Below are 144,179 nucleotides of genomic sequence, written 5' to 3' on the forward strand. Positions count from 1 at the left end.
ATAGAAAAACGTAAACAGAGGGAAGCAGACGCCCCTCTGTTTAATCTTTACGCCCCTTTTTTTCGCCGAGCGCTCACAGCAGCCACGCCGAGCGGTGACATTCGGGCAGTGCTCGGGAGGGACGCGCACTCCGGGCTGCCCCAGGGCCATCCCGCGGTGCGGGAGAGCGGCAGAGGGAGGCGCGCCGGTCCCTCCCTTCCCGCGGAGGGAGGTGTGTGGGTCTCCCCCTCCCTGCCTGCCCGCGGAGGGAGGGGTGTGGGTCCCTTTCTCCCGCTCTGCCCGCGCAGAGAGGCGTGCGGGTCCCTCTCTACCCACGCAGAGAGGCGTACGGCTCCCTTTCTCCCGCTCTGCCCGCGGAGAGAGACGTGCGGGTCTCCCTCTCCCTGGCCGCGGAGAGAGACGTGCGGATCTCCCTCTCCCTGGCCGCGGAGAGAGACGTGCGGGTCTCCCTCTCCCTGCCTGCCCGCGGAGGCAGGGGTGTGGGTCCCTTTCTCCCGCTCTGCCCGCGGCGACAGGCGTGCGGATCTCCCTCTCCCTGGCCGCGGAGCGAGACGTGCGGGTCTCCCTCTCCCTGCCCACTGAGAGAGGCGCGAGGGTCCCCCCTGCCTGTTTGCGATTCACTCGGCGAGGCCGCGAAGCCGCACCCCCGCTAAGCCACATGGCCACGCCGGGCCGCCATCTCCCCGCCGCGCCCCGCCCGAGCCCGCTCGGGGGCGGTGCCGCCTCTGCGTTCATTCTGCTTCGCAGGGACAGCCCGGCCCCGGCAAGTCCCTCCTCCGCCTGGGCGCTGCGGTCCGCCTCCCTCTGCTCTCCCTCCGCCGGCCGTAGCCTCCTGCGGCGGCAGCGGCGGTGCCCGCCGGCCCCATGGCGGCGGAGCCCCAGCCCAAGGCGCTGACTCGCAAGCCCGTCCTGCTCAACAAGGTGGAGGGCTCGCAGGAGGTGGTGAACATGGCAGTGATAGTGCCCAAGGAGGACGGGGTCATCAGCGTCTCCGAGGACAGGTACTGGCGAGCGGGGGCCCGCAGGTCCTGCGGGGCCGCGGCGTGGTCTGTCCCTGCCCGCAGGGTCCTGGGTGGTGCTCCACCATCGCCGCCGGCCAGCGCTGCTGGGAGGGGACGGGTCCTGCTGTGCTGGTCACCGGTGGCGACTGGCGGTGGGCTCAGAGTAGGAGCATCCCTGCTGGCTCGGCAGGCTCCGGTGCCCGGGCATGCGGCACGGTGCCGGTGCTGCAGCACGGGGACACTGATTGAGGCAGCAGCAGCAGCAGGTCCTGGAGGAGAAGGAGCTTGGAGAAGGCGTCTCCAGCTTGGTGTCCCCCGCCTCCACCGCTGTGCGGGTCAGGGCAGCGAATGGACTGAGGCGCTGCTGAAACTTGCAGGAATTGAGTGACTTTTCTTAACGTGGGTAAAGTGGGATTTGAGATCTCCTTCATCACAAGGATTGCCGGGGAGGCCGTGGAGGTCGTTGACCTTGCCTAAAGTTTGCGGTGGCATTGGCTACAACAGTAGTTTTGGTTCCCGTTTCCCCTCTCCAAACGTTTCTCGGTAATTGTTTAAAAATACCACGTATCAGTGATAAGATCTTGGAGTGAAATCCCATGTTGTAAAGCTGCCAAAGGGAAGAATGCTTTCAGGCCGTTGAGCGCGGCTGTGCAGGGTCTGAGGCTGTCCAGAGGCAACTCTGTCTCTTCGGAAAGAGCTTAGACTTAATCAGCCCTGCAGCTGGAACTTTAAAACTCTGTCTCGAAGACCTTTAACAGCTTCTTTGCCTTGCAGTGTCCGTAAATAGTTATTTTAAGCAGAATTTCTTTATAAATCAGGTGCACGGTGTAACCTGTCATAAGACTGGAAGACACAGTGTGTCAATATTTTGGTACTCAAGGGTATTTTGATGGATTGTTTCTCATGGAGTTGAGTGTCTCCTTTTATGTCTCTGCGAGCTTTTTGAAAAACTGTCAGTATTTCTTTCATCTTACTTTTGTCCTCCTTGTGACTTAGTTTTCGCTAATTGTCAAATATATGCAAATTTAAGATCATTTAAGTTCATCTAGGCTGAGGTATCCAAGTCAACTCGCATGTCTCATATCAAAAGGAACAGAAATGCTTAAAACAAGTACACTGGCAAAGGAGCTTTAAGCGTACTTTTACGTTGCTACGTGCTCATGATATTATTGTCTTTACATTTTTTTGTGTATTTGATGTGATGTTGAACAAAGCTTGAACTTGTTTTGATTCATTGTAGCTCATTAGGCTTACTCAGTCAATTCTTTTTATCTGTAAAAAGGTATTCCTGAAATTCATTTCCTCTTGTATAGGTGTCTCTCAGTCTCTGCTTCTCCCCCCACCGTAAAAAAAAATCAAAACATAAGTAGCTTTAGTTGTTAGTAATAGACTGATACTCCAGGGTGATATTTCTGTTTAGGGAGAGATTGATAAGACGTCTTTGTTTTCACTAGTAAGTGATCTGTCAGGTTCGAGAATCGAGCAGTGAAGAAGCAGTCGGGTTACACACTAAGAAACTCACTAGTTCATGAGCACCACCCTTACCCTTCCCTTCCCACACCAAATCCCTGGTGTAAGTCAGTTAGGTCCTGCTTGCTGATGAACTGGGTATAGAAGTCTTCTGCTAGATGTGCTGATAGATGTCTAAAGTTTTGCCGGTGATACAGGATAACTCTACAGGCATTAAAATAGACTAAGTCTGGAGGTTCTGGGGGTTATTTTGCATTTCAAGGCATTAGCCAGGTACTGTGCCTGCCTGTGGGGCTGGTTTGCAGTGTGCTGGAGATGCTATAAGCTGTGATTCTGTCTTTTATTTCTTTAGGCAGTAAGATGTTGGTTGATGCCTCTTTCTTTTGTTTTCTGCCTTCATTAGCTTTTTCATTGTAATTAAAATGTTAAGAGTCTAAGGCTTATTTGAAAGGTTGGGAGTCTATTTTGGGGGTTTTAGGATAAGTGAGGTGAAAGCATAATTTACCAGACTTTCAATACCTGTGTATTATTATTAGGCTTATGCTGATCCTTATGGTAAATTTTCCTGTTTGGACCTGCCTTCTAGTGTTAGTACTGACTTGGTTGCTTAATGGCCTTGGAATGTGGAGGGCTTTTAGAGCTTCCTAGAACTGCAAAGGACTGTTATGATGTTATCTGTCTCTTTACTTGTTAGTCAGATAAGGGAGTTTCCCCCATGTTTCCCAGCCTGTGACATACACTGCTCACATGAGAAATGTTCTGAAACCTTTTCGGCTGGAATAACTTGCCATGTCCAGCAGTTACTTCAGGCTGGGACATCCTCTGTAGATAAAGGAAGAATGGTTTTGCTGGCTAATGGGTGGACATATCATTATTGAAGTTGTTGGTAGTCTTAGCATACGCAACAGTTTAAAGGTTTTCTTTGCTGCATAATGCAGCCTTATACCTCTAAATTTTTCAAAGAAGGAGCTAACTTGGTCTCTGGTCTCAATTTTGTATGGCACCAGTGTTTTTATCTGGTTTTAAACAATACGAAAGTGGTTTCAGCTATAGCCTGCAGACATAGCCATTCATTGTATAACCCTGAATTGTATTTATAGCGCATCCATATTTTAACAAATAAAATGAAAACTAAGTAATAGTAGGGAGTGTGGTTATTTCTCATAAAGAATGGCACACAGGGGAAAAGAAGGAGTCTCAGGGAGGTTTACATATTTAACTAGATTAAACTTTATGTACCCTGCAAGGCTGGAGTTTCTTTTTAGTGTGCATTATTTATATGCTCTGCAGATTTTCTCTTCTGAATCCTGGTCAGTCATGTTAGTTGAGTGATGTTCATTGTCTCCTAATCTTATCGGGTTTCCTGATTCCTTACTAGGGCAGAATAGACTGAGCCTGTATCTCTACAATACCACTAATGTGCATGGGGAGGGATAAGATTTTGTGGTTTTCTTCTAAGGAAAGAGATGCACCTGTCTAGGCAGATGAGAGTTAAAGTAGTCACAACATTATTCAAGAATGTATAATCTGATGCAGGATGGCTCGAAGAAAGAAGTTATTAGCTTTCATCCATGCTCTTTCACCTGCCAGCAAACGTGTAGAATCAACAGGTATATACAGCTGAACATGTAGTGTCTTGAGTGATCCATAGAATTGAATACCTATGTGAAGCTAAAGTGGGATTTTTCTAATGTGCACAGCTGACCCTAAGTTGTCATCAGCTTATTCTGTATTAAAAGCATGTGCTAGCATTTCAAAATTGCTGAGAGTCCTTGTCTTTTGTTGCCTTCAGGGAGAGATGTGGGTGTTGGGCATGCCTGAAAAGTAGGTCACTGACATGTCAAGTTCAGACATATCTAACTCCATGCTCCAGAGAAGATTTAGTGTCATTAATTTTACCTGGGCATGGGATACAGTGGGACAAGTGCACTGACTCACCCAGCTTTCAGTGCAAGCGGTTCTGCTTGGTGTTGACACACTTTTGTATTTCTCAAGAGCCTGCCAGTGATGTGAGTGCTAATTCAGCTGGGTGTCTGATGTGCTGATCCTGTGTCACTGTGCAAGAAGGGCAGGAGGGGGCTGGGTGTGTCATGGTAAACATGCACTTTACCACTAGCCATCTTTTTGCCACTAGCCGTATTGTAGGTGAAGAAATCTTAGACATGGGCTGGTGTAAGCAGCTTTCCTGATAATTATGAACTCTGGTCTATGCCCTTTTTTGGGTGGGAGTTCTGTGCTCACTTCCATACTACAGACCTTGGAAAGGTAGGTGTTGCAGTCAAGAACTGTCCTCCCTAAAGCACTCACAAGCAGTAAAAGTTTTCATAGTCAACTGAAAATTGTCAAAATTCTTTCTTTTTAAAAAATGAGCATTCTAGTCTCTTAGAAGGTAACAAAAGCTAGAAGAAAAGTATTTATGCCATAGAATTTTTTCATTTTGTTTGTTTGTTTTAAGAAGGGAATAGAGACCTTTGTGTTCTCCACTACTGTATCACATTAAGTTGCTTTTGAACTCACATGTCTCAGCTTCTTTGTAGGGATCACTGTATAAAAAGTGAGCCCAAACTGCTTATCCTATTAGTGTCTTCATCTCACATACAAACAACTGTATAGAGCTTGTATTGCTAGGTTTGGTTTACAGTTTGAGGTTTTTAAATACAGATGTGCACTTAAGCTGTTGTCCAAGACTTGTCTCTGGCAGGTTTTTTAGGGAGTACAAAAAATTACAGTCTATCTTGTGTAAATGAAATCTCTTTGCTAAACTAATGGTGAATTAGGCATGGGAATGTACATATGTGACAAAAAATGTGGGACTTGTCTTTGACTTCCTGCTGACATACCTTCTGGCATGGAGAACTGTGATCTTTCATCCTTAAATATAAAAGCATTTTTTTTTTCTCCTTGTGGTTTTCTTGTCCAGATCAGGACATTAAGCATATAGCATACTTCGTGACTGTGAAAAAACTCCAGTGGAAAGGTGAGATTCTTCACAGAGTGCTGCATTCAGGCAGGGTGCAAGAAACCACAGAGCCTTGGTAAACTTTCTGGGTTTCCTTTCTCCTGTGGTGGAGTGGTAGAAAGTGATTGCTTTGCCCAGCCGTGTGGTTGCAATACAGGTCTGTGATTCTTATCCAAGCACAGGGTTTTGTCACCGACGTCTGCTCTGCCTTGTGTGTGGCTGCTGGTTTACAGGAGAAGTGCAGGTGGTGTGAGAGCTGATTTCAATACTGTTTGTGTATGTTTATCAGTCTAAGTAGGTTTCACACCCAGATAATTGCAGCATGAGCAGTTGCTCAAGCAGTGCAGAAGGTGTGGATGCTCTTCACAGGAGTAAAAAGACTTATCCCTGCTTGGAGTCTCTTTAAATTTTGATACAAACATCTGTCACTGATAAAATTGTTAAGAGGAAATGAAGAGACCTATTGCTGTAGATACGCTGTAGGTGCAACTTGGTTGCTCTGATTTGTTTTAAACTAAAGTTTTTGGATATGTTGTAATTTGATGACTGTGCTTGGAATAGAGGTCAGGGTGGAGGTTTGTGCTGGCTGAGTGAAAGAAGTGGATGCTGGCAAGAGGTTTAAGAGGGAGATCCAATAGCTCTTGAAATCAGACATGTTTGCAGATGTTGAAAAGTAACTGTTCCTGATTTGACTAACATGTATCCTGTTGAGATGCCAAAATCTGACATTAGCACATAAAACGTCTTGCTGAATGCTTGTTGGGAATGATAAACTCCATTAAGTAACTTGTGGGAGACCTTGCAATGTTTTGGGGTTTTGTTTGTTTGTTTGTTTGTGGTTTTTTAGGGTTTTTGTTTGGTTTGGATTTTTTTGTTTTCTTGTAATCCTCTGTGGCACTTTGTGCCACTGGGAGATGACTTGTTAGAAGTTTATCAGAGCTTGTATATCCCTTGCCTTATGATTCTCTCTGACGTGTGTCAGTTAAAGATTTAAAGCACAAGCATTTAGTCTTGTCTTTCTGATTTGAGCTATCCTGCAAGTACTAGCTGATGCAGGTCAATGCACAAAGTAGTGGAACTCCTGCAGTTGTTTTAAGTTCATGTCTTAACTGCAAGATGACAGCTGCAAAGATGTGCCATGACATGACTTGGACCACAGCTTCTACAGACTCAGCTTCAGCAATGCAGTTAGGCATCAAAATAGAGTGGAACATTAGGTGCTTGAACATTTAGAGTTATGGGTGCAGTGGGTTTCTCGCCTCTCTATTTGAGATATTATTCTTTATATAAAAGATGTAGGTGAATATCTCTTATCTTACCAGCTCTATTTTGAATAACAAGAGGTACTTGATACACCTTTTGTTTGCCTCATGGTAGTTTCTTTTTCTGCCAGCTGCCAAACAGTGTTCTTGAGTTGCAGCAAGTTTCAGGATGGTGCATCTGCTTCCCATATTAACCATTTCTCATTAACCACTTCTCATTTTTCTTCTTGTCTTCCCTGACTCCATCTTAATTTCCCTGACATCTGCTTCCACAGAGACTGGATCTCTCATCAGTGTGTCTCGTGTCTGTCAGGCTTGGTGACCTTCCCCTGCAGTCTCTCCAGTTCTGCAGCTGAACAATGGTTTTTGCCAAGAGGAGACTGCACAATACCGTTTCTGTGTGTGGCCTGCAGACCCTGGAAGGAAAACAAATGCCAGTTATGGAGAACATTCAATACAGGATGGCGTATAACTAAAAATGTACTGTTGCAGGAAAGTTGTTGATTTATCTTTTCAAGCTAAAAATCTCTAGAGGAGACAGTGGTGATGCAACATTAAACAGTTGCAATACCTTAAACTAAAGCAATGGCAACAGTTTGGAAGCTATCAGTCTAGTTAGGTAAAGCTGGCTTTTCACTGAGGGTCACTTAGCAGACTGAAGGTATCAAATAACATGTGACGTTTTAGCACAATAGAAGTATGTCAATAGCTTGTTTGACCTACCTTGTATATAGTGGTTTGTTTACTGAGACAGACTTTTCTTTCCCTCTGTCCAGCTGCACTAGTTTCTGCATGGTATCTGCTGACAGTGATCTGTGCTCAGGTTTTCCAGCTACATCTTTCAGCTATGTGAAAATACATGCAAGTGAACTCCTGAAAAATGTCACAAGTTTTGTAAAATGCTGTTTGTAATAGCCCTGAGAGAAGTCAGAATATACTTGTGTCCTGGGTTGAGCTAGCAAAATGCCAAGTGTCCAAGACAGAGTGAAAAGGGTTCCTCCTCCCCCCAACCAGCTAAGGGAAAGAGAAGAGGGAGAGAGGGAAAAAACCACTTCAAACCAGGTTTATGCTGAAACTAACTACATGTATTTATACAGAGAAGAGAAAATTAAGGGGATACTACAATATAACACACACTTACACAAGTTACATGTATATAACAAGGCATAACTTCCCACTCCCCAATTAATACAAAGCAAAGTCTATTACACTAGATCTGTAAGTACTCTTAAGAGACACATAGCAAGAAACAGAAAACGTAACAACAAAAATGTTTCTACTTCCCTGAATGCAAACAAAATGCAAGCAGAGGCAGCAGGGGCAGAACAAGGCCTGCTTCAAGACAAAAGCTGGGTCACGTCCGGCTTGTACCTCAGCCATGGCAGAACTGACTAAGCCACTCCCACACACTGGATTTTACACCCTTTGAGATGATGTAGTATGGTATGGAATACAATATTATTGCCTGGAAGAAGTCAGCTGTTAGTTAGCTCAGTCCAGCTCAAATCAGCTGACAATCCTAGGCCTAGCTGAACTTTAAACCTAAGTTTAGGCCCATCTGGCTAAACCCATAACAACTTGGCAGCTCAGAGATTAAATGGGAAGGAGAGAGTAGGAGGGCACAATGTAGGCACGTGGATTCTTCTGTGCTCAGGAGCTCTAAAAGCTTCTTAAATGATGTGCAATGCCCTAAGGAGAGCAACTGCCTTTTGCATAAGTGTCTTCTGTGTTTCACTGTGTTCTGTGCCTCGTAACCTCTCAGACACTGGAAGAGTATTCACATAAAAGTACCCCTGAAGCTGTGTTTAATTGCTTTGCCTATGGTGCTTCATCATACACCTGCCAAGTACAAGGAGTTTTATATAAAGCTGCTGATATTTGCATGTATTTGCCCAGGGATTTGATAAGAATTGCAGTAGTCCCTAGTGTAGTCTGTAGCAAGAAAAAACACAGCTGTTTCCCCTTGTGGATGCAGTGTGAGAAAGTAATGGTGCTGCTGGATGTGACAGGATGGGATGAGGCTCCATGGGAGGGAATGGGACCAGTGGCCGCGGGGTACTGAGAATACCACACGCAGTGGGATGCATCTTGTTAAGCAGAGCCTTGTCCTGCATGGGTCATTTTAGGAAAGAGAAAATAAAAATTCCTTCTTTATACTTTTGTGAGGTAAAGAAGTGACGTAAATGGGAAAACTAAAACAACCATCTACACAGTAATGGTGAGTATCTGACCAAGCAGGTTGGGTGAGTGGCTGGAACAAGCCTGGAGAAATAAAAGGACAATTTTGCGAAAGGAGAAGCAGGAGAGGGCAAGTTTACCAGGCAGCCCTCCAGGGAGGGAGCTTTACATAATCACATACCCATACGCATCTCTTGGGGTTCTTCTATATGTCACAGTCTGTGTGTCTGATGGGTTTAATATAAATTTATGTGCCCAATGGCCCATAAGTAATGGCCAAAATGGATATTTAACTATCAGAAGGTGAGTAATAAATTTTACAAATTAGACTGTGCCAAAATTTTAGATGGACAAAATGCAGCCTTCATCCTCATGAGGGAGAACAGTTGTGGAGGCTGGACTAAAAGAAGTGGTGTTTTAATTTTACTCTTAGTCAGTCTGCAGGAAATAGCATTGCGTAACTAACCTTGGCCAGACTTTGAACATATGGGCTTTGCTTGTCACACCGTGTGTATTCACCACTTAAATTAGTTTTTCAGGGAACTCTTAAGGTTTTGAGCATTGACTTGAAGGTGATGCCAAAGCACAGTTTGGGGTAGAAGAGCACTGCTATACTGCTGCCAAGTTTACTGAGAAGTTTTGTCTAACATTGTCTTTTATTCTCCAAGTCCTGTACGATTCCCTCTTACTGTGAACTAAAAGATCAATGTATTTAGCAGGATTTTGTAATAATAATAGTGATGGATCAGCCCCAAAAGGCAGAGCTTTTGACCTTTACAGGTCTGTAATTGTGGTTTCTTTGGGGGTAGGAAATAAAGGCGTAATTATATTCTTAAGCCGGAGGTGCATCTGCTTTTTGGGTACTTTAGAGCCTTAAAGTAAACAGCTTTTTTTTTTCTATTTATTTTCTCTAAGCTCTAACAAGGTTTAATCATGAATTGGTGCTAAAGCTTTTACTTTAGCTTAAAAGGTAATAAGGTACAGTGAAAACATAATTACATTTATGCAATCTAATGCATGCTAGAGGGTGGGGGAATGAGAGGGTTTTGGTCTTAGTTCAGAGCAGTGGTAAGTATCCTGGTGCAGTGGTTTCAAGATTTAGATATCTAAGTAGCAACTGTCTCTGTCTTCCACACTATTAACTTATCAGTGGTTTGAAATAAAAAAAACCAAACCAATAACTTATAAACAGTGACTGAAAAAGGAAATCCAGTAGGTTTATTGTGATGTAAGATAAGATGAAGTGGGAGAACACTGAAAAGTAGTCTGTTCTGTTGCTTTTCTTGTTACTGTTTAGCCTTTCTGTAGCAGTACAGCAAAGCTTATCTTATAGTTGTCTGGTCTGACTTGGATGCTTTTTTGAGAATATCTACACTGAGGTTTCTTTTCTTGCAGATGTCAGCTGGCATTGAAAGGTGAAGTGATGAACTCAGTATTCTGTAAGGTATTTGCCTACATGAGTGTTTCTAGGCCAGTTTATTATATAAAGATCCATAAGGGATTGACTTTTCATTTAAAGAAATGCCCCTTATCTCAGAAAACCATGTAATGTGATTCCTTTTAAGAGACAGGTCCTCATTAAGTATTTTGCCCTCTTTGCAACATACATAAACTTTAGTAATCTGCTGTGACACTGGAAATGATGGCCTACATTTTATTTATTTACACTCATTTTGCTTATATGCTGAATTATCCTTACTTCACATATTTACTTGATCCTTAGTGTTATTAAGCTGTATCTTCTCATTCCCATACTCCAGCCCTTTTTTCCTATTTGATACAGAGAAACTTTGCCCCTCCTCTCAGCTCTGTGTTTTGCTAGAGCAAATGCGGGCTATGGAGTCATCCCATGAGTGGTTCAAGTTGACATTTCAAAAGCTTCATGTTTTGCAGCACCATGTGCATTTCATGAGATAGAAAGAAAGTAGGATTCCAAGGAAATGCTTTCTGCTTTGTTGATAAGGACACAGTCTTTGGTCCAGCCTAGCTTCTACTGCATGCAGAGTTGGCTAAAGACAGCTGCAGCATTCTGGTGGCAGGAGAGATCCTCTGCACGTATCTTGGCTGGACTTATGAGTCATGCCCTTGTTTCACTGGCTGTTTCAGCAGATCCACCAACAATAAGCTGTTGTCATAGGATGATTGCACTTCTGCAATTACTGGAACTCAAGTAGGAAAGCTCATGCCTGTGCTGTTCTCTAACATCAAGCATACATATAGCTCTTGTGCCTGTTCTTGTCCTGTTGGTCCCATTGCTTCAAACTCCTGTGGCACAGGAGTCCTTGATCAGGCAGCAGCCTCAGTGTGGCCTGCTTTCTGCTGGCCAGGAGCTTAAGGGAGGTGAAAGGGTCTTTGCTGAATAGTTACACATTTGGCTTCTAGAGATGAATGTTTTCCATGCTTTTAATATGCCATAGGAACAGTTTCCATTAGCATATACAGAAGCAGATACTGATGAAAATTAAATATCCAAGTAGGGTGGTGCAACAGGATTTATATGGGAAAGAGAACTAAATAGATTGAATATTAATTGTGATGAGGGAGAAGGGTGAAAATATAATGTATCTGTCAAGTCAAAATTGACACCTTTGCCTTTATTGTACCCTAGGCCTGGAGTGATTTAATTTCTGGAACTGAGAAGTTAATACTTTTTGCTGCAGTGAAATAATACATTTTCTGTGCCACTGAGTCCTGTGCCCCATTCAGTCAGAATAACTATAGTGAAGCCCCGAAAGTGCATTTTGGGTCTACCAGAGACTTGCCTGGACCATTTTGTGTGCTGCCTTACTAACTTAAGACTTCTAGTGCTGCCTCATGACCAAAAGCTTGTCTGACAGTGTCTCAGGTTTTCTAAGTTGTGTTGCCTCTGAAATCAGGAAGAATAGGAGGTTTTGAGACTGCATTAGCAGGCATTGGCAGCTAAGAATGAATGTATGCTGGATTCTTCAGACAAGAGAAAGCTGGGGAAGCAGCTCGCTAAAGAGTATCAACTGCAATGGGGGGTAGACCACTATTTTGCACAGTGTGTTACACACAGTTACACAATGTATAGGCACTAATCCATTTCTGTAGAAGACTGCAATCTTTTCCTTTCAGGAAATGAATCAGACTTCATAAACAAACCTCTTCTTTCTAACTTCAGGAACTGCCAGTAAATGAGTGGGAATAGATGAATCCATCACCATGCTTTCAAAATATCAACTGGTAATGATCCTGCCAGATTTCCAGCAGAGACATCAGCTGAGACCCATAAAAGCAATGAACTTCCAGGTTCACATTCTGATCCCTCTTGTTGCTAGATTTATTTGTAGCCAAAAAAGCAAAAGCACATAAAGTTTTGGAGACCTTGCTGTGGTGCTTGGAGTTCCATGGCAGTCTGAGCTGTGACACACCAGCCAATGAGGAGCCCTGTTGAGTGGGATGGACTGTTGCAGAGACCTTCTCTCAGTCTTGCTGCAGGCAGGATTTCTACAGGCGTTGCTCTGGGAGAACATTTGGGACCTCTGTTGTTTGACATTTCATATTCCTCCTTGTACACTCTATGCTTGCTAATATGTTTTGGGGACCACATGATCAGGAGAAAGGGAGGAAATCCTTCACTAGCTTGTACCACTAATTCAGGTTCCAAAGTGTTGATTTTGGAGTGGAAGATTAAAAGCAAAGGTAACTGGTTTTTTGTTAAACAATAAATGCTATAAATGCTGGTGGTCATGGTTGGTTGGTTTTCAGCAGTAAACATTGCTTCAAATACTGCCACTAACCTGTATTATATACCAGGGAAAGCAGTAGGGAAAGGGAGCTATGAATATACTGATTGTTTTAAAAAAAATTACATGCTGTAATGGCTGAAAAATGCATGAACTTTATCTGCATTCTGAAAGCTCCTCTGTGATTTCAGATGCTTTTACTCCTTCTTTCCCTCCTCCCCAGTAGATTCTTTGGTAAATAAGAGAGACGCTTGGTGAGAATTTCCCTAATAAGTTTTTGTGACCAGGAAACCAAGCCAAAAAGTTTCTATGTCCAACTAGTTTCATCCACAGCATCCTTTTGATTACAGCTTATATCCATCCTTTTAAAAACCTAGTGACCTAAAACATCTTTTTTGAGGAATCAGGAATGAACATAATTGTCTGCCTTTTACAATGGGTAAACAGACCTGAATGGATGGCCCAAGGACTGCAAATATTGAGTTCACCAGCAGGAAACATGGATAAACCTAACAAATGGCTTGGTCTGCCTCAGTCAGTGTCTCCCATGGTCTTTCCTTTGCTCTAAAACACAGCTTGTGTTCACATGCACTTTTTGACATGAGCAGACATTTTCATATGGTTTTAAAAGCAAATTCTTTTAGAAAAGAGTGTAATTGTTATTCAGCTCTTAAGCACAAAACTTGAACTATTTACTGTGTAGGCTAATGTTTTGTATACAAAATGATATAGGAGAAGCAGAAAAATAGCAATTTTGACAACAATTTTGGAGGTTGGAAAAGCAAATGACATGGGTTATTGCTTAGGGATCTGTGTGCAAGATTTTGCTTGTCGATTAAAAAGTGCAAATGATGGTCTCACAAAGCTGTGTGTGGTGCATGGATTGACACCTCAGACTCACTGGTGTTTTTCCAGAAATAAATGATACTGCCTGTGTTTACAGGCAGGCTCCTAATTTGCAAGCTGTTCATTGTGATACTCTGAAGCATTATCCTGGGAATGGCTGTCTTTTTGTTGAGTTTCATTTCCCTTTATTGCTGTGTATAACTCTAAGCCAAAAAATGGTGTTTATTCAATTGTTGCCCAATACCATTACACTGACCTCAGGCTTATAAAAACGAAGGGGGGGGAAATGGGAAAATATGGATCACCTTGAGATATTATTGAAGTGTACAGTGTAACAAGATAAGAGCTATTGCAAGCACAAACAGCAAACCCCTTGTTGTTCACACTTTCCAGTTCTTTTAGACAAGCCCAGTATTGCAAAGGGTGGCATAAGGAGGGCAGATTTCAGTGGGATCTGTATTGCTTCCCTTTTTTAATGGCTGCATGAACCAGGTGAGGGAAATGGGGCAGCTGAACCCAGGGCCAATTGCTATAATGTCTGTATTTCTAATAAATTAAATGATGTGAGAATATGTTTTCAAGCACAGGTATCTGGATGGCTGTACTGTATGGTTGTTGGTGTCAGGAACTGTTCTTGCCAGAAGTCAATTTGCACAGCATCAAACAGTCCCCAGAGAGGGTTTGGGAGTCAGCTTGTACCAGGGACCATTCCCAGTACACAGCTTGGATGCAGCATCTGCTTTCTGTGCCAGGTGGCCTTGCAGCCAGAGACTGGTCCCAGGCCTCTGCCATTAATGTAGATTTATTTCACATCTCTGGAGCACTCAGATCATTTGACTGTTCCTGCTTGTGGGTTGTCAGATTGCTGATGGGAAATCGGTTCTGTGATTAAAAAAAACTTCAAACAACAGTACAACTGAGCCAGTGGTTCAAACAAGACACAGCCCTTAAAACTGGTCTGCCTGTGATTGGAGATCTGTAACAATAAGTTTAAAAAGCTTGAATTTGAGAACAAAAGTTGTTTGAGATTCTTAAGGTGACTTCAACCAGACATCCAGGGGAGGACAGGCCTTCCAGGGCCCCAGCACCAAGCAGAAATGCATGTGCTGCCAAATTCCAGTCAGTGGCATTGGTCAGTGACCTGCAGGGCTGCAACTCAGCTGGAGCCTGGAGGTCACACTCTGTGGTCAAGTCCTCCAGTCAGTCCCGTGTTCACTTCCTACATCTCTGGAGGCCCAAGCATTGGATCTGTAACCCATATGAATACACCTTCTTACATTTCCAAAAAGCTGTTAGATATATTTTCTCTGTGAGCCTTTCTTTCTGAAGCCAGGGTTGTATCTTGGGCTGTTTTGAGTGGAGCATTACATGTTCTATAGATCTGAGAGATGAGACCTGGATGCTTCCTTACCTGCCAGTTTGTTCCCTGCTTACACTGTCCTGGGATGGCATCCTTCCAGTGGGCTTGGCGTCATTGCAGCTGCACTGGGCCTGCCAGTAAAAGAGCTCAGATTTGTTCTGATAAGTGTGACAGTCCCTCCATTGTTTCAGACCATGTGAAAGCTTTGATCTTGTATTTTTTGAAGTCATAGAACAGTGTTAAGCTGTAGTAATGACCAGTTTTGAAATACAAGTCACTGATCATCTGCCCCTTTGAAACATAACCAGTTGGCTGTTATGTGCTGAAGAGAGAATTCTTCGTCAGGGGATCCAGATCTGGAGTATAGCTTGGACAAGATCAAGGAAGTCCAGAGACCTTCTGCAGTGAGGTTTTACCTAAATATTTCATCTTTGAAAAAACCTTCAGTCATAAAAATTATGTGTATGCTCCTTTCAATTCCTAAAGTACTTGAAATAAGCTGGGCATACAGTTACCAGAGATCTTACTGTGAGCATTGTTTTCCACTCATATATTTGGTGTTTCTGCCAAATGGTTATAGAAAATTAGAATACGATATGTAGGTTTTATTAAAACTTCAAGGTGGACAGAAGATAGAAAACTTTCATTTCCTAGTAAAACTGATGATGCCACACAGCAACCATGAAGATGAAAGGGGATACTTCAATAACTTGTGAGCTTCTCTATGTAAGAAGAGCAAGGAAACTTCAGGTACCATAATTAAATGACTAGCTGTAAAGTACTTTACAGCTAGAGATGCTTGCTCTGCAAGTATCACATAGGTCTTTCTACCTTGTTCAGTTTGCCTGCCACTGATAATGTAACAGAAGTTATGTATGTTGCTGGGACAAAGACTTGTGGAGAGACAGTCTCTTTTCCATAACTCTACAGTTTTTGTACAAGCTGTTTCCATTTAAGTATCTGGTTGACAGTTCACATATTTATTCAAGCCCTTCTCTTTTTTTTATCTTGTGCTTTACCCACTGTTGTGGAGACAATGATGTGTCTCATGTTAAGAAGAAATACTAATTTGCTTTTGCTTCCATATATATAACCAAAATTGTCTTGGCTGGTTTTATCCTGATCCAGTGTCATTTGAGACTTTTGTTACTGACCACAAGAGCAGGATCAGATGAGTGTTTCAAAAGTGCAGGTGATATTTGCATTACTAGAGTAGAGCATCTATGGCTGCTGTGGTAGGGAGGGGGATGATAGATATCCCTTAGCTATCACTGCTGCAGTAATTGGAGTGGGGCAGTGATGGAGCCAGAAAATATGTGTTGGATGTAATATCATTGTTTCTGACACTCTTTGGCATGGTGCTGACATGTGGCAGGTGTGCTCTTTTTCTGTTCATGAGCTTGGCCCAAATTGCTGAGTTGGGTTTTGTGTCTTGGAACCAGGCTTTCCAGTGGCAAGGATTGTTGGCCTTGCCTCATCTTTTACAGTATGTTATTGTTCCCTCTTGCATTGTGAGGCAATTTATATATTCTGGTTAGTTTCTTGCATGGGGTGTCTTGTTGTAGGAGCCTTTTGTCTTTGCTATGAAAAGTTTCTTGTTTAGTTTTTAATATTATTTTAACTGTTCTCAGGATGGTTGGTCTGAAATTATTCTCTGGTACAGATCCTGTGATACTGGGGAAATGGTGTCAGAGTATTTTAACCCAGCCTTAAGTTGTTTTAAGATGATGATTGACTTTTTATGGCATCAGGATCAAAACCGCAACAAAATGTCATTAGAATCATATGTACTTGAATACCCAGGATGTAAAAGTTTTACAACAATCTTTATAGTATTTTCCCAGAAAATCTGAGAGTTTTGCTTTACCACAGGATTGCAGTTTCTTACTTTGGACACAAATAGAAATTCTTTTTGGCTTCCATTGCATAAAATCTTGTGGAAACAACAATTTTAACCATATACTAAGAGAGAGAAGCATATTTGGAGTCAAATAAATTTTAATTATGAAGAACTATCAATTATGCAGAAGTAACAAAAATAAACAGAACAAGATGTCCAACTTAGCTGTCCTTCCTATGAAATAAATTGATATTATTTTCTGAACTCAGATCAGAGTGACACGGGTGTTGCCATTTGGCAATGTGTTATGGTTACATAGTATCTGAAAAAAATAGGTTCATGGAGAAAAATCAGACTAAAGCTGAAAGTTGAAAGGTTTCCTTTTAGAGTGAAATAATTGGAAAAATGTGTGCTTCCCTCACAAACCCTACGCTAGACTCGTGCTTGAGATGAGATTCTGAGGAGGGTAGTGCCAGTCCCCTTAATCATCTGGAGATCTTTTAGCCTGCCTGTCTGTCCTCAAGTTCAGTCCTTTTTACAGCTAAACTGTTACAGAGTAGCAATAGAGGGAAAAGTTTGGGATCCAGGTGCTTAGGCAGTCCAAGGTAGGATTCCAAGAGTGTTGGAGGCTGATGAGGATGTGGGATTTTGTACACCTTTTTGTCATTTTGTGCTGGTTGGTTTTCACTGTGGTGTTTAATGAGAGTAATGTTTTTTTAGTACCTACCTCTTTAGTAGAGGCAGTACTCCCAGACCTGTGCGTTTACCTAAGACCCGCTAGTGTTTGGTATCACTGTCCTTAAGTCTGTCGTGGAACTGGATCATGGCACTGCTTTCTCTGTGTGTCTAGGATTTCTTTAGAAGCATCTTAAACACATGGTTTTTATGTTTGACTAATATTCCTATTTTGTAAGTGCTTCCTAAACAGATCGTTTGGTTCTGTGTGTTTGTTTATAAAAGAGCTAAGCTGCTTTGAACAGAAAAATGTTTTATTCTTGAGACCCAGTAGTAACTTGACTCAAGCTGGGGAAGAAAAGAGAGCAGGAATTTGTTAAGAGCCAGAGCTGAGCACTGCAGAGGAAGCTAACTGAAGTGGAGCTTTTTCTCTTCCTGAAACAATGTAAAAATGTTGCAGTATGCAGTTGGAAAAAGATCACTTGACACTGAATTCAGATAGCCTGCATTGGTCATAACTTCCTTTTTCAAATGTTTATTTTTCTCTGCTTATTTCACAGAGATAGATAAAGGATCTTTGTTGTCTGAAATGCCAAAAACAGTTCCCGTGTCTTAAGAGAAAAAGAATGGATTTAATGTCCCAAGTAGCAGAGCAAGAACTTTATATCTGTGAGGTATGAAGGTAAGGGCAAGTGTACTGTCTGGAGAAGCCTTGATGTGGGAAATACTTTCCATGCTACATTCAGGGAACTGCTCAGCTGTCAAGTGCAGCTGTAAGGGTTTTCATTACCACTTTTATCACCAGGCTGCTTCATAGATGCAAAGTGTGGAGCTGGACTTCTCCCTTACTTCTGGTGAAGGACGATGCATGTGCACAAAGCTGCCCTAATACCACAGTAGTTGGGGTGACAGGAGAGTGTTGGGGTTTGAAGGATTTGTCTTCAGCCTGTTACTTCCATTTGGATAGACTGTTATTACCAAAACACTATGCTGTTTCAGTTCTCTTGTCTCAGGCATCTTCACTGACATCATTACTGCAGGCTTTGTATCGTTTGTGCTTTATAACCTGCTCTCTACTGCTTATACTTCCCATTCATGTTTTGCCTCTAACACAACTCTCTCAACTCAGTCTCCCATTTTCACACCTTCCTGCTTATTAATTATTTCAGTGACTCTCTTTATCAATTTGGAATTCAAAAAAGGCAAGCTGTCTCCTTCCTGCATGAACTGGGAACAGCTGCATATCCTTGTCTAATGCTGAATGCTGTTAAATACTGATATCCAACAGTCATCTGATATGAAAGTGAAATGGGGCAGCTTGGATCAGGAGAATCACTGACACTAGAAATTGTAGAAAACATGTTGTGCACTGGTGATGTAAAAGGCATTTGGTGTGTTTAACTGTCTTATCTGCCAGGTGTTGCCTTCTGAAAACCTGAAGTATCCAATGTGGTCCAGCAGCAGTCCATAGTAATTCCTGGTGTGTTACAACATTTTGTTAACCTGTTTAAATATTGTAAAAATGCATTGAATTGTTTTGAGTAATTGAGAGACAGTGAATATCTGACGCCTCCCAGGCATCGGAGAGTCAGCTAGGATGCTACAAGCAGTAGAGAAATGGAGATCAAATGGGAAAAGTTTCTTGCCTTTGCAGTGGGCTGAAGGGAAGGGCAATATTTGCTTTTGCCTCACTACTTCAAAGCTGCAATTGACTTGGTGAGGAAGAACAGCTTTGTGGGCTACCTCTGCAGTTGCCTGAGGGGCTGCAAATGCAGAAGACTCACTACTGCCAAGGAGAGGTGACCTTGGTAGTCTGGTACCTGCTGGTTAACAGACATTCCTGAAAACAGAAGAACTGGCATGCAAAGAGAGTATCTACACCTTTCCCCCCCACACATACACATCTGAAACTTAGATTCTTGACAATAGCATGAGTAATTGTAAAAGGCCAAGTCTAGCAGGACTTTGAAATTGCTATCAGCTCTTGCTGAACGAGTGTTGGAACCAAAATTCTGGGTAGAGGAATAGCATGGTTGAAATGTGCATAAAAATTAAGGATGCCAGAGGAAGAGACAGTGTGGAATGACAGGGAGAGCTGATCAGAGTACAGAAAAATGTCTCTAAAGCTTTTAAGTGCATGATTTTGAAGCAGGCTACTGGACTGTCTTTTTTGGTTACTATGTTCTAAAGTAGAGGTTACTAGTTGACCACTGGAAAAGTTAGGACATAGATCCTTAGCATTCAGTGGATTCTTAATTAGTATGTAACTGCCATACCATGAACTTTTGTTTCCTTTTACAGGAATGTTTTCCTTTCAAAAGTTGATGAAACAAAACCATTAAATGCTCTGGGGGGAAAAATAGTAGGAAAAGCAAACACAAACCTTGATCTTTCAGACTTGAATGAGTGAAGCAAGTATTTTAAAAGTACAGTGCCACAGGGAAGAGATGTATTTGTGGAATGATCTGGTTGTTACATTTTTAGCTGCCTTTGTTAGCTTGCATTTATTTCTTCTGTGCAGTTCAGATGATCAAAATATGCATTTCCAAAGCAACTTATTTATTCACTGCAGTGTTCAAGGTCATAACTGTTCTTTCTTGTAAACTTAGAAATAGCTTGTGTTATTCAGAGCAAACTGTCCAGCTGACCTGTTTTCGGGGCCCAATTCTGTCCACAGACAGGTCGGTCTATTATTACTTTCCAAATGGAATAAAAATTAGTCATAAATATTGTTACCTGACCCTGACCTCTTAGTAAGTTATTAAAATGCTGCCCTCCATCTGCACTGCCTCCCCCCAGATCCTCAGTAGTTGGGACATATCTGAATTAAGTAAACTGCTTAATCTGCTGCAGATTGTTAATAATTTACATTTCTTGATAACTGCTCACAAATTGCATACATCCTTCCAAAGCTCACTCTGTGTGTTTGAGAACACAATTTACTTCTGTTAGATACGACATGTGGAAGAGATTTACTGAACTGTCAGGTCATTCCACCTGTATGTTTTCAGCATGTCTCAGATACCAGAACAGGTCAGTGGGAGGAGGAACTACTTGACCCAGCATAACATACATGGATTTTGAAAACAGCAGACTGGGGTTTAGTTTGTGGGACATGTATCTCATGGCTTGAGGTAGCTGGACATACCATCTCAGTCTTTTTGCATAGCACCTTAACAGTGTATAAGGAAAGCCGTTCCTCCCCTCACTGTAAGAAGCAATCCTGTCTGGCCTTTAAGTAGTTGAGCCAGAATTACAAACCTGATTTAATTTTTCAGGCAATGCTGAGCTTGCAAAGCCATGTGATCCAAAAGGACCCTTCCCTTATTTACTACCTTTACTCCATATCAGCTCATCTTTTTCCCTGGCAGATGTGAGCAAATTTTTTGCTTTAACTAATAGCTAAAGTATTTACTTGTCCAGTAGGTTGTCTCTAGCTGTCTTGTGCCTGGTATGACCATCTAAAATCTGGTGTCCTCTGCCAGGGTCAGCAATAGATCTAGTCTGCTTCAATCTGCTACCATCCTCTGCTTACAGTGGCTCTTGAATAGCCCGAAGTCATTACTTTAGACACCTTATGCCTTGTAGGGGTAAGGGGGGGTGATGTAGTTATGGTGGGCAGAAGAGGTTGAAACAGGTTCAAGCAGCAGCAGGACAAGGAGCTAAGAACTAAGAGCTAAGAACTTAGAGCTAAGAGCTTTATTTTTAGTTACAACTTCACTTTTATCTACTCTTGTATACAGCGTGTCATCATATAATTGGCTATTCAGTTCTGGTAAGCATAGATGGAAACATTTCACTGGCTGCAAGGTCTCTTACATTCTTCAGGTGACTCGCTTCTCCTTAAGGGTGCACTCCAAACTGCTTTTCTTTCAAGGATACACCTTGAACTCTTCAAGATCAATTTCCTCATCACTTACCTCAGACATTAGAGGATCCGCAGACCCACTGTCACCCCCACAGTGCCCATGTTAATTAATAGTCTTTGCTGGAAGGCAACATCTTCAGATGTGAATGCCCCATCCCTGGCAGTGTTTTGGGCCAAGTTGGATTGGGCCCTGAGCAGCCTGGTTTAGTGGAGGGTTAGAACTAGATGTTCTTTATGGTCTCTTCCAACCCAAACCATTCTGTGATTCTGTGATCTCTAAATGAAGTGGTGTAGAACAAGTGGTGTTCATGTGCATGCAACTTCTCTGCAGGTAACTCAGGCCACTGTAAAAACATTACTTAAAGAAAGCTGATGTGTAGTTTTCTTGGTTTAACACCAAGTTACCCTCTCCAAACAGGAAACAGTACAAATCTTCCTCTTGTTACTAGCTTAGTCTCCAGATTGTTACTCTTCAAATATTTACTATTATTTCAATAGGATTCCCTGGTTTATTAGTTATAGTTTTCAGGACAGGGTTGGGTTTGCATAGCTTTGCCTGGCTTTTTTCGTCCCTTTTTGCTGGCACTAAAGCTGTTGGCCTTGCTGGTTTCCTTCCCAGAGAGTACTGTGACTCCCCATCTGAGGTTGTCCTGCTGGGTCAGAGCAGCAGAGTGGCTTCTTGCCTCACCTACTACAACAAAACATGTATGAGTTGTGTTTGTTTGAGGACAGTGAAAATATCTCTGAGGCTGTCCTGAGAGGCAAGCAGCAAGGAGCAAAAAAGCTGAGGGAACATTTTATCACCCATGAATCATTGTTAAAGTTCATCTGGAGGAACTGGAAATGAGATTCCTCTGCAGAAAGTCCTTGGTGCCTCAAGGAGAGCATTTCTAGAGGCATCTTGATGTGGCACAGAGCACACAAATACATTCCAAGTAGACATGTTTGTTGTCTCTGAGAAAACAGTCCCATAATTGTTCAGCAGCATTTAAAAGACAAAAGTCTGTCTCTTTTTATAGAGGGTGTTTCAGTAAGCTTTCAGTACCTGCAGCTGATTTTCCTATTTATTGACTAAGGAATTTACTTATGCAGTGTAGGTATGGGTGTTGGGTTTTGTTTTTTGTCATGCTTTAACTCCAGGCAGCAACTAGGCACCAAGCAGCCACTCACTCAGTCCCCACCCCTCAGTGGGATGGGAAGAGTAAAAGTGAGAAAACTCATGGATTGAGATAAAGGTACTTTAATAGATAAAGCAAAGGACATGCACACAAGCAAAGAAAAACAGGGAATTAATTCACCACTTCCCATCAGCAGGCAGTGTTCACCCATCTGGAGGAGAGCAGGCCCCCATCACAAGTAACAGTTACTTAGGAGGACTCCAAACATCCCCCCTTTCCTTCTTCTTCCCCCAGCTTTATATGCTGATCATGACACCACATAGCTTGGAATATTCCTTTGGTCACTTGGGGTCAGCTGTCCTGTCTGTGTTCCCTCCCCTCTTCTCATGCATTCGAAGCCCCCTCATTGGTGGGATGAAGTGAGAGGCAGAAAAGGCCTTGGTTCTGTGTAAGCGCTACTCAGAGTAAACATTTCTAGATTATCAACATTGTTTTCAACACAAGTCAAGATCACAGCTCCATACCAGCTACTGTGAAGAAAATTATCCAGCAAAAACCAGAGTTTTTTGTTTTCTTTTGTTTTTTTTTCACAAAGAACAAAACCATAGAAACAATTAATTAAAGTGAAAGTTCATATAGCAACAGAAATAAGTGTACACATTGTGAAATAATGACTTTATGGGAAATGTGTGGATGTTGGAGCTTAACAGCTGCTTGCTTCAAAAAAGAGTTCATTTGCATTGGGATATACATGATTGACGCTCTTCTTAAAATCCAAGAAACACTGGTTTTCCCTTCAACTTTGTGTTGTATGAATTAAATGCTGGGAGCTTTCTGACTGAATTGTACATACACTGTCAAAGCAAAATAACACTTTTAGAGGTTGTGGATGCTCTTGTCTCTTTCTATCTAGGAACCTATTTTCCTTACTCCAGGATTCTGAAATATCTGCAATGAATGGTTATACTTGGTTTTATACACTGAATATCCTCCAAGAAGCAGTGAAGTCATTAATGATTTAATTTAAGCTTTTGCAATGGATGATGCAAATGACTTACATCCAGAAGTTAAAATGCTGACAGAGGGCATCAACCTATAGATGTGGAAATGTGGGTTCCTTCCTTTGCAGTAAAGGCGTAATTTACTAGATGGATAGTTAACTGAGGAAAACATTTATATGAAAAATAAATTAAGGGCTAAGGGTATGACTTAATTTAGTGTTTGGGATCAGTCTTTTTCTGTAAATTAACGTCTTTATGAATATAATCTATTAGAAACACCATTCTGGTGGTATGTATATTGAAAATTGGTATGTTCAGCTTTCACATAATAGATTCAAAAGCACAAATTTACTTTTTTATTGGTTGAGAAATGCATTCATTCTTATGCAGAGTGAAGCATGCATAACCTAAAAACTATCACTAACTTGGTTGAGAGCCAACAGCAGCTTTGGGAAAAGAAAAAGTCTTTTGTTCAGCTGGACAGATATTCCTACCAGGCAACTGGAAGCAGGACAGTGATGTAGTAGGTTTTAGTTCTTCACCTTTGCTACCTGGACAGTTTAGAGGGGAGCAGGAGAGTTGCTTTCTTGCAAGTTCTGGATTGGCTAGGTACTTTTAACATGGTTCCACTGAGTCACTTATAGCATAGCAGGCCTGCATTTTAATCCAATGAGGACTTTTCTAATAACTTCCATTACTGAAACATTTGAATGTTGGAAGGAGGTGAAAGTAATTGGATTGCAATAATTAAATCATCCAATGCAATTACCTTTAAAAGGTTGTGTGTTTATGCTTTCTGACTGCAAATGGGAATTGACCAGTACAAGCAGCATCGAAGCTGCATCTGTTCTGGAAGGGAAGTCATTTAGTGGGGCGTGAGTGGAGGAGGTCTGTGGATAAGATGGAGGTGAAGATCATTTTGTCACAGCAAACCTCTGTAAGGAAGACTGGTACGCAGTTCTTAATGAGGGAGTTAATTTTGAAACTGCTTGAAAAAAGTCCCAATGTGATATAACACTCATTGTTTAATACTTTTCAAAGCTGTAGACTGATGCTCACTGAGAATTCCAGCCCTTCATTTAACTGCAGAAAAAAAGTAGCTTCCCTACAGCATTTTTGCTGGAATATGGTGTAGTCACTACACTGCTTCATATGATACACGATGAGCACTACTTTTGTAGAGCTGCTGAAGACCTGAGACAGCTTGACTCTCTGAACCTTTGTCTAGCAACCTCAAGGTAACACAGTATTTTTTGGTGGTTGTGCCTTCTGGTTTGTTTTTTGGGTCTCTCTTTAGTTGTCCTAACTTTCTGCAGTGGAAACTGGTCAGAATCTGGTTTTGGTCCAGTGCCTGAACAGCAGAACTTGCACTACTCCCAGGCATGTGTGCTCAGGTAACTGGAAACATCACTCAACTGCATTGCTCCTTCATTTCAGTCCAGAAAGCTGAAAAATGGGTGGAAACAGTTTCACAGCTGAGTAGTAAAGCTGTCATGTCACTATCTTTCCTTTTTTTTAGTCATAAAAATGTATTTCTCCTGAGATTGTCTCCTATGAATCTTTGTTTTCTAGTCACATCCCACGAAATACCCAAAAAGCCTTCTATGTGAACCAAAACTGTGTTAAATAAAGCGGTGTTGTAACAGTTTTCCCCTGACAAACCCATGCAATTCTCTAGCTGCATATAACCTACCAAAACTTTGACATTTTCCCTACTATGCAATATCCATTTTTATTTAGTTAAAGCAGCATGAATTAAATGGTGAAACATAAAACATAGTTTGAGTTAGAATGTTTAGTAAGCTTTGTGTGAAAACACCCTGCCTTTCAGTCCATCTGCCTGTGTGCTGGGCATTGTGTTTTGTGCAATGTTTTATTTAGAAAGATAGGTGATAAATGTATAGTATTTCAAGCTTTGAGTTTCTTCCCTGTTCTACCTTTGCACTGAGCTTCATTCTGAGATGTTTCCTACACGACGTTGAGTGGGGGGAAATGATGGTTTCTGCCTGTCCTCTGGAGCCAGGGAGCGCAGAGACAGAGACTTCTGTTCACTCCAGGGGCGAGTGGCGAAATGTGTTCATTGTGAAATCATGCAGCTTATATGGGGTCCTGAGGGGAAGGTGCTGGAACTGGGAAAGGATTGGGCAAGGGCTCCAGAAGGGGAAGTGACTTCTGTGCTTGGATAGCAAATGGGAAAATGGGAGGATCAAAGCCAACAGAAAACCAGGGATTGGGGATAGATGGGTGAGATAACCCCCTGGGTCCTGGGGAGAGACAATGCCGGTCTTAACAGCACGTGGTGACTCATCAGGGAACAAAAGCCTTCAGGGAAGACAGGAGAAGGACTGAAAAACAATGCAAGGAAGGATACAGAAACTTTCTGAACTAAAACCCGGCACAGAGAAAACGCATAATTTTAAAACTCCAGCAGCAAATCTCTCATGTGTGAAGTTGGTCAGGTCTGCTGCTTGCCAGCATTGCCCTCCGAGGTGCATTTTAGCATTTTCCCACAGTTTCCGCTGTATTTCTACTAAGCAGAAAAGAACTAATACAGTGCTCTGCAAGATCATTAACGTCTGAGCTTAGTTTGCACAACACTCTGGAGATATTAGCTCAAAATGAGATTATTAATGATCAAAAATTGTATATAGCATGTATTCTTTAATATTTGTAGGATCCAGGGCCTTGCTAGGGTCTTTGGCAAGGAACTTTTTTAGTGACTCTGAGAATGGATGAGTCAAGAGACATTCACAGAGGCCAATTATAAAGAGTAAGTAAGACTATTTAGATTTAATAAGGAGAATTGTTAAGGGTAGCAAAAATCAGCTTTGTTGGCACCAGATGATGGTTAAAGAAAGGCCATGAGGTACCTCCCTTTGTGCATTTCACCCCTTCTCTTTGCACCAGACTGCGGAATTGCTCCTGCGGTCTCTCTTCAGCATTAGGTGGGCACTGTAAATTCTGCCTCTGGTTGTTGTGTGGCAAAAAGAGAAATGAGATGTCTGAATTTTTATTACTCTATGTCTGACAAGTGCTGTGTAGGTCATTATCATAGGCATAATGGACATAGTGATGAACCTCACCTGAAATTTTTTCTGCTAGCCTGGACATATATAAAATCAAGTGATGTTTTGGATCACTGGGTGGGATTGACAGTGCACTTGAATGTTCAAGTGCTCATGAGAATCCTTCTTCCCTCGCAGCTGGGGCCTGAGCTACTGCTTCCAGATCCAGCTGCCTTCATGTGGGTTTTTGGTATGTTCCTTGTGCTGTTCACATCTGGAACTGTGTGCCCCTCTTGCTTGCTTTGCCTTTCTTGTAGTGATCATGTATCTCTGATGCTTCTGAGCTTTGTGCATGAGGGTTGCTGGACTGGCAACAATGGCAGCAGCATTTTGAATATGTCCAGGTCCCTACTGAAGTCAGATCTTACTGCTCCTATGGTTTTGTTGCAGGGCTTGAGACATATAGAGTAAAGAATGCAATTATTGCTCAAAAGGCTTTTTTTATAGGAAGCCCAATGATGAGTTATAGTCCAAGATTACAATGAGGATATTGTATCTTCTAGAAATTCCTTTATGTTGTTGCTGCTAAGAGAGAACCTCTCTAAAACAGCCCTGAAATAAAGTCCATTCTTCAGAACTCTTTGGTATTTTCCCAACACATTTTCCCCTTTCTTGAACTTGTAGCTCTTCCACTTAATTTTAGAAACTGAACCTGCCCTTTTTTAATATGAATGAACCCAGATGAGCTCTACAGTGGTCACAGAATCATAGAATATCCTGAGTTGGAAGGGACTGAGAAGGATTGAGTCAAACTCCTGATCCTGCGCAGAATAACCCCAAGAATTACACCATGTGTCTGAAAGCATTGCCCAAATGCTTTTTGAACTCCAGCAGGCTCAGTGCCATGATGACTTCCCTGAGGAGCCTGTTCCAGTGAAGAACGTTTTCCTAATATCTAACCTAAACTTGTCGTGACAGAGCTTCATACCATTTGCTAGGGTCCTGTCACTGGTCACCACAGAGAAGAGATCAGTGTCTGCTTCTCCTCTTCGCTTTACAGGAAAGCTGTAACTGCAATAAGGTCTCCCCTCAGTCTCCTCATCTCCAGGCTGAACAGACCAATGACCTCAGCTACTCCTCATGTGGCTTCCCCTCAGTGCCCTTCACCATCTTCATGGCCCTCCTTTGCATGCTCTCTAAATAGTTTAATATTTTTTTATATTGTGGCTGCATAGCTATACACTGTCTCATAGTCTCAGAAAGAGTCCAGTGAGTAAATGCTTGATTAGTTCAGTTTAAATAACACATTTGTTCATCAAAAGAAGTGAAAAGAAGGTAACACCTGAAATGTGTCCCAAAATTGCCAGATTTCTGCAGAACCCTCCATTATAGTTGTGTGATGGGCTTTGTGAGAACTAGTATGGGTGAGCTTAAGAGACAGTCATGCATTTTCCCAGGTCTTTGGGGTTGGTGGGTGGTATGGAAGTATTGGCATTTGATGAGCACTGTTAGACTGTCCTCTTGGGGCCTGAGGTTTTGGCTCTCTGCTGTTAAGTTTCTTTTTGTTTTTCCTGAAACACAGGCTGGCTCAGAAAGCAGTTTGGGTTTTGACTTTTATATATATTCTTTCCAAATTTATTGGAGAAATGGAAATCCTCATCATTGGTTCCAGTACACTAGCAGTGGTTCATGAGCTGCCACTAAGCATGAAAGATCTTTTAATTTTTCAGAAAATCACAGCAACAATCTGTGCCATTAAGTGGTGGGAGTCAGAGTCTTTTCACATTTTTTGCTCACAAAAGTCCCTGGAGAAGTTGGGAGATTTATACGACTGTATAATGCATTTAAATGCAGTTGTTAAGTAATTTTCCTTATCCTACTTGTAATGACAATGTGTCTCTGCTAAAGGCAATAAAACTGTCAGTGGTATACTGGGACTTCAATTGCTACTATTGCCATATTTATTTAATGACATCAGCTAAAGCTTTTGCTGTTACCAATTCAGGTATTTGGTTTCTAGAGAGACATACCTTTTGAATACCTCTGAATTGTCTGATACTGGATATTCAGGAACAGGTGGAGTCTTTAAATTTCTTTTTGAACACTAAAGAAGTTTTCAGTATGTTGATGGTGACATTATGTGCTAATCCTCCATTAAGTATGCCTTGACACCTCACAGATTGCACTAACCCTGATATAGTATTATCCTAATATGGTTTCCTTTCTTCTGTCAATTAAATAGCTGAAGAAATGTCTTAAAGGATTTTCCAGAATAGTTTAGTGTGAGAGTCTAAAAAGTACCGATCCCACTCTGGGGGCAAAAACTGGAATGTTTTATTGAACACACGACATGCAGTTTAAAGTTCTTGGGGCCAGGATATGTTAATAAGGAGGATGGATTATGGTTAGAACTGTGGACAGTAGGGAATGTCTTTATTTTTAACCAGGTAATGTCATCTGCACTGTTGGCATACCACCCTTTCCCAAGGAGCACTAATGTGCACAGAGTCTCTGGATAAGCCTGATAGAACTTTAGAAAGTGACAGATGAAATTTTCTTTACATCTGTAATTTCTGTGCTCACTAAAATAAGAATGAAACTAATTTCAGATCTTGTGCTGAATTTGATGCTTACCTGTCTTGGTCACTCGATGAAACAAGAGATAAAATAATCACACAATACATGGTCCAAGGTATAAACAATAAGGAGTATGTTAAAATGCCATTTAAAACATTTTCCTGAAGCCCAAGAATACCTACCAAATAATATAGTACATTGTATGTTTTTAGGCTTACCTCTGCTCTGTTGTACAGCTGGTGGTGTATGCCTGGGTCATGAAGGTGATAGTATGTTACAGAAGTGCATCTTAGCAAAGGGAAATGCTTAAAAAGAGGGAAGTAAGAAAGGAAAAAATTTACAAACAGGAGAGGAACGATCTGTTATGGAAAACTGATATATCATATTTCTTCACTCTCACTGTACAACTGGAACTGGTAGGTTTATGGATATTCCAGAGAAATGGAATGTTGTAGGGATAACCTGTTTCTTGAGGTAATGAATCTCCCAGCACCAGAGTTCACAGTATTGCAACATACAAACATCTTGGGACAATGCTTAGACACATTAATGTGTCTGTACTGTATACAACACCAGTGTTTGTCTTCTGCCTTTATTTGATGCAAGAGACCAAGGAGAAAAGACGATAGGCCTGCCTATAAGTAACTCAGGGAAACTCAACTCCACCACTCCAAGTGACACTGAATTGTCCATCTGTGAGATGATTGCTCAGGCCAGGGTAGAGTAGGAAATCTTGCATCCAGCCTGGCAGCATTGTGCAGACTTCCATGGAGCACAGTACAGCCTAAATGGAAAAACTAGTGTTTATATGAGCAAAATGTCTTTATCAGACATGAGATACCAGTGACTAAGTTTCTGTAGATGATGAAGCACAGAGCTGCCATGCCAAGGTGGATGTGTCGCCATTGACGTAGACACCGTGTGCAGCAGGCGCTCGGATGAAGCCTGCCTCCTGCACAGCCTGGCAGTGTGCTTGAGACCTGCTGGGACATCCACAGCCACCTGGACTTGAGACACAGTCTCTTGAGCATAACAGAGAGAAGCAATTCTTTTCAAATATACATTTTTCACATTCCCTTAATATATGAAGACATAGCCTGTCTTTTGTGTGGCAGAATTACTTCTGTATAGCCTGTCTCATTTGAAAATAAATCATCTCTGTTATGAAAAGACTACAAGAATATCCATCGATTTGACAGGTTCTAAAAATCTCTCCAAGTCAATTCACTAGCAACAAAGTGAAGGGACAGCTCATTTCTATGGTAATGCTCACTCCACTGTAGTGCAGTTGAAGAATGGATCCAGACCTGGATAGGTTCTGAGTTAAAGTTCAGTAACCATGCAAGCAGCGAGTACTCTTCATGCTATATATCCATAAAAAAACCTTATTTTCATTCATGTATGTTTTTTACCTTTCATTCTTTAGAAGCTTCAAAAGCTCTGGGTTTCTCAACTAGTGGGTAGTATTCTTTAAAGAAGTGTGCACAGCTGCAGCTGAAAAAAGATGTGCTCTTCCAAGAAAATTTGGCATCTCCCAAATTCAATAGTTGGTACAGTTTGTTCTTTAACTTAAATATGCTTTGAGAGAAAGTTACCTAGAAAAGATTAATGAACTGAGATCAGTTTTTCTTCTTTCAATAAAATGCTCTATCTATTCCAATGATCTTAAGAGAAAAAAATTGAGTCATCATTTCCTGACATAAAGAAGAATTTTTACGCTTTTACATCATCTTATACATAGATATTGAATTCTACTATAATGCTTAACTTTTAAATGTTTGTTTTAAATATATGCATAGTAATGGTCCTTAATTTTAAAATACGTTGTTTACAAGGTATTTTGTTTTCCTTTTTAAAAAATTATTTACTGGGGAGATGAGTGTTTCTCTAATGAGTTACCTTGCTGGTTATGTACTCTTCCACACACCTTACAGTTAGATGACATATTTTCATAGTATTTTTGTTCTTGGAATGCTTTGTTTCTCATTTTGCAGGAATTAGTCATTGAATGGAATTATATTTGACTACATGAAGAAATGAGCATACTGTGTACCTACAGTGGAGGTCTATACTAATAAAAGTAGTTTCACTCTTAACTTGGAACCTCCACCATTTGTTGGGGTTTTTTATTTTTTTTTTTACTTAAATAGGAAATATTTGTTTCAGTATCATTCACCTACAAGTCTTAATATTGACATAATTGTCAAATTAATTAGTAATGCTGTAGTGGATACAGTTTAAAAAGCTCCAAATGATTGCCATTTTTGCAAATAAAATTAATTTTTATTTCTTCCAGCTTATGAAAGATCTGTTCTTCTACATAGCCCTTTTCAAGCAAGCTGAACTATCTGTAAGATCTTGTGCTGGATTTCTTATTTGCCAGAGCCTTAAAGTAGAGAGGAGAGGCAACATTGTCAAAGCCTGGGGATTTTGAAACTGATAGCACTCAAATATGTAGATTGGAACAGTCAAGAAAGACGGGTCTCTCATAGGATATTAGTGCACCTCCTCACCCTCATATTGAGTTATTTTGGCTCCCTGTGACTCATCCCATTATTTTTTTGTGCATATTCATTCATTCCCACTGTAACCTCCCTTGTCGAGGATAAACACATTACTAAGAGCCCATCTGTTTGGGAAATGCAGTGGTTGATATACTTCCAGAATTACAGTAACCAGCTTCTTAGTAAAGATGGGCCTAAAGGTTTTGGACCCAAACCTTGAGTACAGACCTGTGGCTTTGGATATCTTCCCAGACTTGCATGCAGAGGTTGGATGCAGAGTGCCACTTATCACAGCTATGGTTGGCTACAGGGAGAAATGACAGGAGGATTTGTCCCTCTCACGATCAAAAATACAACAGCATTGTTATTGGCTGGTGAATTGTCCCTTATAAAACGTATTGGTGGTTTTGCTTCAGAGCTGCTGCTGTGTTCTACACAAGAAGGCCATTAGACTTAGGATGTAATGGTACTGAATGTTGTATGTTTTGAGCGAGTTGTGAGAGCTTTCTAACTGTTGGACTTGTTTGCCTGTTGAAACGTTAGTTTTTATAGCAACATACTTTGTGAAAGTGTATGCATGAGACATTTATGAAATGATTCATCTTGTGTAGTGCCCCAATATACAAGGTCTGTGAATTATTTACTGTAAGAGTGGTTTTGTGCAGGGGAAGATGAGCAGAAACCTGATTTGGAATATATGCAATCCAGGAATACATGGTTGTGCAGCCTTTAGCTTGAAGTTTGAAGGATAGGTTACTAGTTCTTGAACTGATTTATTACATTGCATGACATCACTGTTCAGATTACATTTGTGTATGTATTGTAATCCCCTATTCTATTCTATTCTATTCTATTCTATTCTATTCTATTCTATTCTATTCTATTCTATTCTAGAGTTCTGAACTTTTACCGACTAAAAAGGGCTGCAATCTGCTTTTCCATGAAAATGAGGTAACACTAGGAATGACCATGTAGTCTTCTCAATAAGCTATATTTCTACATTTCCTATACTGTTTCTTTTTCCTTAATACTATCAAGTAGAAGTTATAGAAACAATAGTTTTTTAGATTCCCTCTTGTATCTGCTATTGCATACGAAGTTTGGTGGAAAAAACTAACTAGAAGTGGGTGATGAGTCAAAATCTATTGTGCTATGCTAACATGATGCTCTCTTGGATAACTACATTTTCTAGAGAAAGTTAATACATTTGGTGTAAATCAGTAAAGCATGGAATACAGTATTATATGTAGAGTTGACTGGCTAACATTGGATATGATAAAGAGTAGAGGAACAGTAAAGCAGATAACAGGTGGCTGTAACTGAAGTGACACTGGGCTATGCAGGAACAAGCAGGAGGTTACTGGCTGCCTGTTTCTTTAACTGTTGATGCTGTTACTAGAAATGCTGTGAGGAAATTAACCAATGAACTGAAGAGAGAGCTTCAATTAGAAAAGAAGCTTCAGAGATCGGACCAAAACAAGTAAATGACAATAAGGACTGAAATAAAAAGTATTTAATCACTCAGGTAATACATCAGTCCAGGTCCTCTGCTCAGGAAACAAGCAACAAATGTCTTAAGTGTCTGAAGGGCATGAATTGAGTGACAGAGAGCTGACACAATAATATGATTGTGAGAAAACAAATGTAATCCTGAGATACACTGGGAAGATCTTGTATTACAGAGGAAACTCCTGGTGTGTTTGTGGAGAGTTATGTTTGGTCTAGGTGCCTCTATTCAAGGGCAGCAACTCCAAAATGATGGGGCAGAGAACTGCAAGGCTGCCTGTCACCTTAATCATCTTCTTCAGAGAAGGATAAGAGTTTGGCTTCTTCATGCTCAATGGGCATCTGATAGCACTCTGAGTGCACTGAGGAGAGAGGAAAGTCCTGAAGCTGGAGAGCTCCTTGTTGGCACAAATGGATGTAATCTTAGTAATTAGAAGCTGAAAATCTCAGAACCTCATTCCTTTTCTTAGAGGTTTTCCTGAAGTAGAATAATGAAACAGTGAATGGACCAAGGCCTACCCTGAGTGCAGGGGGAAAGGCTTCTGCAGACCACTGGAAGTCTGATACAAGAATACTTTCCTGGGCTACCTGTGGTGTCCCAAATCCTCACATGAAGCATTGAATGAACAGTCATGTTCAAGTCCTTCTAAAGCCAAATAATAAAAAGCCATAGCAGTTTCCATGTAGTGTTGTGATACATTTAGCCAAGATGTTGAATACCATATGGAACCAAGGAGTGGTCTACCCTCCTCACCTTATGAGACTTGATCAGAGTCTGATGTATCAGGCTGCTGGAGGAGTTTGCATGTTTATTCTCCCGCTCAGCAAAATACTTTCATTTTGAAGAAGGTCTTGGTACATTCCTTGTCACCACTTTGTTTCATTCATGGTTACCTTTTCATTCTTCCTCACATGTATGTTGTGTTTTTTCTTTTATAGAACAGTTCGTGTCTGGCTGAAGAGAGACAGTGGGCAGTACTGGCCCAGTATATACCATGCAATGCCATGTAAGTATAAGGAGAGGTTCAGTATCTACCATGTATTTGCAAAATGGCTTTTCTGTTTACGCTTCATACCTATGATCATTTGCAAGCTTACCTCTCTGTATTAAATGTTATTTGAACAATCCTCTTGGGTTTGGTGAAGCTTTACCAGGTTACATGCTAATGCTTCTGAGAGGCATCAGAGGTTACAGCAGCAAAAGGGCACAGACATGTTAGTAAGGGGTGAGCATTTAATGCAACCATAGATTTTATGATGTGGGAGTTCAAAATGTAGTCTCTCATTCTGCCCCTAATGGAGTCCATAAAGCTTTGTAAGTCTCCAGTAAAAATCACTCTGCCCTTCCTACTGCATGTGCTCAGTCCATTAGAGTGCAATGATAAATGGTTTTATTTGGTAAGAACTTAATATCCTGTTGCAGCTAATATGATAGAGAGGATACTAGCAGGGAAGGCAGCTCTTCCAGTATAGAAGAAAAATCATTTTACCTCTGCAATTAAATGTGGAAAACCAAATCTCCCTGACGGATCCCTTCATTATGGTATGCTGTATGTCTCATCTCCCAGAGAGAGTGTACATACTTTAAGAGAAATTGCAAATCAATGTCCACTTTTCCAAGAGACGCTTGAAGAAATCATAGCTCATACTGTTTGCCATAAAACCTGTGTTGATTGCAGGAATATAACTTTGTAGGTCACCAAAGGCAGGTTTATGCTAATGCTTCTCAATCAGCTTCAGATATGCTGGGCTAGCCTGTCTTTGAAAAGTTTGTAAAGCTGACCTTAAATCCAGATTGGAAAGCACATATCAAGTCTCATCGAGGTATTTGTACTGTCTGGAGAAAGAATTATTTTAAGTTAAGATACATAGATTTAGAAGAGTCATCTGTGTCTGTGATGGTAAAATATTTATTAGATATAAGTTTTAGTATCACAACACCATCAACTTGGGACCCTAGAGCAGTCATGGTGTTTGCCTTTGGTGATGGACTAGCTCATAAGAATATATCAGTCCTCAAAGGTACTTTCTGCTCAAGTTGTACATAAGGCACTATTGGAATCTAGCTAATGATGTGGCAGTCTGTGGAGCTCTGTCATGACCACTAGCAGTGGCCTGAGTTCCCTTGACATGTCCTGAGAGGACAACTTTCCCCAGTCAAAATGTAATGAAGTGGCTATTCTAGCAGTTTGGCATTGATGCTTCTCTTTTTCCATGTGGTGTTTTTTCATAAATTTGCATTTTACAATCTCTTTAGGTTCTCCTCTGGTCTTAGCAAAGCTGTGTTATTGCCAGTAATAACAGCTTCAGTGGAAATGATGGAGTAGATCCAGATCCACTGGGGGGGGGGCTATTTTACAGCTCCTTCATAAATTTGAACAATTGACACTGCTCCTTCACTTTAAAGGCTGGTAAGCTTTTAACGCACGAGGTGTTAAAATTCTGCTGTGTTATTCACCAATTTCAAGAATGATCAGGCATAATTAACAACTGGATCAGTGCCAATTACATTATCAGCCATTCTTTTAAGTTTGGATATCATAGGAATGGCTCTGAGTCAGCATCAGCACAAGTCTGCACTGGACTGGAAATGATAATTTGGTTTGTTTCTGTGTGGATCACCCTTTTGATGGTGGTCTGCTTTATGTTCATACTTCATTTTGGTGTTTAAAGAACAATGACTGCCCAAAGGTTCTCTGTGTAAAAATGTAGTGACATAATGTTGTCTTTGTGCTGCATAGCAAGTTGTGAGTGGCAGTTCTACATACCAATACTTCATTAACATGACTTGTCACTTTGACTATGGTGGTGTGTGACCTAAATTATTTTATTATTTGATATCACGTAGCCATAATAACTGAGTCTGTGCCCTAGATTCTCTGGGAGATGAGGAGTTGGGCCAAGTTAGCATGTGCTTTGATCAAGCTCTGCACCCAAATAGGGTGATCAGTGCATTCTGAACACAAAAACTATTAAATACTTGTAAAAGAAAAAAAACAAACAACAAGATTATAGGTCTCTTCCAAGCAGGGACACTTGCTGCTCTTTAGAGGAGGGAATTTCCCCAATTGTTAAGTTTTATGCCCTGCTTATAGGTGTTTCGGTGGTCAGAAAATTCTATATGACACAGTGGCCGCATTTTTCATTATCATCTCTAGCCCATGAGAAAGAAAAGAGTGCTGGGTGTCATACACACTCTTATATCATTAGTAGGGCAAAGTAGGTAAGCTGGAAAACTCACTGACACATTTTCTTCACACCAGTGTTGTCTTGACAGCTGATTAACAACAGATCTCTGATGAGCATGTTAACCCTCCTCATGGTTAGATGTGTCCTCTTGGTTACGCGGGGTTAGGTTTATGGCTTCTGAGCAGGTTCTGAACAGGAGACAAAGAAACAACTTAGAAGACACAAACTCATGAAAGGCAAAGGAATTGTAGTCAAGAGTCAAGTAAAAATAAAAAAACCTCCAAAAAAGACCCAAACCCAACAAAAAAGCCCTCTTACAGATGTGGAATAGAGTAAAGGATTTATTGTAGTGAGGAACAATGGAGAATCCAGTCTTTGAGGCAGATAATACACTACCTGTCTTACAGTAGTTTTCATAGCTAACACTTTGCTTTGAACAGGAGACTAAAAAACTGCAAGGCAAAACATGCTCTTTTGGTCTTAAACTGTGTCACTTTAGGCACTTGAAAGGTGCCTAAAGACCCTAAAACTGCAGGTACAAAGTTTTATTTCTCTTTTACTTCTGTCAGCCTCTAATAGAGGTGACACACTATTGTGAGCATGAAGTATGTAATAGGGTTTTTCCTCCATAATTTATTTTCCAAGAGCAAAAATCAGTGTGTATTTTCCCTGTATTTAAGATAAGACTACAGCCAGACTTCTTCATCAGGAATATCCTGTTTGCCCTCTATAATAGTTCAGATCAATCTTTTTCCATTTTGAAATCCAAATCATAGCTAGGTACTGAAGTAGAGAGCCTTCAGAGTGCTGTTATTTTTTTCTAGCTATTATTTTTAAAGGGTCTTAAATATCTCAGAAGCTTAAGATTTAATTTTTTGTTTTGTTTTATTTTTATTTTTTTCATCATCTTTATTTTCATTTCTTCCTCTCTTTTTAATGAGCTTAAGTATCTGAATGTCATCTTATTTTCACTAAAGTATAAGCTGCTGCTGTCTTGTTGCAATGGACATCAACTTAACTACATTAGTGGAACTAGTGTGGATGTAATTTTAGTGCTGACACAGTAATTTTTCTAAGAGCACCTTACTGAAAAATTCCCTTAGGAAAAGGATTATAGCAAAACAAGTATCTTTACATTACTATGACTGTGTACACACAGGTCTGGAATTTAGAAGTTACTTCTTTTGTAATCAGTTTGTGTCAAGTAATTGCTTGCACTTTTTGCATCCCAGGTGTTTAAGAAAAGCATATGTCAAATAGCTAATTTACCTGAGACTTTTTCTTATTCATTTCTTATTCATTACCTTCAGAGTTACTAGTAGCTCTTTCAGTGTGTGCACAGCATCTAGCATTTAAAAGCTGATATATAGAATATATCTCTTCTGTATTTAAGTGCCCTTAAAATTACTTGATGTTTATTCTGCTTAGAATTGGGTTTTTTTCCCTGTCCATTTTTCATACAACTGTCTTGTTCTGCTGCAGACCTAGAAGCTTCACCATAATAGTGCACCACCATCCAAAGGGATGATTCAAGTGTGCCCTTTCTGAGGGAGAAGTACAGAAAGGAACAATTTTGTCATTGTTACTAGGCCTGATAGGCAGTTAAATGCCTCCCTGACATCCGATCCCGTCAGATCTCGGAAGCTAAGCAGGGTCAGCCCCGCATTAGTACTTGGATGGGAGACCTCCTGGGAAATGCCAGGTGCTGTAGATTCTAGTCCTGAGGACTTCACTGTCACTGTCCAAGCTCCCTCAGCCGTGGCAGATGAACCTCAGGACTTAAACGGTGGGGCCAGTTCTGCACACGCTGTGCCTCACCTAAAAAATCCACTGCGCAGGCTGGAAGGGCACACCCACGTGGGGAGAGCCCTTCCCAAATCTTCGTTTGCAAAGCTGAGCCACACACACACACACACACTAGGCCTGATTTAATTGTTTCCTTTATGTCAGTTTCTTTGAGCTGAAGCATTTTCTTTGGTTTAATTGTCAACCCTTCCACAACAGAAATAAGCTGAGGTGCCTGCCTGGATGTGGATCTAGTAGGCTTTCTGCTTATGGTTAGTTGTCCTTCAGGAAATGTTTCAAGGGGGATTCAATACTGAAGGTAGAACAAGTTTTATTAAGCAGTCGACATTGACTCTTCTCTTCTTCATGTAGATTTGCTGCCAAGTAAGCTATCAATAAGATTTGCTAAGCTATGGATGGTTTAGTCCCAAGTGTGACATTACACAAATTGAGAATGCACTAGATTACAGTACTGCAAAAGAAAGGACTCCAAGCTTGTTAGTAACAAAAACACAAAAGTAATGACAACGGAGAGTAGAAACCGAGAGGGAGAAAAAAGCAGAACCAGAAGTGCATCTGACTGTACTCTGTCACAAAAATATGGTTTAAAAAACACTCTTACCATTGTCAAAGGAACAAGAATGCTTGATCCTAGCTTCAGTTGGCAATTGCTCCTGAAAAATAATTCCTGAAGGTTTGTGTTGGGACAGCAGGACTCCCAGCTGCATGCTGCTATGTTGAGCAGTAGAAGCTTTTCCTGCTTTCTGAGTGTAACATCACAATTTCTTAATTAAACCAAGCATAGCTCTTGACTTCTTGCAAGAAAATTCTGATTTTACTCTTAATGCAAACCCTGCTAATCCTTGAAGGACCATACTATGACTGTATGAAATTAAGGAATGTATCCTGATGTTTATTTCAGTAATATCAATGCAATCAAGCAATGGCTAGTGTTAGATACAAACTTTTATTTTGGCCATAGTATGTGATACTGTCATAGCACTGTCTGTGATGCAACTGAATGAGGAGACAGTTGGACTCAGTCCTTAATAACAGCTGATATGTTGACTCCTACCGGGGAGCTTTCCTACTGCAGGTGTAGGATGCAGGTCTCTGACACAGTATCGTCTTTTGTTTTATTGTTGGTAAAGTTCAGGCAAATATAAAAAAACAAAGTATTCAGCTAATTAATCTCTCAGATTTATACTGAAATGTCAGGTGCTTGTTAAATCAAAACACCATCACTACTTTTGTACCAAATGTCTGTTTCCAGATAACTGGTAAGGAAAAGAAGGAACTGGAGCAAGAAATAGCTATTGTTCCATGTCCTAATAGGATAGGGTTGAATGAATTGCAAAAACACTTTTATTTTAATGCTTGTCTATGGGAAGGGACAAAATGCCAAACAGCATCATAAAGTATGTTAGCTAGTTTTAGGCTTTCCAGAACTTCAAGAAAATGAGAGTCACAGTTTTGTTAACTTCATCAACATGTTCATTTTTTTCAGCTCCATGTTCATGCATGTCTTTTAACCCGGAAACCAGAAGGCTGTCCATAGGTCTAGACAATGGTACAATCTCAGTAAGTACATCCAAAGATTTCTAGTTGAAATGCTTCCCTTTCAAGAAGTATGTGTGTGATGTTGTGGTGAGGATATTTTTGCTAGTGTTTGGGAGACAGACTTTTTACTGCAGTAGAACCGAATCTGTAATGTAACGGCAGATTATTAGAAGTTGTATTCCAACTGCCACAAGGAGATTGAGTAGGGTTTACAATATTTATTAGGCAACTCCACAAGCTGTTTTAATTTGCATATGTCTTTAAAAATAACACAGAAAAACAGCTTTTATTTTATTAAATTTAAGGGCCTTTTTAATCACACCATACCATAGTTTTCTGAAAGCAGCAATTAAGTGGAGGATAAATCATCTTCGAAGAGGCAAAAGGTGGATTTCTGCTCTATATATCTCTGCTTTTTCCAAACTTTAGAGTTCAGATTTTGTTTTCCTCTCCCTTCAGAGGTGTTACTCCTAAATGACAGTGCTGTTGGCTGAGAGATTTGGTTTGTTAACATCTGAGCTATATATGTGTGGAAATAAGTAGCGTATTTGAAAGAAGAGTGTGTCTCTTAGATCTGACAGAGGGTAGCAGTTGACCTTGTTAACTGGATTTTTCTTGTGAGATGATGAGTAAAAATCTCTATCACTTTGTGGACGATTTATGTGTCAGAGGTATTTTTCACCTGTGCTTCATCAATAGACTCCTCTTCCAGTTTAAGATCATTTTACCACCATTTCAAATTTTTATTGCTGTTGTCTCTGCCTTATTGGCTTTATAACTGAGTGTTTTCAGTTTGGCCTAAGGGCAACTGTCTGCACTAAAGCCAGTATGGCATTTGGGAAAGGGTGTGTGACCCTTTTAGCTGTTGCCTGTAAGCACTATCAAAGATGTGAAGGTTTTGACCTATAAAGCTATTAATGGCTAGTAGCAGAGATTTTTTTTGTGTGCCTGTAGGAGATTTCTCCTTTTGTATCTAAGAGATGGGACAACTGCCAGAGAATTCCCTGCACCTCTGAAATTCTCTCCTTCCCACTTCCTGAAACAGCTCAATTTGCCAGTCCTACTAGGCAGTTCTGTTTTCACCAGGCCTTTGAGGAATGTGAAGGCAACTGTAAATAAGGTATTTAAATACTCTGGCATGATGGGAGATGTGTATTTTATCTTGGGGGCATTTTGTCTTGAAGACTCAGAGGATGCTTCAATTTGAATGGGGTCAAATATTTTCCATTCTGAAGCTGAAGAAGATAAATGAGATATGCAGGTGAAAAACCGACATGTGACTTTGGGTACTTTCAGGTATATATTGCCATGTCTAAGGCAGATTCTTTTGTTGCTGAGCTGGGCTTTTGTTTTCCCAGTCTTCTGGATACAAGTACATAGGAAGAGGGAAGGGCTTGTCTGTGTTGCTTGATTTAGTCCCCTGTAGCTGCAGGCAGTTGTGTGGTGAGGGATTGTGCAGAAAATGCACTTCACCAACTTCCACAAAGGATGAAATGTTTCCCTCTGTAGCAAACCAAAGGCTTGTAAGACAAGCTACAACTGTAATGTGCTACAAGAAGTGGTGGAGCTACGAATGGAAGAAGAGCAAGGGAAGCCTCATTTTCAAATCCCAGCAATACTGGACTGTAGAGAAAATCCTTGGATACTTGAAAGTGAGGTTACAACCAGCTTCTGGAGGAAAGGGCACAGCTGTGAGATTTGTTTAGCCCAGGAACATCCAAGCAGGGCACACTGATCACAAAATAACAGAACTTACTGCAACAAGGTGACCTTAGCACCCTTACTTTTAATTGTGTGGCCCTCAGAGGGAACGTAGAGACAATTTACTTGAGCAGCTGGAAATATTTGGGAATTAGTCAACTGCTTCACATTAGCACTTCTGTAGTGCCTTTCACATTTGTGTATGCTGGATGCAGGGCCAAAAAAAAAAGACAAAAAAAAAGGGGAAAAAAGCTGAAAATCATTCTGCATCTTCACTTTGGGTAGGAAGAAAGGATTTCCTGGAAAGGGCTCTGAGCTGATATTCATGACAGTGCCACATAATCTCAAACTTTTTTTTGCAGTGCAAGGAAGTACTTTCAGATGTAAGTGGAGATAAGAAAGGGGAACTGCCTCTTTTTATTCTGTGTGAAATTTTTGTAAACTGTATGGATTTTGCTTATAAACATGGCACCTCAGATAAGCATATGGTGCATTTTGAGAAGGACAGGCAGCAATGCTATTGTCATGGAAAGAAGTTCCAGCACAGCCACCATTTTTTGTGGAACAGGGTCACAGTTTTTGCTTCTACAGAGAGGAAGAGATTGTTTTTAACCTTTTGTAACTTATCAACATGGAGGCTGTGCAGGTGTTTGTGCAGCACAGTATACCATCTTGCTCAAAGAGTGGTGGTACCTAATGTAAAAAAAAGTTTCTCTGATCAGTTTTTTTTACACTTCGAAAATCTTTTTTTGAGAAGAAATGACATCATAGGGATTGCTTGAGGTCTCTTATGGAAGCCAAAACATTTTATCATGGACATAAATTCCTTGCTCTGAACTGGAGAGAAACATTGTCAAGATACCACAAGAAGAGACAGAGGGGGAAGGTCTTTTGCTTGCAATAGACAGATTTTCACTGCCAAGATGAGATTCCTCACCTCATTTCATCCATCTAAAAGCTGTTCTCCAGGATAAAGTTAAACATTAGGTTCTGCAGCCAGTAGAGGAGAGGTGAATTGCCTTTGGATACACCCATGTTACTTACCCTAGAAAGTGCTATAAAATGACATAAATTTTTCCCCTCATTTCTGGGGAGATTGAAATAAGATTAAGATTTTAGGTAGCTGACGCTGAATTGATCTCTTTTGCTGATGGTTCTTTTGTCTATATAAAGTTGATACATACTTTGAGAAGAAACACAAGGACAACAAAGCACCAGAATAACCCACTCAGAATTCTTCCTTGGGTTTGGCACTTAATTAGACAAATTCATCTTCCGTCTCATCTGATCTTGCAGCTGTCTACAGGTTTGGCCACAAACAGCGGTTTGAATTCCTGAGACTGAGTCAGGCTTTACCTGCTGATGTACATCTTTGCCCTCTGCCACTGTGGGAAGTTTAGTGTTTTTCTCCTCAAGAAAACAACATGTTAGCTTCTGTCCTCTCCCTATTTTTGTAGTTTGTAAAATGAAAATGCTGACATTATTTATAGAGTTTTGGGATTTTTTCAATAGATATAGATATAGGGTCTGTGAGAGTAGATTTAAGAGTCTTCATTCTCGGCCATTTCTGAAGCAGGTCTGTTGTTGCATGCAATCAGTCACTTGTTTTAACAGGATAAAGTCAAGCATTTAAGGAAGTTCATAGTGTGATGTCAAAATGGCATCATCTATCAGAGAACAGACTCTAAACTCCTCAGAGTGGGAACTAGATTGTGAATGGGTAACACATAACTATTTAATAAAGATTATTAACTCTCAGGAATTGATTCAGTGAAGAATTCTGTCTTTTGGCATAGATCAGTTGGCATCCACCTGAAGCTCTGGAAAGGCATGGGTCTTCCTTAGACCCCATGGTCAAGATTCTGAATAATTTGAAACTAGGTACTGGTACTATTTCCAGGGTGAAGATTTTCAGAGGTCTTATGCTCAAGAGAAGTTTGTGGAGAGTATATGTGTTTCAGTGTGATGGAGGTGTGCTGCATGAAGGAATATTTGAGAGTCTTTGTACATCAGTGGACGATTAGATTTTGACAGTCTGTTCGAGACTTCTTTGTGCTTTGTGAAGGTTTTCAAGGTACCAAGTCACTGTTGTAATAATAAGCTGACTTGTAACAGGCAAGACTGAGCACTAACATTTAAAGTATGGGGAAAAGTGCATTAAAGTAGCTCCTCTAAAGGGTGAAAAGCGATCTTGCCAAAAAAATTGGTTTTAATCCCTGCAAGGAGAGGATTTGATTTTGCCATCCTGAGTGCTTTGATATACCCCAGCCCCTCCTGTACAAAAGAGGCTTCAGAAGTCTTTCTCTGCTCTGCTAACAAGCACCAGCTGAGCTATGTGGGTGACCCCGGCTTCTCTAGCTCATTAAGAAGAGCCAAAAAGCTGCCTAATGAAACTAAGCGTCAGCAGTTCTGAGAGGAGCAAAACATCTAGGTATGCAATGATAAAAAACAGTTTCTGCTGGTACTGTGTTAAAGAGATGTAATCAGTGTTGTTGTAGTGCAGGTGATACAAGCTATGTGCAATAGAGCACGTATTTCTTGAGCAAGGTACCCTGTGCTAAAGTGCCTATCTAGTGACACAACAAATATTTGGCCTCAAGAGGAAGAAAGCAATAAGTACAATGGGAGAAGACATGAAAACGTAAAGGGGAGCTGGGTGTAAAAGACCTGCAGAAAGATTAGAAGATGCAAAATAAGAATGCATCGCAAATTATCATATGCTTTTAAAGAAGAAAATGATAAGAAGTCTTCACAGGGAAAAAAAAGGAAAAATTATATCCAGTATTCAAGTTAACTGTACTGCATTTGTTTATATGTTGGATGAAGCAGTGTACTAATAGGACATAGCTGTGGTTTGTATTAAAGCATACATTGCTAATTAATACTTGGATAAGCATTTGTGTTGCATTTGTGTTTGATTCACAGTATTACGATGGAGAGATTCAAAAGCCTTTTCAGTCTTCTACTGAAATTGTAGGACTGTTTGGATTACAGAACAGAATAGCCACACCACATTTATTAAGGGGAAAATGCAAAGAAAAGTGAGAATGCAAATCATGCTCTGCATCCCACCTGAAGTCACCAGCACCTGTGTGCCACCACAGTCAAAGCTGGGGACATCCAAATTGGTGGGAAAGGCAGATATATTCTCCCACTACGTGTTGCGGCACTTAAAGCCATTTCTCTTTTGGTAAAAATAGCAGAAAGTTAGCATTAGTAGCAAAGGGTCCTGTTTCAATTAGGCTTTGTAGTAAAGCACTTCATGTGGTGGTGGTTTAGTATTTTTCAGACAATGGTTAATGAAAGCTGGGAGGTGTAGCTGATTTTTAACTTTATGTGGTTTGTACAGTTAAGGTGACCCTGGTATAGAAATCCAGCTGACTTAATTGATTTGTTGCTGCTATTTAAATAACACTCCCCACTGTAGGCCTCAGCTGCCAGGGGAAAGATAATAGGAGGTGGAACAGATTAAGAAAAGGAAGATGAAGTAGAGCAATTCAAGAGAACATAATTATAACAAATTTTTGAACAGAAACCTAGAGAGAGCAGAATACATAGCTGCCTCAAATCATGCACAGCTGTTTTCCTAGAACTGGGATCTGTAGATATTCCACAGCTGAGTATTGTAATTCTCCACCTTGCTACCAAGCAGGACATATGAGGTATTAAGGTAATTCTGGTTCTGGAAAGCCATGCAGGTTACCTGCAGTGACATCACAGAAAATGCAGTGACTTTTTTTTTTTTAAATTCTGGTTTGGAAACTGGGGGTAAATACTGGCCTTTTTGGTGGTTTGAATGTCTTATGCTCTTTTGCACTGAACATTTGGTTTGTCTTAAATATAGTCTGTAGTCTCCTGAAGTCCAGTCTTCTCTGCTGTTGCACAGTGCTTTTGGCATGTGCATGTGAACGTTTCACAACTATATGTGTTTCAATTTAGCTTATCTTGTGTTTGTAATGTTTATTTTGGTTTTTTCACCCTGTTTCAAGTTAATTAAGTTAGGTTTTACTTCTGTCCTCTAGGTAGACTAGCAGCACAGGGAATTTCCATGTATTTTGCTATAAAGTCTTGATATGTGTGTTTTTGCGCTCTGGTTTTTTTTTTCTTTGTGTTTCTCTGAGCATGTGATGTCAGCATGTAGATACTTGATAGCAATCTGAAAGCTAATTCATGCAGTCGTGTCACAGTGTCTACCCCTTACTTGGGTGTTTCTTCCAGAGAGATGTTGCATTTTTTTTTGTGGCCATTCTCTTTCCCCAATTTTGAGCAACTCTCCTCTACAGAACAAGCAGCAGGAACACCAAAGCACTCAGTCCAACCACCTGGGGTTTTTCCAGGAGCTGAGGCCTCCATGCAGACTCTTAGCTGCTGTTTTCATCATTTCCCTGTGCAAAAGCCATATCGGTGATTAAACAGCAGCACCAAGGCAGCAGGACAGCCAAGCCCTTTCCCATAGGTGTGCTCTTCCCTGGCCACAGTGATGAGCTCAGCTACACTCACACCATGCCTCTGCCCAGGCAGCCACAGCCTGTGCCGTGCTGAGCCACTCTCCACTCCAACTACTTGTTAGACACAACAATGCAGTGGCAAAGCAAAAAAGTCTGCTTCCAAGGTGCCAGAATAAATATTAACTAATATTGTAATCAAATCAAGGCGGGAAAAAGTCTGAATTTCTATTTGTCTGAAGCACCGAGAGGCTTAACAGAAACCTGAAATGTACTCTATCCCATCATGTATTATTAGTACCTAGCAACTTCAAGAGTCTCTTACATATTAGTATAGAGTTTCCTGAGTGTTCAGGATGGGATGTAGTGTTTGCACAAGCATGTTACATGTATATACACAAATGCACACACGTGCACACATAGTTGTGCACACACACAGGCTTTTGCCCAGGTTGTCCTGAGCAACAGGTGTTTGCCAGATCTCAGGTCCTTCATTTGGTGGCACCTCAGCTCATAACCAGTCATTTCTGTCAGCATTTTTGAATTCTTTTTAGACAGTATTTCTTCTATCTTCACCATTTTGTTCAGAAGAACTCATAATGTTGTTTCTTAGGGAGCTTTAAAAAGTAAAATAATGTAAAATAGTGTAAAACAATGTAAAAATTTTTAGGTGGAGATATACAAAATTAGCAAAATTATAGACACGACAGTCAGTGGTTGTGAAGAAGGGAGACCTTACCTAGGTAAAGAATTAAAATGAAAATAGTCTCAAACACTTTACAACTCTAAGCATTGTTTCTTTTGTTTTTTTCTTTTCCTTCCTTCAGGAATTCATTTTATCAGAAGATTACAACAAGATGACACTAGTGAAAAGTTACCAAGGTAAGAACCGTGATCTGTGTTAATTGGTTTGTATTGTCATTAATTTTTGTTAATGTTCTTTTAACAAGTGTGAATGGAAGGAAGTCTACTTTACAATTATTTTTTTTCTTTTACTAATGTGAATGCTGGTTTTATCAATGTGGCTTGCTCTGAGTTTACAAGACTTTTAAAAGAGCTATTTCATGTTTCATTTTTCCTTTGGAATATCACTCTAGATAGCAAACTGACCAAAATACAGACCATATTTTGGGAAGAGGAGTTTTAATTTTCAGTCATTAGTAATCCAGTGTATCTACTTTAACAATGTAGGAAACTAACCTGTGTTTTAGGACTGAGGCATTTAGGACTGTGGCTTTAGAGGTTGGCCCAGTTATATTTCAGTAACTGTTGGGTTCAATAATCTCAAGAGTATCAGTGAATACCTCTTGTAGTAAAAGGTCAAGAAATGTTAGTCCCTGTCTTTTCGAATTAGTTTCTGGTATTCACTAATGTGATGTTTTCAGTAACCTAGCTATTTATCCTTGTCAAACCTCTACAGGACAATTTATTCTTTTATCTTTTTTTTTCTTCCATTAGACTAAGAGGTGATAGGGTAGCATAATGTATCATATCATATTATGTATTAAGCATTTTGTTTCTGTATTGAAGCCTCTGACATGTTGGCTTTAGGTTTCTCACATACATTTTAAAAATATGTACTTACTTATGTTTTGCATTTTATATCTTAAAAAACTGAGAGAACAATTTAAATCTCTAAATGGAGACTCTGGTCATCGCTTGGTAACGTTTAAATTTTAAGGTATGAAGAGAATCTTGACTTTTGCAGAGCACAGCTGACATGTGAGTATTTCACTTCAGCTGTTTCATGAATGTCTGCTATGTTGTAAAATTAAGCAGGAATTGCCTGCATTTTTTCTTAGCTTGTGAAAAGTGAAAGAAACCAATCCAGTGATAATAAAAAATCTATATAGATCTTAAATAAAATTACTGCAGTCTGACTGTAAAGTTTGACACACATAGGTTTCATATTTAAGGGTTGTTGCACTGAAGAGAGTGAGCTGAAGTCTTTTCTACTGCATATGCAGAACAATGTATGCATGAGAAAAACTTCCTTGATGAGCTCTCCAGGGAAAATGCTGGAAATTTTGGAAGAGGGGAATGGATATCTTGGCAGTATGCAGAAAAGCCAGTTGGTTGTGACAGCCTACTGAAGGTCTAAATTAAAAAAAAATTAAAAAAAAAAAAGCAGAGAAGGAAAATTGAAGCTGTTCTCATGGCCTTCTGCTGCAGTGTGCCAGATGTGCTGCAAAGCATTGCAGGAAGTCTTTGGCTACAAAGATGCTATGGACAACCTCCATGGGTTGTCCTGGAGGAGAACCCCAAGAGTTCAAATGGCATTCCCCAATTATTGAAGAGCTAAGATTCTAATGGACATGGAGAGGTGGTACAACTGACCACAGTCCTAACTAGAGCTTCCTCCTGCCTAGCCTGTCTGTCTTCTTTGGGCAACCTATTCTAGTGTCTCACCACACACACCTGAACAATTGCAGCGAACAGTTTTTTGATAGTGCAAGGTAGGAAAACAAAAAAAAGAAAACCATAAGAGATTCCACCTTGTTTGCAGGGCACCAATGATGTGAGGCTGCCTGCTACTCCACAGCACAGTGCTTAGTGCCACCCACACCCAAAAAGATGTGCTTTTCACACCAGAGCTTGGTGGAAGAGTGTAGAACTCCCTCTGCCTGATCCCTGGACTTGGCTAAACCCATACTGGAGGTCTGGGGTGCTGGATGAGATCCTCTGTGAGCTGCTGTTGGTTACAGGTTCCTGTAATTCCATTGGGCCACACAGTATTAGGCACTTTCATGCTTCTCTTCCTGTTTGTGCCTTCATCCAGAACACTGGATCTGGGTTTACTGGGGGCCTCACCAGCACCAGAGTCCAGTGGTGCTTTTGGGTTATAGCAAGGAGGAAAGAGCCCAGTTTTCACCATGCTCTCTGGGAAAATAGGCAGGGCAGGGCACAGTAGTCCTTTAGGTAGGCATATCGTGGTCCAGCAGAGATGGACTTTACTCACATGGTCTAGGAGGACCCCCCTCTGCAATCCCATGTCTATAGTGCACTCTCCTCCTATGGCTGTACTGAAGGGGTTGGCATAAAGCTTGGTAAATCCCTGGGGCAAGGAAAAACACAATTAAAAAATAACAAGTGGTTTTGTTGGGTATGGTGGCCTTCTAGTGGTTCTTTTGTTCAAAGCCTTGCTTTTCAAAAGTTTTGGCTTTGCTTAGAGTTTTCAGGTAAGACCTTTATATTCTTATTTTAGAGGGAGTAAATAATTTTATTTAGACTACCAAGGAGCTTTAGCTTAGACATGCTATCTGGCTTTGTGTAGGCTGGCTTTGTAAATGTTCAGCAGTGCTCCTGAAAGTAACACCTTGCCTAGCATAGCCCAGGTAGCTGAGGCTGCTGTAGTGATTAAAGAACATTATTGTGTCTTGAAAGGCCATGAACATGTCTGCCAAATGATCCACTAGTGACAGAGAATGACAACACGTGTATAGGCTCTGCTTTGGTGTTGGTAGGGATGTGCAGCCAGGTCCAGTGACATATGGCAGCCTGGCATCAGCAGCATATGTGGCTGGATGTGCTCTGTGGAGGTTTTGCTGCAACACTGTGACTGGAGTTGTGAAATATTATTTGTTGAAAGGGGTCCAAACACAGAGATGGGAGATGTGACACAGTGTTAATTCAGGCCTACAGGGTCACTCTCGGAGCATTGACCTCCTGCAGACAGTGACTCCTTCCCTTGAGTAAGAAAGAGTAGTGCAAGCATTTGAAGTGCCATTTGGGATGCTCTGAAATATTACTTTTCATTCTCTGTTGGTCTCTCATAACTATCGCCATCCTCTCTTCTTCAGCCACAGCACAACCTCCGCTCACACCCTCCACTCTCACCCTCCGCTCTTTCCCTGGGCAGCTCCTTTCACATTCCTGCAAAATTTGGATGTTGAAGAAATCCTTCCCTCCACTCAGCAGCCTTGGCTTCCAGCCCCCTCCAACTCTTCAGAGGCTGGTCCAGCCACATGGTTCTTGGTGCTTCCCACTCCGCATGGCATTCTCTACCCTGCTTCTTGCCAGGGGCCACGTTTCCAGTCCCTCTCTGGATGAGATAACAGCTCCTGGCTTTTTATTTTTTACTGATTTATTTTTTTATTTAACACATACTTTCTGCCTTGCCAGATTTGTAGACCTGCTTCTGCCGCATGCTTTTTGCAGCCTCCCTGTTTCAACGGTGTCCCCTTGCCCCCTTGAGTTCAGACCAGCTTATGTCATGCCCTTACTTCTGCTTTCCTCTATGCACAGCCTCTTCACTTGCACTTTTCTTACATGTGCTAAGCTTTTTTTCTTACTGGTAACTTCCACCTCTCTTTTGGTTGTGCTTTTTACTGTTGTAACCCCCCAGCACAGCTTCTTGCCCTGTGCTTTGTGTGGCCATGCACTGGCTGTGCTTCTTGGACCTTTACCTTTCTACACAGCACAGGTCCTCCTTTTCCATGTGCTGGTATCATAGCGTTCTCCTGGCTGCAATTTCTTTTTCTCTAGGCAGAGCCTTTACAACCTTTCTCCAACCTTTTCTTTCCACAGTGCTTGCTGCTGCTTTCTTATAGCAGGAAAGCAGCCCCTCTGGGCCTTCCCACCTTCCAGCTGCAAATGTACCTGCTCCATTTTCCTCTCTGCTGCTTCTCTACCTTCTCTACAGCATAATCTTCCCCCCAAAATGGCTCCCTTCCCATGCTGGTTTACACAAATCTGCTCTTGTCTAGTGCTTGCCGAGGCTTTTCCTGTCCTATGACCATATTCAACCTCCATAGCCTCATCTCCATCCTGCCATTGTTGCAAATGAGCAGTTTTGGAATAGTTTGCTCTACGTTTTTTAATGTGCACAAATATTGATCAAACCTTCCATGAATGAAGGACCAGCTTTTTGTTTACTGCTTCAAGACCCTGAACCTGTGTTAGTCCTAGGGCCCAGACCTCTTCCTTGTTCTGCTATAAGCTTCTAACCTTCTGACAATTTGCTTCGTTAAGCCTTACATGAGTCAAATTCCCTCTTAATGCATGAATCTATCTGTGACCTTGCTGGTGCACACAAACTCCTGGAACATGTTTACAAGTCTGTGAGATGTTTGTAGCAGCATGCAACTCATCATGACCCTGTTTCAGTGCATCACTCCACCAGCTAGTATGAGTGTTCCCTGAGAGACCAACAGATAGAGAAAGACAAGCATGAGCCATCCATGGGGTCACTGAATTTCTTTCCAAAGAAAACAAGGGCTGAGAGGAGGTAGGATCTATTTGAAAGAGCTCAAGTGACTCCTGGGTGGTCTCCATCCTTCTTTCTGGAGTGTAAAAGTATATGGGAATGACAGCCAAAATCTGAGTTCTTCTATAGGCAAAGGTGAAAGCGTCTGGTCATGGTTCATGCCTGACACTGTAAACTGGTCTAGCTGTCAATCACAGTTTTAGGAACTTGTGTCAGTGCATCTATTGACTTTTCTTCTCAGGGAATCTCTGTCTAAAAAAGCGATGTGGATCAGATCAGGTGTTGGCTTGTGCAAGCCACCTTTTCCTTGCTACGACTAGTTCCCCCTCATAGGATTTGAACACAGCTGTCATCTGTGCTGTATATTTGTACAGGGCACACAGCAATCTTCCCATACTGTTCTGAGGAATTTCTTTGCATTTCAAATAAAAGATTGGGACTGGTGTTTAAGCTTCCAAACATATTTAATATTTTTTAGTGTCAGTTTTACACAAACAGATACAAGCAGCCTGTGTTGTGTGACACATTGCTGAGTCTCAGAACAGTAATAAACCAGTAGGGCTGTAGATTGAGGATTATGGCATTCACTGCTAAGATACAGCTGGGAATAGTTCTGCATGTCTTTCCAGCCATGTTTTTCATTAAAAAGTCAGCTCAATCAGCACTTCATGACCAAGCCCACTGGTCAGTCATACAAAAAACTGTGTGTCCAGTCATGCATTCCCTTGTTTTGATGGCTTTATTTTGGTAGCAGTAGAAATTTGTTCCTTCAGCTGTTTCTTTTTTTTCATCTACCACAGCTGTGATATTTTCTTTTATTTTATTCCAATTGCCTTTCTATCTGGTTTGCATGCAATGCTGAAACTTCCCTTTGGTACAACATTGTGTCTATAACTCATCATTCTGCTGGAGTACCACAGCCCAGATCCACCAGACCTCACAGCAGGAGGAGTGGCAGTGTAGGCATTTGAACTGCTGTCATAAAACCAGCTTGGAAGAGGTTTAAATGAAGCCCTGAGTCCATTCCACAATAGCAGTTTTGTTAGTGATAATATAATGATGGAGGGAATTCTTGTGCTACTGTGGAAGCAAAATGGCTGCAATAGGCATGGAAGGAATTAAGCCTTGCTTGTGTTTGCTCATCCCAATGCTGAACATGCAGAGCAGGGACCTTACAAGCTTGTATTATAGCTTATGACAACAGATTTACACTAGCTGCTTCTGCAGGGAAGAGTGAGTGGAGGAGTTGGGTGCAGTTGGTATTTGCAGTTCTCTTCTGCCCCTGTGTTCTCTGTGACATGATTATGTGTCTGTCTGCTTAATTTTCAGCTCACCAAAGCAGGGTCATCATGATTCTGTTTGTCCTGGAGATGGAGTGGGTGTTAAGCACTGGACAAGACAAACACTTCACGTGGCACTGTTCTGAAAGTGGCCAGCGGCTGGGAGGGTACCGCACCAGTGCAGGCGCCTGTGGCCTGCAGTATCCTTTGCTGAGCTCTCTGTTTTATTGCTGCTCTTTGGCACTCAAAGAGCCCTTTTAGTTTATTTGTCTAGATGTCCTCCAAATTTTGTGCCCTGTATAGATTCAATGCTTTGTGAGAGAAACTTATTTAAAGCCAGTTTAAAAATCTGTCTGTTCTCCTTGCTTAGTTTCCTTAATGCATTGTGGCATATTTGGGTCTAAGAATTTTTAAGCACCACAATGGGCGATCTGCAACCTATTGTGGTCTGCTATTGTAATAAATATGGATAGGCCCTTCATTTAAACATGCAGTACATGCTTTCTTTAGAAAATTAATGATAGCAAAGTAGACTGGTGATCAGGTCAGAGTGCTTGTGTGCATGCATGGTAAAAACTAAATGACTTTAATATAAAATAATGATCACTTGTCCTTCACTGTGGAACTGCTCACTGTATTGGGAATTTGGGTTAACTAACAAGTAAATGACTCCAGAAATGGCACTCAAGTGGCTTATTCACCCAGAGCTGCCCCAGCTGCCTGACAATAAAAGAAATATTAATTCAGCTTCATCACAAATGAAAAGGGAAGGGGAAAAGTATGAGCTCTTAGGCTAAAAATAGGAGTTAGTGTAAACAAACTAAAAATGCCCTGAAGTGTACATGGTATAGGCGATCTCAGTTTTGCTAGTTCATGAGAAGTGAGACTGACTCAAAATTACTGTTCAAATATTGACTTTTGTTATATTATCTAGTCATTTGGCCAATCTCAATGGCATAACTGAACTTAATTTTTAATAAAATGATAAATATTTTTGTAAGCACGATGCAAGAATTTGTCCTGTATTCCCTCAATCTCTCTAGAGAACAGACCATTTTGAGTGATTAAAACTTTTGGAGGACATTTTAGTCTGGGTCTTCAGATCATGATGGTGAAGGGCAGTGGAAGGAACAGTCATTGGCAAATATTGTAAATATATTTGGCACAAGCAAGAACGTATTTGTTGGGGTTTTTTTCTCTAATGTCCTGTGTGCTTAAAATCAGTGCTTCTTAAATAGCACTGCTCTTATGGAGTGGTAAAAGCAGTTGCTCCTTAAATATTCAGTCTGGACTCTGAATGTGAAATTAAATGGATGAAGAGGTCAATATCTGTCCAGTTATGTGGTTCCAGTAGTGGTTCAGTGGTACAGATTGTATTCGGTTTAGAATATAATGTGTGGGGCACCTGATGCAGTTGATACTTCCCCAAATATGACATAAAGCAATACTCTTTTGTCGTGTTCACAAACTTTACTATAATGAAGAAGCATGGTCTTGTGTTGGCACTGGTTGGATGCCAGGTGCCCACCAAAGCCACTGTGTCACTCCCCTCCTCAGCTGGGCAGGCGAGAAAAAACATATCAAGAGGCCAGGATAAGGACAGTGAGAGATCACTCACCAGTTACCATCACAGGCAAAACAGACTCAACTTGGGGAAATCAGTTTAATTTATTGCCAATCATATCAGAGTAGGGTAATGAGATACAAAATCAGAACTGAAGAACACCTTCCCCCCACTCCTTCCTTCTTCCTGCCTAGGCTCAACTTCACTCCTGATTTGTTCTGCCTCCTGGAGGTTGCAGTTGGTTCATTACATGTTGTCTCTGCTGATCCTTCTTCCTCAGAGGGAGGACACCTCACGCTGTTCCCCTGCTCCAGTGTGGTTCCTTTCGATGGGCTGCAGTCCTCCAGGAACAGACTGCTCCATCGTGGGTTCTCACAGGGTGACAAGTCCTGCCAGGAAACTTGTTCCAGTGTGGGCTCCTCTGTCCTGCCAGGACGCTGGTGTAGTGCAGGTTTCCCATGGGGTCACAGCCTCCTTCAGGCATCCACCTGCTCCAGTGTCAGGCTTTTCCATGGGCTGCATGTGGATATCTGCTCCATTGTGGGCCTTCAAGGGCTGCAGGGGGACAGCCTGCCTCACCATGGTCTCCAGGAGAATGTCTGCTCCAGTGCATGGAGCACCTCCTGCCCCTCCTTCTTCACTACTTTGGTGTCTGCAGAGCTGTTTCCATCACATGTTCTTACTCTTTTTGCCAGGTGAAGTTGCTGGGTTATTTTTTGCCCCTCTTCTTAAATCTGTTATCATAGAGGTGCTACCTGATGTGCTCAGCCTTGGCCAGCAGTCGGCCCATCTTGGAGCTGGCTGACAGTGGCTTTGTTGGACATGGAGGAAGGTTCTGGTAGCTTCTCACAGAAGCCACTGCATATAGCCCCCACTGTCAAAGCTTTGACATGCAAATCCAATACAAGCAGAAAAACAGTAGTAATTACTTTATACAAGTTTGGGAAGGAGAGAGTGGGTACAATCCAACTCTAGTACCTAATTTACAGAGCCCAAGGAGATGACTCCCATGTTTATGGTGAAGGTGTTTCATGACAAAAACATCAGTTGTATCCTCTGGAATAGTCTCATTTTTTCTCACTCTTTGGTTTACTCAGGGATACTGCATTATTATTATGAACAGGTGCCTAAAAGGACACTCTGAATACCTTCTTGAGATTGGAGCACTATTCACAACGTTGCAGTATGCTCATGTTAAAAAGTAATGAGTCGTGAAAGAAATGCAAAGCTTGTGTAAACAATATATTTTCCTCAGCATTTATCCGTCAGATTTGATGTGGAAACCCGGCATGTGTTTGTTGGTGATCATTCTGGGCAAGTGACCATACTCAAACTAGAGCAAGAGTCCTGCAGTCTTGTTACAACATTTAAGGGACACACAGGTGAGGCCTCAGGAGGAGATCCAATCTGGTTCTTTGTCTTTGCTGAGCATAATGGTGGTTTGACTCTCCTGTGAAACACTATGATAGCTTGTGGCAGTGCATAGCATGAAAGGGACATAGACCTTAAACTGTCACAGCAGTTCAGGAAAGCTGTGTGGGTAAAAATCAGAGTGACCAGAGCTCTAAGCAGAAAACATCTGTGGCAGAAGATGCCAATTAAAGCAGAGTGAGACTAGAACAAGTTATGGTAGTTCTTGGGAAAAAAAGGATGCTAGTAGAGGAAAGACCCACGTTGATAAACACTTTTTCCCAAGGGGAATAGGCACATCTTGGATACACTAATTGCTTGTTTCATTGCTGGAACTTATGCCCCACCACCCTTTAAAAAGAGCAATCCTGGATATGATCTTGCCTTCTGACAAAAGAAGTGGTGGTCATTCCTCAGCACTTTCTCTCCATATCCCTTCTGTCTGACTAAATGCTAAGAGCTCAATCACAAGGTAGCACAGTCCTTGTGCTAGGATACTGAGAAGATGCCTGTAATATTCACACTTGTTTCTCCTTTTATGTCTTGGAAATTATGGAGATGATAAGCTGTGTAGTCACACTGACTACATCCTTCTACCACATTTTACCATTCAGTGTATTCACCCATGCAAGTGGCAGTGGATCCCTCTGACCACAGAAGAGCAAGATGGGGTTTCAGGGGTTTTCTAGACTGTTAGTCTTAGTTTTCCATGGCTGCATGGTCTTTGCTAAAGAGGCCTGCATTTTGATCACTCTTTCCATAATTTTTTTTGTACTTTTATATTTAGCTACGTTCCAGCCTTCTGCTTTCTGTAATAAAATAACTGTTGTGTGCACTCCTATTGCAGGTGGTGTCACTGCTCTCTGTTGGGACCCAATACAGCGAGTTTTATTCTCAGGCAGTTCTGATCATTCCATTATAATGTGGGATATTGGAGGAAGAAAAGGAACAGCCATCGAGCTGCAAGGACATAAGTACGTTCAAAGCCCTTCCTCCTGCTTTTGTGGCAGAAAATCTAAATGCAGAAGCCACATCTGGAAACAAACAGCCCAGTCATTACAGTCTTCACAAGCCGCAAGCTTGTATGTGTGAATCCCTGTGGTCCGTATACAACAGGAATAATTTGCTTATAGTAAGTTTTTCAGTGTTGGGCTCACAGGCTTGTTTGAGAGTCTGCAGAGAGTGGTGAAGGAAAGCACAATACCTGTAATCCTGAATGTGTTCTGCCAGACCCTGCACCTGTGTTGGAAGGAGTAGTGTCCTCAAATGAGAACAGCTGCAGAGAAATTCTCGAGTTTTAAGTGTCAAGGCCTTTCCTTCCCCTAGAGGGAGCATCAGGCATGGTCAATTAGTCCTTTTCTTCACACTAACTTTCTCCATGCCACTTTACCTACAGCCTGAATTGTAATTAATGTGCTTCACCCATAGGAGACTTCATCTCGTCCTCCATGTGAAGAGACATTGTCTTTGCATGTACATTTGCACAGCATAGTGGATGTCTTTGAAGGGTAAATCCGTGCTGGGTGTTCATATAGGTCAGAATAGCTCTAGTGGCAATGGCCTCACCTTTTAACACTGGCAATGCAACAAGTTTGTTTGAGAGTATTGGGACTACATATACATGGGACTTGCGTGCCAGGTTTAGTTCTGGAGAGGAAGAATCCCATGATGGTTTTGACATAACAGTTTCTTACATATTCACCCATTTCTTTTGAGTGATGCTGCACTCTGCTGTGTGATTTGGATGCCTCTGGGATATCAGAGCACTGCAGAGCTCTTGCTGAAATTCCCATATGACCCTCATACCCTACAAGTGGCGCTTGCTAATGCATTGCTGCCAGATTTATTGCGGTGGAAGTTAGTTCTCTGTTATGGGTTCACCTAGGTGGGCCTAGATTTGGGCTCTGAAGTTTGGATTAGGCCGAAGCTGTCAGCTGACTTGAGCTGGGCTGAGCTAACAGCTGACCTCTTCTAGCCAGTAACTTTGTATTCCATACCACATTATGACATCATCTCCAGGGAAGTAGGAACCAGTGTGGGAGTGGTTAAGTCAGTTGCTTCTCAGCCCTCCTCTTGGGAGGACGCACGATGCTGTCCCAGGGGGGATGGAGAAGACCAGGCCCACCACTGGCTCACAGGGTACCTCAGGAAAGTAAAATGTGTTGTTCTGGGTCTCTCCTTTCTGCTTGGGTTTGTCTCCCTGGGGAATAAGCTTCTTCTTAAGCAATGTGTAGTTAAGACAGTAGAATTTGTGTGTTCGTTAAGAAGTTGAGGTGGGGAACTTGTTGTTGTAGACTTGTGTGAGTGTATATTTGTACTCTCTTCTAATTGTCTCTTTCTTTCTGTAAAAATATATGTAGATTTAGTATAAATGCAGTTTGAAGTGGTTTTTTTTCTTTCCCCTCTCTTTTCCTCCCTTTCCCTGGTGTTAGGAGGGAGGCTTTTCTCTCTGTGCTTGGGGGGGTTGGCAGTTGCTTATCTTAAACCAAGACATTCTCCTAATATGAAGTTAGTCTCTGGATCTTAATCTGTGGCGTGGCTGTTGGCTGGAATAGTACAAGATAAAGCCCTAAGAATCATGATAGTGCCTCTGGTGTCAGCAGACAGGCCCTGTGAGGAGTGACTGTGTTGTACCAAACTCTCCCATAAGTGCATTCCCTTCTGCAGGTACAGCCATTTGCACAAGCAAATGTGTTAGCTTGAAAGTCCTTTGGGCAGACAATATCAGTGGTGGTAGCAAAGAAAACCAAATGTTGGGGATTATTTTGAGTCACAGTATGCTCAGTTACTGTGTCTTTGTAACTTTGTTTTTTTCCATAACAGTATTGTATGGTCTTTGTTCCCCGGGTTGTAAATAGCTTGAGATGAGGCTTGGTTTTCTTTCTTTTATTAGAGATCGAGCCCACCTCTGGAGGCTTGGCCTTTTTTTTTATTATTTTTCCCATGTTTTTCCCTAAAAGAAGAAACAGCAGCACCTAAATTTTCCACCTTACCTTGAGAAGGCTTAGGAACAATTTAACAGTGATTCCTGTATTATTTTTGAAACTCTCTATGCTTGTTAGTCCTAAAAGAAAATCTTCAGTAGTTCCTCAGTACTTCATTTCTAGATCTTGCAGGACTTTGCAAAAATGAAGTTGTTACTTTCTGACAAGAAGGTACCTTACTGGGGCTGCCACTGTGCATCCAGATGTGCTTTTAAAGAGGCCCAGAGCTGCAGCTCTGTTGAAACTTTCCAGTGCAACTGGGACCTCCCATCTCAGGAGCAGCAAAACCAGTTATCAGAACAGGTCTTTGCTTTTCTGGATGCTGCCCAGATAAGCAATGCTCTCTTTCTGGTCCCAACTGGATAACAAAGACTGATTTGCATCTGATGGATGCCATGTACAGTGAGGGGGAGAGGGAAACATATAGGCAAACAAAGGGTTTGTCCTGCTTTATGGTATATTCTATGCTTACTTGCGCACTAGCTACAGATGTTTGATTAGTAAATGTGTTGTTTCTTTTTCAGTGATAAAGTTCAGTCTCTCTCCTATGCTCACCACACTCGGCAGCTCATATCCTGTGGAGCAGATGGAGGAATTGTCGTCTGGAACATGGATGTTGAGAGGCAGGAGGTAGATGCTTAGCTCTCATCAATTTGTTTTGAAACAGTCTTAAGAAGAGGGGGCCTTTCTAAAATGTGCAACTTTCAACCTAAACAAGATCATTCCAGGCTTTAAAAATGTTTTTGGACATGCTTCACTTGTTATACAGCAATTATGCCATACCTTTGATAATATGGTAGAGGGGAAATTGTGTGGCAGAAATTGCATATTAAATAGCTGCTAAATGGCTCTTACTCTGTACATTACTGCTCTGAAACACATCCAGTACGGAGGATATTGTGAGATGCTCTGCTTTGTTTTTCAGTACATCCTGAAAAATATTATCCTTTCAGATGTCAATTGTTGGATTAATTTTATTTTTAAGAAAGCAAAACATGAAAACTCTTTGTCATATCCGGAAAACTGCAACCCAGTGGGGTTTTTTTCCTGTTCTTGATAAAAAGTCATTTAACTAGAGCCTCAATTCCACCTGCTACTCAGTTTTGTTCTGGTGTAACAACACAGAAGTGGGGGAAATGATGGGTTGGCTGATCCAGACAGTAAGATTTCACCCACATGTTCCTAATTGCTTTTGTGCTTCACAACCAAGAATGTAAGCAGGTGCAGAAATGCACTCCGGGTCTTTGGCACTGCAGGAGCAGCCTCCACTTGGCAGTTTCTGAAACCTGACTCAGAGAGGAGGAGCAAGCACTGTGCCCAGTGAATCAGACACCAGCCCTGCTTGGCAGCCTAGCAAATCCTGGTGACATGAGTCACAGCAAACCTCTGCCCTATTCCTGCAGAGGGTGCAAAGGCCCCCTGAGACCCTGCAGTGGAGAGGTCTGAGCAAGGCTTTTGGCAGCATGAGCTTTCACCATCTTTGCTGGTTTTTAGTAGTTTTAGCCTCCCTGGATTGTGTGTGTCTCCCTTGAGGAAGGAGGAAAGCGAAGTGGAAAGCTTGATTTTAAAAAACTACTGGAGTAGGCATAGACAAGAACTGAGATTCCTTTTTAACATGAATTAGCATTTCAGTTGGCTGTCTTTAATTGCTAATCCAGTGGCCAACTATGTCATCAGCTCCTACAGTGAAATGAAAGCAGAGCAGTTTCCTCCTTCCCAACAGATGTTTCCTTTTTGCTGCAACTTGAACATCCAGAAATTAAAACCTTTATTTATTATCTACCTTCAAAAGGCTACAATAAATGTTAAGACTGGCTTGTTACAAAACATGCAGCAGTTATGAGAAGGCTGGTTTAAAAAATAGGGGAGAAGTATGATTAGCTAAATGAAGGCCTAGCAGCAGGTGCTAATGGGTGCTGTGCTTTCTCAACCTGTGGCTATGTGTGCTTATTCTTATCAGTAGCATAGTAGGGTATTCCTGCTGCTAAACGGGTCCTAGAGCACCTATTTTTAAAACGCTATAAGAAGACATCTGAAAAATGGTAGAAGTTGTGTTTCTATTTGACTACAAAGCAGTTACTTGTCACGAACAAAATGTCTTCTTCCTCTATAGCTTCAAATGCTTAAACGATGAAAAGTTATACACATGGATGTAAATCTGTAGGCATTAAACAGAAAGACTGTTGTAGGTAGAAAAGACAAGCATTTGCCCCAATAGAATGAACTGCCTTCAGAATAACTGGCAGAAGAATATGAAGCAGGTGATTGCTTTATTGCTGGGCATCAAAGCTATCCTGGGAGCCGAGGGTCTCCATCTGCCCTTACCTTATCTTTGCCTGGATTTTCTATTATTTGTAGTTCTTATTCTCAGCTGTGTTTCTTGCTATTTTAATTTACAGCATGTGAGAAATCAGTGACTGATAAGACAACTGCAGTTTGCTAATAGCACTTTCTCGCAAAATATTAGAAACTAGCTAGTGCTTATTTAACCTCATGGGTTGATGGGACTAGTAGGGGCATGTTGCAGTGGTGCAGAGGCAGCACTGGCAGGGCTGTCATGGACTGGCTGGGGCTGCTTCTCTGGGGACACAGGGTGGACCAACTTTCCAGGACCAGCTTTGGACTGAGCTCTTGCTCTGGTGGGTTGAAGAAAGGAACAGAAGTCATGCTGGGGAAGAAATGTTGTTATTGCTAGGCCAGGTTAGGACAGAAAAACTGCAGCCATCTGGAGAGGGGTCAAGAACCAAAACTCTTCCCAAGTTTTTTGTCCCCTGGAAGGTTTCTTAAACACTGTGGGGAGATACATTTCATGTCCCTCAGCAGCTCAGTGCAAGACAAGTGTCAGGAGACCCAAAAGTATTGGAGGAGAATGACTGCCCCTTCCATGTGCCCTCCTGCTACTTCAGGCATTTTCTGAGCTTTTTCAGGATCTGCCAAGACTTGCTTCCCTGCAGTGCATCTGATCCATGCTACTCTGCACAACAAAACCTGGCTGCAGGAGAAAGAAGTGCCGTTACTATTGTCTTTTATTTTCTTTAATCTTCTTACCTGCTTATTCACGGCATGAGTGCAAAGCTACACACTGTGTTAGGAAATAGAAGACCTTCTTTCCCTTGTCTTTTGTAAAAGCAGGGAAAAGAGCAGATTTGGGTCTTAGGCTTGCCCAGATGAATCTCATCTTTCTCACCCCTATGTGTGATTTATAGCACAGGTACCTCTGACAGCAGGAACACCTCTTACAATATTAAAGAAAAAAAAGAAAGAATGTCAAACCCCCAACTACATCAGCATTTCTGGTAACTCCATTTCCCTTCAAATGAGTTGCTTGGCTACTGAAAGTACTAATTGTCTCTGGAGGAAACGGGTGGCAATAGCAGATAGTAAATGCTGTCTAGACAGAACAGGACAAAGTATTTTTATATGCTTAATTCCAGAATTGGAGACATGAGGGAGGCTGGTTTGTTCCTGGATTATTTCCATGGTCTTAGTATCAAACTCTTCTTCATGATTTGTGTGCAAAGTGTTCCTCCCGTGTCTTTCAAAGCTCAGAGCTAAGCCAAAAAAGACATCACAGGAAAAGTCAAAGTGGCATCTTGTGATGAAGGTTTTCAATCAAGTTTAGCTGAGCATATTGCCACACCACAACACATTTTTCTTGTCCTACCTCCATTGAAAGTTTTTATGTTTGTTTTTCCTTCCGCTTTGTGTTTGTGTGTGTGTGTGTGTTGCAGACCCCTGAGTGGCTGGATAGTGATTCCTGTCAAAAATGTGATCAGCCTTTCTTCTGGAACTTCAAGCAAATGTGGGACAGTAAGAAAATAGGCCTCAGGCAGGTTTGTATGTGTCCTTTGGAGTGTTAACATGGTACAATTAGGCTTTCCTCTTGTAATAGATTGTGGTAACCTTTTTCCACCTAAAGCTTAGAGAACTTGCAATTTGTGCTCAGTGCTTGGTAGTGGAACAGTAGGTTTTCTTCTGATGAGGTTGGGTTTTGTGGTTGAGGGAACACACCTTTCTTTTTCCAACCAGTTCCAATAGCAAAAGCATTTAATAGGCCTTGTGCTGAGTAGATTGGTTTGGGGCCTTGCATGGCTTTAGCCATGTGGGATTTTGCTTATTGTTGGTCAAATGTGTTGCAGAAAGAAATTTGCAGCAGATTTTCAGTGATCATCCTGGAACCAAAGCTGTTTTCAGTGAGATTGGGTAAACATCTCTAACTGCTCAAGCTGTCTTGGAAAAGGCTTATTGTTCTGCTTGAAACATGTTGCTGTGTTTTCCTGCTCAGCAGGAGAGGGCTGATAGAGGCTTTTGGGAAAGGGGTGAAAAAGCACTCCCTGTTCTCCTGGAGCTTGAGAAGCTTTCCTGTTTGCTGCAGCCTTGGCTGGGTCTTGTTGGAATGAGATGGTAGAACCAGTGGGACCTGAGTAGTAACTTGATCTGGCTTTGTGGCTTAAGATGTCTTTCCACATGTTGTCTCCTACAGCATCACTGCCGGAAGTGTGGAAAAGCCGTATGTGGCAAATGCAGCTCCAAGCGCTCGTCCATCCCACTGATGGGGTTTGAGTTTGAAGTGAGGGTCTGTGATAGCTGTCACGAGTCCATAACAGATGAAGAGTAAGTGTGACACTGAGCTGGCTTGCACTGGAATGGGGCAAAACTCCTGCATCTGGAAAAGCTTGGGCAGATGTGAGGCTCCAGGAGGGAGCAGCCTGGCATGGTGGTCCCTGGGCTTTTTCAGCAAGATAAGTCTCTGGGGTGACTATCAAGTCAGGAGGCACAGACAGCCCTCCACCCCTGTTCCTTGCATGCCAGAAAGGTCTCAAGGCAGAGTTTACAGAGTGGTTGCTGAATTAATGGCTTAGAGCAGCAGCCAAATATTTACTTCCTCAGCAGAGAAAATCTGGGGGGGGAAATCCTTCAGTTACAGTTCTTGCTAATTTTTGGATTTCTTTCTACAGACGAGCCCCTACAGCTACTTTCCATGACAGTAAGCACAACATTGTTCACGTACACTTTGATGCCACCAGGGGATGGCTGTTGACCTCGGGGACAGATAAGGTTATTAAGGTAGGAGTGAGGAATGTGCTTAGCTCCTGTATTTTGTTTACCCTTCCCCTCCCATGTGGCTGCAGATATGTCCTACCTGCCTCCTCCCGTCTAAGAGGCTTCTCACTGATGGATTTATGCCCAATAAGCACCAAGGACATCATGGTCTATGAAGTTATTGCCTGAGGGAGCTGGGACAAGTACTCACTGTACTTTTTTCTCTAGGAAGGCCAACTGTTTTTCAACAAGGCCAATCTCAGTGTTGCTAGATAAAGAAATAGCTAAAATAATGAATAGGTTTATAACACTTGATTAATTTAGAAAACCAAAATTCTCACAGTATGTTATGGATATGCTGATCATTCAAGTTAGCAATGTAGTGGGAGTTTTTTGGTTTCTTTATGGCCAACTATGAACCTTACTCCTATGGGTAAAACAATGACATACAGAGTGTTGCTTGGTCAACCTCCACCACTTTAACATGAGTGCTGGAAAATGAAATCAAACTTCTTCAGACTTGTTGCATCCACCTCTAACCATATAGCCCCTCTTGAGCAAAGAAAAAAGGTGCAAATTATTTAAAGATTCTATTTATACTTTATTGCCTTTAACCATTATTTACTATGTTGTTATATTTTATTGTATTAACAGTTGTGGGATATGACACCAGTAGTGTCTTGATGTTACATCAGAGGAACCTGAAAGGTGGTATTTACGGAAGAAAACGATTTCCTAGACCTAATCATACTGCAGAAGATAGATAACGCTGGGTGCATACGGCAGATGAGAAGGGAACTAATGCGTTTACAGTTTCATGTCCTCTGCTTGATCAAGGCTGAACATTTGCACGAAGACTCTTTCCACTTCTCAAAATATACAAGAAGGTATTTTTTTAACTAACGGTTTGTACGACCTGACTTTGGCTGTCTTGAGTTTGTTTGAAAAATCTGTGTGCAGTGCAGTTTTTAGTTTTTATATTTCACTATGTCAAGATACTTGCTGCTTTGTACAGAGGGTTCTTGAGTTTTGTACTACCATGTGTTTTTGGTATTAACAGACTGTATTAGGCAATCGGCTCTCCCTATAGCGAGTACTTATTGATTGGAGTATTTCTGCTGACCATGGGCTCTCCAGTGGAGGAACTCCAGGCGCAGTGTTGAATGTTTTCTGGGTGCATCACCAAGGAGCTGATGGACTATTGCAATTCCTAAAGGGCTCTACCATCTACTTGTCCTAGCGGGCATCATCCAGAGAGCATTTTATTTGTCTGTGTAATCTTCCTGTCTCTTCATTTGCTGCACAAGTCACAAAAACAGGGAGCAGGTTGCTCAGCAACTAATTTCTACATGAAACTAAAATAGTTTTCCAGCTCAGAGCATTACAAGGAGCACACAGACTTGAGTTTGGTGAAGCTGACAGGCTGACTCAAATGAAATTATTGGCAACAGGAACTTTTGGGAGAGTGTGTGTGGAAGGGGGCAGATCTAAAACTGGTCTAGATTGGAAAAGTCTGGTTTACCTCTACCTCTACTTTGCACAGCAACATTTCAGCATTTATACCTGTCTCTGTTGTTGAAGATGAATTTTGTCTTTCCTGTTTTCTGTATGGTTAGTCATATTTATTTTTAAAAATGCTGATGGTTTTTATTAATTTCCTCTATAGACCCAAAATTGATATTGCTGAATTGCCCATTGTCCTGTTGTCATATTTTACAGTTTCTTTTAAAAATAAACAGTATTTAAAAACCTGGATTGACCAAAATTACCTTTTTAGAAGGACATTGTCAAGATGAATGAAGGAAAAAATAACATTTTTTCCAAAGGGATCTTCTTTGAAGAATCAACTCTCTGTTCCATTAATCCATTTCACTTTTTAGTATGGTATTGCTGATGCACTTCAAAGAAACTGATGTAGAGAGTAGAACTGCAGTTCAGACTAAGGTCTTTTCTGTGTCCCGTGTTTCAGCAGTCCTTGTGATCTGTAGCTGCTGTGACACACTGCACATTGGTGGTGCTCAGTCTTCCCCCATTTTGGACTTTACTTTTCCTCCCTAAAGTGGGGAGGCCATGATGTTCACCACTGCAGAGCTCACTGCTACCTCGAGAAACCTTGTGTTCTTTCTTCAGTGAGAACATCAAAAGAAAATAAGGGGGTTTTGTGTTACCAGCAGTAATTCACTTTTGAGGAAAAAAAAAGGTTAACACAGTCCATGGCATTAATTCTGGTCCAGTGAACTGCTGCAGTAAAGAATGAGTGTACTTTCATGTGCATGTCACAGGACTGCTATGTATTTTCAGGAAAAATTCACTTTTTAGGCATCCTATAAACTGTGATGAAGCATTTTGCAGTCATGTTCTCTGAAACGCTACCTTGGCTTTCCTGGTCATACAGCCTGTTGATGGTTCCCCTCTAAGCAGCATATTTTAAATCATATTTTCAAACATAATTCACACTGCACTAAAAATATTATTTTTTCAGCCTGAATGTTAATTGTTTTCTAAGTCCTCCCACTTTCTCTCCTGGAAGCTAGAAGCTTGTTTCCTCTTGGAAGGCTTTTCATTACACCTTGTACATGTTTTCTCATGACTGAAGTGTTCTTGGCTGTTGAAGCTATGCAAGATGAGCAAATCCTGCTTGCCAGTATTTCATTCCAGCTTGAGAAGATATACAAAACTTTGCTGGACTGTGCTGTTCCATGTTACCTTGGGCTTAGGGACTTTTGGCCAAAGACCTGACTTGCTTTGCTGTGCAGGGAGTGTATCTCAGAAACATGGGCACACCAAAGTGCATTTAAATTGCAGTTTAGTGCTCTGTTCCTGAGGAGACAGCACTTGCAACAAGTCTGGGACTCTGCCATGAATTGTGCTTACACGATGGAGGCATAAAGCAAACTTGAGCATACAAAAAAACCAAAACCAAAACCAAACCAACAAAAAAGTGCTAGTATTATAGAAATGAATATTCATGAGAACTGTACAAGGCCAAACCATCCCCCATCCCAGCACTGTAAGCCGTCCAGCAGCCCTAGTCAGGATCCAGAAGCCACAAGGAACATAGAGTTGTTCAAGTAGTTTGAGTCAATGAAGATCTTACTTCCATTTCTTCTTCTTTTGTTTAATTGTTAAATGGTATTTATCTACCTCAAGCAGTGTTGTGAGAACTGTATTAAATGCGTAAGCACTTTGATATGAAAATGATAAGGAAGAGACAGATCAGTACTGAGATGGTGCAGAAGAGGTATTTGGCCTTATGAAGATAAGTTTTGCCTCTCTTCAGTTCCTAGACATTACATAATCTGAATTTATTAAAGGGTTTATCACCTTTGTATTTGCATTTGTAACAGGTCAGGGCCCCATTAGGGTGTGAAGGACCCATAGCTATCACCCTTGTTTTGTCCTGTTCAAAGAAAATACTGTGGGGTTGCCATGGCCAAGTAATGAAAAAAAATTCACAAATAAGCAAATACACAAACTTACTTGCTGTGCCCTTGTCATTAGCACTAGTTTTAGGTGTGGTGTAGTTTTCCAAAGACTGAGAATCGCTTCTGACAGTTCTTGGTAAGTTTAGTTCACCATACTGACCAATATCTTGTGGGCTTTGTTGTCTTTCAGGTTAGAGAGATTTTATATATATAAAAAAAATCTTGCTGGCTTTTTGTTTGGTCACTGTTTTGTAGGAATGCTGCTCAGCAATTTGACCATCTTTTCCACCAATTACATTGTAACACTTTCCAGTTCTGTCCCATTATGTAAATAAGTGTCTCCAACACAGCTGAAGAAATTGTAGTATTTCAATGCCACTAAATTAATTTCTATCAGCTTCTGGCTGTTACTTTTACTTCTCTATATGTATAATGAGGAATTTGGTTTATTGAGTTTTGACTGGACTCATTCACCTGCCTGTTCTGTGAATTGTCATAAAACTGACAACTGTTCTATGTTGTGTCCTATGCCATGACAAATTCTTGCTCCAAGCACCTGGCACTGGGTGAGCAGCCCAACAGAGGCAGGGTTGTTTGTACAGTGAAGGAGTAGCACAACTTTGTGCATTGTTCCAAGGTTCCCTGTGGATTGTGGATTCTGAACTGGAAAGTAAAGGGAAGATGATCGAGATTTTTAACCATCAAAGAAAATGGCACTTCCTGGGCCCCCTCTCCCTGAAGTTTGAACCAGTGCAGGTTTTACCACTCTTCCTCTGGACCATGTTTTTATTTGTGAAATAGCACTGGCAGTGCTGGTACAGCAAAGGCTTGAGCTGTTTCTCATGGCTGCAGGGTAGAAACCTGTCCTGCTGAAGACCTTTGGCCAGGCTGACATTGTCTCTCTTTGTAAAACTGAGCATTAGCTTTTGTTTGAGAGAAAACAAACTTCCTTCACAGGAACACATCATTTTTCCTAAATTTATCTGATGGCTCCCTCTAGAGAGGGGAACATAAATACTGGCCTACTTCACAAATTGAAGTTCTTAGATTTGGTGAGTTTTAGTTCCAGAAGTGTTTTTGTTGCACTTGCTTCTCATCAGACCCAGTACCTTTTTAAAGCTTTCTTTCTCCCATTGTCTACATCATTACTTTTTTGATGACTGCAGGAGTTTTCGAGTTGTCTTGTTTTCCAGTTGTAATCAGCCACTGGGTCTGCCCCAATGGGCTCAGAATTACTTCTCCCAACAAAACGGGAGACAAACAGGATGTTTTCTCAGGAGAAAAACAGGAAAATACTGTGAGCTGAGCCAGGAGAGATCTGAAGCTTCACTCTACCAGTCAGAGTTGGTAACAGCCTGTTTGAAAAGACAGGGGCTGGATTTTGCCCAGCAATAATTTTAGGTAAGTAGGATCTGGTGTCATTAGATGGGGTGCTTAATTTTTGCAGGGAGGATAAGAGAGCAACACACAGAGGAACTTATGGATTAAACCGCTTTACAGCTGCCCTCCTTCATTGGAGTCAATTACCATCAGTTGTTCCCTGAAAGAATAACTCCATGTCCACTATCCACTCACCAAGTTAAACACTGGTTAATGAAAACTAGTACTGCTCCAACTGCCATCGCTTTTAGAAAGGTTGTCTTCACAAAAATACGATTAGTGATTGTACTGATAATTGAAAGGGCTGGGACTGTCCCCCACCAAATAAATTTATGTTGAGGTTTGGAGCACTAACTTAAGTCAGGCTATGCTGAAGTCTATAGCAGAACTCCCTTTGAGCCCAGGCAATGCATGTTCCACATCCCACCTCAGTCTTGTTTAATGGAAAGGGGTGTCCCTGCTCACATCTTATTCCCAGTGAGTGGAACACAGAAGCTGGTGCACATGTTGGTGCAAATGCAAACAGTTGGTATTTGCACTTTACTCCAAAGTAGTGAAGTAGATGTGGGAATGCCCCACCATTCAAAGCCAAACAACAAACAATGACTTATACCTTTATTCAATCACAAGTTGGTGGGTTTGGGTTTGTTGATTTTTTTAAACAATGAATAAACACAACTCCAGAAATGAAACTTAAGAGGAAAAGCAGTTTACAAAATTGCCTGACACCTGTAAGACTGATCTCCTAAAATTCTCATCCAAGACACAGACCAGAAGTTGCAGTTGCCCTGCATCGCTGCAGTCAGTCCTGCTGCTCTGTCAGTGGGTTGTGCTGTTCCATTAGCACATGGGGAAATGACTAGCTCCACATGTGGTCTGTAGTGATACACTCCTCTGTGCAAAATCCCTGACAGCAACAACTTCCCAACTACATTACTTCACAAAGTGAAGAAAATGTGAAAGCCCATAATTAACAACTGAGGTCAGAGTCATATAAGCCTCAAAGGTGCCACAAGAAGTGCTGACTTGAACATGGACAGGGAAGGGCAGCAAGAGCAGCTGCTGTGCTTGTTCTGCTCCGATAAACCAGGTGCGTGCAGAAGTCCCCAGCGGGCACTGCTTAGCAAGGGCTTGTGCCACCTTCTCTTTCTGGTCATCTGTCATGGGATGCCATTTTAATTTTGCCCATAAAGTTTTATAAGTGGCAATAAACCTATTCACTTTCATGAAGGTTCAAGTCATTCTAAATTTCATTAACACAAAGCCTCTCACTGGCTTACAGCCACATGCCATGTTTGTGCTTGTGGACTTGGGCTGAAATAAAGCATCATCGGGACCATTATACCAAAGTATCTGAGACTCTAGATGCTGTTTCCCATTGCTCTTCCTGTCTTCTAGTTCTTTTTAAATCACAAGTGCTCTTAAACCATAGCATGTTGCTCTTTTACACTGTGACCAAACTTTGATTAAAGCAGTTTTTTCTTAACTTGGCTTAATTTTTAAGCTGTGATTAAAATCAAAAATATAGGCCATTCAAATACATCAGTGCAGAATGTGAACTAAAAATGTGTTATTTATACATATAGTACACTTTTTTCTGTACTACAGAGCTGAGAAGCAACTTTACTACTCAATAATGCAAATGTTTTTATTAGCCTTGCAACTACTGGATTACTATATACACTTCCAGCCATACTCTTGTTTTGGATAATTGTATTTAACAGTTGCAATCATACAAAATGTTAATGCTAGACTTGTAGGAAATAAACAGCCATACAAGCCTTGCTGTTGTTTTTTTTTCACTGTAGTATAAGAAGGAGTTCAGTTTATAAATGAAGTTATAAATGAAGCTATAGTTTGAATGCTGACCCTGCCTCTTCACAAAGAGCTGTGACAGCCCCACTTGTCTCAGCACTACTTATCATGGGAAAACCTATTTCAGAGCCTCTCAGACAGAAAAGTCTTTATTTCCAAGGAGATTGATAACAGGCTGCAAAAAGGAGGTTTTTTCCTAAACTGATAGCTAAGGGGAGATCTTTGAATGAGTCAATCCTATCAGCCAGAAGGGTATCTTTGGGGAAACTAAATTATGTAAAGCAGATATAAGGAGCTCTCTCATGCACATGTACAGGACTTTAGCTACCAGTCACTGCAGAGAGCTCAAAAACACCTCTGTTATGTTTGTGTCTAGGTTGGTTGTTCTACCACACTGTTCTGAACCATGTGTGAAACAGTGCAGCCACATGGTTGGGTTATGTAGGCAGTTGGCTAACAAACACTTAGTTCATGAGAAAATGTGTCACACCACTGCTTGGCAGTGAATCTGAAATAAGTAAGACAAAATGAATCACACCTGAGTGTCCTAGTTTGAGCTAACTGTCTTCATCATTAGTAGAAAGATGTAGGACTTAGTAATTCAGTAAAGCCCTCTGAAAAAGCCTGTTTTCTCTCTACCGATTTACAGTGAGAATCCCAGGAAGTAGTTCATATGTCTGCAGATCAGTGAGAAGAATCCCATCCTCTGGGTCTGGAAGTAAACAGATCTAGACAAAATACAACCCTCTCATCAGGAGGTGGACTTCACCTCTAAAACCTGTGCCCTCCAGTGTTCCCTTCCCCCTCTTAATTCATCCATAACAAAACAGCAATTCCCTTTAATCTTTCACAGAAGTGGCAAGCATATACAGATTAGCATGCCTACAGTCCTACAGCCATTTTCCTGCTGGATCCAGCCCTGTCTGTGTGTGTTGTGTTGAAACCTCCTACTTCACGGTATCTTGACATAAACTGGATAATATTCAGCCCTGGCTCCATAAAGTAATGTGGAAGAAATTTGGCAGCATTCCTAAATTCTTGCTATTTAAACATGAGGAAGCAGATCAGTTCTGCATACCAGCACTGATTGATAGAAAATAAGCAGCACTGCAAAAGAGTTTCTGCATTCCCAGTTATAGGTTTGAGCCCAGTCATCCTCATGCAGTGAAGGAAGCCACCAATCTGTCAAATACAGTGATTAAATGTTGTTTAAAATATTTCCTGCTTGTTTCATGAAGTTCTTCATGAAGCCTACTGAAGCTCCACTCCTGTATTTCTCTATGGTGAGTGTTTTCAGTTATTCTGGGTAACTTTACAAAGTCTTGGGTTTTATTTTAATGCCTCCCAATTTTGGTTCCAATTCAAAGAACATAACCTTAGTGTGTCTTCAGACAGGAGATGCATATTCACATGGGAGATGCTCTGCAGCTGAAAAAAAATTACACAGGAACCACTCTCCCCCATTATGAGAACACCTGAACCCAATGCATTTTTAACAGCCTATGGCATCCTACTTCCCCTTAACAGTAGGGGTACTACAGCAGGTGTGTTACTGTGTAATTTGAAGCTTTGAGATTACACTGTGTCAGCAGTGGCACTACGTTCCTGGAGAAGTGGATCTAAACTTCTGGGAGAACTCTTCCAGCACCTCCATTAGCCTCTCCTCATCCTCCAGTGGACTGGGGGTGCTTGCCAGGGGTAAGTGTGTAGCAACTGGCTGCCTGTCTGGAAAGAACAAAAAAATCCAGATGGGTACATGTAACTTTCTCTTCTAGTAGAAAGGGGTTTTTTTGCTAGGTTCTGTATTGCTCAAATATAGCCTGTGGTTTTGAAACCAGGAAACATACATTCTAGGAACCTGTAAATAATGTTAAGCATATTTTCTAAACCAGAAATTAAACTAAATCTATTTATATTCTGAAACTAGAGTTACTTTCCTGTAAGAGAAGGTGACTTTACAGTGGGGTTATGCCTGCTCCCTGTCACTAGTGCAACATCTGTAGGCAAAGAACGATCACTGGAGAGTTTTTGCTGCAGGTAGTAGATATTTTTTAGCATGAGATGGGGTTTCCTTGACTCCTGGATAATGTTTCTAGTGCTACACAAATCTCCAGTTGGGGCTTTGTATTTAGGATTATTTTCAATCTTAAAATGCTTGCTTTCATCCTTAGAAATAATGGTTAAATTCTAAATACTATGGAATTTGGGCTTATTGCTCAGTCACCATAAGTAACATGCATACAATATGTCTGACCAAATTTGATCAGTTTGATGCTTTGCTTAGTTTTCCAAGTCTGATATTCCTCATTCACTCTGTGTAAATATAGCTGTATCACCATCCATTTAAGGGATTTTCCCCTCCAAAAACACATTATCTATAGCCCAGGAACCTTATGACAATGCTGTCAGGTGTCTATGGAGCAACAGTCAGAGGGCTGGTGAAGCACTGTTAGTCTAAGTCAGTCCAACTTCCACAGCAGCCAGCTGAGATGAAAAGAGCAAGCTGTTGCAACCCTGGGCAGCAGATTTCTCTGCAGACTTATCAGGCTGCCATCAGGCTTCCCAGGAGAGCAGAGATGTTTGCTCTTTTAAGAGCAAATGTTGTAACTGGCTGCACACACCACATAACGTCTGCTCATGAAAACTGAGAGAGAAACATGCAGAGGAACACTCCGTTCTTCACTGAATATGAACTGCTTCCTACTTAACTACGGTGCTTCCAGGAGACTGTGTTAAAGTTTGGGAACTAGGTGTGAAAGCCAACTTCAGAAGATGCTTCTAGTCTTTGGAAAGCAAGCCTCTGTCAAATATTTTTATTTATTTTGGCAGATGGTAAGAATTTGGTAGTACTAGTCATATTCTCACTTTTTATTTTTTTCCTCAGGAAAAAAAAATTACTGGTTTTGGTTTGGTCTCAGAGGGAACAGAACAAAAGAGAATGGAGAAAATGGAGGGAAGCTGTGACTGTTTTGGAAAATGGCTGCCTAGGATCAGAAGCACAGGGTCTCTGGTAAAGTGCTCCTGCACACCAACCCCTTTACTGAAAGGCCTGAACAGTGCCCACACCAAGCTGTGGCTTCCAAAGGGCAGTAGGAGAGAGAAATAAATGACTTCACCACTATTTGATAAGCACAGGACACAGACACAGGACTTCTCTTGCAGCCTTAAGAGCAGTCATGCCAGGACCAAAGCTCTCAAAGGTCAACAGTTACAGCTAAAGAGCCAAGGTGTGTTCCTTGTTTACTTAAGCTGGGGGTAGACAAAGGCCAAAGGCAAGAGCCTGAAGGAATTATGATCTAGAGAAACAACAACTAAGCAGAAGCATTAGGACCAGAAGGTGATCAGAGTTAAGAAAAAGGTTCTACAAAGAAAGCTGACCAGCTGGGATGTGTGGTTTCCACATGCACCGCATGCTGACATGAAAGAGGTGTAGTTGAATTTCTGTCAGCCAACCCTGTGTGAGCGTCCGTGGGACAGAAGGGACAAAGTCAACCCAACTCTGGAAAAGTCTGAGCTTCCTGCATGCTCTGTACAGAAATTCAGTAAATCAGGATTTGAGTGCCACATCCAACAAAACTACTGAGCTTCTGTAAGCAATTAGCCTGGGCTTTCTCTTTCTGGACTGACCTGCTTCACCACTGAGGCATCCATGCTTCCAGCTGATCCTACAAAGATGCCTGTCATTTGCCTGGGAGAAAAGAAAGCCTCTACCCTACTTTTCAATTCCCTGCGCTCACAGTGCCAAAAATGCCATTGTGCTCAAGTCTCTGCCTAGCATTGGGAAAGGGGGAATTGGCAGTTTTACCTATGATGGAATGGTAGGAAAACCATGTCAAAGCAAAGCCAACTCCTAGCACTCTGTGAGAAGGATGTTCATTTTCTAGCATCATAAAAGATACTGTTAGACTGCTCTGACTCACCTTCCCTTGGCACAGTTCCACATACAGCCATCTTCATTAAAAAAATTCCCAACCCTCCCTACAGAAATGCTTTGAAGCATGTATTGGCTACTTTAGAGGACAAAAGCAGGAACATCACTTAACACAACATTCACTTGAACCTTTAGTCTTGAAACAATTTTGAGAAATGCTTTATCCTAGTCCAACCTTCATCCCCTTCCAGGCCAGACAGGGAGCCTACAGCTCAGGCAGCTTAGGGATCCCCACTGCTATGCAATGTAAGACAGCACCTCCTTACCTTGGAAGAACAAGCTGCTTGGTAACTGGGCTGCTTCAGTTCATACTGCCAACCACACAACGGTGTCAGCTCCCTGAGCCTCTGTGCGCAGGGAGTTCTTCATCCTCTCGTAGAAGTCTGGCATGGATGACCTCACGGCTAGAAAGAATAACAGTGAAATGGTTCTATTAAAGAACTAAGAACAGCTTAAAAATGCCATTTTGAGTACAGAAAGAGAAGAACGCACTTTGTAATTTATGGAAGAAAATGAGTATTTCCCCATAGGTAGGAGTACAATGGCTTATGGGAGAATAGAGCTAAGCTGCCATGTGACCCATGAGTTGTTTGGGCCAAATTACAGGGACAAAACCAGAAGGAACTGAGAACAGGATCATTGAGAGGTTCCTGTGACAATTCCATTCTAAACTGTAAAGACTACAAACATGAGGGAAAAGAAATTTAAAAAAACAGGTATTCTATTGGCATTTTTAGCTCTTATATTCTCACCAGTTTCAGGAAACCAGCAGCAGCATCATATTTAAAAACTGTGTGAACAGTACCTAAACAAACTCCATAATTCCTGTCTAAACTCTGGTTTCATTTTATTTTGTCCAACAGGTGATGACTTTGCAGGTGTTTATTTTTTGAGGCTGAAGAGTCTTTGAACTTTAATGTGGGATAACTTTATGGTTCATTAGGTTTGAAATCCACAAAAGAAATGCAAAAATAAATGTATTTTAAAGAACAAGGAATACCAGGATATTGACTTGGAAAGGGCAATTTTCAGGCATAAAGTAGACAGGGTAAATGTTTTTATCATCAGAAGCAAATTTAGGAAACTGCATCTCTATAAAAGACCTAGAGATGGGACTGCTATTCCGCATCCCAAACTTGGCCATTGAGGGCTGGTAACACATTGAGGAATGCAAGATTTATACTGGATAGCTGATGCTGGCCCACCTGCTGAGGCACAGTCACTGAAGAACAGCTGCAGCTCAAAGGGCTGTCTGGCCACTTTTTTGACAGCAGTCAACGTTTAGAGGAAGAGAAGAAGAACAAGGCTTGCACAGTGGTATATTCTTCATTTTCCTAAATGTCCTCACAAAATCCCAGTGTCTGCATATTGGTACTTACAGAGGCAGAAGCTCTATCTGTGTGTTTAACAGTTCCACTATAAATATAACTTAAAGGTTACCCTAAAGAACTATGGCTCTGCTGTGCATTTGTGCAGGGCTGGAAACATTCACTGCCCATTATTATTCTCTGGATATACCCAGGTAGCTGACACTGTGCAGAATAGAGCTACCAAGGGGATACAAAACTACTTCAGGCACCAGTTTTGAGAAAAGAAATTACTGCACCTGTTGGAAAAATTACCAGGAAGTTTCATTTCTCTTTGCTAATCCTGAAAAGAAAAACATATAGTCAGAGTGTGAAACAGATGTGACCTGGAGTGTCTGCCCAGCCAGGGTGCATTACAGAGAAATGGATGTTTCTGTGAGCTTTTGCCCACTGTTCTGTCAAGACAACTTGCTGTCTCTAGGATAGAGCAATAAAAGCCAGACTAGCATCGAGTTCAACAGCTTGTCCACCAAATTAGTTCCCAGGGAAATAAACTACATCAAATGTGCTGTAAATACCAGGGCATTTATGTATAGCAGAAATGTACCCTTGTTCCTCCTGACTGAATTTACTGGGTAATTTCATCAGAGACCACCATGGTCACTGCCATCTATGCCCTGGCCACAGGCTTACTTTTAAAGTGGTAGCACTGCTTTTTATTGACCAAGTCTACTTGCTGCAGACTATAGACAAGAACTAAGCAGGCATACAGGCTTCATCAGCTAAAAAATGTTTTCCCCCTTGAGGCTTCTATTATATCAAATGAAAATCTTGCTCTCCATGCAATATGTATGCACTCACAAGGGCATGCCAGCGTACTCCTGAAGATTATTGCCTGTGTGTCTCTGTATGGGTTGGATGCAATGGGAAAGCAACGGCAGACAACAGGCTTTTTGCAAAGCAGATGGTATGAGCTGCCTAGCAAGCAAGTGCGGGGCTTTGCTTTCAATACCATGGACTGTACCTTGTTCTGTGCATACACCATAGTTCCATCAAATGTCCCATTTTTCGACTGCAAGTCAGATACGTTTAATTTTTGAACTAGCATGCCCCCAGAAGAGACAGTTATCTGTAATGAAATGAAATTAATGAAAAGCAAATGAATGAAAAGTAAAACAGTAACTCCCCATAACTGCACGCATGTATGAAATGTGGTCTTCAGGCCATATTTGGGAGTCCCTAAGGAACAGGATTCCTCTGCATACTCTTTGCACTATGCTTGTGCTCATGGGTGCAACATACCTGGAGATGAGGTAGAAGAAATATAATTGTTTTTAGGAAGTGATTTTCATTCAAAGTGGTGTTGATTTATTTGGGGAATTTTGTGTTTCTTCCTTTTGAAAAGCAATGGGGGAGGGGGGGACGATGACACACAAAATAGCAGAATAGCACTATTTGTAGTTTGTATGTTTAGCATTTACAGAAAATAATTAGAAAACAAGAGACCATACAAAACTTGGGAAATTTAATTTAAAAAATGTACCTGCTGTCTTATTTTACACCAAGATCTGTAAAGTTCTTTTAAGCCAATACTCCTATTGTAGGTATTTTGCACTCTGTTGCAGGAGGTAACTTGCTCCAGGGAAAGTAAAGGGCTAAGTTTCCAAATGAAGTGTTTTACTCTGATTTCCAGTGAAGGGTTGAGAGCAGCAGGCAGGAGTTTTGCCTTTGAGAAGGAGGTGGTTCTTCGCAAAATCCAAGAGGATTCTAGAGATGCTTACAGCATTGTAACTAATCCAGCATTGCTAGCACAGTCAAAGAACTGCCATCACAAACCAGAAGGTAAGAATAGTAAAACATCCCTTTTAAACAGTATCACAGACTCACCACTCTGGCATCAGCTTCTTTTTCCAGGAGGGGAAGCAGGGCAGTTGTCAGGATGTATGTACCTAAAAGACAGACAGGTACCAGCATTACCTTCTCTTTTTAAAAAAGCTTTCTTCTCCCCCAACCTCTATAGCAACCCGAAGTCTCTGAAACCTGATCTAAATTTTTTTTTCCCTGCTTTACCTGCAATGTGCCAACTCGCCATTTTTTACAAAAGGCATATCCACAATTTTATAGTCTTTTATCTTTACTGTACCTATAGAGCAAACTGCTCACTGCATTCAGCCATGAATCTGAAGGCAAAATGCTTCAGATTCAGAATTCCCTGGATGGGGGGGAGGTGATGCTAGTGAAGAAATGGGTAATGCACTTCCCCTCCAAGTGTGGCATATATATCCAGACCTAAGTCAGGTCACAAATAAGAGGAGGAAACTGTGCTTCACACTTGCATTTCTTAGGGTACTGCATACGCACTTAACACTCATCCATTTTTGCCCTCTCACTGTGAAAATACTCAGAGTACACTGACACTTTTGATTAGTGCTGCACACAAAAACCACCCCTTAAATCTACAGCATGACCACTATAGGAGATAAGGAATCCTTGGCAGGAAAAATATTAATGTTGCTTGCCCAAGGCTAAGCTAAGATTACTTGGGGAAGCCTAACTGTGTCCTTCCCTGCTTTAATTGCATTTGTTCAGCATAGATTTGTACACACCATACAAATATATTCCATTACAGCCGTTACCATGACCAGCAGAGTTTGTTATTCCAAACACTGTTCAACTGTTAGTGTATGTGATTCAGACACACAGACACACCTAGTGATGTTTCACTCACTTGAGTGCAAGACAGATTTTGCTTGGTTTTATCTCTTTAGAGATTTTTCTTTTAAAAATGTATTTTTAAAAATTGTGTTTCATTCAAAATTAATCTATCCTCATTTAGTCTAGTGTTTCTGCATCTTCTTCCTTCTCTTGTACTCACAAATGGCTCTAGACCAATAATTCTATGTAAGCAATAAACACACTTTTTTTCCATCAGCTTGGTGAACAAACTGTTCAGTTCCCCTGTCAATCACAGCAGTTTTCACTTTCTCTGTATAATCAGAGGGAAGTCCACAGGCACACAATATGTTTAAAATCAAACAAAGCAAATGCACAGCAGATGAGTAAATGCAGCCTGTTTTCAGCAGAAAATGCAAGCAGAGGCAGTTGCCAGTGAATAACGAGAGCCCAGACGTCTCCCCTGGTGGTGGCGGGGAGACTGAACGATGACATCATTAGGACAAGAACTACCGCTGACTGTCATGGGAGACTGCCGAGACGGGATTAAAAAAAAAGAAAAAGAAAAGCCAAGAGCCTGTACGAAGTGTTATTTTGTTATGGGTTCTTCAAAACGCAGAGAAACAACATGCCTTGGTTAAATAAGCTGCATCTCCTAAAGGAAGAGCTGCAATGCACCAGCTATGACAATGCTCGATTTTACTGTCCTGCAGATTAATTTACACTTTTAAGGGGTTTCATGTTGATTTTTTAAGTCTAAAGATCTGCAAAGACAAATGCATTAACACTGCCTCATTAATAACTGAGGTTTGAGGGTTTTTTCAGCTGGATGAGATAAATGTTCAATGCCAGAAATCCTGCTTAGAGCAACTACAGCTTGTCAGAAGTTTAAATGTTTATTTAAAACCACAAACTAACTGCAAAGCCAGTGTCTCCTCTCTTCCTCAAGTATATTAAGAATTCAATAAATTCCATGAAGCCATCTTTTTGCCCCACAAAACCACTTGCTTGTTTGCTTTGAGACAGAGCACACACAGCAGTTTGATCCCAGCTTCCCAGGGTAAGCAACAGTATCTCAAAAAGCACACAGATGCAATGCATCAGGCATCTAGGCTGAAGCATTTAATTTCTCTCACTACTAAATATTTCACCAACTGCTGTCCCTGTTTTAAGTGTTTGAACACAAACCCCTTACTGCTTTGACAAATATACTTGGATATAATACTTTCTTATTTACTTAGGCTGGTCTGTCAGGCAAAACAGGCTGGACAAGAAATTTAGAACTGTACTAGTAGAATAGATACACTTTATAATAAGGTTTATTCTGGGTTGGAATACATCATGGTCAATTGAAACTTCCACATTTTTATTTAGGCAAAACCTGGCATGTAGTTTGATAGTTACATTCAAGCAGATAGGAAGGATGCTCAATAGAGCCAGTGTGGAGGCCTGGCACAGCATGTACCTCACGGCAGATATTTTGTCAAGCACAGCTGTATCACAGCATGCAGCAACACAGAAATTAATTTCTAAGTAAAAAGGGTAACTGCAAATGAATGCATTGCCTGCCACAGTCCTTACAAAAGCATGGGTTGCCTTGACATTATAGCCCCCCTAAACCCCCCTCAAAAAATTCTTATTATTATGAAAAACCCCAATGAAATAAAAAAACTCAAAAAACAGAAAAAAACCCAAACAAATAAACCCCCACTTAAAAAAACAACAACAATAAAACTTGCAAGGAAAACCAAGACTGAAAAAATATTCATCTCTGTCCCTACTTAAGGAAATCTGAGCAACATCCAAACTGTGTATCCTTCTGCCAGTACTTGATTATTAATACCAATGTACTAGATATCAGCCTTTCCAAAATGAACGCTTGAGCATTCTAATACATTTCCTTGACAGAAAAATCACTTTTGTCTGTTAAAGAAGAAACCTCCTCCCACAGAACTTAGTTAAAAAAGGTAAAGCATATCAAATGTGATTAATGCTTAATTAATCACCATGTTCAAGCAGCACAGATTTGTTGTGGTTTCTTTTTTATTTAGCAATTTAACACAAAAGTACATGAAAGGAAAGGTAATGATCAAAAATAATATGCCTTGCAGTGAAAGCATTAAGCATTGGGTGTCTTGGTCATCCTGTCCCTTCCCTTAGTGGACCTTCATGATTCTGCCAGAAACAGAGGAATACCTTTTTTCCCCCAGAAAAAAACCAGAACTGCCACTACTCCTGGGGGATTCTGGAGAAAGCATGTTCTTGTCTCAAGCAGACACTCTGTGAATGAAAACACTTAGCCTTGAGGCCAAACATCTCCCAGTGCCTGTTCCACAGCAGTTGTATCCATGACAGAGGAGGAATCAAAAGCCCTCTGGAACACATGGGAATTGAGAGCAGGATGTTTCCGTCTGAACTGGACTCTGGCCCATTTCTTGAACAGGTCCGAGAAACTATGGAAAAGAGCAGGTTAGTTTGAATTACAGCAGAAAAATCAAACAGCAGCCTTTTGCTCACACACAACTCCAAGCCAACAGCAGGCAGGGAGCTATGAGTGCACCCACAGGCAGTGCTGGATATAGAGCTGTTCTACCTACATCTAGGACTGTGTGACAGAGGCCAGACTTGTACATCATCACTTCCTGTCATTGGAAGGTGTATTGTCTACATGGACCGAAAGCTTGTCACCCACTGATGTAACAGGAAAAAAACTAAAATATCAGTGAAACAGTATAAAACATTTCCCTTTGAAAGGAAGTACTTGCTGCGACAAGGAGTCCAGCATCGTGAATTTGGGAGTTTGCTCAGAAGCAGCAGGAGTGCAGAAGGTGAGTCCAGTCTATCATACTCACATACAGGATTTCATCTTGCCCTCAAGGAACTCTGCCAAGGTAAGGATTTGGCTAACAAAACCTACTGGACAAGCTACAGCCCTGTTCTGTGTACTGAGGTTTGACACAGTACCTACTGGACATGTTCTCTCCAGTTAAAAAGGCTCCTGGGATTGATGTACAATTCCTTTTAAAGATAAACAGCCTCTCAACATCAGGTTTTCTTGGAAAAATTTCTGTAAGCTGTATGTCTTGAAGCTGAGCTCACATCCTAGGAAATCATGTATATTACAGTGTAATTAAAACTTTCCTATAGAGCAACTCCATCATTACACACTATTAAACCAACTGTATCATATGGTAAAGTAGACAGTGTGGATTGTCAATCTATGCATTACACAGGGTCATTCCAATAGAAGCAATAAGCATGGCATTTAATGAGAACACACTTCGCTCATACACACTCCCTCCCAAGTACTGATTGCATTAGTGTTTATTGAATTTTTATGTTCACTTGCTAAATAAAAAATACCAAAAAACCCACCAAATATTGAATCACCATGCATTCCCTTGTGGTCTGTTTTTGTAATTGCTCCACCTGCTCTGAGATCTTATCAATTTAGTAATATGATATTGTGCTCTAATTATCCACTCCCATTTTTTTACTCCATATAGCAAACTCCTCTATCAACCTGGTTAAGGACTAATTCAGTGGTTTCACGATCACAGAGTGCAAAATTAATGATGTAAGTGTAGAAAATGAGGCACGGTTATGGAGATAAATTTTCAAGTCATAGCATAAGGCTTGTTGTTTGTTTGGGTTTTTTTTTAAAAAAGTTCAAAAACCTACAAAAATCAGTCTGTCTGCTTCAAAAGCTCCCAAACAGAATTATGCTACCTTTCCCATGAACTGACATGGAAGCTGAGGGGACTCAATGGAAAACACTATTTTTAGGTCTTGTGAAAGGGTAGCTCTGCATGTTCTTGCAGCAGTTATTTCACTGTGGATCTCACAACACTGTCAAACTGAAAACTATCCTGGTGCAAGGGACAGCAGTGCACAGTGTGTAATACACTGGTCTTTCCCACAGAGGGCTACAAATCTAGAACGTGAAACTAAGCAAAACAAGAATATAAAGAATAGCCCTAAGAGAAAATATAAATAAACACTGTGAATACAGATTTCCAAAAGGTTGGTGTTGTAAATGAACTTTAGTCTTCTAAAACCTGGAAGACTCCTTATGATTCACATATTTCAGACTTAGAAAACCATAGGATATCACATATAATAATAGTACATGAACACATAGTTCGATCTGCTTTACAGATTTAATGTGATCCTAAAACTTATACTGTATAAATCAAGTTTAAAGAAAATTAGTTTCAGCAGAAGTAGTATTGTAAAGCCACTACCCGTTTATAGCATGAAATTAATTGATGATGCAATTATTGTAGACCCAAGTGTCTTGGTGGATTCTAGAATGTTTTTCACTTGATGTTCTATCTGGCAATTAGTGGCAAATTGCTGGGGACGTTTTAACCCTGCTAACATTCAGAGGAGGGCAGGCAGCCAGCAACCCTACTCAATGAAGTTTTTCATCTGCCTGAGCTTTGCAGTATTATTAGGAAGTATTATTTCCACTGTGAAAAAAATGAGAACAAAAACAAAACAAAAACCAAAAACAAACAAACAAAAGCTAAAAAACCCCAACCAACCACAACAAAAAGAACCCCCCAAAACCAAAAAAACTTTTATTGCACAGATTTCAATGGCTCGTTCATCTGGTAAAAATCAGTTAAACTGTCTTGCTTTTCTTGAGTCCAAGCAAAACCAACCACAGAAAACCCCCCAACAAAGAAACTGACATTCTTCCTTGACCTGGTTATCTATTTAAGCTTATAATTTATGCAGTTCTTAGTAAGAGACATCCCTGAGTCTCCTTCCTGAGTACAAGCTCAGGAATGACGATTTTAGTGTTCTGGTCTCTTAGGGCTAATTCCACCACACCAGCAATAACAGAGTGTATAGGAAGAGATAATAAACAGGAAAGACAAAACAAAGGTTTACTTAGCCTTCAAATTACAAAGCTCAGCTCAATAAGGGTTTTTCTGTGCCCTAAGAATCTAAGCTTCAGTACAGCTACTGGATATGCCTTTATGTTAAACCTTATCCTTTTACATGGCATCTCTCATCCATAAGTCTCAAAGCTCTTTAGAAAGAAAACCAGTATCACAGTCTCCTTTTCACAGGTGAGGCTGTCTTGGCAAAGATCAGGCACTGAACTTATGACAGACTGGCAGCTGATACCCAAGTTGTTTGACTTCCAAGTAATTCAAAACACAGCCCACCAGGCTGTACTGGCTTGTATGAAACACTTGTTAGATACAATTTATGTGTAGGGAAGAGATTGACAAATATCTGTACAGGTTGGGCACTTTGCCACAGATGGGCTGTACTGCTACTGTGATAGATAAACATCTTATTTCCTCTGGCTCTACCTCTTTTTGCACAGAGAGTAAATGTATATGTCTATGTATTATTAAAACATGAGAGTACATTAGATTGAAGAAAAGATGCATACTGGGAGCATCATTTATTTATCTCTTAGTGTGTTTTAGTATCCCCTTGGCTGGTAAGTAGTAATAAAAATGTAACATATAAGCCATTTTTCCATGTCAAGCAGGAAGATATGTTGAGTAAAACTAAAGTAATGCATGCTATAAAATAGAGGAACAAAGATTGTTTCAGCTAAATGTGCAGTGCTTCAATAAGGACACGCTGCTTTGTCTTCACTTGCTTATCAATGCTGACATTTTTTTCCAAAATGACTGAATACTGCCAGCTTTAATAGTCTTTGCTGGGAATTATATTAAAAACAAGAAATAAAATTAAATAGAGAAAAATTGTTGACTCAGAAATCTGCAAGTCTCATCAGAAGAAATGATTGCTTGTTGCTGCTCAGCTCCTGGATACAACCCTGAGTACATGTTCAACCCACAGGAAGAAATGTGAGGGCAACATCACACAAATTAAAGGATACCAAAATAAAAAATTGGCCCATCAAGACAGGCAGCTCCCCAAGAAATCTGCCTGCATTACCCCAAGCCAGTCACTCCATTTCATACTGAGGGTGTGTTTCAAGCAGCAAAGTGCTATTTCAGACTCAGGTCTGGCTAGTGCGCCCACATTAGGCTGAGTGCTCCACAGCTATTCTGCTCTCTACACCTTCCCTGAGCTCCAGCAATCAGTCAACAGTTCTTGAGGCTCTAGCAGGGAAAAAGAAACTTTCATTTGACAGCAACAACAGAACCACAACACGCCACACAGTGCTTGTGCCTGAGCCCCATTTTAAGGATGCTACAGGCACTATCACAGATGCAGCTGCCACTGCCTGCTCAAAGCAGTTTAGTTTGAATTTGAATATCAGATGAACCATATAAAGCTTGAACTATCAAGCATTTTGCATCTTCCTGGCCTTCACCCACCTGCATATTCTGACAGCACCAGAGAGCACTATGCACCTCTTATTTCAGTTGCTGTCCTCATTAGCCAGTCAGCAGTATTTTACAATAAGGGGAATTTACTTTATATTCCAACCAGTACTATTTTTGTGCATATTCATACAAGAGTACTTATGCAGTCATTTTTGTCCCATTCATGTCCAAGAAAAGGTCAGAATATAAAATATGTTTCCCAAGTCAGATGATCAATGAGAACTGAACTCTAACATCCATTACACTCAAAAATGGACTGACAGATCAGTAAAAAGGAAAATATTCCTAGATTGGATTTAAAAGCTCCACAGCATTTCAAACTCCTAAGTGAGCAAATTTACAGCATATATGTGTTAATCAGATATCAGATACAGAATTCAAAGACTCTGCTGTGCATTTAAAGCATGTTATGTTTGAGTCTTGCATTATTAGATAGTTAAAATCTACACTCTCCTTTACTAGGCCAGAGATAAGATCCAGAATAGAAGTAGACAGTGAAAGAAACAGGAAGGAACATCCTGCATGTGAAGGTCTGCAAAAGATACTGACATTATTCTATCTTGTTTCTGAGATATCGCGTAAACATTTCCATGCTGCTACCAAGGGAACAACTGCAGATTTTCCAAACATAGGTCTTGAGCCCATGTCACTCTTTAGACTTTAGTGTTACCAGGACAGAGAGGGGGGAATTTAATTTGTTCTCTTAGACCACATCCTGGTTTACAGTCAACCTATATATCAGCCATATCTAATTTAGCCAAGTTTATCTCTAGGAACCTATAACCACAGATCGTTTCTGATACAGCAATAACTTCTCCAAAGTAAAGCACACCCAAAGGCATCTATTGCTTGGGGAAATAACAAAACATCTACCCTGACAGGTGTTTCTCCATACAGCTTTCTCCAAGTATGACTCCAGAAGTTATAATTTATTACCCCATCTCTAATTTTGAAGAAAAAAGCCTGCAGTTTGTAGCATTGGTCCTTCATGTCTGACCTGCAAGCACAGAAGCTTCCTCTTGTAGAGTCAGCCTCTTCCAGCTCAACCAAGTCCCACTCTGTTTTAAAAGATTCAAAATTAATCCTTACTGTTGTCTAGAGAGAACCAGTCTAAGCAATCAACCCAGTCCTTGTCTGAACTCTGAAGAAGCTGGACAACAGAGAATGACTTACCTCCTTAAAATTCTTATACAATCACAAGGTGTAGCAAGTGATACACAAATGAATAAAGGAGATCTAAAAGCAACACTGACAAAAGGCAATAGAAGCACTTTCCTAGTTTGCTACAACCATAACTCAATTTCCTTTGTGCAGTTGTATATCACTAGTGAGGCTGATTTACAGCTGAGAAAGCATAACTTGCTACTTCTACTTGTGCAATAAAATATAATTCAAGTCATGCACTAGTACAGTTCCTCAGCAATTAATTTCCTCAATGTCCAAAACTAAACCAAAACATGCTTTTGCATTCAGACTGTTGTATTTGTTTCACTCTGCTTCTCTCTGGAAGAACTGTACCTTTGCACATTGCTGGATTTTTGTCTGAAAGAAAGGGGGTTAAACTAATTTAAGGTGAATGAATTTCTCAAGGCAGAATTTCTTGTACTTCTGCAGCCATGGGAAATTTGGTGGCAAAAGAAAACTAATTTTGAATTTACCATGAGAAACAGAAGAATATTAGCAGAAGATTAGTTTGAAGAAAATGAACCTGTGCTTTTACACTTGATTTGTCAGTCTAACGTAGTCAGACTTGCAGAAAAAAATTAACTGCATGCACTATATCAGCAAAGCACAGGACATTTACACCTCAAATGTTAGTTTTCAAAAATAAATAGGGTTTAAGGAAGCAACACAGTAAAAAGGCTAAGAATAAAAACAAACACTGGTTCCCAGGTTATGCTAGTTCTAGAAATGCCTTATCTTTATAGCCTAAGCTTTCTCCTTCCTCATTCAGACACAGGAGGAAATGCAGAAACAAAGCACTACAGTTCCTTCTTAATGCACCATTTTTGAATATATTAAAGACAATCTTTTGAGAGAGCCAACTGTACTGCATAGGGACAGAGTGTCAGGACCCTTGGCTGATGTGAGCACCATATCTCTCTTTGCAAGAGATGCAGCTTTCAACTCTACAGGTATCAGCACAAGCAGACAGCTCCTCTCCGTGCTGGCTGGCCATTTGCTCACATCTTTTCCATGGCTTTTATGGGGGAACCTTCCACTCTGCTCACCATCTTCCCTCCTCACTCATCTCCCCTTTCCTTCTTGACTTGCTTCCTTTCACTTGTCCCTCATATACCACCACCACATAGTTCGTAAGTTAGGTCCCTTATATGTGGAGTTCTCAAGACTTGCCCACTACTGCTCAATCACCTGACTAGAGATTACATCTGTTTGAGAGTGTCCAGGGCACTGTACATAGCACAGTCTCCCTACACAGTGCCTCTGTTGCATCAAACAGGGCTGTGCAAGCCTCCTGAAACATTGGAATGCCTCTTTAAATACCTGAACGTGCTCCAAGCCACCAAAAGCACACTTATTACAAAGAGCATGATTAGTAGCACTGCTCGGAACAAAGTTTCCTAAGAAATTTCAGAACTAATTTAATTAAACCTTATCTGCAGTTGTCCACAGCTGCTATGATAAATAAAGGTGGTGATAGCGGAAAAACTAGAAAACGTAGATACTAAAAAACGACACTCCAAACAAGCTGTAGCATTTCTTTTCCTTCCCTAGCATAGTAATGGTATGATCCCTCTTTAAGTGGAATAAATTTCTCATGAATCCAGCTATACAAACACACTTCTGTAACCAAAATAAGTATGTTCCAGAACTAAACCTTCAATACTCACCCAAAGTGTTTGTTGCAAAGTTCTTTTCAAGTCCATCTTCAGTTAACTCTCTGTTATTCATCATACATCCTGCACTGTTGATCTGTAAAACAACTCATTTAAACAAAAATAATCTACACAATTATCTACTAGGAAATCCACATGGCACAAGCAGCCCATGTCAATTTGCTGGGGTTTGACACTGCAACAAAGCTACAAACAGTTTCCATTCCAAGTTACTGTGTGGCTGATCACAGAGGTTCCTCACAAAAGAAAGGATCCCCAGAGAAGTGGCTCCCTGCACATGTATTACACTAGGAGCCAACAGTACTCAGTACCTTACTCCATGTCCTTAAACTCTTTTCTCACAGAAAGTAATATACAAGTGTTTTTTATTTTGTAGAACAAATATTCAAACATAAATATGCATAAATAAACTGTGCAACATGCAGCAAAATGACGCGCAGGAACTCCCACTCTCAGCAAATAAAACAAATTAGCTCCGAATTTGGCAGATTATCCAGGTCAGCAGGTTGCTGCATCCTAGTTAGCTCTGAGAAGAGCAGAGATAACTGGCAGAAGTGCTTGGTAGTGACTTGGGTGTCCTGGCTGTAGGAGCCCAGCTTTTCTGCCTACCTGGCAATCCTGCACAGATGCCTCACCTGACTCAGACACTGCCAAAATAGTGCTGCCCCACACAGTCAGGATGCACTGTAAGGCACATCCTCACCAACAGCCAGAAACAGATAGCATAGTCTCAGACACACTTCTTTCTCTGCCTTACCTCCCACAGGGAACTTGAGCTTTTCCTTCCTACCTCAAAAAAAGATCTGCCCAAACACACCTTCCTGCTTGTTCACTGCCGCTCCTCAAAAGTTGTTTTCCCATTTTTATCAGAAGTTCTTCATCTACTAAGCATGAAAAGACAGGAGCCTCAGCTTTAGTACAGCCCCCTGAGTAAATGTTCACTGCTAGATAAAGAGGAAAGTGTATTGAGGCCCTTACCAACCATGATGCTTAAGTGTTTGCTCTCTCCCTGGCTCTGTTTTAGACTAGTCTTCAGAGGTTTTTATAAAAGTTTAACCTTTAAAAAAATCTAGCTTTTAGAGGGACAAAGTTACTGGCAATGAAAGCCAAACAGAAAACATGTGATAAGAGTCTCAAAAGATGCAGTTAAAAATTACTGCTCTCGTTTCTTTTTGTAGCATATCTTTGTGAACTGAGAGTGGACAAGAGTAAACAGACCATGGAGACTCCTGAAAAAAACATTTAGAGAAAATTAAGCAGAAAACTGGGGGATGAATTGTGACATCTACATGACGTGTTGGACAAATTCATAGGCTACGCATTCCAAAGACAGACACAAGGTTTAAGTATGAAAACTTACCAACACATTTAATTTATGGTCATTTCTGAATTTTTCAGCAAACTTCCATACTTCCTTGGGATTAGATATATCCACAATATATAAGAAGATATTCTAAAGGAAAAGAAAGTAAGTTACAATCAACAGGGACAGTGAAGAGACCCTGTTCACTGTTTAGGCCTGTCTAGGTGAAAAGGTGTTTAAGCAGTATGAAAAAAAATATTTCCAGAACACAACTAAAACAGGTTAATATGCACAACTGGGAATTTCAGTTCTAGTCCTTAAAACATACTTAGTCACTTGATTCAGCTGCTTCTGAGACATAGGTTTTTAATGCCAAAGTTATTAAGAGAGAGTACTACTTAGATAAATGTGACAGACAGTCAGGCACAGCAGAGAACTAGAAAGATACTGCAAAGCTTGCAAAACTTAAGTTTAGGCAATTCATACAGAAGCTTTTTCTTTGGCTGAAAGGAACTTTCCAAAGAAACTTTCAAGATCACAGCATTAGAGAATAATTTAGCTTAGAAGGGACCTCTGGAGGCTGCTTGGCAAACATGGAGATTCTGAGGGGCCTGTCTGAGCCCCCTGCTCCAGTGTTTGGTAACTCCTATAGTGAAAAAATTTTTCCTACTTTCTACTCAGAATTTTTTCTCTGTTCCAACCTGTGCTGGCTGCCTCTGGTCCTTTCACTGCAGACCTCCAAGAGAATCACAGTGCTGCCTTCCCTACACACTCCCATGACATGGCTGTAAGCTACAGTAAGACCTATACCAACCTTCTCAATGCCAAGCAAAATAAGCCCTCTTAGACTCACATCACATGTCCTATCTCCTCCCTTGTCATTTGGGCAGCCCTCCACTGAACTTGCAAGACATGGTTGACTTCCTCATCCTGGGAAATCCAAAACTGGGCACAGAACTCCTGTTGTGATCTCACAAAGGCTTAATAGAGAGGAAGATGAACTTCCCTCTGTCTGGTAGCTAGACTCATGTTCATACAGCCTGGTATGTGGTTGGCCTTCCTTGCCCCAGGGAACACTGCTCATCAGAAACAACTTGCCAGGCAGAGACTGCACTCCACACTATCGCCTGAGCCGTTAAAGAGATGTCATCAATTTTTGCCCCTGTATTGACTCATGAGGGTTGCCACTCAAAATGATTAACAGATCAGTTTTATTCTGTTGATTGTTAGTTTCTGAGCCACATGTTGCAGACAGGTTTCCATCCACCTTGTCACCCACCGGTTCAAACCACATCTCTCCAAAATGGTTACAAGGATACCATGTAAAAAGCCTTGCCAAAGCTAAGCAGAGCATCCTTGTCCACAGGCAAAGCTATCTCACCAAAGGCAGCAATCAGGACAGTCAGTCTGGGTTTTCCCTTGAAAAATTCACCTTGTTTTCTCAGTCACCTTCCTGTCTTTCATGGCTCCCATGAGGATGTGCTCCAGTTTTCCTGGGGAGCAAGGTGAGGCCAACTGGCCTCTAGTTCCCTCAAATCCTTCTTACCTTTTTTTGAAGATGAGTGGTTTGTCTTTTTCCAGTTAACAGGAAGCACTTCCCACTTTGAGGAGCTTTCCCTTGAAGATCAACAAGCTTTTCCAAGGCCTTTTGCTACCAAACAGGTCCATAAAAAACAAAACAAAACAAAAATCTTCTTTCCTAAATATTGTGATTCTACTACTCATCCCTCTTGTCTGTCTTGACCTGCATTTCCACAGTCCCATGACCACTTCCACCAAGGCAGCTGTTCAAGACTGCTCCTGATAGCAAGACCAGCAGAGACCACCTCTAGCAGGTTTGTCCACCACTTTTATCAAAAAAATTATCCTGGATGTTCTCCAGAAATTTCCTGGATTGTTTATGTCCTGGGATATTGCAGCAGGTGTCAGGGTGGTTCAAGTGCTCCATAAGTACCAGTACCTGTGACCATGGGGCTTCCTTAGACCTCTAAAAAGACTCCATCTACCTCCTCTACTTCATCAGGCAGTCTGTAGCAGACACACACCATGATGTCACCCACATTGGTATGACCTCTGTGCCTTACCCAAAAGCTCTCCAGTGGCTCATTAGCCATTTGAGAGCAAAGCTCCATGAACTGAAGCCACTACCTTGCAGAAAGCACTCCTCCTTGACTTCCCAGACTATTTTGAAGAGGGTGTCGTGGTTTAACCCCAGCCAACAGCCAAATATCACACAGCCACTCCCTCACCAGCAGGACTGGGGAGAGAATCAGAAGGGCAAAAGCTAGAAAAGTCGTGGGTTGAGGTGAGGACAGTTTAATAGGGAAAGCAAAAGATACATATGCAAGCAAAGCAAAACAAGCCTATGTCCATTCCACCCTGAGAACGCCCAATCTCATCTGATCTCGGAAGATAAGCAGGGTTGGGCCAGGTTAGTACTGGGATGGAAGACTGCCAGGGAATATCAGGTGCTGTAGGCTTTTTACAAGGAACTAATTCACTCCTTCCCATGGGCAGGTGAATGTTCAGCCATCTCCAGGAGAGCAGGACCCCATTGGTCACTTGGGAAGACAAAGACCACCACTCCAAACCATCTTCCCCTTTCTCCTTCTTCCCCCCACGTCATATACAGATGATGTCATATGGTCTGGAATATCCCTTTGGTCAGTTTGTCAACCTGTCCCACCTGTGTCTCATTCCAACCTCCTATGCACTCCTAACTTCCTTGCCAGCATGGTAGTATGAAAAGCAGAAAAGGCCTGTGTAAGCCCTGCTCAGCAATAACAAAAACATCTCTGTATTAGCAAACCTGTGTTCAGCACAAATCCAAAACATAGCCACACACTAGCCACCGGGAAGGAAATTAACTCTATCCCAGCCAAAACCAGCACAAAGAGCAAGGAAATACATCTACTCCAGCACTCCAGTAATAGCAATCATTCCTCTCTAATCTCAGTGAGATGACAGCTCTGCAATCATGCAGCAATTCCTGTCCTTCCTACCCTGTATGTATTCACATATAGGCATGTGAAATGGGCTTCCAGTCATGCTACTTTCACATGAAAAATGTGAGAGCTTCCTCCCTTTTGCTGTCCCCTGGACATTTACTCACTGTCCCCATGACTACCACTCTTCTGTGTTTGATCACTATAACCTAATGAAAAGGTTAAAGCTCTCCTCACTGGTATAGCAAACCTGCTGGCAAAGACATTCTTGCTCCAATTAGTCATTGCTGCTTAGCAATGCTCATTTTTCAGAGAAGGTCAAAGAGGTCATAAAGGCCAAAGACAAAGCAACAAAGGCCAAAGTGACACCAGAGACACATTCTAGTGTTGACCTGCAGGGCGTATATGCTCCTACTGAAGCCCTTCCCTTACACTGTAAGGATTTAGGAGACCACTGCTTGGGCCCCTGTGCCCTTGACACTCTGTAAGCACTTTTGATGAACTCCAGGTCAGCTCTTACAATATCACAAGTGCCCATGTGGCTGGGCCACAAGACGTATTGATCCAAGGTCCATACCAGCCTCAGCAGACTCTCCATAATACCTTAGATCTGAGTCCCCAGCAAGAGACAAACCTCTCAAGACATCAAGCCAAGACTGCAGATGGGTGTCTCCATCCCCCATAGGAAGGAGCCTTTAGCCTTTATCACCCACCACTTCCTCCCACTGTCAACAACTGTTCAGGATAATGTGTCTCCAACACCTCCCCTGACAGAGCTTGTTCTTCCTCATCAGTTACCATGGCACTATACCTATCCTATAAATGCACATCTACAGGCAGAGAACAAGCCCACCTTCTGTTGCCAGCACTGGTAAGCTTCCATTCCTCTCCACCTGAGGAGTCTCTATCCACTGCTTATTCAAGCACAGCTTCTAGCCATCCTTCCTTCCATGCCACGTGCTCTTCTACTCTCTGCAAAGATCCTGTCACTCTCCTGTTTCTAATCCCTACAGTTATGCAGCCTGCTCATCTTGCTTTCCCTTGCAGTCCAGCACCCTGAGGAGAGCAGAACCCAACAGATGCAGCCACCATCACGCACTGCCCCAGGTTCAGAGGAGAGTCCCTGCAGCCCAACACTTGCCAGATTATTCCCCTGGAGCTCTTGTTGGGCCAGTCTCCCATGCTGCATGCACAGTTGTTCCAACCACAGAAGTAGAGCACACTTTCAGGTGTGCCACTGCACCTACTCCAGCTGTCTCAGAGTGTTGGGTGCCTTCTGCATCCCCTTCCATGCTATAACTGCTGCATTAACTGCTAAATCCTTGTTAGCCACTCCACATCACAACAGTCTTGCAATGCTTTCCAATCCTATGGTCAGAAATGTGGACACAATATGCAATATTAAAAAAAAAAGTTTGAGATATTGATATAAAGTTATAATTTTCTAAACCACTACAGCTAGGAATAATTCCTCCCTCCAAAACATCAAAAGCCTCTTGCTGTTTGCTACAGGTAATTCCTTTTCCGTTTTACACAGTTGTGTCCTACATAGTACAAGTACAGTGCCATTTATCTGCATACAAAGGTATGGCAACTCCTACTCTTCTAAACAGCAGCTGGTCTCAGACACATCACAGATAGTCTTATGACATATCCCAGGAAAAGACAATTTTAAAATAATTATGCAGAGGATGTGTTCTCATGCAAAACAACAAACAATCATTAATGGGCCTCCTTTCTTTCCAAGTTGTTTTTTAACTACTCATTATACAAGCAAATGAGATAAGTGAAGAAGCTGAACAAAATTATATGGCATTATTCCCTACCTATAATTCTGCTTCCCCAAAGATAAAAAACACATGACTCTCTCTAGCCACTGGATTCCAACATCAGAATTTTCTCATTGTAATAATGTGCTCTAGGATGAGCCTGCTTGATCAGGGAGATTTGACCAGATGACCCATTGTGGTCTCTTCCAATCTTGTTCTGTGATCCATTTCTGACCAAAAAGTTGACACTGGTCTAGTGTTTTGAGCTGGATACCTCTCTAAAAGCTTTCTATTTTTAAAGCTACTACTGTTATCTACTGGTAGAGAAGAGCTAAAAAGTTTTTTGGGCAGATGTTCAATAGTACAAGGGATTTCAAAGACTGAAAAATATCTAAATCAACACTTATCTGCTGAAGACTGTCACATTGACTCAGGAAAAGGAGACACAGGCCTGTTCCCTATAGAAATCCTCAGTGGTAGAAAAGCCATTTTCAAAGTGAAACCTAATATCCATGACAAGATCTACTTTAACAGATTAGAAGAACCTTCCAATTCCCAGATCTAGGTTCAGGTGCCTGCCAAATAACTCCATTTCAGCACTGAACTCTAGCATGTGTTGTGGAAGATGGAAAAAATCTTTGGTGAATACTGTAACAGGACCTCCATCCAGATTATCAGGAAGAGAAAGTTCAGTCTGGATACAGCTTGTCAAGTTATAGATAAAGCATTTTATTATCTCACTGGATTGCTTCTGAATGAGTACTTATAAAGAAGGATGTTCTTGTGGGCTCCTCATTAAAATGCTCTTTCCAATGCAGTCACGTGTCCCACAGGGCCTCTTGTACAGCTTATTTAACGCTCCACTGAAAGCTGCTCTCTGTCCACGTGCCCCATCCCCAGGGTCACAAACAGGTTCTGCAGTGCCCTAGTACTCTTTTCATGACTACAGAAACAACAGGTTTTCAGCCTACCAAAGAATGGGAATGCAGTAATTATGCTGCCTTTATAAGCAGAACATTATTTGCCTAAAGTTTTGTTTCACCAAACAACAGAACATGAAGGAAGATTCAGAGGTCAAACTCACCTCTTTTTCCAGGCTGTCTGACTGCAGTTAGCAAAGGAGGTAACACAGATAATCACTAGTCTTAGTATAGCCATGGGATTACACAGCTACAGACAGCTGGAAAGTATTTATTTCTACATAAGGACTGATCTAATTCACCTCCCACCTCCATTAAAGAACTGAAGTGTAATGCTGGTTGTGTCACACTAGGGAGCTGAAAGCAATGAGCAGAAATTTAGTCCATATGACATCTCTAAGCATAAAAAGTCTTCAGAATTTTTGATCCACATTAAAAACCACTACTGAAATTAAAATACTGTGTACAAGAGCCAAGTCTTTATTTAAAATGAAGATAGGTCTCCATCAAAATGCTGTGGATTAACCCTGGTAGGTAGTTCAGCCACATACAGCCACTTTCTCACTCAGTCCCCTCCCATTGGGAAGAGGGAGACAATCACAAAGGTAAAACAGACAAAACTCGTGGGCTGAGACAAAGACAGATTAATAACTGAAGCAGAACTGTGTGTACAAACAACGCAAAAAAAGGAATTCATTCACTACTTCCCACTGTCAACAGGCATTTAGTAATCTGCAGGAAAGCAGGACTTCTTCCAGCGCCTTGGAAAGTCAAACATCATAATGAATGCCTCCCCCACCTCCCACCCCTCCTGCCCTATACTCCTTCTTTTCCCCAGCTTTTACAGCGGAGCACAAATGGTCTGAGGTATCCCTTTGGTCAGCTGGAGTCAGCTGAACCAGTGTGCCCCCACTCATCTTCTTGTGTACCCCAGCCTGATCGTACAGGGGCAGTGTGAGGACCAGAAAAGGCTTGGATGCTGTGTGAACATTTAGCAATAACTAAAACATGGGTTGTCAACACTGGTTTGGTCACAAATCCAACACACAGCACCACAGAGGCTGCAATAAATAAAATTAACTCTATCCCAGCCAAAACCAGAAGCTAATGACTAATGCACCTCTCCATAAGCACACACTCCTGAATAATTAGCAAAAACAACAGTGACAGCTACAGAGGTGTACTACAGAATGATATATATAGAAAAAAAAGAATATATAACAGAAGGCAAGAAGTAAGGAAGAGGTATTATAAGAAAATGAGATGAAAAGGCACCTAGAGCATGGAACTAGGACCACACACAGGACTTCACAGAGCAGCCAACCTTAGCAAATCAAGGGCATGTTATTCAGACACATAAAACCTTCAGCTCCAATGCTGTAGACTCATAAATGTTGTTGCAAGAGTGTTGCAATGCATTAACTTTTAAAAGCCTCAGCCACATAGTTCGGAATAGTAATAAGGACCTCACAAAACATATCAACAAAAACATTAAATAAAACAGCATGCTGCTGGTGATGCTACTTGTCATAGAAGACATCACCTAATGAAATTAAATCACTTCAAACCATGTGAATGATAAACTACTAGATGTTTCCATGTCCAACTGAAAACACTATTAAAAACACCACAGGAAAATGTCAAAACAATATCTCAAGGCCTCTCAGGTCTTAAATTTTAACAATCTAAGACTGAACAAGAAACTGAAAAGCAGCTCACCTGGTTGCCCGTTTCTGTCACTACTTCTTCTTTGGCGACCTCAGCCCGTTCCTTATTTCGGCAAACCAGATGAACTGTGCCACCTGGTGGATTGCGACAAGAAATACATCGATAATTACTAACTGCTTTTAGGGGAGACAGTGTTTTAATTAGGGGAGACTTCGGATATAAGAAGATAGCTGGAAGATATCTGGTTGGCTCTGGTCCCCACAAAAGCAGGAAGGGCAGAGAACATAGCAGGCTCTAAGAGGGTTCTCATGCAAGGCTACTGTCTGCTCAAACCTTTTTCTGTCAAGTCTGTACATCATGTTTAGTGGATGAAATAGAGCTACACTAGAAATTGAAGCTAAGGCATCTTTATTATAAATGCTTCTCTTGATACGTGCCTGAAAGCTCAGTAAAGGGCTTGAACAACACAAGTGATTAGAACCCCTCTGTGAAAAGGAAATAAAAACACCAGGTATCAGAATTCTTCTCAGTAGTGGAGATATGACAAGGACAATGGCCTCAAACTGCAGTTTAGGAAGCTCAGGTCATCTATTAAGGAAAACCATTTTCACTACTTTGCTTCTAAATAGATCAGGCTGTTTCAAGAGGATGCATAATTTCATAGAATCATTTGAATTGGAAGAGACCTCCAAGATCATCAAGTCCAACCCTTAATCCAACCCCACTTTGATTACAAATCATGGCACTGCAGGTTTCAGGCAGCAAGACAAAGCAATGACTGGTTTGATCTAGTGTTGCCAAGAGTCTTGCTTCAAGTGAGATACTGGACAAAGTAACCTCTAGAGGTCTCTTCCAACCAGCTTTTCCATGAGACAAATACCCAGGGCAAGGCTCTTTGCAGAGACCTGGATACTTACCATGAAGTCATCATTTAGCCACATTTAAAAAATCCTTCAAAAAGAGGAACAAAGTAGGCATAATTTTTTTTTATTTTTATGCTTTGTATTCTCTGATCATTACAAGTCATGTGCTAGTCACAGGAATAACTGCATTCTTTTACTTATTTCTAAAGGTGCTTTAGGGATTGCTAGCAGTTCACCACTAGAAAGCTCAAGGAATGTATTCCCAAAGGATTAATACAAACAACAGTGCAGTGTCACTCTTCCAGTACCCAGAACCGAAATGCAAAACACCAAGACTACCCCAGCAATAATGCAGTCACACACTGCACAGCCCAGTCTGGAGGCTGATAATGGACGTTTCTGTCTAAGAGAGCTTTTCCACTGAGCAGCACAACAGCAAGTATCCTTGGCATGCAGCTCAAAGAGCCTCAAGGTTCTTCTGAAGATTCTTAATAGAGTCTGATTGATCCACAGCACTTTCAGAGCTGGCTGGGTTACTTTTACCAAGTGCAAAACCACAGACAGTAGGGAACTCTCAAATCTGCAAAAACAATACAAATGACACAAGCTGATGTTTAATACAGTTCATCTTCAGTTTGTGTAACACAAATGCCACACATGGAAGAGACCATGCACAGATAGGCACTGAATATGAACAGAGCAGAGTGGAAGACAGTCTTTGCCTCAAGGAGAACAGATTTCATGAGAGACAAGGCAATCAGAAGGGGCAGTGTCTAAGGCTCATTTCTTTGGCCATTCTCACAGTGACTTCAGACTTCATTGCAAAGGAGGACTTACATTACAGACCTTAAGGCAGTTAAGGATTTGCAGATGATTAAGAAGCTCTTCCCAAAACACAAAGGACAGAACAAGTAAAGTGTGCAGGTACAAATTAAACACCTGGAAGAATCAGTTGGCCTTCAAGCCAACGAGGAACATTCTCAGTCTGCAGTGGAAACATTCCAGCAAAGAGGTGGGTTTTAAGGGCTTTGAATATGAACTTTCTTGTTGCCTCTAAGGACAGAGGGGAAGTTTTAGTGTGACCTATGGGCTAGGAAAGGAATTTGAATACGTTTTCCACAGCAAAGATTAAAATTATTTGAACTTAACATATGGAAAATGTCAGAGTAATTGGGAGAAGACTATGAAGCTGGAAGTGCAGTTCACAAGACAAAGGAAAACCCAAATCTGCATACTCATAAGATACCAATTCAGAGAAAAGCTGAACTCAGACTACAGAAATTGTCATCAAGATAGCCATTAGTTAGAAAGATCTGAGTGTTTGAAGGTAAAGCCAACACAGCTTTACTCTTCTTTTGCTGAATCTGAAATCTTTCTTTTCTTGTCATGGTTGAAGAGATTCAACTAGAAGCAAGAGCCACAACAAATGACATTGAGTTTCAAAGTGACATGTTTGAGGATAGTGATGCCGTGAATGACCCTTCCCCCCAAAAACAGGACTTCGAACCACGTTAGTGTAGGGTAAGATAAAAAATAAAGGTCCTTTAATAACACAGGGCCTACAGCCCACAGGAATACAGGATGACATGCATGTGTCTCAGTTCTTGTTTCCATGGCTTTTATAATAAGATCCCTCCAATCATTGCTTTACACATTTCTCAGTCCAGCCCCAGTCCCACCCCTGGTCCAACCCCCAGAATTGGGTCTGGGGTCATCAAGACCCTCTGTCTTCATCAACTCTTCTTCCTCAGGCACACAAAGGTCTCTTGGAGTTCATCCAATTCTGGCTTTTGGGTCACTCTGACCTATGTTTATGTTTCATTCTGTAGGCCTTCTGATATCTTTCAGCTCTTTACCTTGGAAAGGAGTCTAAACAAGATTAATTAACTAAAGGAATTTGAGCTCCCTGTTCTGGGACAGGGGTAGTGATAGAAAGGCATTAAACTTAAACTGTTAGAAATATTAACCTTCTAAAAATCTACAACTACTGTGTTCCTAAAATCTACAAAATGTGAAAATCAGAACAAAAACCCTTTGGCATCAATAGAATCAAGAAGTCATTTTAACTTCATATGAACAGCAATGCCTATACAATGCATCAGACATGCAATCTGAGCCCAAGGTTGTTCTGCTAACCACAGTGACCAAATCCCATGCAGATCTAGACAGCTTTCCAGCTTGCAAAACCTGGCAGGGGTATCCATTTGTGAGCAAAACAGTCACCAGACAAAGCAATACTTTTTTAAAGCTATTATGTATAATAGTAGTAGTGGGAACCTGAAATCAATCACATGCTGGCACTGATGGGGATCTTTAACCCAAAGACTCTTTGATGCTAATAGTCTTGAATTAGTTCAATTTAACTGAGTTGCACTTTCCTTTATTACTTATGAAACCTAAGCATGCCAAGAGAGAGCAAAGAGCCACAAGCTCCTCCTTTTTATTCTACGTGCCAAAACTTCTATCGCTCTTGCACAACAGGAATTATTTTGTAAACTCCTGAAGGGATTAAGTTTATCCTTCAACAGCAGCTAGGTCCAGCTCATACCACCTCCTTGCCTACAGAGAGCAACATGAAAAAATAATTGCATGGAATCAGTCAAAGGGGACAAACTCCAGGGTATTATCATGAAGATCAATCACAGCTACAGTGCCTCCTTTATACTCTCCCATCTCAACTTTGCAAAGCCAATTGTTTTCTTTCATCATATGATACATTTGCATTTGGTTTCATTATACCAGTTTTCACAGTAAACCTCTAACACACACTAAGAGCCCTGTAAAATGACCCCTCGTCCCAGGGATTTGCATGTGATTGTGCTAGAAGGCCAAACCTCTGTATCAGCTCCTCAGAGCTCCATGGCATCCCGGCTCACCTCTCCTTGCAATCTCCTTGGCTGTAGCCTTGCCAATGCCACTGTTTACACCAGTGACCAGGAAGGATCTCTCAGTCACATCCACCTCTACATCAGCTAGACTGAAGTGCTTAGAAGCAGACTCGTAGCCACACCTGAATAAATCAAGATACACCTGTGAGAAACTAGGAGACAGCACTTCCAAACAAAACAAAACCAAAACAAACCAACAACATGGGGATGGTGAAAAAGCACTTTTCCCTGACAGCTCAGCATATCCTAAATGCCCTCCCTCATCCCCTTATTCTCTCTACTCGTGGGACAGGCCACAAACATTGCCAGTGACACTGCAACAAATGACGTACCCCTGAAACATCAAGGCTGGAAAAGACCTTTAAGACCATCAAGTCCAGCCATCAACCCAGCACCACCATCACGTTCAGCGCTAACCCATTCCCTCAAACGCCACAGCCACGTGTCTTTTTGAACACTTCCAGGGACAGCCCGTTGCATACTTTAGAACCCTGCACACGCAAGCGGCGCCTCCCGGCGTTCGCTCGCCCCAAGCCGCCTTTCGCCGGCGCGGACACCTGGGCGCGGCTCGGTCCGGGCGGGACCCAAGGGACTGGAACCTGCCCGCTCTGGCGGCGGTGCGAAGCCGTCAATCGAAAACAAGAAATAAACCCCGGCTCGAAGTGGTTGAACCCCCGCGGGCACACACAGGACCGCCCCGGCCCGCGCCGCGCCCCCCGCCAGTACCTCGTGTACTCCCGCAGCCCCTTGACGAACCACACGGCGGTGCGGTACCAGGACGGACATGGCGCTGCTGCCACCGCGGCCACAGAGGGGCCAACCCCGCCTCTGTCCTTACATAAGGGCAGCCCCGCATTAGGTAAAGGCCGAGAGGCGGCCCAGCCCGGCGCCGCCCCCGCTACGGTCCGGCCGCGCCGCGGGAGGGTGCGGGGAGGACAGCCAGTGTGCCACCTGCCGCCTCAGCAGCACTTCGTGCGCTGTTTCTTCTTATCTTTTCTGTTTTTTCCCCTTCTTCATTAGCCGTCAAGTACAGCTGCAGCGAGCCCCCGCCGTGCCGCGGACGGCTGTGCCTGTTGGAGGTGGAGATGTAGGAGGGTGGAGAGTTTCCCAGGACACCTGCTCGGGGCAGATGCTGCTGCAAACTGCTACAGGGCTGCAAAAGGGGTGTTGTGTGTTGGGAATGGGGAGCAGAGTTACAGAATCTGCGCCTGCATCCTCTGCCCTGGAAACCTGTCAAAAGGACACTCTCTCAGGAACATAAACAACCGTGTTGTGTCACACCAAGTAGCATTTTGCATAACAAATTAATCCATGAAATACCCAGTTCCTAGTAATGGAGTAAAGTACATCAGTAATGAAAAGGTACACTAGTGGCTCTTGCAGTAGGAGGAGTGAAATTCAAAATGTGTTTTTAGTTCCTCTGGTATGTGCTTAGGAGCTACAAAGCCCACAAGAACAACTTGGAATTGCACATCTGGACAGCCTCCATTAGCTATAAGGAAATAGTCATTATAGGTATAATTATGCTTTTAAGTACAAGAAAGGACTATGCACTTAGAAAACTCAGTGTGTGACTTAGATAAATTCATTTATTTTATGTGGTATGCAGGGCCACATGCAGAGAAGCTACTTTGAGAACCCTAAGTTTTCAAGAGCTTAAGTTACTCAGTTTCAATAGCAGAGATAGGGAAGAAATGGGAATATTCTGGGTTTTTTGATCAAGTATGATAGCCTGATACCTTTTCTAAATCTCTTCGCTCTGTCAAAGACCTTATACTAAAGTCTTGCACTATCTCAGCACGTTTTGTGAGTGTTAGGCTCATACAAAAGGCACTTCCCACTATCAATTTACAATTTTTGAACTCACTGAACTCAGCACTGTCTGCTTGTACTGTACACTGTGTGAGAATTAAGAGTATTCAGAGGGCAAAGAGACACATTTTCACAGTACATTTTCCTCCATGCAGAGACCATCCAGCTACGTGTTGTACCTTTGCAAGAAATCTAAAAATGCTTGTTCTTACTAAAACAGTTGAAATACTGTATTAAAAAAAGCCAGTAGCCTGAGTCAGTTTTGACTGATCTTGTTCTTGGAAATGCCTGGGAGTTTGTCACTAAAGTATTCCTAAAGAATTCATTCCAATTCTATTGCTTGATATGGAGACTTCAGGCCCAGAAAGGAGCAGCCTCGCAATAGTGGGAGTGGCAGAACGTTATTTCAGATAATGAAAAATGAGATGCAGCCTAAACTATGAACATGTACTCTGATGTCTTTGAGTATGTGGAGATAGTTTTGGGATCATCACCTACAACATGCAATTAGCAACCAAAACTAGCAAGCCAAAACTAGCAAAACTAGCAAGCCTAGACTGCTATAATGATGTCTGATAATCAAACTTGCTGTGAACAGAGCAGATGTTATGTTTGTGCAAGTCCTGCATGCAGGCTGAGGTAATGCCCCTCTTCCTCCTTTCTGTCCCATGCCCAGCAAGCCCTTCAGCTACTTCCTTTTCCTCACAGCCCCGACAAGTCTGCTTGGTTACTTTCCTTGAAACCTGGCTCAGCAGGAGAAAACCAGAAAACTAATGTGGGCATGCCTGCTGTTATGAATATCCAGGCAGAAAATTGCAGTGCTGCCCTACATTTTCATGCTAGTTAGAGACTGTCTTACCTTGGGCTTCATAAACCTCTGTGCATCTTGGTGTGCTGTTAAGAGAATAATAACATTCCACAGGTGTTTGTGCTGCAGAATTAGCTGCATTCTTTACAGGAAATACAGTTTCAGTTTGAAAAACATTAGCAAAGCCCAAACAAAACAATGGAAGTTCATGTGAGTAAATGCAACAAACCAATTTGTGCTTTATTACCTTGTCATTTCTGTGTTTCCCTACTTATTTCTTTAGCACTCACTGTGGCTTAGTACAAGCAAAATGGGATGATGGCTCTGATGTGTTTTGTTTGTAGCTTTAGCCTATGTTCTCATAAATTGAGGAGTGCATACTAGCAGTCTGCCAACCTCTGAAAGCAAATGAGGTGTATGCAGATACACCGAATTCCTTGCAGGCTAAACTATTTGGACTGCAATCAGCAAGATGCTGGATAGTGCAGCCCTGAGATACTAACTAATGTTAGTATGCACAGCAGAAGTGGTCCATGAGTCAAACACAAAAATAGATTATGGCAGCCAAACAATGTGAGCAGCTTATAATATTTTGGGGGTTAAGCAGTAGTGGCCAATTACAGCATATTACTTGTATGAACATTAGAGAAGATGTTTGAAGGTAGTTGGGTACCAGTGTCATCCTGGTACACACACAGTTTTCCCAGAGGATATTCTATAAATACTTCTTACCCTTCTAACAAATGCCATTTTAAGGAGATTTCGTAAATGCTTAGAAACTGTGCCCTTGCCAGAGTGCAGCAATCTCTGAGCACATTCAGCTGAGAGATTCTGCTTAGAAACACTTGCTTTTTCTGTCCTGAGGGCCTAAGTGTGCACCCAGAAAAGTACTGTCACAGCACTTCGTCTGTCTGAACAGAATTTGTAGAATCAACCACTAAGCCTGGATAAGACCTCTGTGATCAAGTCCAGCCTTCACATCAGAAGAGAGCTGTTGCACACCGTCCTATCATCGAGATGTTTCTGCTACCTCATTTCATTCCCAGTGGTGTTTTGCTTTTGTATTGTTCCAGAGACAGGAGACTTGCAGAAATTGTGTAAGTGCTCTCTGCTAACGCAGCCATCATGATGATGAGGCAGTATGGGTTGTGTGCAGGAGAAAGGCAAGATGTAATTTTGCCAAGAGTTGGGTAGTGCTAATGAATGGCCTGCATCACACTATTCTCACAGGCAAAATTTCTGCCCACATCAAAATTTTGACTGTTGCCTTTGGTACTGAATTCTAGGTTGATATATGTAGTTAGTTTAATTAGAATCCATCCTGGAGCTTTGGAAACTTGGAAAGTTACATCTTCTGGTTTCTTGACTACTAACTTGACAATAAATTCTGATAAGACATGAGGGATTTTTTAGACAAAGAATTCTTCTCATGAATTGGCAGACAACATCTCAGAAAGCTGTCACAGACAGCAACTGATATATATGTATATATATATATGTAGTCTGGCTCTCCCACTGGAAGTGGGGGGATGAAGAGAGCCACGAGTCTCTTGAGCTCCTAACATTTCCCTCATTTGAGCACAGAACAACGTGGTTTCACTCTGGATAATAAACACAACTCAGTGTGTTAGCCTTGGTAAAACATACCCAAGTTAACTCTTTCGCTTAATGACTGTGACAGTTAAAGTATGTCTGCACCATGAAATGCTCTATAGCATATTCACAGGTTCTGATCCATTACTGCCCATATTAGGCAAATTATTGTTGGTGCTGAGGATCCCAATAGGTATTAAGCAAATGCTTCTGTCTAAAGCATGCTCAGATATCATCAGGGGAACAGTTTGCTCAAAGGATATTTTGTTCCCAAGCTCTATGAATGAGGCTGCACCAGGACTGACACTGCACAGTTTGGCATTGGTGATCCTGCATTGTGGTAGGTGCATTTACCAGTGCAGAAACAGCCCCTAAGCCTGTTATACAGGCCCTCCATAAATGCAGGTAATCCTCAAAATAAATAAAAACTCTGGAATATTGTGGCTGTGAGCTTCCAGATATTAGGACTTTTCATGCAATAATGAATTGAAAACCTCAGTATTTTCTTAAAACACAAGAGCTAGTTAAAAATACCTCTGGAATTCAGCTGGACTAACATGAAAAACACACCTTAGACTTAGTCCATCTTTGTACCTGTCAAAGAACAAGGAGTTTAAAGCAAAGTTTTAATTACCTCCAACACAAAAGAAAAGTGGAAAATGCCGATTGTTTTCAAGGGCTGTGCATTTCAAAGTGTTTCATATTTTCTTCCCAGGGGATGGACCTAAAAGGTAGATAGAGTACTTAAGAGTTGAAAAACAATTATATATTATACAAGATGTTTAAAGCAGCCTCAAGGACATTTTGCCAATCTTTTATTATCTTCTTATTTTTATTATTTTTTGAAGGGGGGTTTGTTGAGAGGCTAAAATCTCAATCTGGAGGACAACTGGTTCATTTGCTTGCTTCCAACCAGAGATCTTCCAGGCCCTTGTGCATTCTCTCCTTTTCTTGAAGTTACTAATTTTCTAATTAAGTCTCTGTGCCTGCCCCCATTAAATCAGTCAGAACAGATTCAGTTGCCACTGATTGCAGTGGAAATAAGTGCAGGCTTTAAGGGCCAGATTTGCAGAAATGCTCAGCATCTATAATTTGGGCCAGGTTTCCAAAGGAAATGGCCACTGTGCAAACCACTGTTGCTGTGGGAGCAGCTCCCAACCCTGCTTTTGCCATGCTGGCCTCAGCTCTGGAGGCAGAACACTTGAAAACTCCTGCTTTATAAACCAGCACTGCCCAAGAGCTGTCAGCAGCCTGGGAAGAGGCAGCTGCCATTTGTCCTGTTGCTTGGATGAAACAGGGAGTTCGATGAGTAGTTGAAGAGGACCATTCATGCCCTGAGGTCTCAAGGAAAGACATGTCTGAAGTGCTTATGGTAGTAGCAGGTTGAGAGAAGCAAAAGCTGCTCATCCTGAATGCAGGGAAAGGTTGAAGTTCTTTGTTGTGTACCCAAGTCTTCACCAAGTTTGCCAGCTGCTGTCATCAGCAGTGTTGTTGTTGTTTCCAGTGAAGAGTTGGGCTTCCCCCAGACTAGAGACTTTCTTTATTGGGAAACAAATGTGGCAGTTTGTCATCAGCTCAATCACTCCTTTTTGTTCAGGAGCCAGTAAGGGGAATCATACTCTGCTTTATCAAAAGTAAAGGTTTGCTTTTTCAGCTGCTGAGGGCCCTGGTCTCTCAGAGCTTGCAGGGCTTCCCAGGGTCAGGTATGTCCTGGCAAGGAGAGGGACTGCTGTGTGTCCTCCCAAAGTGAAGGGTTGGCTGGGAGAAGCAGCCTGCTAACTTAATTAATTTCTTATGTATCATGTTTATGCATGCTTAAGTATACAATTTTTCTAAAAATAAGCGGAGCTTTATAGTTGATATGCAATCTAGAAAACAGTTTTTTAGTCAGTAAAAGATAATTTTATGATTCCTATGACTGAAAAATTCTTTGTTCTCACAGTGGGCAACACACTTCAATGCATATGTGCTTGTTGCCAGGCTGTCATAGTAATTTTCTTCAGCTACCTGGTTTTTTTCTTACTGCTCCTCTACTGGATCTTACTGTTCTTACTACCAGCTGTTGGACAGGAATGTTCATGGGCTTATTGACTCAGGTGAGTTCTGCTACACTTCATTCTTTTATCCTATTTTTCTTATTCTTCAGCAAATCTTACCACTCATTAACATTGTTGATTATTGTAGAACAACTGTTACCAAAATGCAGATATTATCTAGCAGTGTGTATCCTCCAAGAGGTATCTACTAGTAGGGCAACAGACACACCTCATCTTATATGGTTGCTGTGTTACATGTGTTCAAATGCCAAAGGAATAGTCTGAAGTTTTGTGTCTCCAAGCAGTCCACATTCTGTTGTAACAGAACTCACAATAATATGTCAAACTTGTCCATGCAAAGCTATGGAGACAGACCCTCCCACGTAAATAAGCACCAGATCTGTTTAATAAAAGTCTTATTTTGCCTGTTGGGCTTTTTTTTTTAAGTCCAGCAACTCTTTTTCTGATATATTCTGAAAATAAATGGTATTTATTACTTAGAATTGTGAAATCCATGCAGAAGTAGAATAGCAATATAAAAGTAAGTAATGATAAAAAGGTGGTGTCTATAACAAGTTGTGAATAAGTATGCATAGTGAGGTTTTTTCTCCACTGTTTGCACCCTGTGTATTCATTTTATATTGGTACTGAAAGGCTAAAGTCAGTATGGCTTAAATTCAAATCTGTGGGTGAAATCAGTCTCTGATGTAACTATTCATCTCAGTGAAATTGCAGCAGGGCTGATTATAATTAGCATGACTGGGAAATGTAAAGTACTTTAATTTTTAGACTGCAGTCACATAGGTTTGTGCACTTATACTTACTTTTATTCAAATGAGACATTTGGTAGAAATTCAGTGTTACAAACATATATGCATAATTTCTCAGAATTTCATAAAATTTGTTTCAGAAACCTTGCAATATGACATTGTTCTTTTTAGCAGTGTCCTTCTACTTTGTTTTCTTGTATTGTACAATATCAGATGGCACTTGTCAGCCTTTTTTATTTACACTCAAATATTATACTTTCTAAAAATGTTTTCTGTTTCCTCCTATGGCTAATACCTGTGGGATTTTCATCTATGCCAGTAGTGAACAGGAACCTGAAGAAACCTAAGCAAAGGAGCAACAGTTTCAAATTGCACTCTTGATGTAACAATCCTTTCTGTATTATATACATGGCTCCTCATTGTGATGCAAAGTCCCTATCAACTACAATGTGGAGAAGATAATATTCAAGATAACTTACAGAAACTGATCTGGTTTAGAATGTTGTACAATATATACTAGTTATCATCAGTTTCATCTTCATAGCCCTTTGCCTGTAAAGTCAAAACATTTAGGCTCTGTTACACCAACCGTTCACATTTCAGGATCTGAGGCATTCAAAACAGCTCTTGGCACAACCCAGAATATCTGCTGCTTCTTTATTTTTTTTCCACAGTTACCTTGTTGTTTTAAGGTCTGATGTCTTGGGACCTCATAAAGCTCAGAGCAAGAGCTGTGTGAGAGAGATCATTTTCTCTGACAGCACAACATTCCTGTTTCTACTCCTGAGGAGATGAGGTCTTGATATGTCTGATGCTCTTTTCCTCTCTTCTTTGGGTCAGCAGGTAGGAGCTGTCTGTGTTCAACACTTGGGATGAACGAAGAAAACATTGCCTGTCTGTCTGCAGCTTCTAAAATAGCTGTGGGAAGCTGCTCTCTTAGAGCTTTGGAATATTATGCCCATTGCTAAAGATGGTGGAGTAGAGGGAGGACAAACATACTGTGGGCAATAAACTGTAATAAGTGCGACATTTCATGGCTGCTATCGTAGCATTTATGGTATGTATAGAGTCAGTGCGCACATAAAGAATTCTCTTTGCATATCTATATTATTAGACTTCTGTAGAACTCACAACTAGCAGTGAGCAGGCTATCTAATCCCCTGAAATAATGTATATTTTTGCCTTTAAATGCAGGAAATAGATCTTTCTTTCTCATGAAGGAGAGATGATTTAACTGAAACTGTTACAGCTGGTTTTCTGCATTGTAGTCAACATTCTGCATTCATAATAATTAGCTAAGGGTGTATTTTGTTTAATTTTCAGAAATTACTGTGGAAAAAATAAATTTGTAATTTTAGTCTAGTGGCAAAATACTAAACATTTTAAGATGTAGACTGTATTTTCAGCCACTTGACCTTTGGGCTATAATGACTTAATTCCCCCACAGCTGTTTGCTGAGGAGCCATACCTACTTCTCCAGGGACTGAGCATATGTCTGCAACACCATCAGTTTGTGGCAATTAAAAAAGTTGCAGTTTGCAAGTTAAGGTGCTGTGGCCCATGCACATGTTTCTGGCTTACCCCAAAGTGAGACCAAGTGCCTCCAGCAAAACTACTTTCATTTAGGTTTGAGTGCTTTACTTAGCCATTGTGGCAACTCAAGAGAAACTGTGCTGCCAATGATGGGTCATGAGTGGTAACTTCATAAGTCACTGTAACTCAGTTCCATTTAATCACATGTCCCAAACCAGATGTACCTGCTCCACACCTGCATGATTCCAATCTGCTGAAGGAGGCATTAGCAGTGGAAGGGCAGAATGCATGCTTACATCCCCTGGGTACGGAACTGACGGGCTCCAACAGTTTGGAGGTGTTGATGTTCACACTTGCATTATTGATGTACGCAAGGTAAAGGTAAATACTATCAATGCAGAGTTTTTCTGTCTCAGTCTTTGCAAAGTTTTTTGTTAATTTTGCACAACTTCAAAGTATTTCACAAATGCCTTTTGCTTCATTAATACCTTCTGTATAATTGTGCATTTTTACCAACCAGGTACTGAACACTAGCACTGGGATTTGGCAGCACTTTTCCATGTCAATGGATGCATCAGGTTCACACATTTAAAGAATTATTCCTCCGTGTGAGACTACAGAGAATCAGTCAGCCTTAGCCTCCCATGAAGGAGACACAGGCCTTAGGCTTACCACTGTGTGGCTGAAGTTTGGTAAATCGTTGCACATGTGCTGAGCTGCTGTAACTGTGCTCACACAGGTACCCAGCAAACACAAGGCAATGTGACATAGCTTACATATCTTTTCCTCCAGGCTGAACTAAAATGACTTCATATTTGCTCAGATAGGAGCATATCATTACTTACTGTGAGGTCACTGGATGCACAGTGACATGGGAATCAGTTCAGCCTTGGATCAGGAATATTAGCTCTTTGTGATTAAGAATGCTTCTAGCAGCATTTTGCAAGAACAAGGAACTATGCACTGGAGTCCTGTGGGTGAAGCTACTTTCTTTTTAAATTTCTGTTGCATTAACAGCTGAGCATAATTTTCTGGTTTCGTGCCTGTTCCAAGCTTCTGGATAAAGTTTGTGTAATGATGAACAGCTGCTTTGCTGCATTTGAGTGATGGATGGAGTTATGCTTGCTGATAGGCAATTTCTTAAACACTTTGGGATCTTCACAAATGAAAGATGCTCTCGACTGAAGGTAAAGTCCTTTAGATCAGTTCAGAACTGAAGGCAGAAATCCAGGAGCTCAGTGTTGAGCCAGTGAAGTGTTTAGGGTGAGAAAGAGGAATTCTAACATTTTACCATTGCCAGCAGTTGTGTTTCAGAAAAGTAAAGTACCCTTAGAGAGGCAGTGGAGAGTATGTGGTGGAGCAGCTTTTTGGAAACAGAGGCAGTGATTTCTCCCAGATCCAATCTAAGGCCCATGAATGAAAGGAAAGATTTCCATTTGTCATATCTCCTTACATAAAACTATGCATGGCCTAAGTCAGCCAGCAGTGTTAGTAATTCCTGTTCCATGGGTTTCTGAACAGGAGCAGCCTGGCTGTGACTTCTCTTGAGTGGATGCTGCAGAACAGCACTGCCATCATGTCAGATTATTGCACACTTCATTCTACCTTCTTTCTAAGATTAGTTTTCTGGAAACAAACAATTCCTAAAGACAGGGCCTGAATTAAAATCCTTGTGGACCAAATGCAGCATTAGTTACCTGCATCATAGCCTGAGAAATAAATGTTCATGGCTGAAGACAGGTGGTTCTCACAGATGTTACACTGCATTCAGCCTTAGTCCCAGGAATGATGGCTGAGCAGCCTCTGTTCAACTGTGACTTATTGTTGAGCTGCTTTACAGATCTCACCCTTCCACAGGCATTGTATAACCCTTTTAGGTTTCTCTAAAACATAGATTTCAGCTGTGTGGGTTTTAAGAGAAAAAAAATACCCAACATCCTCTTCCTGTGCCTGGGCCCACCCTCTTGCTCATCTACAGGGGAACCAGAAATGCATAAAAGCAAAAGCAGAAAGAGCACTTTTACACTGCATTCATCAACACACGAAAAAACAATCTACCAGGATCAGTTCTGGGCTTGTTCCATTGCGTGTCACAAAACAATTGTCTGTGCATGCCAGTGCTTTTAAAGCTGATGCTGCTGTTGACTGAAAAGCTGCTTGTGTTACATCTCTGCATTGAAGCATAGATTTCCATATGTACAGCACCAAGGTGAACAAAACAAATACATGCTCACGCCATAACCAGAGAACTGCTGTAGTGAACACATCTGCCTGATATTCTCACATCCCTTCCCACGTCTTACTGTTGTGTTTTATATTTAAAATACCAACATAACATCATCAGTTTTTCTATGGATTTGATCACAATGGTTTGACAGTCATCTTTGGGTTAGTGTTGTTCTGACAAATTATTGCTCTAGAAAAAGTAGGAGAAAGAGTCTCCCCAGACCGGGGAATGCTGAGCTCCAGTCAAAGCACTGATTTAAGAGTCAGTAGCTCAGTTCCTTGTTCTGCCAAAGACTTGCAAAGTGTCCTTGGCTTGGTTTGAATGTATTGGACGTATATGGATATATTCATACTGTCTATTTTAGCCACAAAGTTAGATATAGATGCCTTCTATTCCAAGTTCCGAAGAGACCTAAGGGCTGCATTCAGTCTGCCTTTTATACATGTTCATATTGCTATCATAGCTATTTACTGGCTGGTCTGACAGTGGCCTAAATAGCCCTCTAGTGCACAGCTAACTTACTGTCAAAGTCCATGCACCATGAAAAGTGGCCTGAATACAGCCCTTTTTTTTCCTTGTCTCACTCGCTCATTTGTAATGCAGGGACAATAATAAACCTTGGCAAGATTATGGAGATGTTCAGATCCCAGTGAAGAGGACAACATAATTACTTTTATAGGCAAAGATGCACAAAGCTGTACTGTGCTATATACAAGGTAAGGGGACCTGGTTTTAGAGGAGCTTGCCATCTGCAGGAGCTTGCTCCAGATAGAACATCCAAGAGTTCAAAAAGGGATGTAAAAGTTAGCAATAGTGCACCCTGGCATCTGTAGCAGCAATTTTACCTAGACCACACTGTATTTCAGCATAGCTATTTCCAGATGGTGCTGTATTTCACAATTTCTTCTTGCAGCTGACTGCTATCATACATATATATAGTACAACAAAGACGTGCACAAGGGTGAGTTATTGCCTGTTCTTTGTTGTACACTCTTTCCCACACATTTGGGGCTTTTGTGTGGCATTTAGTCTTCCTCAGAAGGGAATCTTTGCCTGGAAATACAGTATATGCAGCAGCTACAAAAGATAAGGAGAAACAGAACAGTATGGCTAATAATAAGAACACCAACAGCAAAAATGTACAAGGTTTTGTCACAGTAATCCTGAGGCTGATGAAAAGGTGGGATGAAATTTGGTAGGTACACAGAAAAAACCCAGTAATTCCCAAGAATGAACCAGAGAAAGAGGAAAAGGCTGAGGGTTAGATGGATGTAGTACTTGTGAGCATTCTGCCTCCAGGGATATTCGTCGTCATCATCATCATCAATCACAACAGACTTGGAAAGCAGCTGCCTCATTCTGGTTGAGTCGTACAACAGGAGAGTCACCTGGAGGCATTGGGGAGAAAAGGGAATAAGTGAATTGGCTGCAGAAAGTCTGAATGCCAGTCTTAGGGACAAATAAAATTGAGTGTGGGAAAATCATGTGAGAAAAAGCTAAGAAGCCACAAATGAGGCAGATCCTGATGGACAATAGCACATTTTTTCCCTACAGTTTATTCACCATTGAGATTCAGGCCAGACATAGGAAAAAACTTGCCAGTGGTAAGGATAGAAAGGCATGAGAACAGATTGTGTAGGGAGATGACAGCAGCTCCCACGCTGGAGACTTTTGAGAACAGATTAGAGTACTGCTAAATGACTTAAGTAGTGTAGTTCCTGCCTTGTAGTGGGTGGATTTGTCTCTCCCAAGTCTGTTTGCCATGGCTATAGAGGTGAATCATCTTAAATAAAATTATGAAGCATCTAGACTGTGACCTAAACCCCAAATAAACTGCTTCAGATACTTGCAATGTACTGTTGTCAAGTTTTCTTCAATTAAGTGTCATTTTCTCAGATTGCTCTGTTTTGGCCTTCAGTCAGAACTAGAGAAAGAGGTGGAATAACACAATGCCCTGTGGTTAGAAAGGTTTGGCATACAGGGTAATGCAGTAGCACTCATCAGAGATGCTTAAATTTCCAGTTTAGTCTTTGCCATACAAAGCAAAGTAGGTAGATTGACTGCAGCATGAAGAAGCTTTCAAATTTCTGTCCCCTCAATGACTTTCTTAATTTTGGTAGATTTATAGGAGAGGTAGACACAGAGCCCTACATTGTGAAACTTGTGTTGTCATACCAAACCTGAAGCACTTGGTCCACACCTCAAGGCAGTAGCTATTGTAGTTGCAACTCCCTTTTTTAGGTACTCAGGGTCATGTGCAAGCATCCCTGCAGTGAGCTGTGTCTTTGGGAAAGGGACTCTAAGAAAGCAGCTGAGCAGGAAGTTGCCTTGGCCAACGAGGAATGAAGTTTAGAGCTAAAGGTAAAAGATGCAGAGGGATGTACTGCCCAAACAGGGGTTCTCAGCCATGCTCTTTTTTGCAGAATCTGTGCTCATTTTTTTGATTGAAATGAAAGAGAGAAGTGCCCCTCATTTTACACTCTCCCTTCTCCAGAACACTGACTGAGGAAAACCTGTTTGGATATAAGTTCTGTCTAGTTCAGATTTTAGCTCATGTGCCATTTTCAAGAGGCAAGACTTAGCAAGAAAATCCAGGACATCCTGTGAAGAGTTTTCTCTTATTCTTCCTTGGGTAACTGTTTGATTATATATAATTGTCACAAAACCAACTATTTTTCTAGCCCAGATGTTGGTATCAGTTTGTGAAAAACACAGATTAAAATCCTAGCACCAACGCAGGCAAAAAAAAAAATCGTGGTTGCACTCAATGTCTCACATCCAGTTGAGCACTCAAGCTGATAGGCTTGTTCAAACCAGCAGAGCATCTTCTTCTCAGGCAAACATTTACTTTATACAGACTCATGACACACAGGAGGAATAAATCTGCTTGTCCAGTAGGTCTCAGTTTTCTGCATGGGGTGACCTGCAGATCAACCTGAAGCCCCATGCAGCTCATTAGCATTGAGGTGAGCTCAGCACATAGGCAGCTGCCTGTACTCAAGTTTCATTGAGCTCAGCAGTGGGAATGGGATTAAATGGCAAAGGAGTATTGGTTTTGAGAAAGTCAGAGAAACATCCCAGGTAGATTTATGGATCTCAGCTGCAGCTAACTAGTTCACAGAAAGCTCATTTAGGTCTTATGGATATTGCCTTGCCAAGTTGTGATTGAAGCAGTTTCTGGAAGTTGCTCACATTGTTACTAACTGCTGAATATACATTTATGGAGCATCATGACATGAATTCAACAGGCCTCTCTGAATGGTTCAGTTGCCTTGGTGAACAGCTGTAGATTACTATTGCCTTTTTAAAGATTGGAGGTGGTAAAGAAATAGATGAGGAGCCTACAGATGTGCATAGATCTGGGTCAGAATATCTTGCCATTAAATGATGTCCAACACAAGACAGTACTGATCCAGAATTCATCCTACATCCATTCTCTGACCTTTAAAATTTCAGAGAACAAGTGAATGTACTGCTTGGTGAAGTCGGTAAAGTCCAATGAACATAACAGAGTGCATGACTGAGACAGGGGGAATTTGGCTACAGACCAAGCACTATGAGATGACACATCAGTTAGGCCAATCAAGTTCTGACCAAATGTATTGCAAGACTGCAAAATAAGCAGTCCTGCTGTCAGCTGAAGCAAAACTCAAGCCATTATTCATCATCAGTGTCAATATTAACTGACCCATTTAGCACCTTACCTAGAGTGAGAAAAACTGGCTTTAAACCAGAAGTAGTGAAGAAACAATAAATGGTTTTTATAGAGACTTCAATACGTTAGCATCAAAATTTCCTTTCAGTTCTGCTCTAATCTTTTCTAAACTATTATTAAATGAACCTTTGATTATACAGATAAGTCCACTGGTGTGATTGAATGACTAAGCAGTTGTCAGTAGAAGTCACTTGTAACATTCCTTGTAACAAGACTAACTACTTTGATTTTTTCTCCATTTACTTATTTACTGACCAAAGGTCCTTGTGGGGATGATTCATATCCCAGTGATGTACTGAGGTTTGGTTACCACTGTGAAAGAGTGTAGAGGACGCAGAGACCTGCAGAGGAATATTCTTTCCTCTTTCTTTCAATCCTCGCAAAGAAAAAGGCTAGAAATGTTATCAAAGTGGATGTAAGTAGTTCCCATTTGCAGCGTTTGCTGGCTGCAAGATGCAGTCAGCAAAAAGTCAAGTCGACAATTAGCAGGTTCTCTTACAAGGGACAGGCTGTGTGTGCTGAAACATTAGGCCACGACCCATCAGGTCTACCCTGTGTGCTCTGCCCATGACAGGCTCTTGGGAAGTAGGCTGGGGGCCAGGTTGCTGCTGCCCCAGTTAGTTCTGCAGGACGCCAATGCTACCAGTACAGATGTTCCTCCAGCAGTGCTGCTTGCTACTCTTAGCCCTTCATGCCCCAGCATTCCAGTTCCAAAGCTTTTCTTTCAGCTCTGCCCTTCTTCCTTCCTTTTGCTGGAGCATCACTGGAACAGCAAAAAACCAGTTTTGCTTCATCCTGTTGAGAAACCTTAAAGTAGCTTTGCAGCCTCTGTTGTGACAAAGCTCTTCATGCTCCCTAGTAGGCTGTTAACACTGCCTGCAAAAGGACTGTCAGAGTAGGTTGATTCTTTACCCCAGAGTCAATGCAGAGTTACAGCTTTATAGTGAGAAGAATGTAACAGTACGAAGGTGTCTTTACTTGTCAAGCAGCCAGGCTCTGGCTCAGCGAAGATATGTGAGCATAGTCCACTAGGAGACAGGTAGTTGTGGTTAGAAATGCTGCCCCTAGATTAATAAGCCCTGCGGTCCTGCAGGGATATATTTACCCTGGAAGGAAGCGATTCTGCTGCATAGTCATTACTTCTGGCCAGGTCAGAGTGGGAATAAATTGAACTTGTGAGGACTATGTACAAGCACTTGTAGTTTTACAGCATTCCCAAAATTAGGAGAGAAATTTAACTTTTTGTCCAGTCTCTGTGTATGAAAATGTAGGAGAAAAGTTTAACATACTTGCTGAAAAGGAGGACTGCTTGCTGAAAAAGGACCCCATTTGCCACAGGTATCCATGTTAGTAGTCATTTGCCTGAGTAGGGAGGTAGCACAGATACTGTGATGTATAAGAAAGTCACTCCACAGTGTGTGGAACAATGCTGAATGCTGAACTCATTAGCATCTCACTTGACTGAGGGGTGCATTGGGTGCTGGAACAAGCATGGTTCAATCCTGACAGCTTTCTTCAGTACTGCATGCATGTGTCTGTCTGGAGCCTTCATTATGTCTTAACTAGCAAGTCAAAGTCTAGTCACGCAAAATATTTTTCACACACAGAAGGCACATTACCTTTAAGCTGCCGATCACGCCACCCACCAACAGATATAATGGAATTAGTGGTTGAACTGGGCAATCTTCCAAAAACTTCATTCCTGAACAGTAAAAATGAATGTTTGTTATCTCAAGTGATCCAATAGTGTGACAAGCTCTACAGTGAAAACCATAGATGCTGTTAGTGAAGTGTGGTGCTTACACCCAAGACTCGTATCCAACATCTGTTGAAATAGGGTCTGAATTAAAGGATTTGCATCTCCCACTACAGGAATGAGGGCCATGAACAAGCCAAAGGCAGGAGAAGGGAGAGAGAGGGCAAAACTAACAACAGCATTACTGTTGTTCTCATATTACTGATTAGAGCCATGTATAGAGGTCATTTAGCCTTTGCTATTTGTTAAATGAACAATTGACTAAGCTGGACAGGAAATTTTCCTCAGCAGTACAAAATTCACTAAAAATCAAAACTATGAAAAGAAGCAATACTGATAAACTTCTCCCTGGATTTTCCTGCTCATTAGCTCCCCATGAGTGTGGCATGTTTACCAAGTCAGATGCCTCAGAGCTTGGGAGCCAGTGCCTGTGGGAGCGCCTGGAACCATTTTAGCTTCCCAGGCAGCTGATAGGCAACTTCAGAAGCTCAAGTTTTCATGCTGTTTGGGTTGCTGGAGGATAAAAGCATTGGTTGTTATGGAGCTGGGGATCCTGGCAACCCTCAAATCTACTGCTAGAAAGAGAAAGCTGGGTAATTTTTAGGGGAGGTAGTGTATGGCTGTGTAAGGATGTTGCTGGCAGTAGGGACTGAAGCTTGTGATACAGGTCTGTGGCAGGGAAACTCATCTGTCCAAATATAGATGTCTGCAATGCAGGCATCCATATGTGAACTAGTTTCCTAGACTCTGTAGTCAATAGGGAGAAATAGACACTTGTAAAATTCAACTCGTTTATCCTGAGGCATTTGAAATGGGTCAGGTGATTTGGGCTCTGAAAGTGCCTCTGTCTCTCTATGGCTATACAAGCAACCTAGACAGCCAGCTGTAGATATCCAGTTAGCTGAGATGAATCCCCTGCTCAAGTCTCTTACCCAGTGGCATCTTTAAAAATTTAAACTGTTCATTACACTGTAATTTTATTCTTATTGATCCCATGTTTCAGGGCTTTGACTGATCAGTTGCAGAGGGCAGAAAGGATTTTCTGTTTTCTTCTGGCTGTATGTCATTTTCAAGGAGATATTTTGATTTTCCTCTGAATAATCTGGGTTATCTAAATGCAGGATGCTGAAAACAGTATGCTGGTCTTACTGAAAAACATCTCCCAGGCAGAAGGTCTTGTCTCCATTTTCAGAACTACACTAAATAGGAGAAATCAGGAAAGAAGTATCAGTGGGCTTGGGGTTTTGGTTTGGTTTGGGGTTATTTTCCCCCCACCCCTTTCTATAGCTGTAATCCTCTTCAGCTTGTCAATTTGCCCACCAAATCCACTGCTATTGCTGGTCCAGAACATTGCCGATGTCCTGAACCTCTCCTGTGCTCTTTGCATAGCATAATCCAAGTGCTGTGGATTGTGGTACCTTGCTGTAGATCTTACACTAGTCATAGGACACAGTGCTTTTTGATCTGCTGTGTGCAAGGGCTGTGAAGTCCAGTGGACTCTTCTATACTAAGTATTTATTACCAGCCTTCTCATAAGTGAAAACAGCTGGACTTAGATGGATTTGGACTCTTTCCCTTTTTGTCCCTATTGCAAGGCTGTAATTTTTTGTACACTTTGCCACTATGTAATGCTAAAAACCTGCTCAGACTCCCAACTTTACAGGAGCAGGCAGCAGGAAGATTGTCACAAATCATACCATTTTCAGAAAGCTGCTGCCAGGTTTCCAGAGTCCTTGGCCCTGTAATAACCTGCCACAAAGGCAGCTGGCCAGGGATCACTGGGAATATATTTCAGTTTAGGAACCTATGCAATTTCTGTTTCTACTGAGTTACTGAGATTTTGATTGGAGACAAAAAAAGAAAAAAGTGCTTTTTTATTTTCTATTATTTTGCTCATGGAGCTATGATTCTCTTTCCCAGACAAATCTATTACGGCCTCCTTTCATATAAGTAATGTGACAGCAGTCAGTCTTGGGAAGGATTTGAATGACAAGCAGTGGTACACTGTGGTTTGGAGAGAATACTGCAGACAGATATGACAGTGAAAGAGTAGGTCCAAGTGGGTAATACAGTAGTAACTTCAAAAATATACCCCAAGGTGTGAATAGGAAATATGGACCTACAGTTGACAGATGGGCACTGGTATTTGTTACAGTGAAATCAGTGAATGTGCCAATCAGTTTTCACACAGCATGTGTTTGATTTATCTGGGAACACCAAAACTAGTAGGAATGCATCAGTGCTAGTTTTCCCATGAGCACCAAATATGTTTTTCTTTGGCTGCCAGTGATGGGATATATGGACCATGCAAGATCAAAGAACTGCCTCTATTGCAATGCTTCCAGCAAGCCAGAGCGATCTGTGGGTTAGAGTGAAAAGCAAATGAAATGTGACCACAACACAGACCAGCAGGAGTTCAAACGAACAAATGAAAAACCTTTGCAAGACCAGACACAGCAAAGATATCCAACAGCTTGTAGAGTGTCCAAAGCTAAAAAAAAAAGATGGGAGGCTTGGGAAAGTTCAGGTACTTGCACATTTTACCTCTTGGCTACCACTGAACAACACTGCAGTGGGATCCAGGACACAAAGACCAGTAAGTGGAAGGAGAACTTTTGAGCAAACAGGATATGAGCTCTCCAAGGACACCACTTTGGGCAGTGTTGTGGCATGGCTCACAATGGATCACTACTGAACAAATGTCCTTGTGACTCACGATTATCCATGAGATGAGAGGCCAGGATGAATGAAAGTCAATGCAGCATTTGCCTCTTTTTAGCTGCTTTGCTCTTATTAGTTAACTGAAAATGGCTGAAGTACACCCCATAGTAAAGGAGGGTTGTTGTATACCAAGACTAATCTGGTGTTTGGTGCCTGCTCCTCAACATTTTTTCCAATACGAGGAAGAGGACACAACATGCCAGGCCACTTGTAGTTGTTCTTAGTGGATGACTGCAGCTGTCATCACTTAGCACAGACCTCAGTCAATCTGTGCCTGTGGGTTTTGCACTTGGATCTAGATGCTGCACAGGATTTATCTCAAAGTAATTGCTTTTGGGCATCATTTTATCGGAAAGTGTATCAGTAAATCAGAGGAAACTCACAGAAATGGAGAGTGGCTGAAAGACTGAAATGCATAGAAAGATTGTGTTAACAACTGCTAAAGAACAAGACTGGTTCCCATATGAAGGGACAGAGCATGAGAATAGGCTTCAGAAAACTATTGGGAGCATTTGAGAGTTGAGGAATTATTTGGTGTAGATATGAGTGTGAGGAGTAGGTTTAAATTGTACAGAGAGAAATTTAGACTGCTTATTGAGAAAACAATGTCATCAGCTTTCAAATGTGATTTAGCTACCATTGGGAATACTGTGTATAAAGGTATCCTGGACAACGTGTAAGAACGTGTTATTGGGAGCAATCCTTCACTGTCCCAGAAACTGAAAAAAAAACCAGCAAAACCAAACCCAAAAGCCATTCTATATTTTTGGAGTGTTTAGTGGAAAAAAAAGAGATCATCTCTGCCATGAAGAGTTAGAAAGCTGCTAAACAATACATGGCTTAAAAGATGTCACAAATCTGAAGCTTGGAAAATTTGCTGAGTCCTTGTCATTAATCTTGACTTATACTGTGATTTACAGCATTATCAAATATTGAGAGTGTATAATGTTAGGGTTAAATTATTATCAGGGCTTCCAGTCATTCCTCCCTGAATTTTAACAAATATTATATCTCATAGATATCCTCTGCAGAAAGTAAGAGCCAAAATGAGTGGAGGCACATTAACAAGTTATTCTCTGAGATCATGGTAACAGAATATTATCAGAAAATCAGATGATTTTGCTTAGATAATATATATTTGCATTTTCCTTGACTTTTCATTTTCCTAAAGATTCTTTTGCAGATATGTAGCCGCAGGAAACCAATATCCTCTGACAACACTATTGCAGTGACATTATCTCTTAATTTCAGTAAGTTGTGAAAAAAAGGGCTCTGTATCTCATGCAGGAGACACCCAGAACTCCAGGCTATTATCTTATCATACACTTTCCACTTATTACTGACCTTAAAGATATAAAATATTCCTGAGAAATCATATTTATAAGTGGTCAGATTCCAGCCCTGGATTCATTTCTAGAATGCTGGATGTCAATATGCAAGGAAGCTCTGCCACATTTTGAATTATACCTTCCCACCCCTGTTTCACATTTCAGGCATATTCAGCCTGGGGAAAAGCTAAAGCTAAAATCCTCTTAAGGGATAAATAGCAATCTTAAGTCATGGATAAACATAAGAGCCAAAGTGTTGAGATGTAACAGTTCAGTCCATTTCCCTACTTCCTAATTGCTCCTTAATCCCTCATTAGAATTTCCTAATTCCTAATTAGGACATTCTAATCGGAATCCAAACATAGTCATCACTGGTACTTGGAAGGCCCCAGATAAAAGGAATAGCATCAACCTTTTGGTGAACACCTTTTTTGTGGGTTTGGCCAACTATACATGCCAACAGTTGGGATGTCCTGACTGCCTTAAAAATCACCTCATCCCTATGCAGACACCCAAAAAGGGGGTATGGGACTCTCACTGTCAGGCTTGCCCATTTCTCCTAATGGCCTGCAAGGACAGCACATGGTACTCAGCTTGGTTACAGATGCATACAGTCCAAATCTATGTAGGATGCATCTTGCCCACAGACTCTGCATGTAGAGTTCATTTGCACCATCTTCCATGAACAACGGTGCAGAAGATGAACAACTTCTCATGGACACCCATCTGGAAGGATTGTAAGGGTTCTTGAAGACAGAATGTAGAATTTAAAGTGATCTGGATACACTGGAAAAAACATTCAAAATCTGTGAGATGACCATTGATAAAGCTGAACTCTGCTTACAGGATAGAAAACTTTAACATAAATAAAAAATGAGAAATTTCTGATAGAGAGCAGCACTACCAAAAACCATCTGGGCTTATAATGCATCATAAACTAAATTGGAGATAATGAGTTGGTGCAGGCAGAACATCTTTCATTTTGAGGTATGTTTACAGAAATTCTGCATGTTAAATAGAGGGGATAATTATTCTGCACTGCTCATTCCTCAGGTCTTAGCTAGAGTCCCGTGTTCCAAGATTTTTGGATTATTTTTTTAGGGAAAAAATAGTTACACTGGCCAGAGGCCAAAGGAAGGAGGCAAAAATGAAAAGAAGAAAAAAAAAAGCTGCAGAAACAGTGACCTGTGAGGTCAGGATGAAAGAAACAGGTTTTTGAGATGTCTGGGGGGAAAAAAAAAAGAGAGAGAGAGAAGATGAAGCAGGATTATAATAGCAGTCTTCAAGCAGCTTGAAGGTTCTCTTGTGCAGGACGGTGACCAATCTGTCTTTGTGACCGCAGTGGGTAGGACAGGCTGTCATCTGTTTAATTTGCCATAGGGAAGATTTAGGTTGGATGTAGGGGAAAATATTTTGTCTGTGAGAGCAATAAAATGTTGAAATAGGCTCCTTGGGAAGCCATGGAATTTCCTTGAGCAAGGGCAAGTCAGACATCTGTCAGGGATGCCATGAGCATGCGAGTCTGCCTGAAAGTGGAAGTACACTGGTGTCTCTACTGATGTTTCTCAAGTGGGGTTTTCAACTCACATGGAGGATGGGACAGGGAGCAATGAAGTGTTAGAAAACACTCAGTAAAAAAAAAAAACCCTCAAAAATCTATGTTAATGGTAAGGAAAAGGTGATGCCTGAGAAAAGAAGGGCCTTATGCAGTTTAAAAATATATAAAATTCTGCAGCTCAAAGGATTTTCCTTTCTTAAATATTTGTTCTTGAAATGTTACTCACAAATCCAGACTTTGAGGGGTTATACAGAGACAGATCAGCCAAAAAACAGGTCTGACTTTCAAAAATGTGGAGAAATAGCAGCCTAGAGCATCTCCTTTTCCCTACCAGCATTATGCTTCTAAGGTTTTTGCAGTGTAGTTAATACAGAGGGATCATGATTAATGAAATCTTCTCATGCGTCAGATTCTGAACTTCCTCCCACAGAGAGAGCCCTGTTTTGAGGTAAGACGCTGGAGGGATACTTAAACAGGATCAGAATTCAAGGACTGCTTCCTCCCTGACATGCAGTGTGGGCTGGGATTCTGTTTGAGGCCAAAATACCAACACACAGGTTTAACAGTTGGAAACTCTATATTTTCCAACTTCTTTCTTTCACCAGATGTGTTAACTTGCCATACAGTGCCAGGAAGTTTCTATTTTCAAACTGTTTCAGTAGTCAACTTACCTACAAAAGTCATGGACAGTGGTAAGGCAAGAAAAGCGAGGAGCCCAAATATAAAGCATACTGTGAATGAGAAAAGAAAGATAGTGTTATTTGGGCTAGTTCAAGTTTAGAGACCAGTGTTTCTATCTAATTCTTTACAGATGCTCTTTATCCATCCAGTTGTGTAGCAAGAAATGCAGTGCACTTGATGGGGTGGGAATATCGTCTCTCTGGTGCAGAAATTGAGATGATGGGACCAGCATGTGGTTTGTCACTCTCAGAGTCCAGTGAGAGACACAAACTGCTTTTGCAGCTAACTGCTTGCAGCTCTTATTGCAAGGACAAGGACACAGCCACTGCTGCCTCAGCCTGCATCTGCTTCAGAGGCATTGCCAGGTGACTCTGTGGTAACAAGTAACTTTGCATCAGCTAATCCATGGTAACTGAAGTGCTGAATCTGTTTGCTAAGCAAACAGCAGCTTTAATGCCATTCCACTCAGTTTTCACTGATAGCTAAATAAACTAGCTTTATTGTGGATGTGAATAGTTTCTGGCTGGTCTAACTCCCTGACCCAGCTTGGCTCATGAATGCAAAGGCAGAAGCCCTGCTGCAAGGAGTGGGACTTGTCACTGGGATAGATCAGCATGGAAGGATGCTCCTAGGGATGCACATAGAATATTCCTGTGGCTGAGTGGATCTGAGGTGCTTAGTTACTCCCCTGAGAGTTTCTGGTGTATCTGAGCCCTGATGTTTTCCCAGCACAGCCTGATGCTGCAGAGGATGAAAGCTCACCTTTGCAGAAAGTGAGAGACAATAGTGTCAAGAACAGTGTGAGCACTAGCACACAGCCAGTCTTACAAGAGCTGTCTCCTCTGTGCCTAATTATGAACTCTTGGCAATATTAAAGTGAAACGCTGCCCTGCAAAATGACAGTAAAACATAATGAGGACATTCTATGGTGAGTGTCCCTGCAGAGCGGTGCTACAAATGGCTCAGTCTGCAAGTGGATGCCTAAGGACACAAAAGGGCAGGTGGGTATAGATTGCAGGGGGGCTAAGAGGGGCATGGACAAGAAAAGGAGTGGGATGTCTCCTCGGAGGCTTGTGAAAAAAGTCTTGAAGCAAGCATTCAGAATTGGTTTGGGACCAGCCCTTCCCGGGACAAACTGTGTCATGTGGTTCCCCATGCCAGAGAACTGCAACCTCTGCAAGGCGAATGGCATCCTCCTCAGCGTGCAGAAGCAGGGACACTGCCAGCACCCTGTGGACAGTGACACTCTGGGAAACTGCAGCAAAGCCAAAACATCACCCTCAGGCTGCCTTAGGGAAAGGGGAAGCACCACAGCCTCCATTTTACAGGAGAAACTGAGACAGAGGACATAGGAGCAGCATCAAAATTCAGGGCAGATCCACTAGGCTTTCTGACTCGCAGACACTTTTCACAGGAACAAACCATTCCCCCCACACTGCTCCTGTTTTCTCTGCAGAGAATGAGGATCTTACACTTTAGCCCTTGAGAGACATCTTTCTGAGTAGTATGTTTGTTATCTCTATGAATTGGCAGAGACTGAAGGTATTTTGAGCTGAAGAAAGCACTTCTGTTCCTTCGTGCAACCCCCTCCTCCTTTCCCTGTCGGCTGCTCTCTCTCTCTCTCACACACACATTTTTTGCTCAGGCTCTCCTCTCTTGAATGCTGCACAGTACAGAAATTCTTCCTCTGAATGGTATCCTACACTTGACTAAGCTCTTTCAACCACTGACAGCCTCTCATTAGAACAACTCAGCCTAGAGCCTCCCTTTTCACCACCTGTCACATTTTGTGCTAGCTCCTCTTGCTGTTACATTATCTATTCTTTCAAAATCAGAAGCATGAGTTGTGCTTCCAACAACACATGCAAATAGTGCCCACTGCCTGGGCAACTCACTTATCTGGTACCCAAAGGAGTGCAGCTCAGGTCTGCAGGCATTGCATTGACTGCCTGGTGTTGACAGAAGACCCGTCATTGCAGTGGAGCTCTCAGAGGGACATCACTCTCCTGCCTGCGGTTTCTTAGCTGCCTCCTGTGTCTGCTCTTGCTGCAGGGGCAGCAGCCTGGGAGGAGGAGGGGGCATCATGTAATGTCTTAGTTGTGCAGCATGTGGTCTGCCAGACCCCCGGGGAGGGGGTGCTGCAGTAAGCTCTGTAAAAGGCTCAGGGGGCCCATGTGTATGTAAGGCTGCGCATCTGGCACACAGGTGTCAGTGTTTGCTTGTGTCTACCATCTACCCCATAGCTTGGTTTTGGAGGGGAGAAATGGGAGGTAGGGACCACTCAGAGCTCAAGATAAAAAGACAATAGTTCACTAATGCCCCTCCCAAAGTGGTTGCTGGGAATGTATTTACTCATTATCTCCCCATTCAGCTACAGCCTTTTAGGTATCGAATTGGAGGGGCAGATGCCTAGTCTGGGAAGGCTTCCAGATCATGTTTAACAAAGTGAGACTCTTCAACAATTGCCTACACAACTGGCAGGGCTCCTCAGCCTCTCAGCGCTGCTAGCAGCGCTAAAGACTGTTTTCCCCTAAACGTGTGGGATTTTCACAGAAATGCTGCTCATCTGGGGCACGCATTTCCTCCCTGGATTTGTCTAAGCTGTGCTGCCCCGTTCTGGTCTGAAGACAGATTGCTCAAGAAAATGGTACTTGCCGCAGGGTAGCATAGCTGAGCAGAGAGGATGCTGCTGTCTAGGCAGTTCCACATGTGGGGCTTGTGATATTTTTACATTGGTGATATCACCTTACAGCTGGTCAGAGAAACCTCTTGACTCATTCCTGGAAAAAGCTGCAAGAAAGGGCCAGTAGTCTCTAAAAACACAACAGGGTGAGGAAAGAGTTTCCAGGCATGGCTCAGAAGGATATCTGCTCTGTGAAGCTGGTGTCAGGGCATCAGGTATGAGGAACCAGTGCTCTGTGCTACCAGGGCAGCACATGCTGGGGCCCTGGTGAAGTCATGCTGTGGGAGCCTAGTGAGCAAGTCCTAACCTGCTGGGAAAGAGGTGATGGGAAGAGCTTGTGTCTGGGGTCACAACAGAGGGAGAGAAGAGCAAGTGGCTGTGTATCTTGCACATTCCTTAAAATCTGTGGTCACAAAAATCAGATCAGTTGGGTGCAAATTTTGTGTCTTCTGCCTACCAGGACTGTCAGCTGATATAAATCTGCTGTTTTGCTGAGCTACTCCTGTCAGAGTCTTCCCACAGAAGTAAATGCACTGGAAATTGTTGTTAACATTATGGTGGTACCTTGTGGTCTCTCTTCTATCTGATGCCTGAGCTTTTGCATCTTCCATGGCCATGCCCCTGCACTGCAGTTCTTCTCCACCCTCTGCTACTGCCTTGTCCATCCTCAGCTACGTGTCTGGCCTCAGGGCACACAGCCTGTTGTCCTCTGGCACATGGTTTGGATCTGGAGGCAGTACTAGATGTGACACCAGTTCACCTGTAGACTCCTCACTTTATTTTGCTGCCATGAGTTTTCCAAGCACTTGGAAGTTTCAGTCAGCTCAGGCTGTCCCTATTTACTTTGATGATAGAGAAAAGTTTTGTTCTTTTCAGGTAAGAATAGTCTTCACAGGATTTTCCAAAGTGATTTATGATTATAAATCTCAATCTACCTACTCTTCTTAGGTAGTATGCTGATATAGCTGTCATGCAAGCTGCTCAGTAGAGTGTGTGACAAGCTCTCTGAGAATAAATACAGCAATAAGTGAAGTGTTGGTTACATTACCGTCACTCCCAAATGCCATTTGTTCTGTAGCCTGTCAAGTTCCTGATAAAAAAGGATTTTTTTTAATTATGTTCTACCAGCTTCCAAAAAGATTCTGCAGTTACACCAGGATTTATCTTCATGAACAAGGTGAGGAGCAAAATTCTGGGTACGCCCTTCAGACATGCAGTGGGAATACTGCTCTGAAGGGAGCCGACTCTCAGCAGTTGGGATGTTAGCAAATCCAGGTCAGTTGCCAGGGCCTCTGGCCTGCTGATGCCCTGAGGCAGATGCAGATGGTAGCGCACTAGCTTAGCAAGCAGTGTCATGGTATGCTGTACTGCAGCATGGAGGGTGTAACAGGCTGGAGTGCAGATGGGTCGCAGGTATTTTCATCCATGTTTTATTCCTTCACAGTATTGCAGTATTGACAGGGACACAGAGAAAAGAAAAGAATGCAGCGTGTTGGGGTGCTGCGGTGGCAACAAAAGTCTCGATGGATCTTTCTGGGGAAACAGCACCAGCAAGGTCAAATGTTTTACGAAACAGGAATGAGTCTGCCCATGGTTCTGGATACTGGCTGTCTTTCTCTGCTTTTGAGTGATAGGAAAACGTCACTATCTCAGATGGGATATGCAGAAAATACTTGAACAAAATAACGCAAAGGAAAAGAATTAAATTTGTTCAGCCTGATCAGCCAACAGCCAAATGAGGGAAAATAAGAGCAAAGGTTTGAGCACTCAAAACCAGACCTGTAAGTGATCCAAAGTGTAGAGGCATGAAAGATTGCTTTGTTCATGAGGCTAAATGTCATAGCAAGGAGATATATTGATGGAACAGTCTCTTGGGACGAATGGCAGGAATCCCATCCCTGAGGTGATTTAATCCCTTGACCAAGCTAGATAACTCAGCAGCTGGAGGATTCAGTGTAAGGCACAGCCATTCCCATGAAGGTCTCTAGTCCCAGTGCAAAGCCACCGCTGAGGCAGGAGAAGTGTGAAAAAATTAACTTGCAGACCAAAAACAAGCTCAGGGCCACCTGCTGTTTGCTGTGTCCCATCACTGTTTACTTAGACAAGATTGTCTTACTGTGAAATAGTATTTTGTTGCCCAGATAATCTGTGCCACCATCACATCATGTAAAATTTATGTTCTAGGTTCCAACACTGACAACAGCAATCCTGCTTACATCAGAAATGGACTAACAAGATGCCATTAATCTGGGAACCTTCAGGAGGGGGAGGATGTAAATGTAAATGTAGATGTAGGTGTAGATGTATGTCTAGATGTAGGCGCAGGTGCTTTGGGGGTTGGGCAATATTGCAAAGTGTCTTGTCTGAATTTTATATTATGCCTCTAGCTACTAAACTACAGTTATGCCATTGTCTAGGTTCTGGATTTGGCCCCTTGTGTTTAATTTCCAGATGTACAAGATGAACCAAGATTCTGGCTCACCAGTTTGCTTTGCAGTAGACCCAGGGTAGTGGATTAGTCTTCTTTCTTTTGATCAGTTAATTGAAGACTGCATATTGTTCTAAACTTAAAGTACTACACCAAGAATGAAAAGGTGCTCCACAAGAGGAGACCATAGGTACAAATGTGGGGTTGTGCTGAAACACTCTTTGAAAAATATACACAAAATTATGAGAAAAACTGGAATTGTCATTGTGCTTTATGAAGGTTTGCATTTTAATGAACAGGAAATCAATTGTGGATGCACTAGCTGATCAATAGTTATAGCTGAGCTGATTTTGAACTTAAATGTGATGAAAACCTGAAGGTAGTTTTCTGGAATGGCATTTCTGTGTTGCCATACTCATGGTTAATTTTTGGGTACCCAAGAGGGTTCCTCTGGTGTAGAAGAGCATAGCTGAGATCAGGATTAATATCTATCTTTCAAAAAGAAATCAGGATTAATTATTTTCTGTGTGTTGTAGTTTGGAATTGTTATGTAAATTCTCTCCCCTGCCACTAACTGCCCATGCCATTAGTTAACAAAAAGAAGTAGTTAACTGCTACCGTCTTCTTCTTGATCAGTTGGCTAGGGGGCAGGCTGTCTCCTTTGTTTTTGGGGACATTTCCTTTTTTTTTTTTTGGCTCGGCGGAACGCAGGAGCGGGGGGTGTGTGTGTGCTGCTGAGGAGGAGAAGCCGGTTTTCTCCTGCGCCTGGGTGCTGCTGCTGCTGCTTCTTGGTGAGCCAGTTCTTTTCTCCTTACCACGGCTGGTCTCCTGGTTTCTACATTTGCGGTCCTGGCCTCTGCTCCAGTCTCACCGCCACTTGCAGCGTCACGGCCTGGCCGCCCTGGCTGGGGCAGCGACCTGGGAGAGAGAACTTGCAGCTGCTTTTCAGGACACGCGGCGGTCTCTGCTTTCAGTTTCACTCTTGATTTGGGACAAGAGACACAGAGGGAGAGACAATTTATCTGGGAGCTCACCGTTCGTCTGTCTCGCTGGAGAGGGACTGGGAACTCACCCTGCAGCCAGCAGAGTTGTGACACGGACACAGCCTATAACTTTTCTTCAAGAGGAAACTTGCCGGTTTGGTTGTTGTATTTTTTTTCTTGTGGTGTTGGGGAAGCAGTTTGCTCTGGTCTGTTTACAGTTATATCTATACCTACATACACACACACACACACACACACACATATATATATATATATATATATATATATACACACACACCATCTTGTATCCATTCTTGTATCCATTGTCTGATTAAAGTTCCTTTTCTTAAATTTGATAAAGAGTGTCGTGATTATTGTGGAGGAAAACCCCCCTCCACTGCTTGTGGGTAAACATTTTGGTTTTTCCCCTCAAACTGAGACACTCTGTAATCATTAAAGTCCCAGTGGTAATTTAGTACTCACAGGGAACAGTGACGTTTTGCTTGCAACCACTAGGAACAAAAACTAGAGAAAATACCACTTTTTTAACTATGATATTCACCAATGGGTCAAGATCCCTCCTGCTTGTCCTTTCTGCAGGATGCAAGGGATCCCACACCAGCTGGGTCCCTGTTCTGTTCTTAAGGGCTTGTCAGGGTGCAATGAGAACACCACGTGCTCCACACCCCTTATTCATCACACCCCAACCCTCCTTTCCCCTGGGGCAATGATCAGCATGAACAAGTGGGCCAGAAAATATCCTCTCCTTTCTTCCCTGTGCCAGGTTTCTGCAGGGGAGCCTGGTCTGAGCTGTCTATCCACCTGACCTGATTTTCTCTGCAGAGTTATAAGGCAGCAAGTAGTTAAGGGGCTTAATCATTAATAAAAATTCATTCTGAACATTGAGAGCCTTTCGAGCAAAGCAAAAGCAGGAATATAGAAGACCCCAGGGTAACACCTAGACTGGCAAATGCAGCAATTAGTGTAGGTAAAGTATCAATTATCATAAGTGGGCAAGGTGTTTGCTTCTTCTCATATTTGAGTAGAATTAAAATTGCTAGTGCCTAGAAGTGAAAGCAAAATGCCCTCAGAACTTGTAGTGGAAAGGAGATGCAGGCAGCAGGAGTAAGCTGCTTTAAACCCCTTGAATTTTAACCTTCTGCCTACAGCTGCTACCCTGGTCTCACAAAACCCACCCCTGAAGCACACCGCTCCTGTGAGTCTGTGCACCTTGCACAGCCCAGCCAGAATCAACATTCTGCTGTTTCTCCTCAGAGAGCAAGAACCACTCAGTTAACCCAGCGTGGGAGCTGGGGTGTCATTACAGCCCTTCGTGTCCTTCACCCTCTCTCTACCGTCATCAACTTGGTGTGAAGAATCAGTTGCTTTAAAACCTGAGTGAGCCCAGACTGTCATGTGAAAGACCCTTTACAGACAACTGATGCTTCCAACCTGCACACAACATGTGGCTCCTTACAGACACTACCTATCCCTGTGCTGGTCATTGTGCCAGGGACCAGGCATCAGAGGGAACACGATCTTGTCCCCGATGTCACTGGGTGAAAGGGGAGATATCCATGATTGTACTCTGTCCCCAGCCATGTGTCCCTGTGTCAGCACTGCTGACAGCAGTTTTGCTGTGCAGGAATTGCTCCTGGGAGAGGTTGTCCCCAGGCTGGCTGTTCTGCACTTTACCAGGTGATTTTCCCTGCAGATACTTCTGCTGGTCTACATGTAAGGTTACACTTGAAACAGAAGGCATATATATTATATTGCTTAGGTTGTCTTCTGCAGCCAATATTTATGTACATTTTGGGGTTTGTATTTGTGTAAAATTTTATGCAAGTCTCCTATATTTTAAATACTGAAGTAGTCAGTTGCTATTGGGACAGTTACTATTGCACACTCTATCAGCACCCAAAATTGCCTAGGAAAGGAATTATCTCAGGATAAAAGAATAGGAAACTTCAGTGGAAGATCCAGGTGGGACTTAGTACATCTTAATTCCTTTATATGCCTGGCTTAGCAACAGGGCTGCTTAAATACAGAAGGCGCTTACTACCAGAACTACCTTACCATTGCTGGCAATTTTCGATATGCACCGGTGGCAGGCTTTCTCCAGGCCAGCAGGCATTGTAGTGAACCTTTGTAGGTGTCTGTGGAGACAGAGAAATTCATGTGGTTATGAGAAATGTCTTTACCTTACTGAGTGTCTTGACTCAGAGTATTCACACGCTGTGGCAGGCTTTCATTTCAAAAATTCAAAGCATCCACGAGCCCAGAGAGCCACCATCACTGTAGCATACCCAGAGGCAGGTATGCCTTCCAGCAGCTCTGGGCATGCCTGCTTGTGATGATGCCAGAGCTCTGGGGTCACAGGCAGACTCAGTATTAAGACTGTCTTCCTGAAAACTAGGAAAGGATTGGTGTTGGGGCAGAACTAAGTGTATTTAACTGTTCTGAGAAAACCCAGTGAAATGGATATGGTTCACTACACAAACCTCAGCAAAAATTAATCAGTGAGCAAAAAATGAATGAAAGAAAAAGGGGGAAGAGAGGTTGAAAACAGTTTTAAGATAGAGGAAGATCTTAAAACTCCAAACCACAGGGAGCCTAGAACAAGACACCTTTGATAGAACAGTAGCTGGTTTAGAAAGTAGCTCCTTGCAAAGAATTTTTACGAGGTGGGATGAGGGATGAGCAAGCAGCCTGGCATCTGGGGCCAGTGGTCAGACAGCACCAGACAGTAAAGTAGTGTCCAATATCAGTGGGAGTGTGGAAGGCTCACACACACACACACACACACACACACACACACACACACACACGAGTCCAAGCCTCAGCCTCTGAGCAGGTTCACCACCAGTCTCTCACCAACAGCAGCTGTGTGCTAGAAGAAGGTGTGTGTGGAGGAGGCTGGGAGGGGGAAGCTGCATTTCTGCACGCACTTAAAAATGGCCTCTTCAGATTTCCTAATGGTTAAAAGGACGATATTTTAAGCTTAGCATCATTCTGCTCTAAGCTGACATGAAACCCAACCCTGGGATTTCTCATATAATGCTGGGCCCAGCCTGGCCCAAAGGGACCACAGGGCTCCAGATATGTGTTGAAGACAAACTTGTACAACCTGCTAATATGTGGTCATACCCCTCTCCAAAGTCTGTCCAAAACCTACTAGTCACAATTGAGCAGAACTAGCTGTCTCCTGGCAGCCTGTTTTCTTCTGCAAGCCCAGAGAGCAGCATAGGACCCTCTTTTGCCCTGAGGAATGGGCTGGAGTTTGCTCCTTACACAATGGCATTGCCGTTTCCATTTCCTGGCAGTAGTAGAGGCAGGTCTGGCTTTACCTATTGGTGGCCAAGCAAGTAGTAGGGACCGAGGCTTTCACAGACATCCCACTGGGTAAATAACAGTTGCACATAGCAGCCAGTCACCAACATATCTCTCTCCAGGTTTCTAGTGCACATATTTCATCAGCTGTCTCATCAATTTTAGCTCTCCTTCTCCAGCCCTCATCTTCATACTATGCCACAAGCTCCATTTGATGGGTGTTACTGCTGTAATAAGACATGCAAATCCCAGAGCACATCTCCATCAGTACTGAACAGAGGACTGGAATGGAAATTCCATATAAGTGCCTGACCTGTGGGGAGCACAGACGCCTCATACCAGCCACTAAACCTTCTGCAGTAGAGCAAATACTCTGCCTTTGGGCTGCATCTATAGATTAGTATTTCAAGGAAACAAATAAGCACTGTTGCATGCTCAGGGAAAGCAGGAAGGAGGAAGGGAAACTGGTAGGTTCCACAATCAAGTGACATGTTAATTTTAAGCTTCAAAATTTTGGGGGCAGATTTTGTTCCTAGAAAGTGCATAAAATGGGCATTTATTGTGAGTATGCCAATGGCTGCCAACAAAGATGTTCTAAATTATGCAGAGATCAGGATTATTAGACTTTATATAAATGTTCATGATTAGAATTACTTTTACAGCAGTAATTCTTACAGAAACCATGTTAACCAAACCAATTACATGTTAAAAATTAGTTGAATACAAAATCATCTTGACAAGGATTGTGTGTGGCTGGGGATGCTGTATTTCCAGAAGCAGAGGGTAAAACATATGTTTTGTGTTTATTTATTGCTATTTTACACTGAAAGAAAAAAGACAGATTGAAGGAGGACTCAGTATCTGGAAGCATGTCACCATCTAGTGATGGAGCCCAGAACTGACTGTGAATCAGAGCTCTGTGTGTGCAGTTTTAACAGGTAAGATAAAGAAAGCAAGTTCATAATGGCTGCATTCAAAACGTGTTCACACAAAGACACAACACGCATATCTACCAGGTGATGGTTTCAGTCCTTCTCAGACGTTGGCTTTGACTCCTGCAGGACTGACAAATCCCTCAGAGAAGTAATTATATTTGCAGGATATGTGTTGCCCCTCTGCCCCAGACCTTTGGTGATTCTACAGAAGCTGTTGTGCGTGGTAAAGATAAATATTTTCCTGCGTGCAGAATGGTTTTGTTTCCCAGCTAAACAGGGAAATCATCACTGAAACTCCCAGGAAACTGCAAGTGGTACAGCATGAAGAGTGGCAGCATGCAAAGGCAAGGGGGTGTCTTGCCCCACTGTGCCTACTCCCTGTTTGCTAGGGAGTTGGAAAAACCACATGGAGAACAGAAAACTCAGCAACAGCTAGGAAAAATGTTAAAGACCAAAGCTAGCTTTTGGACCTCCTCCCATCCATTCGTCCCTGGGTTCATTTCCCCAGAGTAAAGGGACATGCTCTTCTGTTAGAAGAGCCAGCAAGTGGTAGGGACAAGCTTCTGAGCCCCTTGCAAGATGCTGGAGCCTCTCCATACTGCTGCTTTTCGAGGTGACAGGTTACAACTGAGCTACAGCAGAGCCACAAGATCCCTGTGCCTCCTCCAGGCTGTCCAGTACCTCCTCACTGAGTGGTCTCCTCACTGGCCATCAGTGGCCAGGTTTGCCCACCTGGCACACGGGCTGTGTCCCACATTCATGCCTCCTCTTGTAACTCAGTTCCTTATCCCTGAGAAGCAGTGGTGATAAATGTCTGTAGCACAGACCCTCCGTCCTGTTTCCTTTGTTATTTCAGATAATTTTAGCTTTAAACTATTTTTCTGATCATTACTCTTATTGTAAATGTTTAGGTAATACAAGTCAAAAGAAAATGAACACTGACTGACTGGTGCATCCCTGACCCACAGCAAAGTCAAACGGAAACTTCATGCTGGTCCCATCATATGCCAGCCAAAACAAGAGCCACCTCCACACATGTACTATGGTGTTCAGATTTCTCACACTGAGCCCTGCCATCTCACATCTGCAGGTGCCTCACTCTGTGCTGACGGACACAGCAACCAGTTTCTGGGGCTTCCTAAGACCCTGTTTGCTACTCAATGGCTCCTAACTGCCACAGTGTCTCTGCTGGGACACAGGAGGTGTGCATGGGCCAGCAAGCCCCTCCAAAACAAGGTGTCTTCTCTACATACTGATAGTGGGAATGGTTTCTTTTTGGTTTTGTTTTTTTTTTAAATATTCAGAGTGAAGTCCTCTTCCCGAGACTGTTTCCTAATGAACAACAAAGCCCCACACCGGCTTTTATGCCAGCACGTCATTCACTTCCCAGCAAACCCCTCTTACCTGAGAGTGCTGTGTGCCAAATCCGTTCACCTGCGCAGGCAGAGGAACAGCAAAATCCTTCAGTGAAAGCCTGCTGGTAGAGTCCTCTCTGATGGGACCCAAGACCTGTGCTCAGCTCCTGGGACCCTGTCGGTGGAGGCACGGGAGGGCTTAATGGCTTTTATTCCTTCTGGCTGCCTGCTCTCTCAGTTCTCCACAGCAGCACCGTGGGAGCTGTGGGATGCAGGAGTGCTTGCTGGCAGAGCCCATCCTCATTAGTTTTCCCACTCCCACAGCTGGCTAAAGCCACAGCCCACCCTGTGCATTTTCAGGGTGACAGCAGGGGGAAGCAAAGGACCCCACACAACTGTGACTGGGGGGGGGGAGAGGGGGGGAGGGCGGCAGTGTGTAAGGAATTCCTTTCACTAGGTCTGTTAGGGGAAAAAAAAATTGTTTATTCACGAATCAGTAATGAGCAGTAAGTATTTAGTTCTTTGTACAATTCCCCCACTCTCCTATGGCAGCTGACAGAGCTCTTTGCAAACCGCTGCATATATCACTTTACATGTCTTGTGTCACCCTAGCAGAGGTCTATTCCTTAGGTGATTACTTGCTTTTTGGGTTGCCTTCCCATCAGCAGGTGACAATTTGGTATCTCAGGTCTAATTATAGGTATGGATAATTTTCTGGAAAGCCCTCATTACTGTATGAGAAAAAGTGGGTTTGAGGGAAAGCACACCTTGGCGAGAGGAGTGACAACATTGACAAAGACTGATGTGTATTTTAAATCCTTTTGGAAAGGTCCCACAAGAAAGTAAAGGTTACCTGCTGCCTTAGTCATCGGCAAGGAGCTGACCAAGTGCCTGCTCTGGCTCAGGAGGAACATTCTGCCTTCAGCTGTCAGTTTGTGCAGCAGTTTTCTTAAAAGCTGGATGTAATCAGGAATGTTATTTTTTTAAATAAATTATCCTTATGTATTGAAATATAAACAGCCCATAGGAAAGGAATTTACTGTATATTTCATTTCTTCCATTGTTCAAGGCAAAAAATGTGTACTTATTTCTGAGAAATACTCTGCTTGTGCAGTGGAAACCAATCATCAATACCAATTTACTAGCATTTTAATGAGTGCCTGAAGGGATCCCAGAAATTATGACATTCATTCATCACAAGAAGATCATGGCAAAAAATAACAGAGACTAAGAGTTTCTGTGGCAAGTGCAGCCAGTGTTGACAGTGACACTTTGGGATACCATTAAACTGCTTGATTCTGGCATTTCTGAAGGAAAATTTTAGGTGGCCTTAGGAAGATACTGGGACTAGAAGTGCTATCAGTGCAGTAAGTCACTGTGTACCCAGTCCAAAGTCCCCAGGGCTCCGAGAGCCAGGGAATGATCATCTCCACCCCCTGTGATGATCTGGAAGCTGCAGAGCGCAGCGCAGGGCAGATGTTGTGAAACTCTTTAGCCTGCTGACACAAGATCAGACCAGACACCTTCCTCTCACCTGCATCACTGAGATGTTTTGCATGGCTGTCACAATAAATTACAGAGCCATGTGAAGCCTGCTGCTCTGGATGTTTCAGTTCCTTCGCTTCTTCCTACAAGAATGTCTTGGGGAAACGATGTTTATGTGCCAGTGACCATGGCAGTTTACTTGGCAATGCCCAAGAGGTAAGGTAGAAAATGAGAAAATATCAGAGTGCTTTGCACTTCTCCTTACTCAAGATAATTATCATAATGTAATGGAGGTCTAAGAAATAGAGCGACAAGAAGCAAAATGGAGAGAGTAACTTCATTAAAGTCTAGTAAGGGATAAGTGCTTATGGTGCAGCTTTCACTCAGACAGGTTATTTAGAGGATCTTTTTTTTTCTACTTTAAATGTGCATCACATGAGCAGAATAGCATGAGATTTGCCTTGTTCCTATAGGAAAGATTACAAGTTACAAAGGCATCAGCTGTGGCTTGAGACACCTATAGGTCTCCAGCCCCAGATGCTAAAGTATAATCCTGAGAAAGTAACTGTAGATGTCCCCTGGGTCTATAGCCATTGTCCATCCAAGGCAGGGTAATGGGACAGATGTCCTTACCTCATTTGTTTCTATCTCTGTGTCTTCAATTACTCTATCAAATTCAATCACACTCAATAGCCATACAGCCGAACCCAAGGCAAGAAATGCTTTCCACAGAAAGCCAGGCTAAAGCAAAACACCTGTGTTTGAAAAGTTACTAATGAAATTACTTCTTTAGGAATGTTTGCTGATTTCCTGTAGGGGGGGAAAAAAAGCTTTATTTCATTTTTGTTCAGTAGCATTCATCAGAGATTATCTCTCACTGCTAATTCAGGAGTTCAGCCTGTGTGTGGTTCTGTGTAAAGAAAATTTTCCTTGAAATAATAAATGCATTTCTTTTTTAAAAAAACCAGTTCTCTGTTCTCCTGTTTACCCACCAAAGTAACGAATTGTCCAAATTAATCTGATAAAAATTTACCCATAAGCCGAGAATATTAACTAGGAAATTCCAGTGCTCTTGAAATTTGCAGTAAGAGAAAGTGGAAATACTAATAGTATAAAAGCCAAAGCCCCCATTGAGGTCCATGTATTCTCTGTTTATGCCACTACAGAACATGCTAGATAAATGCCTAGAGTTTGCAAAATCCTTTGGGAATCCCTGAAAAATGAAGTGGGGAAAAAAAGATTAGCTCCCCACACAAGGGTGTAATAAAGCTATTGAACATTTCTGTCTTAATTGTGCTTCATGCTAGAGTATAAGGGAAAATTACCTCAGCTGAATAAAATGCTAAACTCTCCTAGCAGCAAAATCCCTCCTTTAATATAACAACAGGAATAAACCTCTCACTTATAAAATATAGTTGACGAATAACTCACACAGGTTTTACATACAATGAGGAAAAAAAAAGCCTGTAATGTTACTATGCACAGAATATGATAATATAAACCAGCAGTTTAATTTGCACTTCTGAATGTCAGAGTTAATATTCCCATTGCATACAGCCATAATAAAAAGTGCTGTTTCATTGACAACAGAACATTGTGCATTTTCATTTTTTTAATTTCATCTTCTCACTCATAAAATATGCCTTTTGCCACCTGTCAGTGCATTTGTCATTGGAGGATAGTAAACCATTCTTGTCACGGTAACTATTCACCAGAACTGAAAATTCTAACCCTCCAAAAGGGAGGACCACAATCCCTACTTGCAGCCTTAACTCATGGAAAACAGAACCATATGTTTACTGTAGAGTAATTATGGTGAATGATAACAAGAAAAAGCAGGAATACTGCAGAACAATTAGGTGGCCACAAATGAATTAGAATGGATTTCGGTGCAGCATCGATGTGTGTGGAATGAGGAGTCTTCATTGGAATTGTCTAATTCTGTGATTTGTGAGGGGAAAAAATTAAAAAAAACAGGAGGGAAAAATAAAGGACATTGCTCTGCAGCTGAACTGAGAAACAGGACTTTGTTCACTCTCACTAATGGATCAACTGACAGTCAGACAGAGGTGTCTTCCCAGGAACTTCCCTTAGGCTCTGTGGTGGAGAGTGATGGCTTGACGTAGTTCCCTAAACTGCTCTAGGTATCCCATCTGGCCCACACTGTCTCATATCTGCCAGCCCTTGATGGATGGATAATTGAAGGAACCTCAAACAAGTCTAGAAGCGTATATTTATTTACAGGTCCTTCATTGGCTTCATCTGCACTGTCGTGGACCTGGGCATCAGAATTGTGTGTAGATGCCCATATTGCTGACAGCTTGTTTAGTTGTCTGCAGCATGGATCCCAAAGTCACCCCTGAGGTCTGTGCAGGCAGAAAAGACAGGAGTTGGGTAAGTTCATGTTTTTTTCTTTTGTGTTGGGAGTGGGAGGAGGGTGGGCTATGCTGGAGTACCCTGCACAAGGGAGAAATCGCCCTCCCTGCTATACATCTGGACGTGTGTATATTTAGGTGGTGGATTAAAATGTCTACTTCAGGAGCTAAAATCTTGCCTTATGCGGCCCCTCCAAGTCCCATAAACTAGGAATCACCCCACTGACTTCTGATCATCATTTTCTGCCGACAAGACTTGGTCTCAGGCTGCAGCTGAGAGGTCCAAGGTGGGAATTTGTGCTTATGGGATGCTTGTGAGAAAGGTCTTTTGGTCACAGCCACCTTCATGACTTCTCACAACCATGTGTTTCTGTGCAGAGAGCATCTTATGGCTGGAAAAGAAGGCACATAGACCAGGCCCTAAGAGCTTTGTAAAGAAATCACCATCTTCAACAGTGGTGTTTCCTTCCAGGCAGTTTCTATTTGAGCAAGACTCAAAGGGGATTCCCTGGAGACCCCAAAATCTTCCTCCACAAAGAGAGCTTTGTGGGAGCAGCTCTCCAGGCAGCTGATACAACGTTGTCATGGCATAAAAACATCTAATGTTTTGGGGTCCCTTTGGGTCTCTTCAAGAATTCTCCATATCCCAGGCTTCAGGTGTCAAAGGATTCAATTTTAGACCTAGTTGCAGTGGTTGAAGGTGAGGTTAGGAGCCAGCTCAGCTCGAGGTTAGTAAATCCAGCCTCTGGCTGATACCTGAGTGAGCAAACTAATTCGTGCAAATGAGCAATTTTTTGTAGAATTACAGGCCTATCATTGCTTCTTCTGATGAAATTGTGTTTCAGAGGTGTGGGAATTAAGCTCAGTTTTAGATCCCAGCGTCCAAAGATTTTGTGAGGTGTGTTTGGGCTGCACGAGTGTCTCACCAGATGGCAGTGTGCTCAAGTCTGACTCCGGACAGAATCAGGGAGGACAAGGTGTCCAAGCAGGAGGTGTGGAGTTATATGGAAGTTCCCAGGGCTCGGCTAGTGAGCTGCTGCCGCTGGTGCACAATGTTAGCCTCTCCCAATGAGACTCCACTCAAAAATGGAGACGATGTTGAAAGTAGGAAGTGTTCCTTGCACATTGGGTGGGCTCCAGTGCCTCCAGCACAGCCCTTGGAGGAAGCACAATGTCCCGTGCATTGAGCACATCAGGCAGCAACACTTTGCACAAAGTGTCTTGTGTTGTCATTGGGGCAGCACTTCCATAAGTCCTCTTCAACTGAAATGAACAGAACTTGGCACAGAGCTCTCCACAGGCCGTGTCCCATGGGTTTCTCTGTGTTCTCTTTGGAGTGTGCTCTGCTCAAACTCTGCCTCTGTGGAACACCTACCTGCATGTAGGTACCTCAGCCTAAAACAGAAAATAAAAGATGTTTTTGGTTTTGTTTTGTTGGTTTTTTTTTTTCTTATTTTGATCTTGCTCTTCTGTGTGTTCCCCTTTGAGGTTATGAAGTCAAACAACTGCTTTTGAAGACATTCACAAGGACAGTCCCTTCTGATGAGGTAATGTCTGCAGCCTGAGGTCATTTTAGTGACCTATTCCCTTAGTTCCCTGATAACTTCAGGTTACTTACAGTCTAACATCTAATACTTTATTTCCAGGAGTGTTTGCCTGTGCTTTACCTGGCAAATCTACTAAAGAACATCAGATTCACATTAATTTTAATATATATTCATTTTTTTCCTTAATGCATCTAAGGTTTTGCTGGTCAGTCTTGCATGGGATCATATTGGTAATTTAATAGCTTTTAAGGTACTTAACTGATATTTGTTTTTGAGCCTTGAAATAGAGGGGTTGATGTACTTTTTTGCCTCTCTTGAATGTCTGTTTAGTATGTTTTGGCTAAATTCTCTGTCACTGTCCTCTTTTGTACAAGTACCATGTAGCCTGAGTGCCAAGGCTGGTGGGACCCCTGTGGATTTTTATTATTGGTGTTGTTATTATTATTACTATTATTAATAATAATAAACAAACACATGATGAGTCATTTTAATTGACACTGCCAACTTTAACTTAACAAGTTAGAAAAATGCCAATATTCAAAATGCCAATTGTAACTTATTTTGCTAAAAATTATAGCAAAAGTAGAGAAGAAATTAAAAACAAACAAAAAATTAAAGAAGGAAATAAATAATTTTTTAAAAAAATTATAAACATAAAAGCCATTAAAAAAGACAGAGGTGTGGGGAATCTCTTTTTTCAGATTAATCTACAGGGTTCTGCTAGCTTAGCCTACTAAGACAAAAGCTAAGGGCATAGACTTAATCTCTGTAAATATACCAAGGATAAAAGATTGTTTATACAAATAATAATAAAAATATTTAGAACAAGTGAGTATAAATGGGCCATTAAATAGAAGCTGATTTCTAACCATCAGAGCAGCAAGGGTCAGAAACAGCTTCCCACTACCTAGAGAAAGTGCCTTTCATTAGGGTCAGAGGACTACCAGATGGACAAGCTCTTCGTCTGATCTGAAACAAACTGGTCTGAAACTTCAGATCATCTACAATTGCTCTGAGTTTCAATTCATTAAGTTAACCAGCTGAAGGTCTCATTTTGGGGCTTGGTGTTTGGTTGGGTTTTTGTTTTGCTTTTTTTGCTTTCTGGCATTGATGTGTTTGGAGTAGTTTGTGTGTTTGTTTGCTTAAGCAATTTCTCATTATTTCTGGTTGTACAGTGTGTGTAGAGTTGTGTGCAGTGGTCAGAAGGCTGCCATAAAAAGACTTCTCTCCACCATACTACTGCATTTTTACAGTGATAATGATGTGATGAAGCATCTGTGAGAGAAGAACACTGAACCTGAGAGCTCCAGAGATCTTCTTTTGCTAAAGCCAAGTCTCATAAAATGGAGTTGTAACTAAAAGTTGGCTTGTTTCACGGCTGGAAGGTGCCCAAAATTCCTTCCACAAAACATATAGCATATATGGCATATATAGGGTTTTGCCTAAAGTCAAAGAAGTTGTTTTGGGTCTCTGTATCTCCTGACATCTCATTTGCTCTCTAAAAATACCTTCTTCCCAAGTCCAAAGATACCTGAGCACTTGCAGCAACTACAGATGGTCCCTCCTGTGCACAGTAAATTTTTCAGGAATGCAAATGCTCCCTTGAACAATTTAGCTCCTCAGGGGTAGAAATCAAAGCCTTTGGAAAAGATGGGGGAAATCTTTCCAGACAGCTACATACTTTGGTCAGAAAGTGATTCCTGCTATTTTAGTGATGGATAAAGGACCACCAAGGCAGAGTAGTTACCCACCCACTTTGAAGTTCCTGCCCATTGGTGCATAGTGGAAGTGGCAGAGTCACCAAAGAGCAAAGCCTTTCCTCCCTGCACAGAGTCCTCTCTGGGACAGTAGCAAATGAAGACATACACACATGTGCACACATAGAAAGTTAACTGTTGCCATCTAATGGGTGGCATGTAATGATCTAGGTATGACATGCATTCAAGTCCACTTCTACTGGACTCCTGTCTGGGAAACAGGTCCAAATTTCAGACACTGAAATGGTGCTCTTTCAATGTCCTAGCTGTCATTAAGGCCAGTGGAGAGCTGCTCTGTGCAGCCAGTGGGGTCTGTGGTGGGATTCAAGAGGTGAAAAGGGTCCTAGAAATGCTTATCCATACACAGAATTCATCCAAAGATCCAAGTTCCTGTTATATTTGCCTCCCAAGTAAGGTTGTTGAGAGCTTCCCACTCCTCATCCTTGAAAGGAAAAGGTGTTTCTACTGATGTGCCAAAGAGCAAAGTTTTGTCCATCTAGTCCTTTCCATGCAGGTTGACTGGATCACACATTTTCTTTGGAAAACCATCTGGCCTTGGCTGTATCCATGCTCAGCTTTAGCTCCCTCACTGGTTTTTGTTCAAATAACACAAGGCACAGTAGCACTTTCGCTGACTGCCAAATTTAGTCATACAACTGTACCGACATAATCTGAGAATGTGTCTAATACTTAATGTAAGTGCTATTCATGTCTTCCAGACAGTTTCCCTAAGCCAGAAGGGGAGCTAGCAAGGTAATAAAACCCATGACTGGGTTATGATGCTTCAGAAGCAACCAGCATGAAAATGAAGGAAAGTGCCAGTTGTAGATGATACTTTGCCAGGAGCCCAGTGAATCCTCCCAGTTCCACCCACCATCACTGGACGTTCCACTAATGGTTCCAAACTTCGTGAAATTCTGTTGCTGTAGGTGAACGATAGGTCACACTCACCAGTGGGCATCAGAGATCCAGCTGCTGTAAGGACTACACTTCTCTAGGTGTTGCATGTCTTTTAAAGGCTTTTAAAAATGCTGTTTTCTAGTAGCATGACCACAATTACTGGATACCTTTGGGGCTTTATATATATTCTTTTATCATAAAAGAGAAAAATAACAAGAGTCTTAACAAGAAAAGACATATTTTTTTCAAATCCATTTTACATCTATTCCCATAATGCCTCACTCTTGTAAGAGAACAGATCGACACAAGCTTCAGACATGATAGCCATTAGTTCTGCACTCTACGAGACATCTGCAGAAAACTATTTTGGTGACAACCAAAGGAGTATTTGCAGATTTGTGGAACAAAATGATATAATTTAGTCATTTTCTGTGAGATAATAATGATGTTCTAATTGAAAAATGTACTCTGATATAATTATCCTACTTCTTTATAAACCTGTCTCAGGAGCACATTAAAGGAACAAATGGCAATATTTTTACTGTACTGTGTGAGAAAAGGCTCTCAAACCTTTATTTGTATCACTTGATGCATGTTCAGGAGATGGAAACCTCATAAAAGCAAAATAATTTCCTGCTTTTATCTGAGCCAAAGCAATTTTTAGCCATGTAAGTTAGAGACAGGCTTTAAGGTGGGACTCATGCATGCATCTCTGTGCCCTGGAAAGAAGATTAGCTCCTCTGGGAGAAAGGCAGCATTCTATGGGAAGAGGAAACTCTGTGGGCAGATGAAACAGCTTACCTGGAGAAGACAAGGAGGCCCTCCAGGAAAGTGAAAAAGTCTTTAGGAATATAAAGTATTGATCTGGGCAATCCTTTGGTTCTGGGAGAGGATATCTCCAGGGATGATACTGTCCACAGGGAAAAAGTATGCATTTTTCTGCTATGCTCAGAAACACATGCAAAGCCACACATACTGAAATGGATTCTTTATTTAAGTACTGCTGCATTTCAACCAGTTCACTGAAATAATATCTGTTGTCCTTGGTGTAAATTAGAGGAGGATTTTTAATGTGATTTGTTTTAAAGCCATTACATTTATTTTGTCAGGACATTATTTATTCTTTTGAGGTTCTGTATCCTTAGGAATGGGGTGCACCTCTGGTTTCTTAGCTTTTTCCCAGGACACATTTGAGAGGGTAAAGCCACAGGAAGGTGGGATCTTAATGACTGAGATCATCTTCTGGAACTCAGAACAGCTCACCTAACTCAGTACAGTATATATCAGCTAAATAAGACACTAATAAATGGTAGCCATCAGATCTCCCATATTTAAGAGTCACAATTAACAGCTGAGTCTTAATGAGACAACTTGTGTTGTTCCACCAGGTCAGGTGAAACATTTCACTTCCTGCTTCTCTTGGGAGCATGATGGGAACTTTTACCTGCTTGGATGACACGCACTATATTCACTGTCTGTCTGACAGCAGCTTTGTCATCAGCCTTGCTGACATGGACAGAGAGCAGGGAAGAAGTGAGAAAGATTACAGAAGTCAGCAGCATGTGGGAAAAGATGCAAGCTGGAGAGAAAGTTGGCAGCAAGTCCCTCAGCAAGAGGAAAATAAATTTATCCATGTGCATATATATGTGTGTTTGTGTAAGAACAGGAGAGGGTGCACACAGGGACTGGAATTATCATTCATCTGCTGAACTCCTATTGCCAATTCAGGCACAGGATCCTCTAACAGAAAATCCTCAACAACTGCAGTGCAACATGTCATCAATATTTAGCACTTTTGCATAGAATCATAGAATAGTTTGGGCTGGAAGGGACATTTAAAGGTCACCCGGTCCAACCCCCTGCAATAAGCAGGTACATCTTCATGCAGATCAGGTTACTTAGAGCCCCATCCAACCTGACCTTTACAGTTTCCAGGGATGGGGCATCTAACACCCCTCTGGGTAATCTGTTCCAGTACCTCAATCAGTACCACTGATTTTGTGTGATGCATGCACAGAACCACTGTCTTCTGCCAAGCTGTGTCACAGGAACTGCAGCTTTTATTTCCTCTTGAGTAACTGAACTCAGATGCTTTGTATTTTCAAAGGCTGAGCTGTAAAGGCTGTTCTAGAGATAAATCTACTTTTGACTGTCTGTACATACAAGAACATGGGAGAAAAGAGTGACAGTGAAAAGTAGCAGACATTGAAAATTTCTCTGGAATGATAGCATTAGTAACTCATTCTCCTTCTAGACAGGATTTTAGGACTGAATAGTCTCAAGGACACAATGTAAGAAGCCTTTACAATTGCTGTTGAAGAATCTGATGACTTCTGCAACTGTCAGGCATTCTTAGGCTGTCGCTCAAGCCTGTCACTCAAGTTCAGTCCTTTGTGGTCTCCTGAAGGATAAGGCTGCCTGTCCTGTTTAATTTTGCTCAGGTTAAACTATGCACTATATCTTTCCTGAAAAATCCATGAATATTTATTGTTCAATGAATAACCAGCCCATAAAAAAGCACCAGCTGATTCAGCTAGGGTAGGAATATTTTGCAACCTTTGTCATTATTATTCTATTATTACCATGTAAGGCAGAGATGAAAATTACCTATTAGACCATTCAGTGCAACTTCCTGCAAATTCAAGACTCTTACACATTAGAGCTTTATCATTAGATGCTATGGAGAGAAAGAACCTTTCAGGAAATAACAGCATTCAAAAAGTGCTTGTTACTTAATAAATTTTAATG

At 41.7% G+C, this 144,179-nt stretch overlaps 3 protein-coding genes and 1 pseudogene across 8 annotated transcripts; 2 read left to right on the plus strand and 2 right to left on the minus strand.

Annotated features, from left to right (window-relative positions):
- The first annotated feature begins 767 nt into the window (after nucleotides 1-767).
- Nucleotides 768-64,797, plus strand: WDFY2 (WD repeat and FYVE domain containing 2). 3 transcript variants are annotated; one of them, XM_071551894.1, is made up of 13 exons: nucleotides 933-1,001; nucleotides 17,859-17,980; nucleotides 33,817-33,884; nucleotides 39,359-39,432; nucleotides 46,385-46,439; nucleotides 52,093-52,243; nucleotides 54,877-54,989; nucleotides 55,865-55,991; nucleotides 58,526-58,631; nucleotides 61,733-61,834; nucleotides 62,485-62,615; nucleotides 62,960-63,068; nucleotides 63,699-64,797. In XM_071551894.1, exons 3-13 carry the CDS (start codon nucleotides 33,878-33,880, stop codon nucleotides 63,726-63,728), a joined length of 1,005 nt encoding a protein of 334 aa, XP_071407995.1. In that variant the 5' UTR covers nucleotides 933-1,001; nucleotides 17,859-17,980; nucleotides 33,817-33,877; the 3' UTR covers nucleotides 63,729-64,797. The 3 variants fall into 3 exon arrangements, 2 of the variants coding, with proteins under 2 accessions (XP_071407986.1, XP_071407995.1); XM_071551885.1 differs by lacking the exon at nucleotides 17,859-17,980 and having other exon boundaries at nucleotides 768-1,001; XR_011697467.1 differs by lacking the exons at nucleotides 17,859-17,980; nucleotides 63,699-64,797 and having other exon boundaries at nucleotides 768-1,001; nucleotides 61,733-61,830; nucleotides 62,960-63,050.
- A 9,118-nt stretch (nucleotides 64,798-73,915) lies between these two features.
- DHRS12 (dehydrogenase/reductase 12) lies at nucleotides 73,916-100,009 on the minus strand. 4 transcript variants are annotated; one of them, XM_071551921.1, is made up of 10 exons: nucleotides 99,448-99,510; nucleotides 99,104-99,237; nucleotides 95,416-95,498; nucleotides 89,609-89,713; nucleotides 88,120-88,212; nucleotides 86,754-86,835; nucleotides 76,790-76,851; nucleotides 75,927-76,031; nucleotides 75,202-75,245; nucleotides 73,966-73,999 (listed from the first exon to the last, which is right to left on the minus strand). In XM_071551921.1, exons 1-9 carry the CDS (start codon nucleotides 99,456-99,458, stop codon nucleotides 75,240-75,242), a joined length of 681 nt encoding a protein of 226 aa, XP_071408022.1. In that variant the 5' UTR covers nucleotides 99,459-99,510; the 3' UTR covers nucleotides 73,966-73,999; nucleotides 75,202-75,239. The 4 variants fall into 4 exon arrangements, with proteins under 4 accessions (XP_071408032.1, XP_071408022.1, XP_071408040.1 ...); XM_071551931.1 differs by lacking the exon at nucleotides 75,202-75,245 and having other exon boundaries at nucleotides 73,916-73,999; XM_071551939.1 differs by lacking the exons at nucleotides 73,966-73,999; nucleotides 75,202-75,245; nucleotides 99,448-99,510 and adding an exon at nucleotides 99,842-100,009 and having other exon boundaries at nucleotides 75,420-76,031.
- LOC139681036 (5S ribosomal RNA) lies at nucleotides 90,424-90,542 on the plus strand (annotated as a pseudogene).
- A 10,910-nt stretch (nucleotides 100,010-110,919) lies between the features above and the next one.
- On the minus strand, nucleotides 110,920-129,881 carry TMEM272 (transmembrane protein 272). The gene is made up of 4 exons (XM_071570947.1): nucleotides 129,824-129,881; nucleotides 121,644-121,703; nucleotides 115,229-115,311; nucleotides 110,920-111,282 (listed from the first exon to the last, which is right to left on the minus strand). Exons 1-4 carry the CDS (start codon nucleotides 129,879-129,881, stop codon nucleotides 110,920-110,922), a joined length of 564 nt encoding a protein of 187 aa, XP_071427048.1.
- Nucleotides 129,882-144,179: the final 14,298 nt, after the last annotated feature.

Source organism: Pithys albifrons, chromosome 1 (genome assembly GCF_047495875.1).
Source record: "Pithys albifrons albifrons isolate INPA30051 chromosome 1, PitAlb_v1, whole genome shotgun sequence".
Taxonomy (NCBI): domain Eukaryota; kingdom Metazoa; phylum Chordata; class Aves; order Passeriformes; family Thamnophilidae; genus Pithys; species Pithys albifrons.

Coding starts and splice junctions, on each gene's coding strand:
- WDFY2 (XM_071551885.1), top strand. CDS start 865: ATGGCGGCGGAGCCCCAGCCCAAGGCGCTGACTCGCAAGCCCGTCCTG. Junction 1,002..33,816: donor ATCAGCGTCTCCGAGGACAG/GTACTGGCGAGC, acceptor TTTCTTTTATAG/AACAGTTCGTGTCTGGCTGA. Junction 58,632..61,732: donor TGGATGTTGAGAGGCAGGAG/GTAGATGCTTAG, acceptor TGTGTGTTGCAG/ACCCCTGAGTGGCTGGATAG.
- DHRS12 (XM_071551912.1), bottom strand. CDS start 99,971: ATGCGGGGCTGCCCTTATGTAAGGACAGAGGCGGGGTTGGCCCCTCTG. Junction 88,213..89,608: donor CCACTCATCTTCAAAAAAAG/GTAAGAAGGATT, acceptor CTTTTCCTTTAG/AATATCTTCTTATATATTGT. Junction 86,836..88,119: donor ACCATAAATTAAATGTGTTG/GTAAGTTTTCAT, acceptor GTTGTTTTACAG/ATCAACAGTGCAGGATGTAT.
- TMEM272 (XM_071570947.1), bottom strand. CDS start 129,881: ATGCCTGCTGGCCTGGAGAAAGCCTGCCACCGGTGCATATCGAAAATT. Junction 115,312..121,643: donor ACTGTCCATGACTTTTGTAG/GTAAGTTGACTA, acceptor TTTACTGTTCAG/GAATGAAGTTTTTGGAAGAT. Junction 111,283..115,228: donor GCGTGATCGGCAGCTTAAAG/GTAATGTGCCTT, acceptor CAATGCCTCCAG/GTGACTCTCCTGTTGTACGA.